A 124,203-nucleotide genomic window follows, 5' to 3' on the forward strand; every position below is an offset into this window, starting at 1 on the left:
TGGACAAGATGGCCACTGATGAGTGCTCTTAATTTGGCATTTTCTTTACAAGATATCAGCATCCCTGGAAATAGCATCTGTCAGGGAGGTGGTAAGCTGGGAATTGGGTGCCTGCCCAGCCATAGCATAACAAGACTGCAGGGCACAATTGACTAGGGTGAGCAGGAAAATTTGAGCCCTTGATCTACAAGCTCACATAATGTGTGAAGTTGAAAATGTGGCCTGTCAGAGGAATCTAGCTGTACATTTTTAGATTATCTTGAAAAAAAAATCCTACCCTTAACCAGAAAATGTTCTTCAAATTTTTGCTGGGGACTGTTTTGTTGGTTTTTTTGGTGGGGTGCTTTAAAAATTATTTCCTGGTGATAAAAATTGTAGTTTTTCTTCTTAAAGTAACTTTAGTAGGCCATTTTCTCTTTCACGTCATGTAGCTTTATGTGTAAGCACATACATATGTGTAGTTGTTTACATAAATGCTTTTCAGAGGTCAGCACTAAGGAATATTTTGCATTATAATTCTGGGTGGTAGAAATAAGCACTTGGCAGGACAAGTAAGAGCACTGAGCTGTTGTGCAATTTCACCAAGATAAATGAACATGTAACTACATCCTCAGAAGTCTAGTGCTCTTCCCATTTACTTTCATGCTATGCTTATATATATCAGTTGACCTCAGTGGAATTATTTTTTATTACCACATATGTGAAATAGTCCCATAGACTGTCATATATTGCTCTTCTGCATTTTCCCCTTTTTTGAAATGGATGTTACTGCGCCAGTACTGTATTTCCTACTAGAGGTTTCCTAATGGCTCTTAGAAGTTTGTCTGCTTGAACAAGTTTCTCAGCCTCTGAAAGGATTTTTCTGTCTTTGCCAAGAGAGCATATGAGCAGAAATAAGGTGGCTGGGCTGCAACAGCACAACCTTGCAGTGTGTCCATCCACTTCTTCTGAGCGGTAGCAATTACCTCTTGCATGAAGCTTTCTGTCTTATTAGGTGAGAAGTGAATGTTAGCTATTCAGAAACTGTAATACTGTAGTCTCTTTTCTACCTATGGAGGGAGGAAGTGATGGCTGGCTGGACACTTACTACGTTTTTAAGTTTGCAATCTTCTTCAAGTTTGAGAGATTATCTTTTGTACTGCATGCTGGTCTTCTACCAATACCTTGAAGCATGCAAATTTCTGCATTTTTGTTCTTTTTTTCCACATATAATTGAAGTAATTAATCTTAACTATAAGTTCTCTTTTTTAAGCTGCATGTCATTTGAGAAATGGGTGTTTATATATATATGTATGTACATACATGTCAAAACCTACTGTTTAGTTGAATCTGTCTCTCAATGAAAATAAAACAGCTGTACTGCATGTTTAATGTCAATAATGGAAATCACACAGCATATTTAAAATGAAAGATTTTCTGAGAACATCACTAAAGAGATAGCAGATCATTCCTGTAGGGCCTGTTAATTTTTACACAGATTTGAGAATAAAATATGGTTAAAAACCTTCCACTTGCCTCTGAGAGAATGAGAAAATTTAATCCTAACGTATCTAATGATTTAAAGAACCAGCTGGTATAAAAGGAAACTAATGAACTGTGATGTTATTTTGATAAGAAATAGCTTGACTTCACAGAATTTGGGTGAATCAGGTCATCAACACATATGGCTTTTGCTACCATCTCTTATGAGTTTCCCTACTCCTGTCTGCTGAGGGCAAGTGTTTTCAAACTGTTAGTCCTGTAAATATTCTATATTCTTAGCATCAAAGTAGTTAATTAGAAAAATCTAGAGAATTAAGACCTAATGTTCCCTTTTCTCTTTAGTGCTTATCCAGGGCACATTAAAAGCAGTTTCTCAAGAACTAGGCCAATCCAGTTTGTGACAGAAGCCTGTTGGGTGTTTGCTGATGGTTTAATATACGTATTTATTGTATCATCTCTATATACCATGGGTTTCCTTTTGAAGGGCAGACAGAGTAAAATTCCAACAGTTTTACATGAAGGCATCTAATACATGTGAGAAGTCAGAGGAGAGACAGTCATGTGGATGCTCACCAAGACACTTGATTTTTGTTGTTGCAGTGATTCATGGATCTGACTGATCTCGCCCTTTTAGAGTGCATGTCATAAATGAACGTTGTCATGACACAAAATCAAAACTAATTTCATTTTTTAAGGGGCACCCACAGCTGTGACTCCTGGTGTAAATATGATCATGTTGTTTTTCTGTCATAATGATGAGTAGACGTATGTAATGTTAATAAGATAGTTAGCATTTCTAGCAATCAGAGGTGAGAAAGAGTTCAAGCTGTATTGTGTAAAGCTTAGAGTTTACATAACTAGGCTGGTAGAGATATTTCCAGCTATTCAATGTATTAAGGAGGTTCACAAGTCCAGTGCACTCTTCTTGCCTTAATTTGAATCTGTTGGATTAGGTATTTAAAAAACCTAAAATCAATATTATGGATAAAGTTTTTCTACACCAGAGGAGGACAGGTCTAGAACAGAAGTCATGAACAGGATTTATCAGTTCACTTCAGTTATTTGTTCAATAATGTAAAATAAAGACAGAGTGCGCTGTGATTGCCATCCATCACAATGGCAGGGTAAGCAACTGAAAGGTTTAGAGAGAAACATCTAGTATTACCAACTACTCTTGGATAAAATCACCATTGAAACATGATAAAGGGAATTTATCCCCTCAATTCTCAAGGTGGTTTATCCATTTCTGAAATCTACTGTCATCAATTAATGCATTATTATGTCATAGTGTATGCTAGAGGACAGAAAGTTAAAACTGAGCATCTGCTCCTGGTATCCTCACAATAACAACTGGCCTTTTTTTTTTTTTCTTTTTTTTTTCTGTGAGAAATCTACATTATTAAATCTTGTTTTTCTTGGGCAAAACTTGCCTTCATATGCTGCATGGCAGTTCCTAATGGTAATTTCTAGATGCAATATAACACAGACTGTCAAATCTGAGTTTCTCTTGTTCTTTCACTGGTACTTTTTGAGTACTAGTCTTGAACTCATAACTAAATTAAGCTACTTGGACCCTAATGGAAGTAGATCCATTTTTGCTGCTTCTTTTTCTTTAACAGGATGACTTTATTAATTGTATGTAGTATTATTTTTGTTGTTATTATTGTTTTTATCATTATGACCTCTATTTCTGATGCCACAAATCATTGTGAAGTGGCTTGGCACATATATAGGTCAGCTGTTAACTTTGCATTGTTTTGAATGTGTGTGTACTGTTGACACATCCACACAGTACTCACCCAGATCAGGTAGTTTTTGTTTCACTCAGGCACCTTAAGTGCCATGATATTGCAGGTTTTCTAATAAAGGCATTTTCAAAAAGGTTGTGGTTTTCTTTCCCCTGGCATCTAAAATACCTTACTTTAACTGACATTTACACACAGAGAATAATAGGGGGGGAAAAATAGTTGCAAACTGAAACAAAGTAAACCCCATCACACAAAAAAACCCAGCCCCAAGCCAACCCAACAGCAATAAACCCCCTTATTTTACGTTTTCACCTTTTTAGTCCATTCTTGTGGACTCATTTGCAGGTAAGAGGCTGAAACAGAGAACTGTTGGAAACAGCTGTTTCTACTGATTCTCTAACTACAGAACATCTGTCCTCTTCCCTCTCAGTTGTAGCATACCTCAGAGGTTTAATTTTAAAACCGTTGTAACCATTCTCAGAACCTGAAAGCATATAATTTCAGCAGTTATCAGTTATTTCAATTACAACCCCTTCTTCAGGCTGTTGATGCAAATAAAACTAGCATTAGTCTCCACCTCCTATAAAAAAATGGAAATGAAAATTTTTATTGTATTTTTCTGAAACTGATAAAGTTTAGAATTCTCTTATACAAGCAATTTTTCAAGTCTTTTATCTAGACCGCATAACAGATGGTTTTGTTAAGCAGTTTCATTGAATCTTTAATATATTACAATCTTGACAAATAGGCTATTGACAACCACAATTAAAGAGAAACAAAACAACTATTCAACTTCTAATATAAATAGGCTGCAATTATCCAGTAAGTTTATGAGATCTGAAAACTAATATTAAAGCAAATGTTCTGGATCTGTGGTTTGTAGTTCTGAGGTCATTTTAGTGTTGATTAAAATTCACTTTTGATCTCTAAGTTCTTAAGGATTTGTTTTATAAGTCTAAGCTTTCAAATATGCCTAACAAATAACAGCGTAGGAAGAAAGAATGATAAGCTAGTGACAAGTGTAATGGTATACAGAATCCTTAAACTTTCAAAATCAAGTTTAAAACTAATGTAGATTATTAAACGTGAAGGTAGAGTAACATCATGTAACTTTTTCAGCTCTGTACTGACTCTGTTCTATTAGAATGGCTTCTGGAAACTTAATTTTTAGGACTGAGACTGATCATTACTAGTGTTCACCTCAGACTAGATGGCATTACCTCTCTTCACCTGTTTATGTCTATAAATAGTGAAGATGCAGACTGGGAAATTGGAGGCACAGTATAGTTACCCTGTCCAGACACCTCAGTGGAAAAATCTCCCCTAGCAGTTTGAAGTCTGTTCGTGCATACCACCACCATCAAGCAGTGTTCCCAGTAAAATAAGGGTGGTTTTCTGTCTTTTATAGTCTTTAGTAGTTAGTGTTTGGCAGGATACTAGTGAGAATGTTTAATGTATTACTGCTGCTACTTCTCATTTCCAAGGCTAGCTTTAAGTGAAATGGGGAATGAGTTCTAATCTCCTGGCAGCCTCAGCCTGTACTGTACAGGAATCATTCCCATTTGTCAGAGCATACCATAGGCATTCCTTTCCCATCTGAGTTGTGTGTTGGAGATTCTTTGCTACTCATTAAAGCCTGATGACAGTTTTCAGGGAGAACTGAAAAAAACTCACATAAAACAAACAAAGTGTATGGTAAGTTTTGTGTTGTCTTTGGTACGTTTTTGGATGAGACTAAGAGTTGCTGCTAATGAACCTTATTTGACACTGCAGCATTCAGGACAGGGAGCAGCATGCATGCTGGTCCTCTCTGATGAGGACAACACATGTTGCTCTGCACTGTGCTGTTTTCTTTCCTGGGAATCTGCAAATAAAGAGACCAGGAGCTGCCTGTCACCCTTCCATTCTCCCACATCACTGTCATGACTCAACAAAAGAAGCAGGGAGTGAAGCAGCCCTGGCATTTTCCAGCAAGCTGCCAGAGCTGCTGCAAGCTGCCTGCAGCTCCACGTGCAGTAAACCTGCTTGCACAGGCTCCTGGCTGAGGGGTCAGCCTGCTTCTGGGAGTCTGCCTGGCAGCTCCACCTTACTCATGGCTATAAATTGCTCCAGAAACAATTTCCAAGTAACCTCCATTTTCATTTGGGACATACTGGCTATTCAGAATTGCTTCATGTTCTCTCTCCTTTCCTGTTCACTTTGCATGATGTGAAAGTGAATTAAGAAGGAGCAGCTCTAGCTAGCCTAAGGATGTAGTTTTCTGCTTTAGGCGCTGCCTGTGATGAACTGTATCCAGATTGGTTGTTGGTACTGAAGCTTGAACTTGAGAGGAAACAATTATCCTTGTTAAAAGAACTCTGTTTAATGTACAGTGCATAATGAGAGGACAACAGGGAGTATCATTTCACTTCTTAATAGGCTACAATTAAACTTAAAGCCAACTTTTGTCCTCACTTCCACCAGTGTGACACAGGCAGGATTTTCCTCCTATGAGTGAACAAAATGTGAAAGGTACAGTTCTGCAGCTGCTTTGTTTTCGTGGAAAGTTTCCTGACAGTGAAGTACTGTGCAAGAAGCAGCTGCAGAATCAGGCCCTTTGTACACATGCCCTTGTAGTAATCCTAAAAGAAATAGAATAGCACTTGCAAAATGGCACTTGAGCTCAAAGAGAAATCCGGTGTCTTCCATCTGCTCCCTGCTCTTGCAGCTGCAGTGAATTATGATCTGGTGTCACATTTATAGGGTGATTTCATCAACTGATTTTTTTAATTAATTTATATTTAAAATTGTACAAAGGGTATGTGATAAAGCGGTGTAACTCTTTCCTCAGCCACTACACCAGCCAAGATTTAAGTATCCTCTGCCTCACTGTGTCCCCCTCTTGTTCTTTTTGAGCAGCAGCTAATAGAGTCTTAAATAGCTTATTGGACCTAAAGCTGCTTAACTGCCAGTGCTGCTACGGAGCAGAACTGGCAATTTCAATCGTACCTTATGGCGCAAGAGTTAAAACAGCTATATATTCTCTTCTCCAAAAAAATGTCTGTCACACTGACGCATCATAGTGACGCTTGAATCCACACAGTGTTTCATGTAGAAGCATGGATGCATCTGTCGTTCCATTGTTACCGGGGATGTTGGCAATTTTTTAAGCACATGCTTCTTGAATATCCTTCTTGGATATGGTCTTGAAACAGCATCAACCACACTTCTATTTTGTTTTTGTGGAACGATGAAGTCTATGGGTGCTAACAGGTAAAATCAGTAGCAATACACATCCATGCTTGTCTTGTGATTTGGTGTTATGCTTGTTGCAAAAATAAGGGACTCTTTCCCTGTGAAGATTTCAGTAGTAATAATACCTCTTTATTATGTTGATATATAATTTAGAAACGGGAAAATTAGGGCACAGTTTTTGGTAGCAGTTGTATGCAGACATAGGAAGTCATGATTCCTGTCCTGAAAAACTTCATGTCAAATAAATAAGAAAAGGTAATTGAGTAGAAGTATTCAAAATCGAATATATTCTGATATGCATATGTGTGTGTGAGAAATAGAGCAAGAGAAAGATGTTTAATTATGCTTCTATGCAGGATGGATGTAACTCTGAGAATCCAGAGGAAGTGGCATTTTCCAAGTTTTTTCTCAAAACTTCTCCATTGGTTGCTTAAAATGGGGGCGAGGGTGATGCTGAGTAAAGTAGTGCCCACTAAAATAACAAGCATGATTCAACTAAGTCAGTATAAAATATCTATGTTAATAACATGTGTTTTGTTGTATTGATCATGCTGCAGTTACAAGCCATAAAAATTTGGTGATTCTCATTTATCAGGAAATAAAACCAATTCTTTGTATTGAAAGAGAGAATGCAAGCAGTCAAAAAGGACCAAATACTTATTACAATGTGTACATACAAGTGGTATGAGCATATTTTGTGTGCCCCTGGATAATGGACTAGCCTTTAAGAAGCCAGAGGTGGTAGAACTATTTTCTGTGTTTCATTTTCATTTGTCTTGCTGTGTTTTTCATAGTCCTGAAAAACATTCAATCTTGTGAGCTCTATTTTGTTGTCTTATTTTCCCATAAAGGAATATTTACTAAAAACGTAACTTATTTCTGTGGAGTGAGTCTACAGAAGAAAAAGGGTTTTCTCTAATAGCAGAATTGTAAAATAAAAGCTCTGTTAAAAATGAATGTGCTGAATCTGGAAAGCTTCATTATTCTGTATTGTTGGCTGTTCTGATTTCACAATTTTGGATAACATCAGTACAAAGGGAAAAATGTTGCTATGAAAACTAGGCTTGTTTCCACAGTGCTAGAATTATGCTTGTAACCCTAGAATTCCAGGCAGCATTCAAAATATAAAATGGAAGCAAAACTCAATAATTTAATGTATTAGATAATTGTAAAAGAAGTAATCACATGGTGGTTTGGAAAAAAACCATAAGAACCATATCTTAATTTCAATAACTGCCTGGGGATACAGACTTACATGGACTTTTTGGAGGTTTATTAGCTTCCTAATCAAAAGGTAGATATGAGAGGGGTAAACAGCATAGACTGTTCAGCAGCACAGAATAATGAGCTAAAATTAAAATACACAGGAGTTTTTTCTTTTAATAATATGTTTCTAAATAATTTTTAGCTAATATCTACAGCTAAATGTACATATTTGTGCCCCAATCAAATTAGATGTCCTTTCCATGTCAGTGTAGTTTATCTGAGTTAATAAGTTTTCACCCCAAAAAGAAGTTTTTCAATTCTCATCTTGCAGCAGAACCATGTCTAAAATCAGAGTTGGTTCCCTGTCACTACTGTGTAGAGTAACTGCTGTTCTTATTGAGCAATTTTGATAATTGAATTAGTAAGAACACTTAAAGCTTGTTATGGATGGTTATGCCTTCCTTCTTATCTCACTTATCCCACCATTTTCTGTGATTTCTTCACTAGATATGGCTTGTTATGGACCCATGTCCTGGTTCTTCTTCTTAAGGGAATTATTTTGGCTGCCCTAGCTGACTGCATGCAAAGTCAGGGATTCATCTCTGGTAAGTGCTTTCAAATCCAAAGTATGTGAATTTCTAGTTGTGGGGCAATATAGCAGAAAATACTGTGTTTAGCCAGAAATTATATCTATTACTGTTGAATGAAGATTTGGTGTTTATGATCATACCACGTTTGGCAGATCCCTTGAGGGCTGTGTTTAGTCTTTTTTCAGTTTTACTTTTTTCTTCTTCCTGCTGACATTAAAGTTGAAAACTAGCACCACCCACATCACTTCCAGACCAAGCTGTGGTTTGCCTAGGAAGTGAAAATGAAATGCTTCAGAATCAGAAGTCTGATCTCCATATGGATTCTCTCAACATTAGTAAGAAGCTAACAAAAAATTATCCACTCCTGTCAAACTCAGAATGATTGGGTTTCATATTCACTTTTGAACTAGAGAAATATGTATGAACCTATGAGATCAAGTAAGTCATAGAAATCAAGCTAATCCATCAAAAGTCTAAAAAATCAACCTTTAAAAATAGCCTCAATGCTATCCTTTAGTCCTCAACAAAAATGATATTACTTTTTTTTTGTTTTACTAGCAGCGATCTGAGATGTCTTAATCAAACTGCACATGATTTGGTTAAGGAAGTACTGGTGGGAAACATTATTGCCCCTAGCCAGCAGAAAACAGGAGTGACTAAGAAAAAATTGATTTATTTATCTTATACTATACAAAATGGTCATGAGACTTTTTAGGGACAAATTAAAATGTTAGACACACTTACAGATATATATATATATTTTAAATATCAAATCACTGTGGAGAAAAAGAGATTTCTCTATAAGGTTCAATACTTGCTGTTTGATGGGAAAGGAATAGCAAATTGCTTCCACTTCAAAACAGGATATTAGTGTAGCTATTCCAGCAGAAGACTAGACATACATATAGCTAAGACAAATATCTAGAATCACTACAGTGAGTATTACTGAGAATCAGAAAATAACTTGAAGCCAATGCTCATTCATGAGAGCATCTAATTAGGTGGCAGATTAAGACATGGCTCATAGTAAAATCTAAGATGGAGTAAACGACTCCGCGTGTCAATACCATGCAACTTCTTGCCAGCCTCCTATGAAGTGTATGTTTAAGACAAGGTTCTTGTGAATTACTATATAAGCCCTTTAGTTTGCCTTTTCTAGCAGTGCTTATGGTCTTTACAATCATTTGTGATCATCCTCACCACCTAGGTTAGACTCCTTTTTCTGCTCCTAGGATTTTCCTTCCTCATGTACTGTTTACAACTGTCTTCCTACTGCATTTTATGCACTCTAGCCTTTCTCTTCAGTGTTAGCCTCTGCAGTGTGTGATCACTCCATTTTCTTTCTGCTCTAAGAAATCTCACCTCCTGTCTCATGCGTTTTAATTCCATGTTTGGTTGTATGTCAGCAGTGAAAGGGCCATCTTCTTCCCTGGGAAAAGTACAGCTTTAATGGTCTGTAGCCATCTGAAATAGTAATATCCTTCTGTGCACTTGCCTAGGCTGTAAGTATGCTGCAATTAAGCAAAAACATCACATCAATAACAGAAGCAGGCAGAAACCCTTTTGGTCATTTGAAGCAGATGAACAGGAAACTATGAGCTCTACATCTAACCAGGAGTAAATACTGTGAAAATTGCAAGCTACATATTGGACACTCTTAAGTATTTCAGCTGTGTAAATCTTTCTACTTGTTTGTCAAGAAAGGCAAAGATAACTGCTTTGTTTCCAGAAATTCAAGCAGTCTTTTGTCTCTTTACTTTCCCTGGCCTTCCTTTGACTTTCATGTTTGAATCTTTGGAAGAGTACATAATTAAAGTCATCCAAAATTGCAAAAATTTGCCTGGCTTCACATTAAATGATTGAAAAACTTCAAGTTCAGCATCATTTCCACCAGAAATAATAAATCTGCTCACAGCCTGAGATCATGGAGAAAGTTTTTAAAGGGCCCAAATGCAGGCTTCATAATAAAACTTACCAGCAGGCTTGGGTTTCATTACAAGCAGTTAGTACAGTTCTTTTTCAAAAGCACACATGAAACTGACAAGCCAAAAGACAAATCACAACTGAATCATGCAGTCACCAGAATAAGGGCTTAAGTTTTGCCTACTGATCGTGGACAAAAATGCTAGTAATGCTAAACACTTGTTAGTCTTTGGACAGAACAAGTCATCTTAGGGTGCTCAAGATGAGAATTTTGGCAGTCTATCTAGTCTAGCAACATGAAAAACCAGCCAGATTAGAAGCTTTCAGAAAGTTACCAACGCAGCACATATCTTATAATGTAGAAAAGCGCCTAGTCTACCAGAAGGTAATAAATGTCCAGTAAGATATCAAGGAGCAGCTGTCTGATAACTAAAAGAAGACAGTAGGTTCATGTTATGTGTTGGAGAAATGCTCACCTATGGTATTATCAGAAACCATAAAGGCTGGAGTTCAGCCCCCGAATGTTCATATCTTTTTCATCAGTATTGAGATGAGCATTAAAGAAAAGATAATTCTGAAGGTTTCTGTCTGCTAAGAGCCATGCTGCCATTTTTAATAATTAACATTTTAATAAAATTACAGGGCTCTAAAGGCCAAAAAAGCTGATCTCTTTTAAAACTGGAGAAATTATTAAACCCATGAATAGAATTTAAGAAATTGTCATGAAACTACAGAATTCTTGCAGATGTATCATCCGTGCTCAAGACATGATACTGCTCTGGACCCCTATGTGTAATACATCTTAATTAGCTTGCTAGAAAGGTCTTGCTAAAAATGCTGCTGTCTTCATAATTGAGTGGTTCTAATATGTGCCTTTTAAAATGCTTATGTTCCAAAATTGTAGTAAGGCTACTGTACTTCTGGAAGTTCCTGAAATATGAAAAGAAATCAACTGTTTTAGTGTGATATTGATTAGAACATGATACATTAATTCCTAGTGTCTTTCCCAGTTTTCTTTTTTTTAATGAACAAAGAGGGTTTCATTTAAGATAATGAACTTATTTTAATTTTTTTCTCTTAATGGAGTGTTAACTAGTCTTAAAACTGAGTGTCTATGTACTATCTTCCATTCCTTTACATATGATATTTATGAAAAATATTGCAAGAAGTCATGATGGTTTTAAAAGAGAAGCAAAAATCAATAGGCAGCTACTTAGTGTATTGCCATATGCAGATAAGCAGCTTTGCAAAGACTGAACTTTGCACACCAACATCAATACAACTTGTAGAAGAACAAATTTCAATACAAATAGTGTGGAGGGAGAGAGGAAAAATGCCTCTTATAAAGGAAGCAGTAAAAGGTGTTAACGCATGTTGACAAGATCCTGCTTTGAGCCATTACTGTGTTCAAATACTTTTCAAACAAATTCCTAGCAATAACTGCTTCAGAGAAAAAGGCATGGAACTGGTGTGGCCTGTTTGTGTGAAATGCAACCATCTACCAAATACAAAAATAACACATTGAGAAAAGCTTCATTTCCACAAGGTAGATCAATTTTTTTCTTTATTTATGTAGAATTTAAATGTCAGTGTACAAACAAGTCTTTTACATGTAATAAAATAATATTTCAGTGTAAGATATTTGAAACGTTTTGTGCATCATAGCTTAAGTGTATGCTATAAAGATTGTATTGCCATGTGTCCTGGATTACACTTAGGAGTGGTGAAGGCAGGAATAATTATTGGTCATACTAAAGAAAGGATGTGGTGAAGTGTAAGAGTTTTAAGTACCCCGTCTTTATGCCTCAAGGAAATAATTCATTGCATACCTGGTGACTTATTCTGCTTTCCAAAATGAAGTAGTGACAATGACTTAACCTTCAGACTTTTCAAGCACTGAGTGGGGCCAAAATAGTAATTCCAGATGTAAAGAACAAATGTTTCTGTGAAAGTTCTAGATGTGCTGGGAATGTTGGCTTCTAGCAAGTTCTTGGGCAGTTCTTTGAAGAACTTGAAGTGACCATGCCTGTGTCTGAAAGGTCTAATAGTCTGCCAAAATTCTGAGGGTTTTTTTTTTAGGTGGCATCTGATGAATGTCTTTACCAGGTTTGCTTTGTCTCTTAACCTGTGTACTGAGGATGAATACAACATGGGAGAGTTTCTGGTTTGGGTCAGTCAGAACAGTTGTTAAAATAACTTCTGGGCCCTGAACTTCTTGTTAGAAAATTGCCATCAGAAAGATCTTAGGGTCCTTGTAGCTGCTACCTCTCTTCAACATGGACTGCATGGATGTTGTGAGGTGGGTGATTGCTCTTCCCCTGTTCCTCACACTCATGCCTTTGAAATGTGGCTCCATGGATTCCACCCCATGCTGGAGCCAGACATGGCAGCAGTGCAGAAGTTATTGGTTTGACCTTCCTGATTTTGTACATTGAGGAATTTTTAAAAACCTTTTGTAAAAAATTGTTTTTCATAAAAGCTGCCCACAAATGTTTCAGTCCAGAAACAGAATAGTCTCTGAATAACAAAATTTCTCCTTGTCCTCCTGCTGCTTTGTAATACATGGGTAAACACTAGCACTTTCTTACTCTTCAAGACCACTGTTGAAATCAGATGAGAAATCAGCTACTGCTTATAACATCAAAAATTAATTTACATCATAGAAAGTCTCATTTTGATAATGACAGCATTTAAGTGGGTATCTAGAGAATCTAAGGAAAAAGGTTAGAATAAGAGTCATGAAACAAACCATATAAGCATGGGAAGCAATGGCCTTGAGAGTACACATTTTGATTTGCCTCCTGAAGTATTACAAATCTTCACAGAGGAAAAAGTATCTTCTCAACTGTTATCTAGATCAATTATAAGCAGAAAAAGTAAATCAGTTCATCTTTATAAAAATTTACCGGCTAAATGTTTGTACTGTTTATCAATTTCTACATTTTAGAACAGATAATATTGCAGTAGCAAGGAAAAATGTGGAGCTGAATGTTGTTTTAATTAAAAACATAATGAAAAGCAAACTTTCATTATGGTATAAGCAATTTCAGCTACTCTCATTCAAATGTTTCAGAACATTTTAAGCTAATATCTCATTGTTAGATAATTGTAACTTTGTGAAGACTGTAGGATTTAATGCATTGTCCAGAATAGAAAAAAGAAAATAATAAATAATCTCCTAGCAACTTGTCTTCAGCATTCAAGGGAAAACAGAAGGGAATGTTGCTGTAAGAAGCCTGAGATCAAATCCAGGGATACATCTTGACACCTTTGTTGATACTTGCAGGACATTTAACGCCCCATGGCCCCAGAGGGAACTACAGATGTAGATCTTTCTGCCCTCGTGCCTCCTGAATTTAATCTGAAACTTGTGCTTTCTCCAGCGTACTTTTATTATGTTATTGTGTTATTATTTTGTTATTGGCTTTTTTTTTCTTTAAATTCTTCATAACAATGCAGCATCCAAGACCTTTAAGACAAGATGACAGTATTACAAAATGGCCAGCTACAATTTCAGATATGTCTCTTGGGAAATTATTCTAAGACTGTGATACCTCTGAATCAAGCACATGAATCCTGTATGAAAGTCATTAAGAATCAAACTGGCCTTGTTGCTCTTTTGTCTTGGGTAATATTTAAAAGTCTTTCCAAACTTTAATTCATTGAAGCTTTAGTTGTTTTCTGAGTGTTTATGAAACTATGGAATTAGCAAGATCTGAAAGAGCTGGCATAGTTCAAATAGGCGTTTAAATTGATAAGATGTTGTTTTTCAACTGTCTTGGAACACTTAATATCTCTATTTTTTTGGAGATTTGAAATAAGTGCTTTCTGACAATTTAAAAATACTTTTAGTATTTCTGCTTCTGGTAAAGTTTTGTGAATATTTTTGGTCATGGGTGTCCCTCTTTAGAATGGAATGCATCTAACTTCTGTTGTCTTGGATGACAATTGGCTGCAAATTTTCAGTGAGCTGCCTGCATTTGGTACTTACACTTGCCTCACACACAGAAAAGCTTGACTGGTCTGTGTTGATGGCACAGGTTAAAGCTAGATGTATCTCTCACCCTAAAGTTGAAGCATTCAGCTTCAAGGACAGCTCCTTAGTAAGAATAGTCAACATGAACTTCTTAGCAAGAGTAAAGTCAACATGACTTCATTTGCTTAACCAGAGCCGTGCTGCCCTGGGCCTGCTTGAGGATCCAGGTCTGTGGATTTTGCTGAACTTTTTCATGCCAATGCAACAAGGTATCACTACTGTGTGCTTTGATTGTTTTCTAGACTTTTCTCCCCTGCAGCAGGAAAAGTAAATCTAAATGTTCACTCTAAGTGGTGGTGGCTTATCAGCACTCTCTGAGTTCAATCTGATGGGTTTTTTTTGTTTGACACCTCTCTGCCCTATGTGACTACAGTGATTTGTTTCTTTTCTGTCCTTCTGAGACTAATGTTATGTGATGTTGATTCGAAAAACTGGTAGAGTGGCCAGTCTTTCATTTATCTTAGGGAGGGAGGGAGGATGCTGGAACTAAATCATTACTCTGTTGCTGAAGTAAAGCAATTATGCATCAGTGAGGACCCTAAGCTTGTTCCCAGAACAGTTTGGCTTACTGAGAAATAACTGCTGTGTGAATAAACCCCTGTTGCTCATCTAATATGCCACAATATCCATCCAAATAAGTGAAAAGGATGTTTTTTAGTTTAAGTGCTTATTCTCATGAACCACTTAGAAAATAGGGTGTATGTTTCCAAGAGAATTCAGAGATAAATCACTCATTGTTTTTCCTTAATCCAAAATCTCCTCTGGAAACATTTGGAAAATCTCTATATTTGTTCAGGGAAATCAATTTGTGATTTATGAAGTTGTGACGCCAAATGTACTGTTTATGCAGTAGGTCATAATTCAACACTCCAAGTAACAGCAGTGTACAGTGGATGCTCAGCCCCTAGAGAGTGGTAGGCAAAACATTTCAGAGTCTGATTTCTAGGACTGATTTCAGCCAAGAGCATCTATCAGTTTTCATGTGTTTCACAACAATGATTTTTTTCCTTTTAATTGCTGTTTTCCTATGTGGTAAATGGGGCTTCATCTGCAAATTGCTGCATCCCATCCTTTCGTTTTTCAATTACTAAAGATGTTTTTCCTTTAAATTTTTATCTATGATGTTCATATGTTCAGTATTGTTTAAACCTAAAGAAGACCCAAGTGGTTGATTTTCTTAAATTTGATATAGGTACACTGTAATTTTGGGGTATCTGCTTCCTTTTTGACTAGGAAATGAAATTTCCAAACATTACATGCTCAGATACAGTTACATTTTGAAGAACTACTTCCTATAGAGGAGAACAAACAGCAAATACCCAATGATTTATTTTGCCTGTTAGGCTTTAGTGTTTGAAGCTGATTGTTTTATGGAAACCATGGCTCAGGTAATGTAAGAGGAATTATTAGTGGGTTATGGATGATGTTAAGATCTCTTTTTTCCATGTTAATAATAGCTGAAATTACTAGTGAGGCCTTTAACAAATGTATAAGCACAAGTTAAGTGCTCTGAACTTCATAAGGAGTGGTCATTCACATAAAACGTGTGAAGAAAACTTTGAATTGGGGTTTTCAGTGTCAGAAGATTAAGAATACTGCTTTTAATACTGGTATAAGTCCCCAGCTATTTGGGAAATTGAAATGTAAATACATTAAATGTATTTTAAAAATGTGGTGCAAAAATTTCTGTAATGAAGTGCAAACCTAACACATAGACTTGGTTCAGCAATATTAGTTTTTGCATGTATCAGCAAGCTGAGTCAGACATTAGAGACATTTAACTAATTTATGCCTACACAGTTGAAGTTTTGAGGGTAGGTTTGGGGGAAAGAGTCATAATATACTTTGTTTATTCTTTTGAAATGTGATCTGGATACTTGACATTTTTTAGGACATAGGGAAGTCCTTTTAATTTTACTGTCCAAATTGTATTAAATAGCCTTTTTCCATACTGTATTTGCTGAGCAAGTTCTATCTGTGATAAATTTAAGTAATGTGGAATGGGAAAATGCTCAGAATTAGAAATTTATTTTGCAATGTTTTCTTATCTAATCACTTATGTTTTTTTTTTAAATGTCTCTGAAAAGGAACCCCCTATATAGATGGTCACCCATATGCATTAGTAACTTGATTTCTGTCATTTTCTGAAGATGAACAATTGAGGCAAGGACATCGTTGCTTTCATTTTATTCAAAATAATCAGGACAGAAAATGAAGGCATGATTAACATTCAAACTGCATTTTCACTTTCCACAGAAATGTTTTTTATTATTATGGCTAACCATGTCAGCAGTCAGACTAGACATAGACTCATTGCCAATTAATATAAAAATTCCTTTCTTTGATTCACTAGGAGAAACTGAGGGGACAAAATGGTTTTATTTTATTTCATGCATTTCTTTTCCCCTGGCTTCACCTGATTGAGGTATTGGCTCTCTGTGGGACAGTGTATTTAGAAGTTATTACTTCACTACAATCTATGATGTTTAATTAAAGCTTAAAACAAAAATAAATTGGTTATCTTTGGTGAAAATGCTGTCAGCCAGATGGGATTTTAGCAACATAATAGAGCCTATAGGTTTGTTTTGTTTAGAGTAATATAGGATGACCTTGAAGTGTTCATCTGGCCAATGTGGACTCTTGAAGATAAGAACCCAATTTCTTTTCTTCTCTTTACCTGTGTTAAGATTAACAGTTTGCATTATCAAAAGGATATTAGCACATGACAAGCCTACAGATACTTCTTACATTATTTTGCTTGCTGTCACTTGAAGCCAGCATGAAGGCACTGTCAGCAGAATCATACCATGTTTGACTGCAGCTCTGACTGTACAGAGAAGGTGGCTTTAATATTCACTCTCCAAGATGTGTCATTGCATTTCTTAAAGTCTCATTTTGTGATTGAGCAGAGCAATGCTGTTGTTTTCTTGCTCTTAGAGGCAGAATTTAGAAATGGAAAAGTTATTAGATTGAAACAGCCATTGCCCTGCATCCTTAGAACAAAGAGTAACTAGATTAAGAGTTAGGTACTAAACTTCCAACCTTTCTGTCCTTTGCTGGAACACTTAAAGTTCAAAGGACTTTGTGTTTGGTATAATTGAAAACCAGCTTGGCAAGAAAAGCCTTTTTAAAATGCCACAAAATATTCAGCCCTATATGAGACATCAGTGATAGCTGCTCTGCTAATTCTATACTTCGCAGTTGCCAACAAAAAACTTTTCAGTCATCAACTCCATACAACTCTTACATCTTTATCTCAAATTTCTCACATATGCAACATACCATTATGCACTAGCTTACATCCAGCTTTTTCTTTAAGGTTAATTCTCTGTAAAAATAACTTGCTTTTGATATCTTAGAGATATTTTTATACATTTTAAATAATACAGACACTGCTTTCTTCTGAAAAACAGCTATGGCCTCATGAGGTGCTTCCCCCTGTATTCCTCTCTTCTGTAGAGCAAATGTTCTCCTTTAAAGACAGCACCTGGGCTGATGTCTTCTCCCACTTATATAAAACCAAATGTTCAAAATTAATTTTTAAAAGGTTATTGTATGGGCCATGGGTGCCAATCTGATACAGATGTTACTCAAAACTGAAGTCAGGCAAGTGCCCTTTTGGCTAAGATGAAGTTCAGCTCTGCTTTAATATCTGATGTATCTTACACCTAGCATTTTCAAGGGTCATTTCCACTTTTTTTTTTTTTTGTTCTGTATACTGTTAAAGATCTATGATCCAACTTTTGAAAAGGTCTTTAGACCTTTTTAAATATCTTTAAATATTTGGCCCCAAACTACTCCAGAACTTATTAGTCCTAAACAATTACAAGTCCTAATAAATTCTTTTGATCCCGAAAGACAGACCTTCTTCTTCTACCCTGCCATTCTCTGTGTGTATAATCTTCACATCTGTGAAGATTTGGATTGTCAATGTGTATCTTGCTGGTAGGAAAATGCTCTCTTCTGCCTCTTGGGACTGCTAACACTCCAGAATCAGGTTGAGCTAAGGTGCTAACAGACAGACAAGAAATAAAAAGGGAATAACAGGAGTTTAAAGAGGAAGTGGAGAGAGACAGAGAAAATGCACAAAAACCTCTTCTCACCCTCCAAGTCTAATGTTTCTGTCATGTGGAGCCGTTGCTCTGCAGATTTGGCAGGTCATTTAGTGGAACTTGTAGCTACATGGCAAGAATAGAGGCGTAACATCAATTCATCTGAGTCAAAAAAAGAACTGGAGTTTACTGAAGCATGAATTTGCAATGTACCTAAAAGGGTAGACATAGATATACAAGCAGAGTTTTGTGTTTTATATTCCCATCTCATAAGGCAGATTTTTGTGGAGATTTTCAGATATTTTCTCCACAAGCAATATCTCATTCACAGAGATTTGTAAGACAGAATAAAAAAAACATGCACAAGGTATGCAAGTCCATGCCTTCCTTGAATACCTGGTCAAGTACTGAATATTAAACCTTGTGTGATTACAAGGATGCACGGAGGAACACAAACTTAGGTACATGTTTACATCTGCAAAATTTTCTTTGGGATTGAGTATGTAGTCAGCTTCATTTGTCTAGAAAATGAAAAGTTGTAAAATAATGTAAATATGCTTCACAAGTGAAAGGCAAACAGTGTAGAGCCAGCCCAGAAAACTGAAACTCCTGACTTGGTTTTGTTGTGTTTTTTTTTGTTTGGTTGGGTTTTTTTGTTTTTTTTTTTGTTTGTTTTGGTTCTTTTGTTTGTTTGTTTGTTGGGTTTTTTTTAATTATGAGATATTTGTGGTGGTTTAGCCTGTGCAAAATAGATCAATAAATTGAAAAGATATTTTCCAGAGAAAGCTTAATCAGGTCAGATTTGAAATTGTCTTTGACTCAGTAATTACATAACTTTGGATCTTTTCTTCCTGTTGCATCCCCTCACAATTACTTCATTTGCCTTTAGTGCCACCGTGTCATATCTTGATTTAGTTGATAATGACTTTGGTAGGGTCATCTTGCATTTTATAGCCTGCTACCAATTTTGCATTCCAAGTGTGGACCTCATGGTACTATGTAGCGTTAACACTTGTCTCAGACAAAAGAGGAATCACTGATCTGTTGGTTAGATGATGCTGCTGTTGATGAGTATTATAACCCAAGTCATTAGGTAACACAAAAACCAATATTAAGGCTGTTAAAAGTGTTGTTTCATTGAACATCTTAGACACCACTACATGTTTTTTATTTGATGCAGGATCTTCCTGGCAGCTTACTTTAATACAAATAAGAAAATTTACCTATGTGCATTTTAATTTTCCCTGTGTCGATGCAGACAGTGCTTTAACTTTCAAAGACTCCTAAACCAGGGCAAGTGTGATTGGCTCAGGAAGAATAATATCATGAGGACATGTGAGAGAGTCACATGCAGAAGGCTTGAGTGTTTTTAATCCAATACTTTTTTCTAGGATAGCAAACCTCCAGTGAGAAAGTTGATTATTACAGCAGCTGCTTGCTGGCACAGTGGATAAAGACGTTAGCAGAGCTGCATGGTCAGTTATTTCCTGTGTGCCCAGAGCCCAGCAGCAGCACTGCAGCTGACCACAGCTCAGGCTAACACTCTGATGCTACTCATATTCTGGTTCCTGGAAGTATAAATCATGTGGTATTGACAGAGGGGTCATCCTCTGAAGGTGTTGTCATAGACAGAGGATGCTGACATTACCAGTGCTCCCCTAGCAGAAGGCAATATGTGGGTGTGAAGTTGGCTTAGAGAACATAAGCTCTGTACAAACATCGTGCTCTTTCTGCAGGTTAATCAGGTCTTTAATAAAAGACCATGGAAATGTCAGCAGTCTGAACAAATAAACCAGAATTGCAACTGAATGTTCTTTCATACAAAGAAATATAAACCGTTTTTTATTAATGTTCTTCACGTAGAGAAGAAATGGATTAAAAATATGATTAGTAAGTATATATATTCTAAATCTTATCTGTAAACCTCAGTACATACGTGAATATGCATTTCACAGTAATCTTAAAGACTTGATCACACTTTAAGGGCCTGCAGTACAATTTTTTTTAAATAAAAATGTTACTTGGTAAGTAGATTAAATGAAGAATTAACTGATAAAGCAACCCTTTGTATTGGATTAATTAAGAGATGATAATAATAGGAGGGAAGAAAGATATTTTTTGTATCATGGCAAAAAGCCACTCATTTCTCTTTTCTGTCAGAGATACAAAATGTTCTTTACCCAAGGTTTTCTTGCACGCAGTGGTGAAATAAATTTTTTCCAAATACCAGATGATGAGACTGAGGACTGACCACTAATACCTGCCTTGAAAAGATCCCATTATTGTGTCTTGAATCCTAAATTAGATAGAACCTATGATCTCTCCGAGTAGTATTATTTCTATGATAATACTAGGAGGGCTTAGGGGGCTTTTATGTGTGTTGGTGTTTTGTGTTTTGTTTTGGGTTTTTTTTATATGAAAACTGGCTGACAAATTGGTTTACTTGATTGCTCTTCCTGTTAATGCTTCTTTCACTACTCTTAAAATGCTGTAGTAAATTTTTCTCTGATTAGTTTATCTGCAAAACAAGGTCAAAATAATTACAGATCTCTTAGTAAGTGGAATGTAAATACAAAGACAGGAAAACTGTACTTTTTGTCTAATACAAATAGGTGGGAATAGAGTTGGTAAAGCAAGATAGATTAAATAGCAGCAAATTTGTATTTGGTATAATGAAAAAAAATTACTATCATCTAATATTGAGCATATGAAACATTAGAACAAGAAAGCCCAGCCAGGCTCTGCAGTTTTCATTTTTAAAAGGAGTAGACAAATATTACTTAGGAATGACAGTCATGTCTGACCTCTCTCTGGAACAGGGGATGGACTGTGTAACTTTGGTAGAAGAATGTGTGTGGAAGGAATCATGCATTACCTATCTAAAAAGGCTTTAAAAAGGCTTCACTCTCCTCCCCTTCTTCCCTGCTTCCCTTTTTTTATCTCCGTTCCCCTCCACACCCCCACACCTCCCCTGCTTTCTTTTCATTGTTTCATGATGAAATGGAACAGAATATGATAGGTCTTGACAAAGACTGATCACAACTGCAGAACTATGACCCCAGCCTCTGGACCCTCCCTGTACTCTCTGATTTGCCTCTATTTGCACTGCCCAGCTGGAGAGAAGGCTAAAATGAAGATTCATACTTAGCCATGCCAGGCGAATTCCAACTGACATTCCCTTTTGGTGAAGTTTCTCCTCATTCTTCTGCTGAGCTCCAAGCTCTGGTGTTCGGGCAGTTTTTGACACAGGTGCTGTGTAGTGCCATTGTGTGGATTCAGGATGGGTGGAGGCAGGATACAGGCTTGAAGGGTAAAAGAAGGTGTGGGGCATGTGTGCAGGTAGTTGGAATTACCACAGCCAAATAAATCAGGGTATTATTCTAGATTACCAGGTTTTGAACAGCCAGTCCTCCATGATTTCTTGGTACTTAGCATCATTTAATCTGGTAAATTGCAGAAGCAATACAAGTATTACTTGTAATCCAGAATTCATTTGTCACAATCAAAACAATAGCTAAAGAACAAATATTAGCATTTTTCTTCTTTCCTAGATGCCTTTTTTTCCTTGCATTTCTAACATGCTTATTACAGATGCCAATGCAGGTTGGTCCACTTGCAAGAAATTTTTGGTATAACCACGATAGTCATCTAACTAAGCTCTGTAACATGAATAGCATTGATGCCAGCAGAATGGAATCCAGAATGGGACAGAAAAAGGGATAAACAGCCTGTAGTATGAATATGGTTGTGGCAGTAGGACTATAAACTGTTATACATATGGAAGCAACTGAACACTGGAACACAACACGGAACAGGCTGCCCAGGGAGGTTCTGGAGTCTCCTTCTCTGGAGACATTCAAAAGCCACCTGGATGCATTCCTGTGTGATGTGCTCTAGGTGATCCTGCTCTGGCAGGGGGGTTGGACTAGATCATCTTTTGAGGTCCCTTTTAACTCCTAAGATTCTGTGATTCTGTACAACTGGAATGGGGCTTTTCAAAGGCTCCTCCAAACCACATGAAATGTTGAAGTTGCTGGTGAAGAGAAATGCATAGTGGAGATCACCAAGTGGGATGTAAATTAAAAGATAATGTAATTTGCAATTGCCCATGCAAGACAAATACTTTGTTTTTTGCTATGTTAAAAATAGTAGTGCATATTTTGAAAATTTGTAATGAGTAAAAATAATAATCTGGAATTCATGCAATAACAGATTTTAAAACCCGTGGTTACTGTTTTGTTGGATGGGTATTCTACTATTGGGTAGCTGATCTAGCTTCCTGATTTTAGATCAAAGGTTGTTGAGCAGCATAAGAAAATTTTCTTCATCATTAGTCTTTGCAGAAAGGTGTTTGAGTGTCTAATGGAGTTCCTGTTGGGTACTGTCCCTGTCACTGAACATATTATCCAGACATTAATGTTGAAAGCTTTGCCAGTGTGTTTATGAGAAAGGCCAAAATCGGAAGAGGCACAGACTAAACTAAATCCTTCCTTCCTTGTCAAGGTGTTGATACTGTACGTGGATAGGAAATCTAATATTACCTCTGCAGTGCCTGTCTCATGGATTAATAGCAGAATTTAGTCCTCCTGCATGTTAACATGCACTACTCTCTCAGCAGCAATAAATTCACATGAAAGTACCAGCAGTTCACCAAAAACATTGAGTCCTGTGCTCTCCTGTTTCACCTCAGGTGCACTGTGCCTGAGATTTCATATGAGTAAATCGGCTTGATGACTAGTGCATGAGAAGAGGCATATTACTGCTTTAATTACTTAAAATGAAGGATCATGGGATGGTGATGTCATCATTTTAAGACTTGCTATGTCTAAGTGCACTGCCAGGAAGAGGAAAGATGAATGATGATCTATGTACCTTGGACAAAATTCAGATAAAAACCACTTCAAAAATGTTAATTATTTGAGGTCATTTTCAATTACATAGGATCTGTTCTTCAGAATTTTTTACAGGTTAATAGAGATGATTCAGGAGTGTTCAGCCTGGGTTGGTTTGACAAGAAAAGACAGCAACTGTGTGGGGGAGGGAAAAGAAAGAGACAAGGGGTGTGATTTATTGACGTGCACTTTGCTATTTGTGACTAACAAAGAGATGGTTCACAATGTCTCAGACTCAAAGCTGTGATCTGTCAGAACTGCTGAGCTGGGGAAATACTACCACTAAGTAAAAATAGATTGGTCAGCACTTGCAGACTTATCTGTAAGCAGGTCATCCCATACTATCTATATGTACAGCAGGCAGATCATTTTGTTGGGTTAGGAGTAAGGTAACTTGGTTGCCATCTTGTCAGTTATCAGTCAATGGTTTTAATTAGTTACATGATTGCCTAATAAAAATCTTCACGTATTAATTGATTTTTTTGATCTGGCTAACATTTGCTTTATTATGAGGTGATTTTTCATTTAAACTAAATACTTTATTATCAAAATGCAGAGGGTTTTTATTATTTTTGAGGTAGTATGAGTAGGGGAAGGAATAATTAAATCTGTCAGGAAAAATATAGTAAATGTACTACTGATCAGTCTGATAAAAAAATAAATAAATCTGGAGGCTCTGTGAAATAGTTGTGAGGGTCCACACATTATTTTGAAATCTACTGCCATTTGGCACAAATCAACATGTTTTTAATGGTGAAAGAGATGAGGTTTCATCTTTTAACACTCCTCCTATGCTCTGTAGATAGTCTCATGTTTACAAAATAATAAACCTAATGCTTATTTACAGTTTTCTTAGCACCTCAACTCAAACACAGTTATATATTTACACACAAATGTTCTCTCTGCTTTCAATAGGCAAACTCTGTCATGGTGGGTAGTTACGTGCATGTGAATTTGCTCATCACAAATCTGAGGCAGGCTCTGCTGCAGCTAGCAGGACCCATCACAGTAAACAAGTGATGACATAGACTTGGCTCATAAGATCCTGATTTTCCACACATGTATGTCATTATGTCTTCTAGTAGTTATCTATGGAGTGGCAAGTATATGATATGTATCCCAGAAGCGAGTTTGCAGACTGCCTGGAAGTACTGAAAGAGCAACACCTCATCTTGCATGGAGCAGGTAAGCTGCCATTACTATTAGCAATCAAAATGCGTGCTTAGAAAGTAAGCTGTTAAACTAACTCTTCCAAGGGGAATTAACTGAGCTGTACTACATGTAGAGTTACAGCACTTTAGGATGCTAGGCTTTAAGGTGTGAGCCTGAATGAAACAGAGTCTAGGTAAATCAGATAAGAGAAGCAATTTCTCCTGGCATACATACCAGAATTCAATCTTACTTGTCTTCATCTCAGTGGTTTATACTGTTTTAACATTTAATACCTTTTCATTTTATGTTCCAGTGTTTGTCACTGACCACACTGGATGTTTCTCTTGACTTAGAAAATTTTCATGCTTGTTTCTTTCTTGATACATGCTTTTTATTAGACTAGTGACCCAGAACATTAACACAATAATGTGATTGAAGTCTTCCAAAGACTATTATCAGTTTATCCACAGGCCTAGCAGTCTGACTAACCCCTGCAGGATCAGAATTAATTACACCTTTATGATTTTCAAGGGATGGAGGCTTAAGCAGAAAACACCAAACTGACTCAAGATGAAGCAGCGTGATAACTGATTTTCAGCCATGTCAAGTATTGGGTACTTTGTGAGGACTGCGTGTCACAGGCAATGAGGAATGTACAGAAAAAATGTTTGTGGGGCTCTGTGCCATCTTCCACCAGTCAGGTGAAACTTTCCTTTGTCTTTTCCTGCACACCATATACTGTGGTCTGCTGAACGGATCTGCAGATACTGACTCTGAGCTCTGTTCACAGATGTGTGCTAACTCTGGGTAACTCACTTTGTCACAGTCCACCTCAGTGATCTCTAATAGTAAATGTCTTTTTCACTTAATCACTTTTGAGATGGGAAGTACAATTCAGAGAACAGAGAGCATGTGATTAATGTTCATGCAACATTAACAGCAATGGATGTGGGATTTATTTCCATGAGCAATATTGCATTTGTATTACAGAAGGGTAAATTATCAGCTTTTTCGCATAGTAGTAACAAAAGCAAAACACATTGTTCTAATACTTGTAGTGAGCTCTTTTCCTGGCATTTAGATAGTAAGAAATATTTCTGCCACAAGAATTATGTAAATGAGAAATAGTCCACCCCTGCTGAGGCACTGTATCTTTGCTTTTTCCTACCTGATGGTTTAAATGCCTGTTGTGGGCTGTAAGTCGCTGAAGCCATTCAGCTCTTTTGGGTAGCTAATGAATGATCTGCTTTTTGCAAATGAAGAGTATTGCTGTAATTACTTCGCGTGTGTAATGTTTGCGGGTACAAGTATTTGCTAAGCTTTACATCCCCCATATGCAAGAGCAGTGAAGCAGATGATGTGCAAAAGGAAAAACTATCACTGCCAGAGCCAGTATTTCGGAGCACATCGACTCACAAGGTGGAGTTACAGCACAGCTGCCTTTGACAGGCCCTGAGTCTCTTAAGTCTCAACTGGCTGGTGACAAACTCAGTGGGTTTATTCACTGGAGCCCAGTGCAGTGGATGAACCCTTCTAGCTACAGAGTCAAGGTCTCTGCACTGTGCTGGGGGAATGAACGTTTGAACAGGTGAAACGTGCTGTTTGGGAAATAAATTTTCTGGCTCTCATCCCTTTGCCTTTAAACTCAATCATCACTCCTGTCCCAGACACTGCAAGCTCTAATACATGGGGCTAGCTTTAGATGCTGACTATGTTCATGGCTGATGTGTACCATATGTTAGCTGCTTGCTGATTTGTACTCAGGGGCAGCCACAAAACCACTTTCCTGGGCTTGCTGAGCAGCTTGGAGCCACAGGGCCACTCTTGTGGGCTCTGTCAGCAGTCTCTTGGCCACTGCTCTGTGACTTGCTGCCATTCTAAGTGGCCCAGTACTAAAGTCTAGGAGACAACTTGGACCTGGGATGCTACCTTGATCAGGAAGCTGATCCTGGTGGACCCTGTAGAGGTAAGAAGGTGTAAATCAATAGTGATGTTTTACTCAAAATTTGTGCTATGAAGCTGGTGTTGGATAGGACTGAGCTTGTCCTGCCTGAGGGTGACCTGCTGGATGGCATTCACCACTTTATTATGCTCAGGCCCCTTTGCTGTGCCCCATATTAGCCTTAGTGCCCTTGTGTCTTTAGTATGGAGTCTTCAGGGAAGCATGTGAAAAGTTGTTAGCAGAAGACTCATATAGCAGAGAGAGGAATTATATAGAGAAATAAAACAGGATATAGACAAGGAGAAAGAGTGCCTCAAAGTTCATGGAGGAAGCTGGAAGTAAAAAAAAAGAAAAATTCAAAGGACAACTTTTCAGTGTAGCAAAGATATTTTGAATTCCTATCCATGTAGGATTTTGTAGTGACATTAAGTCACTCTGTCTAAGCCAAGCTTTGGATCACCTTTATGAAGTCACTGTAGGTTTCTTATGGCAATAATCAACAGAAACTTCTTTGCAGTCTTACTTCCAGCATCTCCTGGACAAAAAACTATTCTTGGGGATTCTATCTCATGGCAGATGCAAGTTAGTTTATAGGGGTAGAGGTGTCTGACCCAGGTACAATGGCTTTTCAGCCATGTGTTTAGAAAGACTGGATTGGCTTTACAATGAACGCACAAAGTAACTTTGTCTGAAAACATCCGGCAAGTAGTTTGATCCATATTCTAGAGCAAGATTCCTAAGCTAACAAATTCAGGCTCTGTGGGACACTGTTAGGTGATGTTAAAGATGGAAGGTGTTGAAGGCAGTAACTCCTTTAGGATGATTTCTGGGTTGTGATTTGGGGGTTTTGTTTTGGAAGATGCTATTAAACAGCAACTCATCAATGCTGAATATTATTAACTCCATACTCTGGTAGCGTGGCTCCGTTTATGTTAGAGCCTCTTGTCATTTTCTGTCTATCTAAACTTCTTCAAGTCCCCAGTGACTTGGAAATTAATTCTGACAGAGCAGGCATTCTTGTTTTCAGTTTTCTATTTAACAAAATGTCAGCAGGTGACTATCAGTGTTTCCTTAGTGTAGCTAACAAGGTTAAAGAGTCTTAATCTACAGTCGTTTCTTGTGCATGTCTTGTTATTCTGACACTGTTTCCAACTAGCCTCTTAGATGGTGGGTATTCAGGATTGTCAGCTCAATGTCTAACATGGTATTTCAATGCAAAGTGCTTAATTTCATATTCTTTTATCTCTGGAATTTTGTGAAGAACTATGATGTTGGGCATGCAATACAACAAAAGTAGATTCACCAAAAGTGGTCTCCAGTTTAGCTTCTTAAAAGACTCTATCAAGCCAGTTACAGTTGCACTTAGTGTTTTTCTGTGTTTTCTGTCCAGTGGCATAGAAAGATATATATGCTTTGTTTCAGACAGGTAATTTTTTTTTGTTTAATTTGGTTTGACATTGAGCATCTTTTCAATTTAGCCATTCAGCACTCCTTGAAAAAAGCAAGTATAACACCTATAATGTTTTCTCAATAGAGCTGGGATTGTGGTGAGCAGAGTGAATTAAAATAACCTCCAAAATAATATAGAATTCATTACTACTATATAAGGAGTCAAACTGTATTGTACAGGGAGTCCTTACCAGTTCTGGCTGCTTCTGTGGCCCCACTGCAAAATGGGGCATCTTCAGGAGAACCAGCCTGCCAGTGTGACAGGGGGCTGGATTCCCTGCCTGCAGAAGTCAACATCCTGTATGTCAACATCCCTGCAACTCTCCACTCTGGGATTTTATTTATTCCAGTCTCCTTCACCAGTAGTTAACGTGATTGCAGGAATTTTTTTTCTCCATTTTTTTTGCTGGTGTTTTTTGGGTGGTTTTGTTTTTTTTTCATGTTTGTTTGGTTTTTTTTGTTTGTTTGTTGGTTTTTTTTTAATAAAACAGATATCACTTTCATTCAGAGATGCTCATGCAAAGCATTCACTGAGGAATCAACATAAAAAAATTAAGATGAAACCACCTTTCCCATAGGAGTACACTTCCTTGGTACATGTCGATGAAACATGTCAAGATTCTCTAAACTGACTTAGGTTCACTGCATGGTTTCTCTTTCAATCACAATCTTTTGTCCTGACTGTGCAGTCGTTATATATATTTCGTTACTCCTTCAATGGTTGATTTCTTGGTGGAGAGACCATGTGCCTAGTTTATACAAGATTTATTATAGAATGGCTGAGAAGGTCTGGTTTAACTTAGAAATATTGGACTTGTAAAGATGTTGATTGAAAGTTGATCGAGCATTGATTTACCTACTTCTGTTTATTTCAATCAAACCAGTTTCTACCAGGTGTTAACCAAGCAACGTCTCAGTGTTGTAAGCATAATGGAAAAAAAGATAATTTCAGATTGTATCTCATGAATTCTGTTTGTCAGAGTCTAAGGGACAATAGCCAATATTCCAAGATTTTATCTCCAAAGTGGTGTGCCTGCTCCTTAACTCTTGCCCTGCATCAAACACTACCTGTGTGACCTTGTTTGTATTCACTGATCTTTTATGTTCAGTTAAATGTTGCTGTACCTGCTGACAAAACTGAAGCAGCTGTGATGAGTTGCTCCGAATCACCATGTAGTTGAGAGGTAGAAACAAGAAACTGTTCCCTTCATATATGCTGCTTCGGAGAAATCCAAGCATGACAATTTCTCTGAACTAAAATATAGAATGTTCCACAGCCTAAACAAATAGAAATAGACTTTAAGTAGCTGAACTGACTGTGCTAACTTTAAAGAGAAACTACCTAGCCATTTGTAATAGGAGACACACATGACTGTCATCTCATCTTGTATTCTGCATAAATTAAAAATATGGTGGTAACCTACTTTTAGTTATCTGCTTTAGGCATTTAAAGTTGCTCTTGTCTTTCTCTCCTGGGCTCTGATTCCTACTCTTTAAGTTCATGGAAGTCAAGACACAAAGGAACAGTAGAATGAAATTCTCAAGGGCTTATATTATTTCTCTGCATGTGTGTAAAGGTAGGCATAATTTCACTAAAGCTAAAATATTTTCTTCTATCTGAATATGAGAATAAATATTAAACTGTCTTCAGTGACTTGATTTGAAGCATCAAGGCAAAAAATACCTATAATTTTGTAATATCTGTATAGTATATGTATTATAGGCAGTGTCTCATTATCATGTGCTGTTGTTGCTCTTTGTACTAGAAAAACTGCCTGTAGAGCCTTGTTGTGCTAGATAATGGGTAACTGTAACAGAGAGACCCTGTCTCCTCTCCCCAAAAGTACAACTTATACAGTATTCTGCACTTTTTACAAAGTGTGTCTTTTCTAAAAGAAATGGTAGGAAATGCTCTTTCAGCAAATACTTTGAAAACCTGGCATGACCTGGCATGTTGAACAGGCAACCTGAGGAAAGAGAAGACCAGATTTTTCCCATATTCTCGAATATTATCCCACATTTGCCTGTGTGTTAAGCCTCTAACTAAAGGAACTTACTCAGCACTTTCTTAAAATCCCAGAATGGTCCATTTGTCTGTAATGTGTTCTCTGCTCTACAGAGCCTTAAGGCCATGCAGGATGTTAGAGGGTCAGGGACCTCTTGTCTCGGGGTGAATCTCTACTGGGCTGGCCATGACTTAGCATCCGTCTCTCCTTTCATTGATCACAATGATTTTGAGAACTTTCTCGTTCTTTTTAAGCTCAAATTATGATAAAATTCTAAAGTTAAGCATCAGACATGAATTATGGCACCTTTTTGTTCATTTTGTGGTGGTGGTGGTTTTGGGGTTGTATTTTTTAAGGAAAACCAGGTTATGCTAATAGGCTTGGCCTCTTGTATATTTAGAATACATCATGTCTACCCACATAACTGGTCCAACAGACTGCTATTTTTCTTTGAAATTATTGTTTTCAGCCATTTAAACTCTTGTGGTAACATGTGCAGCACTCGGTGTCTGTCCATATGATACAATCCTGAAATTTTTATTTTAGAAAGGATTTTAGGAAATGACATACTGGAAAAGCTTACATTCGAGGATGGTGTTACAGTATTAAGCACTCAAAATAGGAACAAAGTCTAACTCTTCAATCTGAGTTCATCCCCTTCATGCAGAGTATTTGTGTGGGTATATGTAATAGTATATTCTTGCGTTTACAGGATCCGAGCCTTTACCGAATGCTGAGGAATAAGAAAGCAGAGTCCTCTGTTTGTCACAGGTATGATATTTTGAAGTTACATCTTTGGGTTGAACTCCAGGAATTTGCAAGTTCTGGCACTACTTCTGACACTGACTTCTAGCTGTTAATAAGTGAGACTTAGAAGGTATATTAGTGAGCAAATAAAAAATGTATAGGGCAATCTCCCTTCTCACATTTCCTCACAAGCAAGCCCTTGACTTCATTCTTAACGTAATGTTCTTTAAATGTAGAGACTGCGTGCATGTGCAATAGAAAAACATCCTGTTAGATCATTAGAATGCAGGGGCAAACGTGCCTTTATAAACCATGGCTCGAATGAAGATGTGTGACCTAACTATCTGAGTGCTTTCTTTTATGACCATGATACCATATATTTAAAGATACATTTTAGTATTAATTCAGATCTTGTGAATTAGCCTAGGATCATATTTCCTGGTTTCTAATGATGACAATTTAGTAACACATGGTGCTGAAAGTAAATCAGATTATGTAGATCATTTAACCCAATATAGGTTAACTTAGAGGTGAAGTCCCTTTAAAGTCCTGAATCTGATATTTTTATACTAATTCCTATAGTGGCAAAATTAATTGTTATTCCATTGAATGTGATCTTCTCTTCATTAACTTTAGTGTGCCTTCATGCTTATATTCTTAATCATGGTCATTATTTTGTCAGCTCTTCCCTGGCAGAATTTGACCTGATGATTTAGGAGGCTGAAAACCATCATGACACTGGTTCCCCTATGGTATAGGGGCAAATCCTCCAGTAACCTAACTTATCATAGCTCTGTTCTGAACCCATGAACATTTACAACTGAGGAGCTTACCTGCTACTACCATAAAGCTGCTGTGTTACAAAGAAGATAGAGAAGCTGTACCGTTTGCTGTTGTTGTTTGGTTTGCTGTTTTCTTCTGGCACTAAGTCATATCTAGGAGTAGCAGGGTCTAGCATTTCTGCTGCCACTGGCTTTTTTTTGTGGGAGACAGAACGATTTGGGAGTTTATGCTTTGTACGCTGGGCTCTGTAGAAGCAGTCATGGATTTTGTCCAGTTTGAATAGGAACTCCGTAAGGTGGTGAGTCAGCAGCTGCCACACTTTTCCAACCACCTAGTTCCCACCATGATACCCTGTTAGAACTGAAGACTATGGCAGAACCTGTGACTGTGGGTGACGTTGTTGATGGCACTGTGGCAGGTGCCAAAACTTACTGTGGGTTGCAGGAACTGGCAGGAAGAGGAGCATGGCTAAAGAGTCTCTCGTAGCTCCTCCATGCAGAGATGTCTGTGAAAGGAGAGTGAGGCCTCTTCTCAGGAGCAGTATGGCAAAGGTAAAGCTGAAAATATTTCAGTGCTCAGTTGTTGAACTTAAAGCAAGGAAGATATTGTTTTGTCAGTCCAATTTAACTACATTTCATATTGAACCCCAAGCATCTGTATATTTTGAGTTAGGTTCTTTACCTTATTAGATATTTTTAGATTATCATATTTGAAACTTTTTAGATTTGCTTTTAAGGTTTGAAACCTCTAGGGTATGCTCTGGTCAGGTTTTCAAGTTCTCTGCAGCCAAGTGTACTACTTAATGAAGAAATAAAACAAAAGCTGAAGTTCACAAATATTTACTGGGCATTTAGAATGTATCGCAGTTTTATCTGGCTCTTAATATTTTTATTTGAGTTGGTAATGGACTATTTTTTAGGGTCATCTACCAACTTCAGAAACAGTTTTGGTGAGCTGTAAAACACGGTGGGTAGATCTGACTGCACATGGAACAGAATCACTCTCTTAACACGTTCACCTCCCCCATGTCCACCATAGGGGTACTTTAGCCAGGCAGTGACCCGCAAGCTTGCCTTGGCCATAACCCAGGCTGTAAATTCTTTATGAATAAGCAGGGAATTGAGCTTTCACATCTCTCAGGTGGGCTATTATAGTTGACACCAAATTCTAAGAAAAAAAAATGAAAATAACCTTTTTATCATTATGATCATAGTAGTACATTATCTCTTGGAAACAGACCTGGAGAAGAGTCAACAAAGGATGTTTTGTATTTTGTTAGCTGGTTTTAATTTATCAGCTGTCAGTTTCAATGTATTTCTCTAACTAGTGGTACTGTAACTTCTGGAAGAATATCTTACCCCCTACCATTCTAATTCTGATGGGGGATGTGTGAATGTGCTTGTTATGTTTATGGTGTTTCCAGGCAGATTCAAAATGTTTGTTTAAAAGCTAGAAAAATCCGGTCTTCAAAGTGCATAAGAACTTTACTGCTCATACTGATGTGGAGAGATTTATCATACTAATGTTTGTTAATACCTCAGGGAAATTAATGCCTCTTGAGTAATGCAATAAATGTTGAGTCTCAGTGCCAAGGTGCCTGTGGGCTACAACTGTTGGGAGTAAGTTATAGTATGGTTCCAGGCAAAAAGGATTGTCTGTGCAAATGAGATAATCCTGAGTCATCAGCCCTGTTGCTCTCCCTGTTATTAGCCGGGGGACACTCCTGCAGCAATGGAATGGCTGTTGCTGGCACAGCTCTGTGGATTCCCTGTGACATGCACATCAGCCTTATGACACTGGGGGCTCTCTCACATGGGGCAGTGTGCACTTGCACACTAAGAGGTTTGTGTTGTGTTTTAATCACGTTCCTGTAATCCTGCTAGTCCACACAAAATGCAGATTTGGGTTTGACTCTGAGTTTTGAAACTCATGCTTCTGAATGTATAAGAGTTGGCTGTCAGTGTGCATCAGTCTCAATGTCTTTTAATTTATATAATAGGTATGGCACTCTCAGGATTATCCTTAGAACAATGATATAAAAACTGAGCTATAGTTTTCTGTCAGTTTTGAGGGCTAGAGTATCCAGACATGTGCAAGTCAACACGAGCTTCTTAGTGGAAATGAAATGAGAAAACACCTCTTGTTCCCAAATATTGGGAGAGGTTTTTTCTTTGCATGGAAATGTTCTAGCATCAGCAACCTGTGCTTCACATAAACCTGTAGCAATAAAGTCAAGCAGGAGAAAATTTCACATAAATCAATGGTTTGAGAAGTATTTTATTATGGACTTTTGATGGCATCAGACATGGAGGTCTGTTTTTCCCAAGAAAACAGATGGCTGTGATTCATGATTTTATTATAGTTTTGATACTTAATTTTATGCTTTCCGTGAAACAATCCAATGACCAGAAATCAGGCATTCTTGCAGATTAATGTATTTTCAAAAGCTATAGATTCTATTTACAGTGACACAAACTACCCTTTGTTGGAGGAACTTAGAATCTTACTGCCAATAAGCAGCAGTGGGGTCTGATAAGGGCAGTCCCTGTAGCAGCCAGCTTACAGGAGGGGCAGTGTTGTCAGGTTGCCAAAGGATTTGTTTCTTCCTGTTCTAGCCCAGGCTCCTGATCTGCTGTTCTCCTTTCCCTGCACAGGATCTTTGCTTATGCCAGTCCCTCATCAATATTTTTGCCATGAACTCTATGTATAGGACCGCAGTGAGCCCTTGCTTAAACTTCTTGTGATTGTGACGGTGACATTCTTTCTCAACAATAATGTTTTAATTCTTCCTGACATGAAAAAATTATCTTCTTTGTTCCCTTTTCTAGGTGCTGCAATGGAGACATGCCTTAGAACGGCTGTTTCTGACCATTTTTTTTGTGCTTTTGGATGAGTACTCCAGGAAAATACACTGCTCTGCTTTCTGTCAGAGATCTCAGATGAACAAATTTAAACAGATGGTATGGATATTGCACAGTTTAAATATTAGCTGTATGTTACAAATGACGAAGAAAGGACTATACAAAAGGATAAGAAGATAAAGCCTATAGATTGTTCAAAAACATGAATTATGTATGCCATGCAGATAAATTCCTTGTCATTGTCAGGTTCAAAATTTTATCTGTTGTTTTACAATTAGATCTACCCAGGAAAAAATGTGTTCAGTGCTATCCTAGTTGTAACTATGAAAGACTTGATGGTTTGATCACAAAGTAATGTTAAATGTTAATAAGCAATTTTTGTAATTGTAAATTATTTTTTTCCCTAACATGATCGACATTTGACTTCAGACACTGATACTCGGTAACAACCAACCTCATAGCATGGAAAAAAAAAAAAAAAAAGGAAAAAGAAAAAAAGGGTTTTGTCTTGGACTGATCCAGAATTGGATTTCAAACACAATGTTCTAGAAGTTTTCTCAATGAAAATATTTCATTGTCTGTGCTTGAATGTTTGAAAAACATGGCAAGGTGGAACAGTCCTCAAGTGTCCTGCGCTGATGCTAAATGAGCATAATCTGAGACTTGTGATGAAATCAAGAAACAGTTATCAATTAGCATCAGTTTCAGGAAGCATTATCAAATCAAGTCATCTCAGGGTGCCTTTATAAAAGGAAAAAATACAATAATTTAATAGCTGAGTCTGCTGTGCCAAATGAATGACTCAAGGCAGAAAAGAAAAAAAAGTATGAGCCATAGTTTCACAAGTGCACCAGCCTGCAGGAAAGTGTCAAGGTATTTCCAAAGTATTTTTGCTAGGAGAGTGGTGGAAGATGACTATAAAGCTTGAGCTAGTCTGGAGAGTTAAGGACACCTTGCTTTTTACTCTCCGTTTTACTAGGACTGATTTTAATTCAGTTTTCAAAAGGCCTTCAGAGAAACCAAATGAATGACATGAATGTCTATTTTATGCATATCAGAGCAGAAATTGGCTGTTGGAAGGAGGAGTTGGTTGTGGACTTGTATTCCTCTAGTAGCTCAAGGGCAGATGCTTTACAGTCTGTGTTGAGCCTCTTCATGGGTGTGGAAACACGGCTGAGCATAAAGTGGCTTAGTTTTTCCACTTCAATTTTGAATTCTGAGTGAAAATTCAAAATGCCTCCATTTTGATAGGCTTTTGCAGGGTTTGCAGATGCTGCAGTGAGTTATGTCTTTTTTATGGTAGGCTTTGTTTCCTGAATGAGGTACATATCCTCAATATACCATCACTGTTTCTTTGTTGCAGGCTTGTAGTGTACTGGAGACTGTAAAGGACAACAGCTCCAGGAAGGATGGTGACTACATAAATATTAGAGTGATGACCACAGTAGCTGGAACACCAGAGACATGAGTATTTAGTCCCTTTCTCATCCAAGTTGGCAACTTTTTCCCATGTGCACTGTCCGTAAGCTATGATCTGCTGAAAACATATAAATCTGCTTAACTTAAAAGCCTGGAAATCAAATGAAAAAATTATTCTAGTGACCTTGTATGACGAACGCTATGGCATCTAAAACCAGTTTTAATGTGCTGGAGCAGAGCCTGAAGTTGGCAGAAGAGTACAGCTTTGGCTTCATTTGCTGAGATGCCAGAAGAGATTGGAAGTCCTTGAAATTCTTCCAAGAAGTCACTTTGTCCTGGATAGAAATTGGCATTTATCAGTGCAGATGATAGTAGTGTATTTTAGATGGCATCAGTATTGATTTGTATACTGTGCAAGCTTTTAAATATGATTTAAGATAAAGTTCAGCTTAACATAAGACATTTCTGCAGAAAGCATTGAATTAACATTTTCTGTTTCTTTCCTTGCTGTAGCCTTTCCCTTGGTAAATGGAGACATCCCAAATATGCTTCCCAGTTCCTTTCTATTACCAGGCATCTATGAAAGCCCCACTAGCACTTGTGCATGTGACTAAGTATTCAAAAGCTTAATTTATACTATGTCGGGCAGATTCACATGCCAATTAATTTATGGTGATCACTAGTGTTCATGTCAAATTCATTATTACCCCTTCAGGTGCTTGAATTTGGATTATTGTTTTCCCAAGCCTGAGGAAGAACATGGGAATGCTTGATGGAGATCTAAAAGAGAACTTAAAATAGGCTAGGTTTTTTTTTTTTTTAATCAGTTTTGTTAGGATAGTATCTTTATTTCGCCTCTTGCAGCATAGGGTATTTAAGTGCAACATGTTTGCTACGCTAGAATTTCCTATTTTATTTCGATTTCAGTAACGTCTAGCAGTTCTTGCTAGGTGAAATTGTTCTTCTGCTGCCTGTGCCTCCTTGCCCTTGCTTGTGCGTTTCAAAGTGTGAAGGCTGAGAGAGAGAGCAGAGCTGTAACTGCTGATCTGTGTCTGCATCCTGACGTCCAGATCCCTAGAGCAGCGTGACTTGTGTCGAGGCAGCATCAGCTTTGGGGAGGGCGGGGGGGAAAACCTTTCCCCAGGAGGTTGGAGTGACCTGCGAGGAGAGGGGACGGGAAAGGGGCAGGGTTTTCCCTTCGCCCAGAGCTCCAAGTGGCCCCTCCGGGCGGACGGGGGCCGCTGCTTGGCGCTGGGGAGCGCGGAGCCTGCGCGGCCGCGGTGGCAGCGGGTGTCCCGGGGCTGCCGCAGCGGGGACCGCGGCGGGGCTTTGCCGGGCGGGGACGGGTCCGACAGCCGCGCTCCGCAGGCTCGGGGCGTTGTTTGGTAGCAGCGGCTTTTTGGGAGCGCTTTTCTAGGCGAGTCCGAGCTGTTGTTAAAACGTATTTTTTGTTTGGCCTGGCAATTTATATATATTTTTAAATTATTATAATTCTTTTCCCGCTTGAGGTTTGAAAGTGACGTTTCTCTGCGAAGCGGGATGCTCCCGTTCCGGGTTACTTTGGTTGCCTGCCAGGTGGAGCTCCTGTCTTACAGCATCCTTCTGCCATCAAGCAAAAATTGTCTCCTCTCCCATGGATTAATTATTCAACACGTTTAATGTGTTTGGGGCGGGGGGGAGGCGGCCGCTTGGATGCATCCTGGTGCCGCAGCGCCTGTCCCTGCTTTGTCTCGCACCTGGTGTGTTTGCGCGGCTCGCCTGTCGTTCCCATCCCAAGCGGCCGCCCCCCCGGCGCGCCCCGCTGCCGCCCCGCGGAGCCTGCTGCGCCGGGACTCCGCGGGTGCGGCCCCCGCCGCTGCTCCCAGCCGCCCCGACCCCGCACCTTGTCCGCAGGGATGCGCGGGGCGGGGCGGAGGCTGCCCGCCGGGCGGGGCGGCAAGTGCGGGGCGGCCCGGGCGCGGAGGAGGGGCCGGGGGCTGGTCCGAGCCGGGCGGTGCCGCCCGCGCAGCGCGGGGGTTCGGCGGCGGGCGCGGCGGAGCGGGGCTCGCCCGTGACTTCAGCTTCTCCCCGCAGAGCCCGAAAGGCGCCGGCACCGCCGAGGGGACGCGGGCGCTCTTTCCTGGCCGGTGCAGCGGGGCGGGACGCGACGCGGGAGGACCGGCGGAGGGGCATCCCGAAAGCGCATCCCGGCGCCTTCCATCCCGTCTCTGCCCGTGTTGGTGCTTCCCATCGCGGCCCGCTGCCGCCGCCCGGGGCCATGGGCCGGCCCGACTGAGAGCCCGCCTGGACCGGCCCGTAACCTGCCCAGTGCTGCCGAGGCGGGACCGCGGGAGTCCCGGCGCTGGGGAAGATGCCCTCGGCGGGGTGGACGGCGGGCTTTCTGCTCCTCTGTGGGGGTAAGTACGGCCCGGCCGTGGGGGAACTTGGGGGCTGGGGTGAGCTCTGCCACCGGCGGCCGAGCCCGGCTCCGAAAATCTTTGCCAAAATACAAACAAGATATAAATAACCCTAATACTTTTTATTTGCAGTTTAAGCTCTAAAGCTAAGTTAGAACAGATGTGAGTTTACTTGTTCTTTAAATTTATGATGTGAAAGGGAAGAATATTGAAGTGTATTCGTATTTTACGTTTTTGAAATATTATTCTTTCTCTGTTGTCCCTATCTCGGAGCCTTTTGCATTAATATATTTAACAAGGTTTTGGTTGATAAGTTAAAATGACCAAAATTTATAAAGTGATTGGTTCGTAATCTAGATGATGCTATCCACAGATGTCAAGTTTCTAAAGCAAACAGAAAATCCATTCTATCTTCTCCTTCCATATGGCATTGTTTGCCTGTGCGTTTCTGATGTTTACATGAATAAATCGAAGTTGTTGTTTGCTAGAGAATGCAGTACAACCTTGCCCACCGAAAATGCATTTATGAAAAAAAGCACCAGACCAGCCCAGTCGTTCAGTAGTTGATATAATAGTAAAGTGCAGTATTAATTCTCGTCTTGAGGTTGCTTGTACAACGTGCATCTTGTTCCTTCTTTGTATTGTTTCAAATTAATTGTATTAGTTCACACAATTTTAAACACTCTCAGCAACTTGCAGGTATTGTAAAGCCTCTCTTATTTCACTTTAAGTATTTCAAGTTGCCCTTATTATTTCTCTTCCAAGTACATTATTGTTAAGGCCTGATTCTCCTAAAAACTCAAACACTGGATGTCTGGAAAAAAATAAATTGAATATACTATGTCTAAACATTTATTAAAAGTACAGAATGGATGGTATCCCAAGTCGTTTCACTGTCAGGAAGAATTAAACATGCTTGTATTGCTAATGGAGGATCTATTATGCTTACTTTGTTTTTATCTTTGACAAATCCATTTTCTTTAATGTTTTTGGCAGAATTAGGAGAAATGTAATTTACCTAAGTTCTTTAGTTTGAGGGGTATGTTTTCATTAGCCAGAATGAGTCACATGCGTTTGCTTGAAAATGATTTTCAGCAATTTCCGTTTCAGCTGGACATAAAAACTTACTCCTGTTAATGCTGTGATGCCCCAAAATATTGTACATACTGAACTAACTGATCCTTGGAACTCCCAAGGTGCTCTTTCAAATGTTGTGTTTTGTTGTTTTTTTTTTTAAAATTGTTTCCTTTTCAGTTGGGCTGTCATTTGATTCTGCTTTTGGTAGTAAAACTGTACATGAATTTCACTCTGAAAGTCACGGGTGGAAAAGGGAATTGTCTCTGTTTTCCCCCCACTCAAGTTAGATGTCTAAGCTCTTCTTTCAGTTTCAGACCAAAGTAATTGGAAATCAGTTTGAAAGATTTTTTTATTATTAAATATAACAAAAAATTCTTAGCTGTTGGATCTGTCTAGAGCTTGGAGGACTATTTTAGGAGTTAATTTATTGGAGTAGGTTTGACTGCCAAGTAGAGTTTTTTTATACCACTTGCTTATACTTAATAATTGCACATATTAATTTTGCTTATGCTCTCAGCTTTGACAGGTGAGCTTTAATACTTGATTCCCCTTAATATTTACTAAAACTGTGGGGAAGAAAAGTTGTACACATTTAGGATCACGCTTTAGGGTAATTGTATTCATAGTTATTTCAGGAAGCCTAGCATATTAGCAGTGTTGTATGGGGTCTGTTGCTCGAAAAGCACTGTTTCATATTGTTTACATGTGTGACACTAATTCCTGTTTATGTAATAAAAGCTGAGTTAACAACAAGGGTGAGATGAGTTGTTACGTCTTGGAAGTATTAGCAAAACCCCTGCGTGCATAGAGTTCCTGTCTTGTGTATGATGCTGCGGTCCCTGGCAGGGGCAGGAACACAATAAAACTTCAGTGGGCTCCATCCTAGGGGCATGCCAGAGATTTTTCAATGGTAACTAGGCTGTGCTCTCACTGGGAGTTGTGAAGGAATCTCTCTCACCTAGGCAAGACGTCATCATATAGGATTCCCACCCAAAGTTAACATGCAGTGATACCCTTGCACTCAGCTCCTGTGGGTGCCTCTTTGGTTTCTCTAATTGTGGCGATTTGGAAAGCTTAAAACTGTAGTAGCTCTTAAAACATGTACCCACAACTTGTCCAATGGTTTTGTCTAACTTGGAATGTGATTGCATTTTACCAATTAATCAATCTGGCGAGGGTGCTGTTGAATGGATTAGATATGGTTCTTTTCTATTGGTGGGCTTCAGAAGGCACACTGGAACATTTGTTCGGAAGCAGAAAGGCTGCAGCCTTGCTGCTTTTGCACCGTTAGCAATGTGTGAGTCTCCTGCAGGCACTGATACCAACCTAGGTAGAAATGTTCCTTCTCAAAGACTTTTGTCTCTTGCATCAGTATAAAAAACAACAGAAGTGCAGACTTTTATTCTGGACTTTGTGCTTGTATTTTTCAAAAGTGTACATGAAGTTGGCTGTTGATGTCAGGGTGTTTCCTTGTGCACTGCGCGTCTTCGCTGCTTGGCACTGGAGTTTTGATTTAATTTCGGAAAGCTCACTGGTGTAAGAGAAGGAAATTGTTCATTTAAGTGTAGAAGAAGAGAGTGCCTGTGGAAAAGACTTGGTAGGACTGTCTTGTCTGGAAATTAACTTTTGTTATTAAAGGGAATAATTTTGAGTGAATAAAATTAAATGAATAAAATAAAGCTTGTAAGCATTATCATATGCATATTTTATAAAATTGGAAGGGAATCTTGTTTCTACATGCAAATCAGAGCTACTACTTTTAAGAAGTGTGCTCTTGAATACAAACTGTTCAAACTTTTTACCATTTTATTGACTTTGATATGAAACTACTGATGAATGTATCAGTTCTGATATTCATTTAAGCACTGTATGGGATTGATTCTTACAGTGCCTTTTCATGCTGCCAGGGTTACTGTTAATGTTTTATTTTGACGGGTTACAATTTACAACAAGTTCTTGCTCAACTCGTGCATCCAGATCAAGGACAGACTATAGAAACCAACTGTGCAAATATTGACGTTCTTCTCCCCAAAGTTTATATATTTTGTGTAATATTTGTATTTCATTATAGAAAACGGATGTTTTCCCCAGGAAAAGAATACCTAGGTGATTCTTACAAAAAAACAATTGCCTGTAGACTAACATCTTTAGATCAAAATGGTGCTGATAAGATTGAATGCTGGAGCACAGACCACTGACTAGAGTCAGGGACCAGGCTGAAGACAGACATAAATTTGTCTGTGTGCCTGTCATCTTGGCAGTGATCTGGCCAGACAATATGTGATTTTCATTTTACTTTGTTAGATTATAACCTTGGCTGTAGGGCAAGGACAAAGGGAATCTGTGGAGAAAAGTCAGAGGCACTTACGTCATTAGATCTTCTGTGTCTTATTTGACGAGGACGTTTTTGGTAGGAAAAAGGGTATTAATTATGTCAATTTGGTTCTTTCTTCCTTTGTTATTTTTCTCTGCCCAGAGATTGAGCATCTTGTGTGCTGGCCCAGGCAGCTCACAGCCTTCTGATGGTGCAAGTGCTACCCCTTGCTCCAGTCACCTACTTTCACTTGCTGCTTTCCTTGCACAGGATGGATTGTGGGGTTCGTTCCAGTACTACTGCTGATTTTCAGGAATGTTGCCTTGGCTCTCTCTGGCCTTACAGGCTTTGTATGTCTCCTTGCTTTTTTCCTATTCTCAGGTCCTTAACCTTCCAGTTTCTCCACAACTTAACTTTTGCACTCAAGTTTACAGCCTTCCATTTCACAGAAAATAATACACCATGCTAATAGGATCCATACCTCTTTTATGTTTAATTCCCTTTCCTTCTCATTGTTATTTTTGCTCAATCTTCTGTCCCTCAGATGCCTATATCTTCCTGTCTTCTCAGGGTGTGTGTCAGGGCAATACGCAGTTGGCTTCATCAGTTCTGCCAGTTTGTTGGAGTCTTTGTCTTTATTCATGGGTTTTGTTCCTATCATAAAAAGAATATAAAAGAAAGTAATATGAAGATTACAAGAAGAGAGCATTTTAATGCTAAAAACTTCGTTCATTAGGCTTTGATTAACAGACAACATTTCTTGTAGTAATAACATAAGCAGTCAGTTTGTTTGACAGTGTTGGTCCAGCACCTGCATACAAGATGCACGTTCAGTGGCCCACATTCTGTTTTCCATCTGTACGTCCTATTATAGTCTTTTTTTTTTTTTTTTCACTGAAATGAGAGATGTGACTGGTGCAAAGAGATGTGTTTTGTTAATCTCCAGTTCTTCTCCGCTTCTCCACTTTAGCCTCTGGCAGGAGGGGACGGATTTGTTCTCTTGTTCTTGGATTCTTGGCACCACTGCTCAGGCTGGTAATGAGGCGAGTACTAATTCTGGTCTTTTTAGGATCTGAACTGAGCTAACTGGCTTGAGGGAAATCAAAGAGTGGCTTTCTCCTCAGTACCTTATTTGGCGATTGTACTGTTTTATTCATACTGTGTATTTTGAAGTAAGTATGATAACAGTAAACATGGATTCATAGTTTCCCACTCCTCCTGGGCTGCTGTCTCCCTCATAATGCAAACTAGTAAACAAACATGCCATGGGTTGGAAAAAATCCATGCTATAGGAGCTTGGTGTTTTCTAGAGAACCTTTTTGTGTAAAGGTCACTTAGAATCTGTCTGTGGTGAGGAAAGGGTTTGCTTTACTTGAATGTTGGCATCCTTCAGCTTTCCAGCAGAACTAAGAGTGGTGCCAGCTGGTGATTGACTGGAATTGTCTCTTGGTTTTGAAACATAACAAATTGCTTGACACTGCTTATTGGGTGCATGCATTTGTGTTAGTAACATTGCAAAACTTACTTCAACACAGATGCTGATTTCAGCATCTTTTTCGGGATTGAGGCACCTTCATGGTGCAGAGTCTGTTCTCAGCTCTCACTTTCTACTTTCATTTGGTTTGGCAGAAGCAGAGCTTAAAAATTGACCAAATGATTCAAAAGAAACTTCGGAGTTTTTTATTCTCCAGATGATTAAGAAAAAACCAAAACAACCCAATGACAATAACAGAACTTTCCGCAACACAAGAAAAACAAATAAAAAAAACATGTTTTTATATTTTGGAAAGAAAACAACTGAAGCATTGCAAGGATAAATAAAGCAATTGCTGCAGGAGAACAGATTTAAGGTTTGCATATTAGTTTGGTTAGATCAGGATTCAAGTTCAGTTAACAGCTGTGCTACAGATTTGTTCATTGTCTCACTCTCTTTAGTTTTCTCTAAAATAACGCCATCAATAACATTCTCCTTTGCATGTCATATACATTGTTGATTGCATGTCACATAACCCCATATAGGACTTGACACAAAATGGTGAAAATACATGGGAAAACGTCACAGAATCTCTAGAGGAATAATGCATCAAGAAAAAACAGCATTTGAGAAGCTGCAGGTAGCTGTAGAATAAAATATGTTCATAGGCTTTATTTTTACGATGGCCTCTTCATTAGTGAAATATTTTTCACAATGTTTTGGTGAAGTCATAATGAGCCTTTTGACAACTTCCATGTAGATATGTTGCTAGTTAACAACATTATTAAGAAAGCTTTTATTAATAAAATAGGTCATCTGAAGTGTGAATAGCCAGATAGATTTTATTCCATCTGGAGCTCAGTTGTTGTTAAAAGGATGTCCAGCCTCTCTAAAGCCATCCTGTTTTTCAGACAGATATTTTGTCATTTTCCCCAATAAGGAGAACACAACTGTTTTCTTTAAGATTACTTGATAAAAAGATCTGAGTTGTTTCAAATTTCTGGATCTTGCAGTGGGACCACAAACACACCATGTGCGTTTTTACCTAAAAGAAGTGATCTGTAAGCTGTAAAAATTAAGATGATCATCAGCACTTGAGAGCTTCGGGGCAAACTGCAGTGATAGCAAGGGAACTGGAAGCTTACTGGGGTTAGAGTGCCAAAAATGTTTGACTGAATTACTTTAGAAATTTGCCCAACTAAATCAGGTGATTGTAAAAAGAAAATGGATATATTGCTCCTAATGCTTGTCTAATGGCTTTTCAGTGTATATATACATTTAGTAAACTAATTAAACATTATATTTAGCTGTTATAATGAGGTTGCTTGTGTTGCTGTAATGGTTGGTGCATTTTTTTTAGCGTCCATTATGGCATTCTTCTAAGTGAAACAAATTTCACTCTCAGATAATAAAATTAAATCTAGGTTTTTCTTCTAACTCAGAGACACCAAGTTCTCTGATATGGACAGTTACCTGTTCTTTTTGTGTGCGAAATGGCAAAACTCATATTGACATGAGTAGGACAGAGTTTCACGTACCTCTGAAGCCCCTTAAAGACTGGTTTTGCCACTGAATTACAGCAGGCATCAGGTAGTCCTGTCCGTGCCATTCCCAAGCTGACTTGGAGAGGAGACTTAAATCTCCTAGTGGCTTAAAGAACCAGAGTTTTCTTGCTTCTGTGAGAAGTAAGTGCATAATTTTGGTTAGTTCTCACATAAGAGCTGAGACTTATAGATTGATCCCTGCAGAGTGGCTCCTTCAGACTGTCTTTAAGAGGATACATCTTACATTGATTGGCTTTTAGAGTTTTTGCCTTTATTTGTAGAGATGGCCTTCCGTATCCTTGTATTCTGAAGTAGAGGTTGAAAAGTATTTCTGTGCAAAGAGAAACGAGGACATAAGAAATATGAATGGTTAACAAAATGGATGGATTTGATTCTCCAGGTTATCTTCCCTCTCTCCCCAACCCGCAACTGTGTTCCTTAGAAATTACCTATCAGATTGAAAGAAGCAGTTTGTGTTTCTGCTGTGTGCTTGGGGGGAAGACACTTAACCACCAGTGTTCTGCTGTTTTATGCAGCAGGGGTGAGGGGAGAAAGAGTTGGATTAATACTAATAAAATGGAACAAAAAGTCAAAGAAAAGCTATGGTGTACTGAAATTTAGCCCATAATAGTAACCTGCTTTAAAAAGATTATTTGTTTTCTTATATGAAATGAATTATGTCTGTTTGGGTGCGAAGACACAGTATAGATTTATTAATACACACATTTTTGGTAGTCAGTCATTTCAAAGTAGAAGAGGGTTTGAAATATGCACGTACTCTAGGGCTGCAGTCAGGCTTTCGTTTACAAAGAATAAAACCAGACACTGGCAAATTGCATGAAAATATTTCTCAATTATATTGACATTGCTTTATGGTCTGCAAGACTGTTAGACAAAAGGTGCTGTCTGTGAAATCCAAGGAATAGGGAGGGGAAGGAGAGGATACAAAAACTCTCAGCAGGAAAAGGCTTACAGTTTTGACTTTACCAGGAAAAGAAGTTTATTTTCCAGGAGGAAAATAATAATTAAAAAAAAATGAAATTGGGAGTAGGTGAATTAAAGTGAATTAGTTTAGAGCTAATTTGGCTATTTGACATACCTTGTCATCTGAGGGTTAGCTACAACACTCCTGACCGCTCAGTGTGACTGAGATACACGTCTGGGATACTGTTCACTGACAGCAGGAACCAAGTTCTCTGTGTGTGTGTATGTGTTTGGTCGTTTATTTGTTTATTTGTCAGTTTTAGTGAGTAGCCTTTTTACTAGTCCCAACTATCCCAAGTTAGACCAGGTAAGATCTGCCCTTAAATCTTTCTTTAAGTCCATTGTTTCCTTAAACTGAAGACATTTGGCAGTGGCTTCTGGTGCTCCGCTGCTCTTGGTCTGTGAGTTATGTACTAGGTACCGCATTTTGTCTTTCGATACTCTCGGTGTCTTTGGAAAGAAATACAGAAGCAAATATAAAGAAATTATGATTGCCAGTTAGTGCTTTTTGAGGAATTCAGGGTAGAGGTTTCTCTAGTTGAGCCTGTGGACGTAATTGAAATAATAAGGGCTGAGGATGATAACTTCTGTGCAGTGGCTCATCCCAATCCCCATTAGGAAACAAAAGCAATGTGAGTATTTAGATTTTGAGTTTGAGCATATGAGATTTAAAGTAATGAGGGGGAACAATATGGCTGTAATATAAATTTTATTGCATATTTCAATTCAGCATTGCTGACATGCTCTGAATGAGAAAGCATTTTAAACAGTTTTATTGCTTTGCTGAAGTTTTGCCTTTGTGAAAATCAGCAGAGTTGTCCTAAATTGCTTTGCTAAGGATTTTTTTTTTATAGGGAGAGAGATTATAACATGTTTTCCAGATTATTTTGTATTTAAAGGGAGAGAGGATAATCCAAACACTTAAAACTTAGTTTCTATGAATTCAACAGCAAGCAGGATCCCCTGAAGAGACTGTGACAGGACAGGCATAAAACCTCTGTAGAAAAGGGAAACATTTGTAAAATTACTTTTTCTTAGAATATTGAGGCATTGAAGTGAGCCTGTTACTGCTAGGGAATGGGCCTTTATCTAACTCTATTTTTCTTAGATTTTAGTTTAATAAAATTTGAAATGGAAATTAGACAAAAGCTTCAGGGCAGTAAATACCTAAAGAAAATAAGTAAGAATAGAAAGGTACTGGTTTTTTTTGTTGTTGTTGTTTTGGTTTGTTGTTGTTGTGTTGTTTTTTTTTTATCTGGCTGCCACACATTCTGTTTTTGCTTTTTTTTTATTTTTCCCCCAATAACTTCTTAAAGCCTTGTCTCTTGGCATTATACAGTTCGGTGGGAATTTTGCCCTTTGTCTCTTCACAGGAGATCTCAGCATAAACATCCTAAGTACCTGACAATTACAACGCAAATTAGAAGACTCTATACAGGTCTCTACTTCATCTTTCACAAATTGTTTGTCCACAGCACAACGTCTAAGAGACAGTAAGGGAAAGAAAGGCGTGTTATTTAAATGTTTGGGTTGGTATCACAAACTCAGTTTATCTTGAATATATAGTAATTATATGTGTAACTACTAATGTAGTTACATGTGTCAGAGTGATAAGGAGGCTGATAACAAGAACTTTTACTTTTTAAATAAAATGTTATTTTAAAAATCCCTCTGACAAAATATTTTTTTCCTTTCCCTGTCCATCCTTGGTGCGATCACAACCTAAGAAATGCCACGTGGTGTTGTGCTAGAAGTTAATCTGACCCAGTAGCCTATTCCTGATAATTACTGGCAGTATCCAGTTTTGAATGGTGCATGTTGGTCTTCATACTTCTTGGAATGCAAAGGATGACAACAAGAAGTTTAGGAAATGTTATTTTTGAAGAAAAATGGGAACAATTGGAAATATTTATTAACAAAGATAACTGAGAAAGCACAGAGTTCAAATTTTTCAGTTCATGCACAAGTATTCTAAAGCTGGATATAATGGTGAAAATGGAGTAATGGTGGAAACAAGACACACAGAGCTTACAGCAGTGAGATTCAGGGAGCATTTTGGTCACATGGAGCTACAGGAATCTGTTGTCTGCAATCACCAGTGGATTCTGTCACTGGAGGTATCTTAAGAACAGGTGGAACAGCAGTGTATTGATGCTGGTTATGTATAATTGGTCCTGTCTTGGGGGAGTTAGATGACCTCTGTTGGAAACTTGTGAATTGATCTTCTTAGGGTTTTATGCCTAGGGTGTAAGAAATAGGTGGAATGCAGCCTTTGTAGGTCTGCTGAAGTTAATGCCTGGTGTTTGATTGATCAGGGCTCTTTAAGAGATCATGATAACTTGAGTCTGTGGTCAATGCGATTTGAGAGTTGATATCAAAATACTTACAGTGTTAATCATCAACAGCTGAATAGACAGGAACTAGATGTCTTTGATGTCAGCGTAAGCTTCTGGAGCTTCTGGTTTTCAGAATATCCCCAGGGATATATTTGATATACGGTGGTCTTTTTCTCTTTAAAAATCAAGTTCTGATACCATTCTCAGTGTTCTCAAATCCCAGGCAATAAGTTGGGGACCTCATGCTGGCATTGAGCCAATTAAGGCCTTGAAAAAAATTTGTGTATGTATGGCCTGACCTTGTCACTCAAAAGAGTAGAGAGAGTTCTGTTTTTGTCATACAGAAAGAGAAATGCATTGGAGTGATATTATTTCTTGAAGTAAACACAGGTTTTGAGGATCCATTTTCTTAAGAGTTAAACTGGATTTGTGGTTTGGTTGGCAGTTCTTATTAAATGAGAATTTAATGATAGAAGAAAGACCATGAAAAAATCAGCACTGGGATTATAGCTCTACTATCAATATTTTCCACCCTGAATCTTAAATTGCAATTGCCAGGACCATTTATCTGCCTTTGATTTCTGCTGCTGAGAACTCTTCTCTAGTTTTCCCTTTCATTAGTGCAATGCTTTGCTAGATTTAATCTTTGAAGAACTGCAGGTTGTTTTTTTTTTTATTCATGGTGGTTCTGTTTCACAGTATCTTTCAGTGCAATGATGCATTCATTGTAATTCCAAAACATGTCAAATTAAGTGTTTAAGTTTAAATGTGCTTAATTTAAAATGGGGTTTGGAGCCTGAGATATTTAACTGCTCTTTGTTCGCAGCACTGATGAAATGAAAGGAGCTGATAAGGTGTTTCACAAAATTGTGGGGCAAAATGGTGCAATCCTATAATGTTACCCTGTTTACCACTCTGAGAAGATTTTCGTTTACCCTCCATGCACCAGCATGGCATAACAAAAGGTTGTATCCCATTCTGAATGGCAGGAAACCACTATGAAGAGGAAACAGACTATTATTCCTCCTTTCTGAGGACTGAATTCAGTCCTAGTTAGTCTTGAATTAAAGCAGAGTTCTTACCTTGTCACCTTTCATGGAATTTGGACAGAAACCTACAAATATGTAGAACTACTATTGAAAATGAAATTGCACTGGCTACATGATTACACGTCCAAATCTCCTGATACAGAGTGATGACATTGTCACAGCATCTGTGATTTTTTTAAATGTGTTTTTTTTTGTCTCGGAGGAATGTTTTATTTGTTTGGGTTTGTTTGTTGTGTTGGTTTTTTTTTTCTCTCTCACATCTAGCTTTTAAATAGCTTGTGGTATCATCAGTCTCACAATAGAATTAAAACCTTGAGCCTTAAGTCTTTTTTTATAAATTGAAAAGATAGGAAAGAGCATTATAGTCCAAGAATTGACTTGGAGAAACTGCAGAACACTTTCCCTCTCACAACAGACACCTCCTTTTGGCAGCTTTAATTACAACTGCCCTTAGATATCAGTAGGTAATGGACAGAGATGCACCCGTGTATCATGAAGTGTATTGCCTAAATTGTTAACAACACTGTGCAAAGACCTGCCTGTACCTTATTTTTTTTGTTAGAATGAGCTTAAAAAAAGAAGTCAGTGAGATAAGATATTAAGAATTTTAAAAACCATAACCAATTAATGTATCAGTACTACACTCTGGTTTCTGTGCCTATCTTACTTGCTTGAGGAAATTCCAGCAAAGTTGGTGTTAAAATCCATGTTCCTCTCTGTTACTAATGTCAGATTTACATAATGAGGGAAAACAGATGAAGTGTAGGGGAAATCAGGAAACTGGAAATGCAGAAAGTACTGTCAAAAGCAGAATGGACAAAGTTTTCATCCAGTGGTTCACCAGTGCATTTAATGGGGTCATAGTCTTTTCTAGCATCACTTAATGAAGGCTGTTTTTTCTCCCAGATTTTGGGTAACCTGTAGACTGTAAAATAATAAGACAAGAAGGAAATTGCCACTAGTATTAATACTGGGTTGTTTTCTTTTAAAGATGCCATACTTGCTTCTGGAGATAACATTAGAGACTAGTTTCCCATTCCTTCTGCCACGGTAATTTTTCACATCACCAAGTGATGAAAGCTGGATTTGGTGACAACTTCCAGAGTTTGCAAATTGCTTTAGAGTGAAAGCTGTAAAATGGAAAGATTGCTTCATTTATCTCAATGAAACAGTAACATTGAAGTCTTAAAAATAATTTAAATGCAGCCACTGGCCACTCTCTCATTGCTAGTTGTTTTAGTAGAGCTGTTGGAATAAACAAGTTACCCATTTGGATTGTTGTGGGGAAACAAATGCCTGGTGATGGGCATCACAATCACTGCCAATGTAGGTGAATATTTAATAGGATCTTCAAGTCTTTGGCAACCACCCAGCATTTCTACCAATGAAGTAAGACAAATTTTGCAATGGCTCTCTATTTTAAATGTGGTTGTTTTTCCATAACAAGGCCACGTATGGAGATACATGAAGTGGAAGGTTGCAGAATGACATGAGTATACTAGAAATTAAATACACCACATGGACCGTTTTGCTGATTTTATCTCACTAAATAATGTTGCTATTATTTTGAAAATGCATTTCAAGTACACAGATAAATATATGCAAGTTTATTTGGTTTTACTCTCTCTGAAGTGCTACTTCTTAAATTATGGTTTCGTTCAATACATAATCCAGAGGTGGTGGTCTCGTCAGTTTTTTCTGGAAGCTGAATATCCACGGGAAAATGTATTACATTTTCATCATAGGTTCTTGAGCTGTGGTCTTCATGCTACTAAAGGTTTGTCAACCCTAGTTAAGATCCAAGAAGTCATATTAAACAACTGTTTAGTGGTGTTTTCAATTAAAACCTTGATGATAAATATGCATATTTTCTTAAAAGAGAGAACGAGGATTGAGGGACATACAGAAATGTACAACACTGTGAACTTCCATTGTAGGTGACAATATTTCACATATTGTCATAGTAAACAAAAACTATTGGCTATCTAATGACTTGTGGGCATTTATTTGCTGCTGTTCTTAAGAGACCTAAAACAGACTGTAAAATAACTTTGTGAAACAGTGGGCATTTTTGTTGTAGAAGGCTTAAAAAATGTTTGAAAATAAATGAAGACTCAAGCTATCTTCTGAGTGCCAACAGTTTGTCTGGTCTGTCTGCAGCTGTCAGGTTACTTGGTTTGTTTAAATGAGAACTCTGTCAAGTGAGGATTAATCTGATTGATCTGTAAGGTAAGGATTTCCTACATGTAGGCCTTTCAGAAATGGTCCAGGACAGTTCTGGGCACTAATGTTCTATTTTTATATAAAGTGTTTTAGCAACAGTTGACTAACACTTATTCCTGTCAGCAAAGCTGAATATATTTGTGGAGTGAGAAGGTGAGAAACTACCATTTCTCGTCATACTGTCACAACTGCAACAGTTGTGGTACTAAGCCCTGCTTCCCTCATACTCAGTACGCAGAATGAATGAGGCTGCTTTAGTATGATTTCTGTTTTTATAGTTAGCTGAGCTTTGAAATTGTCTCCTAAATCATCCTTGCCAATAGCATTAACTACCCCTTTGCTGGTAGTCAGAGATTATTCTACAGTAAGTTAAAGGGTAACTCATCTTCTTTTGTGATGACAGGAAACATGGAGGGATGTAAAAAGATAATGGCTAATTCAAAGCAGAGCACTACACTCTGCTTCTGGAAATCCATCAACTCTGTTCAAAAAGAGATCTGAAATTTTGCAACAAACTTTGAATGATCTTTCCTTTTTGCTGGTTCAGTAAATTGTTATCTGGGGGGGAATGATGCAGATGTCCTTGAATTTTAATGCCTTTCATTATGAAGGGGTGAATTGGACAATACTCTGGCTTTCAGAAGCCTGAAGGATTCAATCGCTGGGCTTTTTCTACTTCAAAAAAGGTAAAGGAGAGATACAAACTAAGTGATATGGTATTAAGGAAAGGTCTTTATCCTTCCCACTGCTTTTGCAGAAACAAACTCCTGAAAATGCATCATTTAAAAATGTATTTGTGCAGAAATGAGTCATCCCAGCTGTCCAGCTGGAGCAGGTAGTGAGGCAACAGGGGCAGGTGGAGCAGCGGAACAGCAGGTTAATTGATCCTTGAGTAAACACCTGTGTTTGCTTTTTAAAATTTTCTTTCTAAAGACAGCTGCAGCAAAGAAACAAGAAAATCTAATGTAATAACAAGCCATAGAAAAGTATTTCAGAGTGGTAATTTTTTTAGAAACAAACTGTATCTAGCACTTTTCATATGACAGTTCCATCCCCACTTCCTTGTTCATCACCTGCAGTTGCTTGTGATATACAAAAGCTAGTAGTTGTGTTTGGTGGTGAGATTGTTGCTGTTGCCATTAGCTGCTTCAGAGAAATGATGTTATTTAATGCAGATGTTGGGGCAGGATCAAGAAGACTTTCCTGTTAAAGCTGGACTCAGTCTAGATTAAGAGTATTACCCCTCGATTTACTGTGTTCTTCTGGAGCAGGGCATCTTGCTAGGGTGAAGCACATGAGAATTCGGAATCAGACTGTTGGCCCATGGGGAAACTTAGTGGTGAAAAGACTGCTTTTAGACTGGAGCAACACACTCTAAATGCTCCTAAAAACCTTAGAAGACACTGTGTCCAAGACAAATTTAAAGAAAGCCACCTGTTCTGAGGTGCTGTGTTTGAAGACAGGGCAAAGACCAGATTCTTCTATTACAGACACTTAATATTTGAGAATAGGAGTAGTTTTCTTAGGGAGCTTTTAGGTATGGCAGTCACAGATACTGTAAGAATTATGAAGGAGATTGTTTTTCTAGGTTATTATTATAATTACTCACAACTCTTCTGTGTGTCATGTACTGTGAACCATTTTTAATTTCCTGAGAACAATGCAAGTTAGGACACCTTTCCTCATCAGGGTGTTTGATTTATTAGAAAGCTACTCGATCCATGCATTGAAAACTCAGTTAGTGATTGCTATGTATAATTTGTACTGTGAAAAGTGAAAAATGTGGTAGCTTGAGTGTGTTAAAATGCAAATGTACATTTTAACATGCTATACATCTCTCTCAGCTCTGTCAAAGATAAATAAAGCAAATATTTAACGTCATTATAAAGGAGAGTAGGAGTTACCTTATTAAAGTGGTCTTCCTATGCTACCACATGCAAAAATGATTTATTGAAAATAGAGTAAAAACCACTAATGGAATAAACACATTTACAGTGAGAACCAGTATCACAATATAGCTACACTGTTTACCAAACACCTTATGGAAAACAATACAACATGCTAGCAAGGCTCCTTTTACTTTTCCGTATTTCTTTACAAGCTAATTGACTGTGTGCTTGTTGTGATAGATGTTTTTCCATTTCAAGTAAATTTTACTTAATGAATTAATGTGTTTCACTTAATCTTTATAAAGTCAGTATGTTACTTGATAATCAAATAGTTCTTTGATACCAATATGTTAAATGATAAATAAATAAACTAGTAGGAAGTAAGATTGTAATCCACCAAAAAGAGCTTAGTTTTGTACAAACATTATGACAAGCTGTGCTGCCTTCAGAGGGCTTGGATTGATCCTCAGGACCTGTCCTCTTACCAAAAAAAAAAAAAAAAAAAAAAAAAAAAAAAAATCTCAGAATGTGCAGGCGCCAATGTATAATCCATTTTAGGCTAAGTCGGGGAAGGATATTTTGTACAAATTTGGCTATTGTCTGAAAAGTTTATATCTGTTTAATAAAGCAAGTAATTGGTATATTTTTGTTGCAAGATTTTACTTTTTTTTTTTCCAGATAGTATGTCTGCATGCTTCTGTAAGAAGAGTTAATACTGTTTTGCAGAAGCTACAGCTATCTTGCATTAGGTGTCATGGTAGAGGAAATGATTTCTTAGAAATGAAATGTAACCGAAGGCTTATGTAGCATTGGTTAGGCACTTGAGCAAGAGAAAACTGGTTTATACCAGAGTAGTGGTTAGAAAGTTGGTCAAGTACTCAGTTCAAGGAAAGAAAGCTGTGAAATCCCACCATAAAAGAGGAAAAACAAAGGTAAGTCAGCACTATAGGTGGACTATGGTACCAGGTAAACAGGGGTGGGACATCAGGTGGCAACTTTAGGAGTACTGGGTAGGCTGTAAACCTTGGAGTACCAGCTGATGGGGAAACAAGGGAGAGATAACTCGGTTGGCATTAGGGAATAAAAAGGTGTGCTAAGTGCACCCCAGGTGTGCCCACTTTCTGGGTCACCCACTCTTGCAAGAGCATAAATCAAATGTGATTCTTTGAGAAGTCTGTCTGAGCCTGTGTGATTAGCAGTATCAGCGTTTCTCACACTTGTGACTTGCAGTATGGTTCAGGCTTTTTTCTTGGCAGCTTTCACGATTTGTGGCTTGCTGAGTGACATTTTATTTCCTATTCAAGGTAGTAACAGCTTAGATTCTTCAATTAATCACTTTTATAAGTAAAACTGATGCACTGGATATTTATAGAGCATTTTTCAGGCCAGGGTCTTTGAGATATTCTAATTACTAAGAAAACCACGTGGACAAATGCAACCTGGAGCATACAGATATATATGAGTCAGAGAAGATTAAAGGAAGAGGCTGTAACTGTAATGTCTAGACTAGCATTTGTGACTTCTAATATATTGCTAATATGGGTCTGTTTTTTCAAACAGAGGTGTTCAAGGGGAGCTTAAAGTCTATTACGAATTTTCCCCTTGTGATGGAAGTGAAATTACTTTGGGTAGGATCAAGCTTTATGGATTTCAGCTGCAAAACTCCCATTAAGTTCAATTTCACCTTTTGTGTTGGTTTTGAGACCCTTTCAGAATTCATTTAGCACAGAGGGAGCAGTAAGTTCATTGGGGAAATTCAGAGTTGTACAAACCATGATTGTTTTTATGGTATCCTGGCAGGACAAGTGTCTGTGCCCAAAGATGCTGTATTTCATATCACTGTGGTCATGATTGGATTTAATTTCTTAATGAAAACATTAAGTGTGGTTTAGGGAAAACACGGCCATGTCACCTGATTAGTGGTGGAATGCAGAGACCTTCTCTTACTGGAAATCAAGTGCTTTCCTTGGATTCAAGGCATACAGTGATTTAAATGATCCTGCTAATGTGCATTTTTCTCTTAACCTTAGAAGAAAAGGAGCACATAAGAGCCATGTGAATATAAATGCCTTAGAAAGAAGAGTAGTGTAGGTATCTCAAGGGAGGTTTGTTCATACTTTGGAAATAATAACAGCTTGACTGAACAGGTTATTGTTAGAGCTTTTATGTATCAGGACTCTGTGTAGAAAAGAATAACCTACATGATTTCATGGGATTCTGGCTTCTGAGAGGGCATCACACTGGCTCATCAAAAAGTATTTGATAGGCTGGTTTCCTTGTAATTTCTGTTCTTAGCCAAATCCCTTCCATTTAATCCTTTATTTCTTCCTCCAATTTATGGCAATAGAGATTCAATATTTTAAAAGCTCTTTGTGGTCTGTGTGTGGAAGAGTACTCTTTGTTCTAGTAACAGAGTAATACAGTTTTCTTGTTTGCTATTTTCAAGCCTTGCTTTAAATTTTCAACCATTTTAGTATACAGCTTAGTGGAAAACTTTGTCTTTTTCATTTCTCTTATAGAAATATTTCTTATGAATTCCATCTTGTGATGGAAAAATGATGGGAATGGTGGAAAAAGATAAATGCTCGTAATTTACTCTTGTGTTATAGGATTCTCTCATGGGTATTTCTTCCATTTGGAAGAGGCAAGCAATAATTGTGCCTGTTGTAATGTAGTGTTTGTTTAAAGGCAGAATTCCAAGTGCTTTGTTGGCTTTTCTCCTGAAACATGATGGTAACAGGGACATAGATACCTTAGAGAGCTAAATATCCTGCAGTCTGGTTTGCTACTGATGTGCATATGTAATTTCCACTGACAGTAATGGGAGTTACATGTGTACAGAAAGCAAAACAGACCCTTAAAAAATGTTGGTCAAGTAATAAAAGCTAGCCTAAAGAGATCGTGGAAGTAGGGAGTGGGAGAGTGATGATTTTTTTTTTTTTTTAACTTGCTTTCTCTTTAACTTATCCTCGCTCCACTAATGTTAGCTTAATAATGTTTTTATGGATTCACTCCTGATTTATTGTGGCATGAGAGATAAGATTAGATCCATGTGGAATAGGTAAGCAGAAGATTACTTTAAAGTATACTTTCTCTAAGAAGAATGAGAGAGAAGACTAGAGAGGGTGGAAAAGGTTTCCCCTTTCTTCCTCCCAAAATAAGTAGAAGTTTTCCCATGTAGTAGTTGTATGGTAGAAGAGTGTGCCATCCTGGTGTGCTGCTAAATAGCTTTTGCACAGGAGCAAATAGTTGTGCCGAGTCTGTGCTACCAGGGGTCAGTGCACAGTCTGGGCAGGGGTACAGAGTCCCCACACACCCGAGCTGCTGTCAGGGATGTGCAGCGCTCCGGCTGTTGGGAAGGAGCAACCTTGGCTCCTGCAGTGCCTGGGGACTGGGCTTTCGGCCTTCTCTAGACCAGGGCACTGCTCTGCCTCTGTAAGTCACAAAGGAAAACTTAGAAGTTTCTCTTTAGCAAAATGAACCAGCAGTCCCACATCCCAGTAGCACACAGCTTCCAAAAGGTAAAGCTATCTATCCCAGTGTATTTATTTGGAATATTAGTGTCCTTTGCACAGTAGATGTTATTTTAAACTCTGAAAGCAAGAAATAGAACTGCAATGGATGCTGTCAGGATTTTGAGTGTTTTCTTTGAGATTCAAATGGGAAGGAAGAGGCAAATTCCTGGATAGTTAGAACTGGCAGTGTATAGTCTATCCTCTAATTAAAGTCTCCACAACCAGTGTGTTTTCATTGTTAATCAATGGATGTTTGTCCTCAGAGGAAACTAAACATGGGCAGTGTAAAACCTGATAAAACTGTTGAGAAACCTGAATGTTACACAAAAGGCATAAAAATCAAACTGTCCTTTTACAAAATAGCTGAACATCAAGGCATCTTAATAAAGGGAGTGCTACAATATGTTCTCCTAATAAACCTCAGTAAAACCTCTAAAAATAACTACACAGATATATTCTAAGTTGATTAGCAGTAATTGAACTGACTTAATGTAGTTGGATGATGTCATGTGTAATATTCCTCTAAAGTAATTTCTGTAGACAAGCCATTTGAAGTCCTCTTGCAGCCAGCATAAACATCTTCGTGTTGCTAAACTGAGCGCTCAGACTAAAGCGCTCTGCAGGAGAGCTCCGACATCTGACTGCTTGTTTCATTGAGCTACTGTGACTTGTCTGTTAGAAGCAGCTTTGCAGTGACAAATATCCTTGTTTCAGGGAAAATGTGGAAACTATATATCTGTAACAACTTAGACCTCTTAGTTGTAGAATCATAAGTGTTAAAGATGGAAAGGACCTTTGGAAGTGTCTGGTTTCTAAGTTTCCCTGCTGTATGCGTTTCCAGTGTTCCGTCCAACTTGGCTCAGCTGGTCCCAAGCAATGGGACTGTTCCACAGTCTCATTCATCTCACTAGAAGAGAGCTTGGAAAATGGTTTTCCTAGGTTTTTGGACTTGTTTTTGCATCAGCTTAAACATGCCCTCTTCTTCTTTATTTTTACATTTAAAGGCTTGTAATTGGTTAATGTACATGGGTGTCTTCTTCCAAAATGTTTGTGCTTTTGACTGTTGCTTTTGTGAAAAAGGTTTTGCAGGGTTGTGTGGGGTTTTTTAATTAGTTTTCTGAGAGCCAAGACATTCATAGCTGATTTAAGTATTCAGAGTGTTAGAGGGTGTGCATGTGTAGTTTCAAAAGAAATAAATGTCTGTGTCCTTGCTCTGAGATTTCTCTATTTACTGACCTAGATTGCTTTAATTTAAAAGTGCCTCTTAAGTTTTTGTTCATAATTTCTCTGGGTTATTGACAGTTTCCTTCTTTCCTTTGCTTGTACAATGGAGAAATTCAACTTTCTGAGACTTGCATACCTAAAGGTCACGAGCAAAACCTTGCGAGAAAATATGATAGTTTTGCTGATTCATATTTAAAATCACAGGGTTTTTTTCTTTCTTCATTTTTAATTGTTGGGGGTTTTTTTGTTGTTTGTTTGAGGGTTTTTTTTGTTTGTTTTGTTTTTGTAGTTGGTCAGTGATTCAGTAAAGCACCAATGGGCAAATCCTGTCAGAAATTTTCACTAACCTTCTGAAATTGCCCAAGTGCCAAACACACTGTTAGTTACAACGCTGCCCTTAATCAAGAGGCCTGGCAAGGCCAGGACTGTAGCTTCTGTTCCTGTGTTATTAAATATCAACAGCTAATAGCATGCTTAGTTAGTATTAGTTGATTCTTTAAATGATAGCTTATGGGGGGAGAACACATCCTGTGGATGAGGGGAAGAGTCATTAACTCTTCTCAAATAATGACATTTTAGGAGCAGGCTTCAGCATGCCCATAATCTGCCCCTTTCCCTGTTGGCCTTTAAGGAGAAGACTTCCTCTGTCTCTCACACATAGTTTTGCCAGTTGTCTTGGATTGCCTGTCCAGTGCACTTAGCTGTTCAGTTTTCCCTGAGGGCTTGTGACATGTTTTTTCTGGCTCCTGCTGGAGCAAGTACCTAGCTGGCTGAACAGGTATCCTTTCTTAAAACTGCTGTGCACTTACGTGGTTTGTCGGTTGTGACCTTCTGCAGACTGGGATGCATGTCTTACAGGTTTGAGAGTTGCTCATTAAACCTCTTGTCTTCCTGGGAGTGGAATGCCAGCAAAACAAGGACTGACAGATTTTGGAGTATTTCTGTCTCTTAAAGGCAAGTCTTGGTCATTCAAATCAGGATTGAACCTAGAGCATTTTTGGAGAGGCTGACAATGCCAGTTTTATGTGCAACAGTGCGCTCTATTCATCAAGGAAATGACCACAGAAATGTGTACCCAGCTGTCTCCATATCAGTAGCATCTATGCAGAGCAGCTGTTGATGTTTGCCATGATCATTTCCTATCAGACCCTTCTTATTTTGGTGGATGAGCATCAAAAACAGCAGTTAAAATCTTGGAATTCAAGGACACCCAAGAGCCAAATTCAAAACTATTTCAATAACACTATTGTTGCATTGTCTTAATCCATGAAATTTAAGCCAGCATTGGATGATGTTCCCTGAATGGAAGGGAGCTGTGCAGCATGCCCTGCATCCTTGTCCTTGAGTATCCCCTGCTGCAGCCCTGGTCTCAGGTCACTTAGACCAGAGGAGTCTTTAGGGCCTGCAGCACCCTGCGGATCCCAGGTTACTTCCACACACTGTGTGGGTGGGAGCAGGGTGCTCACATCTCCTCCAGCTGCTTAGGAGGTGCCTGCAGTGCTTGCTGTGGAGGGTGCCTTGGCCATTACAGATACCATCTTAGCAAAGTCTTGCTCTAATGCTTTGGGTTTTTGTCATGACTTTAAAGTTTTTATATCTGCCTTCGTAATGAGACTTAAAAAACCCCCAACTTTTTAATAATCTTTTTTGTACAATTTTAAAAGAATCACAGCAAGAGAAAAGATGGTATTGTGGCCAGGGCTTTAATCTATAATTTATTAGACCTCAGTTAAATGAAGTGCCTGTGACAAAGCAGGGTGTGTGGCTTTGGTTAAGTCACCTGGGTCCACTGGTATGCAGTGTATTAGGACTGTAGATGCAAAGCACTCTTGAGGAGGAACTGTGTATTGGGATCATAACCTCTGTTACTACTTCCAGCTCCTCCTTGCAAAGGAAATTACATCCTTAAGGGCACAGATTGTAGATGGATTAGGTCTGTACTGAAGACGTATGTTAGAGATTTTACCTGACGGACGTAGCTGTGCAAGCAAAACCCGTTTAGATATGGTCCTTAACCTTTCTGTGCCTCAGTTCTCCAGGTGTAAAATGGAGATAAGATCCTTCACAACTCAAGGAGGAAGTGGGAATACATTAAAACATGATGAGGCCACTTAGTACTACAGTGATGGGAAGGGATTCTCTAATGAGGAGATAGTATTTCATATTTGCTTGGGAACACTAATCCACAGAGAAACCACACTCTGTAATTTGTGTTGATTATTCTATGAAAACCTTCAAGGAAGAAACCTTTTGCGCCCTAAAATGGCTTATAGCTCTTGTAGGGCTGCACATTCAAATTGTCCTGTGCTTTCTGATTGGGCAAGTAAGTATTTGTCAATCTAGTGTTGGAAATCTTTTTTCTTGTCCCAAGTCAGATACTGTGAAAAGAGCATAAAATCTGTGAAAAGACATGAAAGAAATATTCTGGGGACTTCAAAACTTTGTTTACACTACCAAACAAACATGGCACATAAGCATGGCTCAGCTTTTTCTGACTGTTCATATGTTATTAAGCTATAGGAATACTCAGCCAGATGCTATGAAAAGGATTTGACCATGTTATGCTGTTGGGGTTCAGGCAGGAGGAAATGTGGACTTGAAGACCTTGGGCAGTGAGATTTTTTTGTGGCTGTTTGGGTCCTCAAAGTGGCAGTACCCCATCAGACACTTGTCAGAAACATGATTTCTTCAGAAACCTGAAGTCATCTTTCAATGAATGTTATTTCTTTGAGAGCAGAAGTAACATGCTGAATACTTAGCAGGGATTCTTAGGGCAGGAACAACATTTAAGCACAGTTTTGCCTTTTTTCCAGCCACCTGACAGTGTATGCTACCAAAGGAAACCACAATGATCGAGCTCAACAGTGTGGGATGATTCAGGAGGCCACTTTAAGCGGGTGTTTTATCAACAAGTCTTGAGAGCTCCTAGCTTTGCTTCCCAAGCTATTGAAGTTTTCTCTGTTAGATCAGCGACTTGGAACAGTGATCAGTGCAGTGGGCTTCTCGTTTGCTTGGCTTCCTGACAGGAGGTAGACTTGCTTCATTTCTAAATGTCGATAAAATCAAGACTCAATTGCTGGGCTCCCAGCCTACATCCGTGTGAGCCGTGTATTAGTAGGATAACTTCATTTTCTAAGGTGTTTATGTTGATGCTAGTATGTCTCCAGTTCACCTTGCATATCTTCTTGTCAAAAATCCTAAGAAACTGTTTACTTTGACCTTTTTTTTCCTTGAATAATATCTATCCAATAGCATCGAATTATCTTTATACTTGAGTTTCACTGTTTTATTCTTTTGTTTTGCTTTCCCCCGCCTGGTTCTGTGAACAGTAGTAGTAGTTGTCCTTACATGGAGAACTGGCAAGTCTGCAGTCACTACAAATTTAGTTCACAGATGAAAAGCTAAAAAGGGAAGATGTAGGTGGTATGCATCCCATGGTTTTAAGAATGCACAGGAAAATACAAACAGAAAAGTAGTGGAACAGTTATGTTGAACTAATATATACTGATTGGACACAGAGTTTTCAGATGAGGCATGGTAATTAACTGTTTGTATTTGTAGCCACCTAACTGTACAGTACTGTCTTTTGTATTATACCCTACTAAAACTGTAAGCTTTGCAATCACCTGAAAGTTTTAAGAAAAGTAAAAAACAAATTAATTGAGTAGAATAGCACACAGAATATGGCACTTGCCTGCTTAATCTGGTGTTGTAGTATCTATGAGGATTGATTTAATGGTATTTTCCTCATCAAGTAATGTTAAGGAAAGCAGTTTCCCATTTTTTCCTGGTATTTTGTCCAGGAAAAGCGAATTGGAATGAATTCTGTTAAAGTTACTGGAAAAATCATGGCTGTTCTCCTCCTGGAAAGAATAATGGCAAATTTCATTGGGACATCTGTTTGGTTATTTGGGGGGGGAGGGGGAAAGTTGGCATTATCGTAACTTGATTTTTTATTTTCAGAGAGGTTATTTTAAATAATATTTTATTGAAAAGAAATATTTTGGATTTTAATTAAAAGTATATCCAGTGCTTTTTTGGGTACACATGTTTATGCACATGAAGGGTACTAAAAGGCCAGTGTTGTCTGTCTTAGCTGCTCCTTTGTGACAGTGTTTTATTCCATTCATAGGAGAATAACTAGAGAAAATGTAATAATAAATCAAACTTTATTGTGGTTAATGCCTTAAACATTGGAAATAGTCTGGAATCTGTGATCAAATTACCAACCCACTACTATCGTTATTTTAAGTACCCATTTGCTGTTTCCATGTAAATAATGATGAGCAATAGGGAACCGGTTTGTTACTTAGCACATTTGTTAGCAATATTTCTTTTCACTGGGACTAAAAAAAAAAAAGAGGGGGAGAAGCTAAGTGTGTGGATATGGTGCTGACTTGGATTAAGTTCATAATGGTATTTCCATTTGGAATGTTCCAAGGAGTGAAGTACAGACCCAAATTAAACTGCATGTAAATACAGGCTGAAGCAAAACAGGGGTTATGATTTTTCATGTCTCTCTCTTGAATTGTGGTAATTTCATGAAATTGCTCTGCAGCTGATCTGGGCAGGAAACTAAACCTCTCAGTCTTAAGTCTGATCCAGGTCTGTAACTCAGAGAGCAAATTTCTATACGTGGAATTCAGTATCACCTCTTGAATCATTCAAAAAAAATTTAATTAAGGCATCTTTTTTAGCTCACTTGATTTTCCAAAAGCTTATTTTCACCAGTTTGCTAACCTGCTTCCGTCCCCTACCTTTACCAGATTTGTGTAGCAAACGATGCTCAATATAAAAAGACAACAAATCATTTTAAGTATTATGAATTTCACATGAACCACAATAATTTGCAGATGCTTAGATTATGTTTGCAGAACTGCTTCACAAAAATAACCTAACAACCTCCACACTCAGGATATCGGGTAGTAGGACTATATTTGCTGGAGTCGATGTTATCAATGTAGTGCAGATAAATAGTTTGAAATTATAAAAATGCAGTCAATCTACTAAAGTATTCTCTGATTTCCTCCTTAGATGTTTGCTGAACACTTGTACTAGAAGGTGAGAAAGGTGTGTGGTGGCTGGGTAGCCTGACCTTTGAACAGCCCGTGGCTGCATTTTCCCTTAATGAATTGCTGCTTTTCAAGCTCTGTTGTCATGGTGGAGTTTGTTATAGAAGAACAACTAGCTTATATTTTTTAAAAGCAATGACAGAGAGTTTGCATTCTGTCCAGATAAGGTTGTCCATGGTTATCTTTGTGCTAAAAATGTTAAACCTATTTCCCTAGCTGTGCACATCCATATGTTGGATGTGCTTAATCTTGGTTTACTAGTTTCCAATATTTGGTCTTGTTGTTTTGGATAGTTTCTGTTGAGTTACCCGTTAATATATCTTTGGGATACAAGCATATTCATAGTTTTCCAGTGCAACTCCCTGATTAAATCTCATGTTTCTTTATGTTCTGTTTTGTAGGTATCCAAACAGACTGTAGAGGCTTTGGGTGTTTTGTCTGTTGTTTGTAGTACAAGAGCTGTAGTTGGTTCATTAGGAGCATGAGGCTCAGGGTTACAGATTAACCAGCTGCACTGCCTGCATTCATGTGGTCGCAACCTTCCAAATTTACCCCATCATGAGAGGAAGAATTAATTACAGACCTAATTGACTGTTTCCTTGGATATAGGCAGGAAGGAACTGCTAGGAGGCAAAGTGATTAATCAGTTAAGCCTGTTACATCAATCAAACTTGTGAGAAAGTTCATCATCCCAAAGGCAGGGCAAAGTAATGGCAAAATACAAAAGCCATCAATGCTTTTATTGGGTTTTTGCTGAGTTTCTTTTGTCATTTTTTTGAGCAATTGCAAAAAGTAAAAAAAATAAAATACATGCAGTTGACCAAATTTGTTCTCAAAGGTCTGTCTGTATTATCATGGAAGAGGTAATATGGCGATCTGTTCTCCTATCAGACATTACATGCAGTCCTCATTAAAAGACCTTAGCGTACATTTTTCATGCAGATGGATGAGTCACATGTGCCTCCCAAACAAATAACTCAGCGCCGTTATCTCATCAACCCTGTCAGTTGTGCCAATGAACTTGAGTCTCTTGGTTGCAGCCTGGACGCAGTACTACCCAGACAGCTGATCTAGTATTGAAAATGTAAAGCTTTAACTTGCAATTGGCAGTGTCTTCTAGAGACACCCTGCTTCCTCAGGGTGCTGGCTTCTTCCTCTCCCAGGGAACATGGAGCACTTTGAGGGCAAGTGAAAAACTTCTGGAAAATGCCTGTGAACCATGATCATCTTTAATTCAGGATATTTTGGCTTCTTATAATAGTCTGTAGGTTGTACACAGCAGCTTGTAAATAACAGTTAAGTTTTCCTAGCTTTAGCTGGTCACCTCTGTCAGAAAGAGAGAAGAGAAAGGATAGGTAGCTGCCGCTCTCACTGGCACTGGTGTGCCTTTGCACTGGGTTAGGCACCACAGATCTGCTTGTCCTTATGACCTTTCTCCTGGGCAGAATAGGTTTAAACCCACCTTGCTCCTTTATTCATTTGTGGTTCTGCAGTGTGTGGGTACAGCTGAGGTGGCAATGTGGGAGGGGAGAAGACAGAATGTGGGTGAGAACTGCGTTTGCTGGTTTTGGCCGTAACAGCAAAGGTCTGTGGCACAAAGGTCCCAGAGCCCCTGGGCACAAACTCAAGATAACAGAGCATATGAGTAACTTCCTTCGCTTCAGGGGAACCACTCATGTGCTTATATTTAGCCACATGAACCGTGTTTCCAGGACCGGAAACTTGGTTGTGAAGCATTATTTTAGGGAACAGTCCAGTTTCACTGACTTATATCTGTTGATAACTAGAAGCGCAGTTCAGATGGAAATGGAAGGCTTTCAGTTTGCTTAAGTGCTGGAGTTCTACAGGTGCCAGTGTTGTGAAAATTCAAAGAGAATTTGGGAAATGAAGCTGTGCAGGAGGCTAGGAGGGGTGTGAAACTATAAGAAAAACAGAGCTTCTATAAAAAACATTGGAAAAACTAATTGGGACTTTATATGGCCTACTGGATGTAGCTGTGTATTCAGATGTTACATCTGTACCCACTAAATGAATATCTAGAAAATAGCATATGAGCAATTACACTAAGCAGCTGAAAGATGAGGGTTCAAAGTTTGTTTATGTGTATCAGTATTACTACTGTTGTTTGATTTTCCCAGATGTGCATTCATGCTTATGAATGAGCATGTACTAATACATAGTCTAGTGTGTGTTTAACCATTATGAAATTTAAATGTTGATTAAAAAGTTGTTAAAATCAATAGAAATATGAGCAGTATTAATCTTGTCCTTGCTTTGCTTCTGTATTTTAAACATTGGACTCTGTAATTATTGGTAACACTGAATGCTAGCTAGCAGCTTCACCTATGAGCTTTCTAGGGTAAATGAATTGTTTTAGAAAACAGGGTGTTCTGTATGCTTGAGAGACAGATGTAATCCAAGTTACTCCAGAAGAAACACGATTACATTTTAAAGAAGCAATTTAATTTTTTTTTCTGATTACAGCTAAGATCTATTTAGTGCTGTTTGTATTAGCATATATATTTAAGCATGGATTTAATTTATATATGTTTGTATTTATAAATACCACGTCTATAGCTGTATTAAAACGTACCTTTAATCATTTAGCATCATGCTACATCTTTGGCAGATGTAAACCAGAACATTTCTAGGAAACTCATCTTTCACTTATGTGTAACTTCTTAGATTTTCTTAAAGCAAGGTAAAATCTTGGAAATAATACTGGGACTGTAAATGTCTGTGATCAAAATGTCTTTGGAGTAGTGTTCTTTCGGGCTCAGCGTAAAAGAGCAAGTGGCTTTAGGTGGCCTTGCTTGGATAGGGGCATTGAACCTGATCACCTCCAGAGGCTCCTGCCAACCTCAAACATTCTGTGATGCTGTGATGTGCTGTTTTTTAAAAACCTCTAGCACAAGACAGTGGTTTCTGAACAAGTGCCATCTGTTCGTACCTTCTCAATATTCCTTTTAAAGTGGAAAAGTTATTGGTAGTTGGATATGCCTGAGAGATTGACAAGGTGTCTCAAAAATGAACCAACTTGTCATGACTAGGTTAATGCTGAGGAAACAGAAACGTAGTCTGTGGGTGAGCAAGCCACTTTACTCTGGATCCGAGCCATATGGTCACAGAGGTTGCAGGTTCTGGACCACAGCCTTATGACCATGGAGGTCTGCTGTATAAGTCTACTCTGTCTCTTGCTCCAGAAGAGAGTTATATTTTGCTCATACAGCTGTATAAGTTGATTTACTCTGCCTTTATTCAGAGAAAAGTGAATTAAACCTATAATGAATAAATCTAATTTTAAAATTACATTGTTGATCATCACTGCAGCAACATGCAAGATCTTTTATGAGGTTTGCCAATCAAATGTATAAAGTACAATACAAAATAAAATACATGCAGCTAGGCATTCCTATTTTGAGAGTCAGAGCAATGTGCTCTTTGTAAAAAGTGGTGTTTTAGCAAATTTCAACGAAAAAGCTTTGAGTTGAGTAGGTCCACAAAGTGCTTATGGCATCCAATTAAAAATACTGCTTTTAATGATAAGCAGACTGAATGACTCCAGTGGGTTTTTCAGTAGTGTTCATTCAAATAGATGGGGATCATTGAAGAATTACAATCACTGTGCTACATTAATTTTGGTATAAAAGGGAATATTGTCCAAGCTTAAAACCAAAACATTACTGAATTACAGCTACAGAGAAACACATTCAACACATAAAACTCTTAAAATAGTTGTAGTAGTCCAAATATAATTTTGAACCTAAATTCTTGACAAAGAAGTTTAAGACAACATATGTCATTACGCAGCAAGCCAGAGGTGAGACTTTTAAATGTTTTCCTTACATAAGTTTGTAAAACATAGCACTTTCTCATTCTTTTTGACTAAACATTTTTATGCAGCAGTCCCCAAGCACACGTCTTTTTCTCCTTAGGTGTAACCCATGTTCTCACACAGTTATGTCATTGTGGATACACTAAATTTGTCTTATCCTGTCTGCAAGTATTCACAAAATGTTGCCTGTAGTTGCAAACCTGGTGAAGTCTATAAGGTTCTTGACCTCAGCAAGTTTGGATGAGACCAGTGGTTGTATTAAAAATACATATTTTCGTAAGGTGATGTCAGTTGATCTGAGTCTTTAGTCTGGTACAGGCTCAGCATTATTTAGTCAGAAGCATGAACTCACACGTGAATTTAACCTGTGGTCTCAGAGGAGGAGAGCTGCAGTGCTCCATGTCCAGGCTCTCCTTTGTGAAATTTGGACAGACTTGGCACAGCAGTGTCACCTGTGGTATCTCCCAGCCACCTACCTTGCACCCAGCTCTTCTCAAACTGTTTCCAATCTGAGAGCCAAGATGGCTGATGAAAAACACCAGATCTTTATAGCTTGAAGCATTTGAGGAAACTTTTGAGCCTACTGTGTACCATTTAATGAGACATAGTCATCAGTCTGTGGTTTTCAAGGTTGTCCTCTTCCAGCAAGACTGGTGAGAAGGTGGGCTTGAAAATTAGTGAAAAGTGTTGGCCAATAGCAGGTCTACGCTTGGGGCTATTACCTTTATATATTGTTAACCAAATTTCCATCCCTAATTCAATGTGAACTATAATCCATGTAACTAAGCATCTGATGCCTATTAGTTGTTTTTGGTCTTTCTGGAAGTTTTATATGCAAGTATGTAAGAGTATGTGGAAGGCCATGTGGTCGGAAAGGGACGTTGGGGTTACAGGCCGAGTGCTTCCAGTTCTCTAAGTTTGTCTGTTTAGTGTTTTTTATATAGTATAAGAATGTTGTATGTGTGATGCTATCCCTAAAAAAGTTAGTAGGGAAGTCAGCTTCGGAGCAGATCAGTTAGCCTTCATCTAAATTGCTTCCCACAATTTCCTCATCTCTCAGTGAACTACTGTATTTGCAGCATTAAATGGAACTGATGCATTTTGGAGATAGATCTACGTAGAGTACCTCCAGAGGAGGTGGTGTGAGGGTGCCAGGCTCCACTGGCAGTTCTTTTGTATCAGAAACCAAGGACATTTTGTTCCAAATGCACAAGTTTGACTGTAATAGCTAGCTGATGAGTAAAGTCGTCTCCAGCTCATGGAAACATATGGGAGGTCAGACCTTTTCTAATAACACACAAAAAACTAGGGAATAGTCACTGGAAACAGCAGTACTTTCAGACTGATTCATGCAAGGCTAAAGCCAGAATATTATCTCTTTCCTTGAAATCAATGTTTATTAGATTGGTAATTGCTTTAAAAGTGGAGAAATATGCAAGGGACTGGCATTTCTTTTCCTTCTGACTGCTTTCATCTTCGCCAGCCAGTGTGTGGGTACTCTCAGCAAGTGCCAGCAAGACTTGGTGGTGTTCATTGCAGAGCAATAGGAAAGCCACAAAATACTTTTAAGCAACTTTGCTGTCACTTTTATCACACTGAAGTCTCATTAAAAAGTGAGCTGCTGTCTGCTATATTTTGCTGTCCTTCACTCAGAAAAATACTAGTGCATCAGCAACAGAAATGTGCTCCAAATATACGTAAAAAAGGCACCTGTGGCTGGTTATTTCTCTGGGAAATCGCATTAGTTCTCATCAGAGAACCTTTGAGACATGAAGATGGATTTATAAGCTGGACCTTTTATATTGCAGCCCCAAACTATGAGAATGTTATTCAAGAAAGTTTCTAGGTACCTGGCTTAGTCAATTGTTGAGTGGATTCTGCATCATACCTGTAGTGGCAGCGTTTGCAGTCAATGCAGATCCATGTTAAAATTGAAACTGAGTTTCTTATTTTCAATAAGGCCTGGGGTACCAAGCACTGACTTCAAAAATTCTAGGAAACTTTAGCTTCAATCTTGAGTCCTGAAGCTGTCAGGAGAGAGGATTTATGCAAGGAAGAGTACACCCTACTGCAAATACTGTATTGGTTACTGTAGCACAGAAAGAAATGTAAAAGTTATAAAGATCTGTATGTTGTGGTCTCTTTTTGGCATGAAATGTAGAAGTTATAATTAACAGTAAAATAAGAATAAATAAGTCTATACTGTAAGTTTAAGCTCTGTTAAGTTTTTACAACAAAAAGAATCAAATCAAGCAGCTGTTTATTCCTGCTCCCAGGAAACTATTTAATGAAGAGCATTCATGGAAATGTCAATGCACTTGAGTCTTAGCCACGACATAAAACCCTGCTTGGTTTGTTGATGTTTATGGCAGTGGGGTCTTTTTTACAGGTGAGCCCAGGTAAGAGTTTCTGAGTAGAGACACTAAACTTGCAATTTTGAGTTTTCTGTGGTATTCAGTTGAAATCTGAACTTCTATTTTCCGTTTGCATTGTAGTCAGTCAGCCTGTGAATATTACTGCCTCGATAAGGAAAGAGGGGAAGCAGATGAAATGAGGTTTTTTTGCTGACACTTAAATTTAAAATGTGTGCTCTTGATGAGATGGTGCAGCAAGTGCCTTTGCAGAGGAGTTGAAAAATCAAAGTGCCTTGATAAAATGTCATGGAGATACTGTGCTGGAGCAAGACTTGGTTATTTCTTTGTGACTGGAGATGCAACTGGAGGTGTTTTCAGCTCAGAAACAGAGCAGAAAACATTTGAGAGAAAGCATCAATTTCACCATCTGACAAAAATATAAGTGTAAGAACTTTGTGCTTCAATGTTGGTTTTGGGTCAGGTTGCCCAGGGGTTAGTTGCTGAACAGTACCTCCTGTGACCTCTGGGACTGTCACTTACACTGTGTTGATACATCAAAAAGGTGTGATGAGAATGACTACTCTGGTGGTCTTAACACTTCAGAAGAAATGTTAACACCAAGGACTATGGGTGTGCATCAGTGCAAGTCAGGATTCAGTACAGGCCTCAATATAGTAGAAGTTGCTAATCATTGTAGGCAGTAAAGTGATCAAAAGTTACCCAACACAAATACTCCTTTCTGATTAGTGAAGTGTGATTGTATGAGAGATACAAAGGAATTGCATTTTCTTCTATGGCCAGTGAAGGATATAAGCATAGGGCAAAGATTTACCTTTATAGTAAAAACATTTTAAAAGTAAAAAAGGCATTGAAATAGCTATGAAATATGTTAAGCAAGTTCAGTCTTAAAAAATCTAAAGGGGATTGTTTTGCATTTGTGTTTGGCAGTGTGTGATTGTTTGGCATGCCCTGTAGCAAGGGACTAGGCTAGAGCCCAGAAGTTAACTTGAAGGAAAATGAAGCTTTTGTAAACTCCTGTAAAGGCCCCTGCTGTTTGGGTTTTACTGCTTCTTTTAGTACTGTTTCTTTTAGACTTCTCTAGTTCATATCTATAACTTGTCATCAATACAATGTAGTTTATGTTTGTCTTAAAGCTAGTTAAGAAGAGCTGTCTAGAAAAGCCATCATTGTCAAATGTCTGTCATTAATGTTCTGTCAGCCCATTTCCAAGCCTTGTCAATACAATTTCTGCCCTTTTGCTGACAACACTTATGCTTTAAGACAACAGAATAATGACTAGCTACTGTGAGATAATGACTAAAAGTCCCCAAAGGAAATGTTGTTCAGTTTTATTAAGCAGTGATGTTCCCAGCTGGGGTGAGGGATTTTTTGTCCTTTTTTTTTTTTTTTTAATGTTAGCAGGTGTAATACAGATGTTTATGAAACTATTTTAAATGCATGTCTGTATTGTAAGAGTGCTTAAGAAAATGCATTATCTGCCAGCGTGTCTTAAGGTTTTAGAGGTTCAAATGCAGATGTGTCATAACTGTATTTTAGGTCATCTTATATATTTTTGTTTGAAGCATATATTTATATATTTCTTAGAAGTAGAAAATATGAACTAAAAGTTAAAAAATTAACAGCATAAGACCATGTCTTCAGTTCATTTCATAGCTCCCCTAAAATTGAATAGTTTCAACCAAAATGCTCTGTTAATTCATGAACAAAACTTTAAATAAATAAATAAATGCGCTCACAATTATGCTGAGATTTCACTTCCTGGTTTGAAAAATTGAATTGCAGGCTCATAGCTCCCTTGAGTGTTTGGAAAGAGAACAGCAGCTCTTAATAGCAGAGCACTTTGCTGTGAGAGGTGGGCATTCATGTCATTACTGTTTTTCTGGCAAATTTTCAACAACCAGCAGCAAAAGTTTTCATCGATTGCTTCGTACTGTAAGGCAGCAATGATACTGCTCTCTCTGTCATAAACTGCAGGAATTGGGAAAAATGAGGGAAGCTAGAGACACTAGATCTGGATAAAACAATTCAGCCTGAGGTATTCCCTATGTTGTTACATAAGGTCCAGCAGGTTACATTTTACACATCTGCATTAAATATAGAAAATAGGTTTTCCAGTGCAACAGTAGAGAATCCAAAGTAAAAATCAATGAGGATGATGTAACGTCATCCAGCCCCAGAAAAAAGGTGCTGTTTGCACCTGAAAATCAAACCTCCTTTGCCATGAATCAGGTAGAGGAGCCACTGTTGGTGATCAAGATGAATTAACCATTGTGCAGTTATCACAAAGCAGTATCGTTACCATGTGGTCAAGGGCTACCATTTTGTTAATTGTTGCAATCCAGTGATGATGAGGGGCACAGAAGCTATTTTTGAGAAATAGTGGTACATATTTCACTTGAGTGTGTTTGCCCTATGAAGATGGTGTGGGCACAGGAAATAGATGGAGGTGTTGTCATTAGCCATCAGAATTGTTCTGAGCTGTCAGAAGGTGATCTCTGGTGTCTGTCTCTCTCTACTTATAATTGACAGGAAGGCTCGTGTTCATTTTGATGATGCAGTCAAATGCAGCTGGAGGAAAGGAAGTGGGGAAACTTGATCTAAAGTAGTAATGGAATGCAGGAGTATGTGCATATACAAATCTTTGTTACAAATCAACAGTTCGTTTTTTTCAGTAATTTTCATGACTTGGCATTGGAAAAGTCTAGTCCTTTGTTTTTATTAAGGAAGCAACAGAGTGATTTAAATCCTTTATATAGGAAATGTATTGTGATACTGATACCCTTTTGATTAAGACAACAAATTTAAGCTTATTTGTGTTTACCTTCAGATCCTTCCATCTCATGAAGTATGCTGAAAAATTTCTGCAGATGAGTGCCTTGTGATTTATTTTTAAATTAAATTTAAATATATTTAGTTGTCAATACCTTGTTACATCACTGCAGTAATGTTTACCCTGCATATGAACTCTGCATTTTTTTAAGCAAATATATGTGAAAGCTAATTGAAGTATAACAGGAGTTTCAGAGCACTTGTATGTCACTACATTGTTAATTGATTTTTATGGTTTTGAGATTTACAACTAGGGTGTCAGTTTTAGCACAGAACAGTGATATATACATCACTGGTCTTCTGAGGCTTCTCATGCATCACAATCTCTGTATATGTTATACATGAACAGATTCTAGAAGGCACATGGAGTGTGTGCACGGAGGGTGAATAGAGAAATAGGTCTTTATTTTAAATACTAGAAATAAACTAGCAGACTGAATCAACCTTCTTGTATTAGCATCTCTTCTTGTATAGTACAGAGTAGGTCGCTTGCTGGCAGCATGCACAACATGACTGAGCCTTGAATGTGTTGGGTTGTTGGGGCTCACTGAAACTAACAAAAGCATAATAACTAAAAATGAAGGCTGACCTAGTGATTGCATAGCCTGTCTGCAGCAGAGCCATTATATAGATAGTATTGCACCACTTACTCTCAGCTTTGCTTTTCTTCTTGAGAATCTCAGTCCCTTTTTACAAACCTATGTGTGGGAAACGGTTCTTCTTCCCCACATAAGCCACTGTGTCAGCATCGGCTCACAACACTATGTAATGCAGAGAAGAGAGGACCATTTAAAATGGACCTTTGATTACTTGAATGTCTTATTTGTTTGTCTTCAGCAGTGCTAGGTTAGTTCTTAGACCTATCCAGTTCATGCTGGGGCAGAATTATGTCAAGAGAATACATGTTATGAACCATTATTATTGCAAGTTATCTTTAAAGAAAGAATTAAAATGGTACATGGGATTGTACAAGATGTTTCCAGTGGTAGGGAAGAACTTACAGCAATCTCTTCAGAGAGGTTTCCTGGTTTCTGATGCTGAAACTGCTGAAATCATTGTCTATCTCCAAAGACTGAGCTACTGCTTTTTAAAATAAATGTATTTTATTAGTGTTACTTTCAGGCAGATTCACACTGAAGCAGGTGTTGTTTGGTTACAAAAGTGTGACTATTTTGCATGATCTCATGCAAAAATGAAAAATAATTGTTTAAAATATTTCTAACTAACCTTCAATATTAAAGTTGGACAAGTCTACATAGTTTATGAATGGGCAGAGACACAATTTGAACTCGTAGTTAATCCTGTTTCTGTTACTGTTTGTGTAATTGTTAGACCCTTCTATAAATGCTACTACAGGATCAGGTAATAAAAGAAATAACATCTTGACCTTATGGATTTGTGGACCGATATTTCTTTTATGTTGATGACTGTTGAGCCTCTTACCTACAGACATTGTAGTGTAACTGTTTCCTTTTGCTTCTGTCTACACAGTCAGTCAGCTCCAGGTAGTCCTGGTGCTTGTTCTAGCTGACCTGTGTGAAGAGAACTGGCTGAAAAGAGAGCTCTGTGTATGTATGCGTGTATATCTTGATGAATTCATAATCTGATTGATTGTTTTAAATTTTTTTTAATCTTGTTTTAATCTGGATACCTTTGCAAGTTTGAACACATGCACACACTCTCTCTACCTTCACAGGTTTTAAGTGAAGATTTTTCACTTGTCAACTACTGTAAGCAAGCCTAAACAAAGCCTCAAGCTTTGCAGTTTTTAGCATGGTCTGTCCTTGCATGATGGTTTCTCTGATGCTTGTAAACGCAGGGTTAGTTGTCAAAACAAAATAGAGAGGTCACTGGAAATACAGAAAAATGGAAGGTGATAAATCGTGTCTGTACAGAGCTGCATTTGAGTGGTGTAAAAAAGAAACACTGCCATCTTCACTTGGAGGCACTCTGTTTGACCCAGAGGTAAATAAATTCTGTTAAACATCTATTAATGTAATTTGTGCTGCAATACAATAATGTTTCCTTCTCTTAGATTTCAGCTCTGCACTCACACAGAACAAAATTATACCCAGTTATTCTCAAGCAATAAGGCTGTACTTTAAAAATGAAGGAGTAGTTAATCACGCAAACAAGGAGGAGTGACAGAATCAGGATCTGAAGAATTTGCTGTCTCGTACAGGAGCTTTCCATGCGTGTTAGTTTCTATGAGGAATGCTTTAATTTTAGTAACATTGCTATTTAGAACAATGAACCTTCAAAACCCTGCCTTCTTGCTAAACTAAAAAAAAACCCACACAAATGAACTGTAAGAAGGCAAGAGAAAGGAAGTTTCTCACCTTTTTTTCCACTTACAGGTGTTCGAAAGTGAGTTTCTAAAACTTAACTAGAAGTGCAGGCTCTGAGAGGAAAGTGTAGGCACACATTTGAACTCTGAACTGAGCATCTATTAAGTAGACCTTTAGTGAAAGCATTGTCCCATTCTCTGGTAGATACCATGCTGCACACATATTCCATTCCTGAATTGAGACAAAAATAAAAAACTTGACAGTTCTCACAAATCCAAGTGAAATATTTTCTTTCTGACAAATTTAGGATCTGTCTTTGATCCTGAGTTTTTAAAAACTTATGTTCAAAATGCCTGATACAGGAAGGAAACTTTCTTATTGTATGATTCATCTTTTGGCTTTGCCAGGTCAATTTTATTAATATTTTGTGGAATTCATTCTCATTTTCCTCACTAGCAGGTTAATCAAGGTAGTAAACTGAGCTCTTTTATTGAATATTTGTATCTACATAATTCGCGTGTTTTCAGTCTAAAATTCAAGGCTGTTTTCAATATGAGCTTGGGAATCTGGCAAGGAAAATGACAAGAAAGGCAATTAACTGAAAGCAGACCAGCTTAACAGGTCTGGAATATATTCTTGTTAAGTGTTGTTTCTGTTTACCATCACTTTGTAAGGACCTATTTCCTCTGGAAGTATCAGATTCTGTAAAACACATGTATTCCACTGATACTGCTGCTATTGAAATTCATTCTATCACTCTCTAACAATTGTGCTATATTTAAATATACACATCAGGTGAAACTTAGCAGTTACCCAGCTCCATAAAGTTTGATCATACTCGCAGGAAATTCTGGTATGAAGCTCTGCAGTGATCTTCCCCCAATCCACTCTAACTTGGGGTCCAGGCGAGCAGCTTAATAAGAAAAGAATTAATTTCATTTTCACTTTAATACAGAATCTTATGTTCTCTGTTTCCTATCACATCTGTTAGGATTTCTGTAATGATCAGCTTAAAAATAACACACCTAAAATTAAATAACGTCATGCTGCTGAGCCACATTAATGGCATGCTAGTTAATTAAGTGCATGTCAGTTCTTCTATTGATCATTGTTCTAGTGACTCTATGACACACTTTTACCTCAGGCACTAATGCAGCCTAACCTCAACGAGCTTATGGCCAAATTTGGCTGGATTTTTTTATACAATACCAGGAGAAATTGCTTCTAGCACAAGTAAAACTATTAGACTTCTGCCCCCAGTGGAGACAGTAGGCCTGGGGTGGTTTGGGGGGGGTGACCTGCCCTGCTGCCTGGCTAAGCAGGCCAGTGGAGAGGAGCACAGTGGACCTAGGGTTCCTCCACCACTGATGCTGTGTCTCTGTCTGGCACAGGCTGTGCCAATGACCACCTGCTCAGCCGAGGATCTCAGGGAGAGGCGGTGCTGGGTGGCACCAGCTCTTCCCCAGCGTGCGGGTTCTGACACTGAAACTCTCACCTTGGATTAAAAAAAGGAAACTTGTCTCACGCTCTGCTGTGAGCTGTAGGCAGGAGATGAGCTCCTGAACTGTTCCTTGTACATGAGGTCCTTCTGGAGATGTTCGAATAGCTTTTCAGGGTGCTTTGTTTAAACCATGTTTATGTTTTGCCCTGGTGAATATTAATTCTTTGAGTGGTTATCTCTGGTGAATGGAGATAATTCTTTGTCTGTGATTACCCTTTAAATGAGTCCCAGGGTGATGATGAATTTTGCTGAGTTCTTTGTCAGACAATCAAACATTGGACTAGTCTCCAAGGGAAATGGTAGATTCCCCCACATTGGATAGTTTGAAGTCTCAGCTTCACAGGGTACAGAGCCAGCTCATATAAACTATAGTATTACCTAAAACGGTTGGAGCAGATGATCCTGGAGATCCCTTCCAACCTGGCATTCTATGATGATTCTATGATTCATTTAAAATCCTGCTGCTGAACAGAAGGAAAGGTTGGAGTGATTCCCTGCACATCATGTGGAAATTGTTCTCTCTGTTAAACTGTTTGTGACTGAAGCAACATTTCTCTAAATGCCGGCAAAATATTTTTTGTTTTTATGGGATGCAACCTGTGTTAAACAGTGGATATTCACTTGAATGGCTTGCAGGGTATTCAGTCCACATAGCCTTGTTTCCAGCTGTGCTGTTTCATGCTACTTTTCTATTAAGTGACAGTGTTTTTTCTAAATTACTGACATTTTGCTTTATGAGGGTGAATTTATTTCTTAATTCTGTACAGGCTAGGAAAACATTAAGTGGACAAGTCCTTTAACTTAAAATATACAAGTGCTTTGCTGCCTCTGTTCTCTGATGAATCAAACATTGGGCACATTAATAATAGTAATGGAACATAATGGCTAATCAACAAAAAGTAAAGATAATTATTTCAGGAACACAAAACTAAACTTGTCAGATAATTGCTTGTTGAAATCTGATATTGTGCAACGAATGGGGGATTAGTAACAGCAGACTCCCATGTTCATCTGTTTTATCATTAAGTCCTGTATGTTACAACGACAGGGCTATCATACACCAATGCACGCAGTGTGGGGAATAAACAGGAGGAGTTAGAAGTCTGTGTGCAGTCTAAGGGTTATGGTCTGGTAGCAATAACAGAGACATGGTGGGACAGCTCACATGACTGGAATGTGGCCATGGATGGCTATGTCCTTTTTAGGAAAGACAGGTCAGCGAAGCGAGGCGGTGGAGTTGCTCTTTATGTGAGAGAGCAACTAGAATGTATTGAGCTCTGTCCAGGGGCTAATGAGGAGCATGTGGCAAGTCTGTGGGTACGAATTAAGGGGCAGGCTGGCATGGGTGATACAGTTGTGGGGATCTATTACAGGCCTCCTGATCAGGACGAGGGAGTTGATGAGGCTTTCTACAGGCAGCTGAAAGCAGCCTCGCAACTACAGGCCTTAGTCCTCCTTGGGTATTTTAACTACCCAGATATTTGCTGGAAGGCCTACACAGCCAGCCATTCACAGGCTAGGAGGTTCCTCCAATGCATCAATGATAACTTCTTGATACAAATGGTGGACAAACAAAGTAGGAGAGGAGAGCTGCTGGACCTTGTGCTCACCAACAAGGAGGGTCTGGTTGAAGCGGTGACGGTCAATGGCACTTGGCTGCAGTGATCACGAGGTGGTGGAGTGCAGGATCCTGTGTGTGGGAGGAACAGAATACCTAGCAGGACCAGAACCCTGGACTTCTGCATGCCCAACTTTGGCCTCTTCAATAAATTATTAAGAGAAGTCCCATGGGACAGGGTACTAGATGGTAAAGGGGCTCAAGATAGTTGGTCAACATTCAAGGACCACTTCTTGCAAGCTCAGGATTAGAGCATCCCAATGGGTAGGAAATCAAGTAAGGGAGCCAGGAGACAACAGAAAGGGCTTCTTCAAATACACTGCAGACAGAACTAACACTAGGGGCAATATAGGCCCACTGCTGAATGAGGTGGGTGCCCTGGTGACAGAGGATATAAAGAAGGCAGAGGTACTGAATGCCTTCTTTGCCTCTGTCTTCACTGCTGCAGACTCTCCCCAGGAGCACCAGATCCCTAAAGCCCCAGAAGAAGTCAGGATGAGGGAGGAGTTTGCTTTGGTAGATAAGGATTGGGTTAGGGATCAGTTAAGAAATCCAGACGTCCATAAATTAATGGGTCTGGATGGAATGAACCTGTGGGTGCTGAGGGAACTGGCAGAGGTCATTGCTAGGCCAGTCTCCATCATCTTTGGTAAGTCGTGGGCAACAGGAGAGGTGCCTAAGGACTGGAGGACAGCAAATGTCACTCCAGTCAACAAGAAGGGCAAGAAGGAGGACCCGGGTAACTATAGACCAGTCAGCCTCACCTCCATCCCTGGAAAGGTGATGGAACAACTTGTTCTTGGCACTATCTCTAGGCATAACAAGGATGGGGAGGTCATTAAGAGCAGTCAACATGGTTTTACCAAGGGGAGGTCATGTTTGACCAACTTTATAGCGTTCTATGAGGAAGTAACTAGGTGGATAGATGATGACAGGATGGTAGATGTGGTTTATCTTGATTTTAGTAAAGCATTTTACACTCTCCCACAGCATCCTCATCAAGTGGGGAAGTGTGGTCTCGATGATCAGGTAGTGAGGTGAATCACGAACTGTTTGAAAGGAAGAAGTCAGAGAGTTGTGGTCAGTGGGACAGAAACTATTTGGAGGTCTGTGACTAGTGGAGTCCCTCAGGGGTCAGTACTGGGACCAGTACTATTCAATATTTTCACGAACAACCTGGATGAGGGAACAGAGTGTGCCCTCAGCAAGTTTGCTGATGACACTAAACTGGGAGGAGTGGCTGAGACACCAGAAGGCTGTGCTGCCATTCAGTGAGACCTGGAGAGTTGGGCAGGGAGAAACTTGATGAAATTCAACAAGGGCAAGTGTAGAGTCTTGCATCTGGGGAAGAACAACTCCATGGACCAGTACAGGTTGGGGGCTGACCTGCTGGAGAGCAGTGTAGGAGAAACGGACCTGGGGGTCCAGGTGGACAGGAGGATTAGAGGAGGATGCAGGTTGGTCCACTTGCAAGAAATTCTTGGTATAACCATGGTAGTCATCTAACTAAGCTCTGTAATGTGAATAGCATTGTTGATGCCAGTGAAATGGAATCCAGAATGGGAAAGAAAAAGGGATAAACAGCCTGTAGTATGAATATGGTTGTGGCAGTAGACTATAAACTGTTATACTTATGGAAGCAACTGAACACTGGAACAGGCTGCCCAAAGAGGTTCTGGAGTCTCTTTTTCTGGAGACATTCAAAAGCCGCCTGGATGCGTTCCTGTGTGATGTGCTCTAGGTGATCCTGCTCTGGCAGGGGGGTTGTACTAGATCATCCTTTGAGGTCCCTTCCAACCCCTAAGATTCTGTGATTGCATTAAAACCATACCCCTTCTCTTGGAGATGCATGTGAATTTCTGATTAAGGATTTTGGTTGCAGGAGGGCTGTTCCATTCTCAGTTGTTGTCTTGTCTTCCAAAGTGCCAAGAAGCTCTGAGTAAATTTTGTCAGATGTGGGTTAAATAGGTGTGTATTACTTTCTGAATGAAGAACAGCCCTCATTCCATTTCCATTTTTTGCTCATGCTTTTTTCTTATCTTGTCTTATAAACACTAACCAGTTTTTGAGTTTTTAAATGCATGTTAACTCAGCAGGCACCGTGAGATCCATGAAGATTTTAATCTAATTGAAAAAAGTGTAACTTGTAAGCAGAACTGGTGAAAAGTAGGTGGAAGGTAGCAAACACTCAGGCTAGAGAGACAATTTTCAGATTACATGAGTAATGAAACCCAAAATTACTTTAGAGGAAAGAGAAAACTTCAGAGAAAGTTTGAGATTTCAGTCATTTCAAGTCTTTAAATCAAGAGCGAGCCTTTTATTCAAATACATCGTGTAACTTAAACAAAGCAGTGGTCATTTAAGCCTTCAATTTTTACTATGAGCTACATAAGCACCTGCTTACTTAGGTTGAGGCAAATGGTTTGGGTAAGTGGAGAGCCTTGAATTTGAACAGTGCAGTGCTTTCAGCAGTTATGTGGGTTTCACTCTGAAGTTCCCAGCGCCAGGTTCAAGAGCAAGCTAGCTGCTCTGTTCTACTAACTGGCAGTTCAGCAGCTGCTGCAACTGGCACCAGCTTCTCTTCAGAAGAGGATGTTGGGAATGGGTATCTTGTCTTGTGGACCAGGGCAACCAGATGCTCCTGACCAGTGACCCTGCCTTGTGCTGATTTTCCTCTCTTTCATCATCTCCAGCATGCTTTGAGACTCTGCAAGTCATCCACATAGAGATAATACGGTTTTCTGGTTATCTAAGTGTGTCCTTTTTCAGAGCAAATCTGGGGGATAGTTCACCTCAAAACAGGTTTTTCCAGAGTCTGCAATTGTACCTAGAAAGATGGTTACAAATGTTGTTCAGGAGAATGTCTTACAGTGCAGTTTTCCTCTACACTAACATAAAATTTCATGTCACTTCATTTTAAGTTAAAAGTTAAATTATGGTTTTTGTCATTGTGGTTGATTGTAAGAGTATAATGATGTTGCAGTCAAGTTAACAGTTCTCATCAAGAGTAAATCCACCAATACTACTCAAGACTACAGTGGCAAGCATAAAAAGCTCTAGAAACATGAGGTTTTCTACATAAAATTTTGTACAAAAAAAAAAAATTTGTATCAAAAAAGACATTATTTACCTAATCATTCATGGCTGAGAAAAGCCACATAAGAAATTGCCTTACTTCAAAAGGCAATCACGACGGCTTCAAAGTATATATAATCTCATTTCTCTGTGCTCATTTTATCTGATTTCCTTTCCTGAGCTGGAAAACTGCTGTCATAACTGTATCTATTTCCTGTAGGAGCTATTAGTCAGTAGCATTAGGTCTGCTTAAACGTGATCACTTTTCTTTTCTGTATGTTACTGATATGCTATTATCAAGTAATATTGTTCATTCATCAGAGGTTGCTGTGTTTTATGCACTGATTGTAGAATATGGGAGAACTGAAGAGTCTTCTAAAAAAAATAATCAGAGACTGCAAAATATTTCAACAACACTCTCCCTGTCTGCCATGTTTCTCACGTATGTTAGGGAACACAACCTTCTCATGCTGTATTTCAAGGTTGCAATGCAAAATGTTTCTCTACTTTTAATTCCTAAGCAAAAGTACTTTAGCCATCAGTTTTGAGGGTAACCATCCCAATTCCTCTTTATTTAAACTGCAGATTCAATAAAAAGTCCATCTGGCTTCCACAGGAAGCTTGCACAAGTCCTTAGAAATTGATTATTTTTTTTCCAAGGATACAAGGAACTGTGGCCAGGATTAGAACCTCTTCCTCCAGCAGCATACTTGCCAGATGGCAAGTTTATTGAATCTGGTTTTAACTTACTAGGGCTTAAAGGAATGAACACAGCTCAGAGAAGTGAGTGCTGTGTTTCCACTTCAAAGGTCTCCTTCAAAATCAGCATCCAAAGATTTATATGCGGAGTGTGGTTGTGACCTGGGCAGTCTGTTACGTACCTCTCATCTCTTTCAGTGCTTGAAAGGGATTTTAATAGCAACACAAACCACTTTATGAAAACACAGTAATTTCAAAATCAGCAGCGTTTACTTACATGGCTAAGTTTATTTATTTTTTTAAATTGTTTTGCCATCTAAGTTTCTACAGTGTTGTAAACTCTTTTCACTTGAAACGCTTGTTTTCTAAGTAAAACACAGAATTATGTCGGTATCACTTAAAGCTATCCTTAGGTGCTGTTCTTAATATAGAGCATTTTTGATGGGCAGAATTGAGTTTAATCAGCTTTTAGGTTTGAAACAGGGAGAAAGAGGTTATACTTCTACTTAAATTTATTACAACAGCTTTTCATAATTTCTTACAGTATCTTTTATAATTAGGAAGACATTTCTGGTTAATTAGTGATGCAAATTCTAAATTGTTTTATGGAGGAATCCTCCTCTCTTTTCAAAATACAAAGCATTATTTTGCATTTCTGTTTTCTACCAACAAATTTTTGTATTACAGGATTTTTTTCCCCTTTTTTCTGAGGATGGAGAAGAGTGCTTCTGTGAACCACTGCCAAAGAATTTCAGAGTCTGCAGCATAAATACCAACATTTTCTTTCAAATGCAGAGCAGTCAGGATGCTGACCTCTGCTGAGGTGTAGTTGCACTTAAAGTTTCAGACATTTGAGTGGCAATATCTGTCATAATTATTCATATGCTTTATTAAACATGACTACATACATATTAGCAGTGTGGGCATAGCAAGATTAAAACACCTGTTTAGGACAAGGATAGAAGTAATTGCAATTCAAAATACCAAATTTCCCTCTTCCTATTTCCCACTTTACACATCCATACTGTTTGCATATACTCTACTTTCTATATGCTCCTTTTACTGGAGAAGACTTCATGTTCTTGCTCCAAGTGCTGTGTTTCTGATGGTGAATACACAGCATCACTTGCATCAGAAGTGTTCACCCCCTCTTAGAGATAAGGAAGTAAATGTTGCTCTGTCCTGTGGCTAATGTTGCATAAGCCTCATTTGTATGCATGAGTGGGTTTAAAGTAATTTTGTGGTCTTAGGCAATGAATTTTCAGTGTTCATATTTTCATGCAGAAGTTTTCATAATTCTAGAATCACTATTTTGTATAAAATACAGGAAATCTGTTTGCTTGCACTGAGATTGGGCTTGTTATTTGGATGTCACTTAATCCCTCTTGTTAATGAACCGTCTTGTTTGGGCTTCTAGCACTGCCTATTCAGCAGGTTTTCCTGCACTTCAAAAAAAGGTAGAGGGATGGCAAAAATTTATTACGAATGTTCAGGAGTCTAACTTAAAAAAGGTGGTGATAGCACCAGAATCAGAATAGTTTTCTCGTGAAACAGTGGACATCAGGAGTTAATGCTTTTCTAAAACTCAGAAATACTATTGTTGGCTTCCCTTTGAATTAATTACTTTGGAGCAAATTGACCTGCTGTATTACTTTACCACTTTATTCGTGCATTGCAAAGTATATGTAGAAAAAATAATGGTCCTCTGAAAATCTCATGACTGATAATGTCATGAAACATTGTAAGGTACAGTGGTTTCTGTGGCATTTCCAAATGAAATTAGAGGTCTCTTGTTTACAGTTTGTTAGTGATCCTCTCAATTCAGTAGAACAGTGTATGGATCCAATAATAACAGAAAAATAAATACTTGCTGTAGCTTGATGCTATGTTGAAGACATTTTGGCTTTACATGCCTTATTTTACTGCTGTGTTGCCAATTTTTCCAGTTTATCTGGCTTGATTTAAGCTAAAATACTCTTCAATTAGTAACATATGGAAATTATTATTTTCATTTGTTCAGCAGATGTGAGAGCCTTTTATATGTCTTACTCCTTATCAAATCAAATAATATAATGCAGAATTCTGCAGTCTGCAAGTATTCTCTTGTGCAGGGGCAAGTACTGACTGTCAGTGCAGGTGAAGTACAAGAGTGACACTTGGGGTATTTCAGTGTGCCTGAGTGCAGGGAGCTCAACTTGTACCTTCCTTGCTTAGTAGGCTTTCCACTGTGGTCATGTTTGCAAACAGTAGAACTGGAACAGAAGCTAGAAAGGGGTAGACAGGCCATTGCAAAGTGACCTGGTAAGATGGGATCAGCTGAAGGCATCAAGGGGCAGTTGAGCCCTAGTAAAGGTAGATGTCTGCAATATCAGAGATGGAAAAACAATTGGGGAACAATGCATCAGTCACAGCCATGGTATTAAAAAGTGTGTTTCCCTCCCCACTGCAGGCAAGTCAGTTCTCAGCTTTCCCATCTGTCGTATTTAAAATAGTTATAATACATTTGTATCAGTTTTATTTCAATAACTCCCATTTTCTATATCAAACATAACATGCTGGCCTGGTGACAAAGGAAGGGAGCCACAGAAGTGCTCCCATGTAAGAGAGGTTTTGTGTAATCTGAGGAGAAGCATGAGGCATTGATATATTTTGGTGTTTCCTCACAACAGGTTGTTTAAGCTTTTAACGTGTGTGCTGTCATCAAAGGTTTTTTCCTTTTTTGAATATAATCTGTGAGATAATGGAATTACAGCTGAAAGCTCTAGATATGAACTTAGGTAAAACCTGGCAAGCAGAGCTTCGTTAAGTGTTCTGCTTAAACTAGGCCATGTTTACAGCAAAGTAGTTTTGCTTTCAAAAAACAGATGGTTTTTTAACTTGAACATAAAACACAGGCCAAACTCTTGGTGGCTATGTCCCTGACTCACGTGCAGTAAAATTTTATTTATTTATACCAGATGAGGATCTGCCTTTTTCCACATATTTTTTCATGTTTCTTGAATCCTTAGAGAATGAAGCCTTTGGTTCTTTGGAAATGTATCTCTTAAGAAAATGCCAGTGCAAAAATCATCTAACTGGGAGCACCTCTCCTCTTGTGTGCCTTGCTTTGCAGCTGCCTTTGGTCTCTACTTCCCCAGGAAAGAGTACTTGGAGAATGTCTACATTGATCAGCCAGCAGGCACACCGCTCCTGCGCATCCATGCCTTGAAGGATTCACATGGGGAAGAGACCCACTTCCATCTCTGCCAGAATCTTGTAATTTCTCGAGCAAGATCCAATGAAAATCACTGGTTTCAAATCAGAGAAAAAACAGGACTTCTCTACCTCAGCAAAAGCCTGGATAGAGAAGACTTTAACATGCTGTGTAAGTATGAGAACACTAGCTTTTCTTGTTGAAGTGGCTGTTGTTAAAGCAAGTACATTAAACTGAATTTTATCCATCAGTATATGAGCATCAAATTTGGGAAAACACATCTGCCTTTTTTAAAATGAGGAACCAGACCCAACAAAACCCACAGCAAATGCAGGTAACCAAATGCCAAAGCAGTCTGACCTGGGACAGATCCAGTTGCTCACGCTGTGGGCTCAAATACAGCGGGAAAGTCGAATGGTTTGAGATGTTTTTTTCTCCATTTCACAGCTGCATAGCTCAAAGCTTTACAGTGAGATTTGCAGTTTGTTCATCTCTTGATGCAAACAAAGCCAGTTCTGCTGTGTTCATACTGGGCGCTTAGTGCCCAGACCAATGCATTTACATGAGTTCAGGCTCTCATATAAACTGTCCTTGAACCCCAGTAACATGGATTCGCAAGGTACATTTGCATGTAACACCAAACAGCTCTTGGAATAAATAATTAAGTGTGCTTCTCTCCCTCTCTTGGGGTTTGGCTCTGTTGGAGAAGCTTACTATTGAACTACAGAAATGAATTATCTCAGTTTTTCCCCTTCTTTTATGCTCTAGCAGTAAATTGGTTTTGGTGATTTTGATCTATGAGGAAATTAGGTATCATTAGGTGATGGAGGAGGAAATGGGTGAGGAGTTAATGGCATACTGCTGAGATCAGTTGCAGAAATTCTGCTGTTGGAGAGTCTGCAGTAACTGTCTTGAGTTTGCAAGAGCCATGTATCAACACTACCCTTTGACTTGGGTGCCTTGATGTTTAAATGTTCAACTTCAGACACTTACTGCTTTATTTTTTAAGTGTAAGTCCTTGTTATCTCACCCTTTTTTTTTTTGCATTTTTGGTACTCCGTGTTCATGAATATCAGATAGCTGTTCTTGTTCTTCCTTCGTTAGTTACAAATAGCTGTCCAGAACTTGGGAGTCTTGTTTTGTTCATGTGGATCAAAGTGACCTAGAGCATCTTTTTAAAGTCAATTAGATCTATTACAGAAATGCTATCATTCTGTCTGTAGCCAAGCTAAGTTGATAAAAATAATTAAGGCTTGAGGCTGTATTAGATGCCACAGGTTGATTTTAACTTCTCTATTATCTTTTGAGCAACTCTTTATATTTTGAAATGATAAAGCAATTTATACTCTACATGTAAATAATTCAGCCTATATAATTCCACTGGTATAAACTATCAGAATGCTGTGACTTATATTACAGTTTGTACTTTTTGTGGGTCTGTCCTGAATATTTGTTGCCATTTTGCACACTTTTTCCCCGCTGTCACCTCATTCTAGTTCTTCCAAAACCCAGCCCTATCACAAAGCTGATTACTAATAGTGGCCTGTTTTATGTTAGTGCCTTACAGACAGAACAAATTTGATATTGTTCTGTGTGGTTCTACAGTGTAAAGGTGGTGGTAATACCTATATTTTTTGGCTTACTCGAGTTATTAAGATCACGTGTTTGTTTCGTGGAATAATGGACTAGAGCACAAAACGGGTAAAAGAAACATTGGCTTGTCTTCTGTAAAAGATATCTTCTGGTGTGTTTTTTTTCTGAAGCTGTAGGAAACTGGATGCCATTATCAAAGGTGATGCTGTATGTCTTCCTTTCATCCCACCCTTTCCAAGAGAAGGAATGCGACTCTGCTACACGCACCACGGTTTTGCTCTCCTTGATCAATGCTACTGCACCAGCTTGCAGCTCCCTGACAGCAAGGCAGCTTTGCTTCACAGAAATGGATCTCTCCTTTCACATCAAAGAGAATAAGCCACCTGGCACATTTCATCAGCTCCAGTTGCCCTCAGTTCATCATCTGTGTCAGAATCTCAGCATTTCCTACCAACTGCTGGCAGGTAAAACTGGAACTGAACCATTCGTGTACCAGCAATAAACAGCTGCACTGTTAAGATCTCTCATGTAGTAGATCATCTGAACTGTCCCTGTAAAGGAAATTCGCTTGCAAACATGAACTGAGCCTGAAGGTTTTGCCTTTGAGATATACAGAGATGATGGGAAAGAGGACTATCTCCTTCCCTAAGGAAAAGATTGGGTTTAGAGGTTTGTACCTGCTAAGAGCAGAGAACAGATTTGGAATATCCTGAGCTTTAAATTGTGCTGCTTCTAGGCTGTAGGATCTTCCCATCAATTCTTTATTTTATGCCTGCCCTAATATAGCCCCCCAGCTTTCATCTGTTGCACTTTTGAGGCTGCCTTTTATCATGCAGTGATGATGTCCAAATGGATTTACTTGGTTGCAAAACAGTATTAAAGAAAAAAAACTATCAGAGTCCTGCATTGGGAGGGGATTGTCCCTATTGATTCTGTGGCTGTGTTTTTCAGCGGAAGGTTTGCCCTTTTGGTACAACGAGAACACCACCAGCGTGAGTGTGACACGGCGCTTGGATCGGGAAGAGAGGGAGAGATACGAGCTGATTGCCAAATGTACTGTCAGAGAGGGCTTCAGGGAGATGCAGGTTGAGGTGCCCTTCCTGGTTAATGTGTTAGATGAAGATGATTCTCCTCCCTTCCTACCCAATGGCACGGATACTGCAGATGCTGTTGTGGAGTTCAACAGGAAAGAGGTAAGGTTCTCCTTTATCTAGTCCCTGAAGGAGAAGCACACTGGTGGGAGGCATGATGACTTGGAAAGGCCATGCTCTGGGTGGTGGGATCTCATCGTAAGGCACGTGACCACACCATGCTCTTCAGAGCTGTGATTGTAAGATGCTAATTTTGTAGGATTCCTCCCTGCAATCAGTTATATCGTGTTCAGACCCCAAATTAACAGTAGTCAGGATATAAATGCGTGTAAGGAAACCTGAGCAGTTCCTGAGATCAGGATGGACCATTGCTGAGACTGGTCAGGATTGCTGTACTCCCCACACTGAGCTCTGCTTTGTAGTTGTTAAAGTTGCTTCCCTCAGGTGACTAAAACTGAGCGTTGTTAAGAGGCAGTGTATCTGTGTGTCCTTCCCATTTAGGCAAATGTAGATAAGATATCAGAACTATGTTCAGAACATTTATTAGGATGTTGTACCAGTAAGAGAAAGGAGAAGCTGTGGTCTTCTGCTGACACATATTTCATCTGCAAAGGTGCTGAAGTTTCCAGTGTCAGGCTGTTAAGAGAGAGTTCCAGGATCTTGCTTTAACGGTGCCCTCCCACTACTCCCTAACGCCCCGACGTGATCTTGCGAGAGGCCTGAACCTCTCTGGGTGTCTGAGTGTGCTGCCTGCACACGTGCACCCCTTGCTTCAGTGGAGTGTACAGGTGGGCTCTTTGGCTCTTCCCACTGGAGCAACAACCCTTCATAAGTTAATGGTATAGAGAAGACACTTATTTTAGGGCCTAAATGATGTGGGGTTTTGTAATAGGATTTCTGTTTCATAACAACGTCGTTTTTTGTAGTCAAATTTCCCCTCAAAGTATATTTTGTTCGTATTTCACTCTGGAAGGGAATAGAATGATTTTGGGAGTTTGCTGCCACCTCCTGACTACAACAAGTGTTGACACCTATGAATGCATCATATTTGCCTGGGCATAAAATAATCCTTTGTTCTTTTGAAAATATTGAGATTTGGGAGTTTCATTTAGCTCTGTATGGTAGAAAGTGAAAGTCTTGTAAAAATGATTCATAAAGTGAAACATTCTCTTTGAAATTACATGCCTGCAAATCACAGCATGGCTATGGTTGGAAGGGACCTTAAAGATCATCTAGTTCCAACCCCCCTGCATGGAAAGGCGCACCTCCCACTAGACCAACTTGCTCAGAACATAGTGAATTTTGCTGGCATTTTGCAGTGGAATAAAAAGCTTTATGTTTGGAAACTTTCTGTTCTTCCTATGAACTAAACAAACTTCAAAAAAAATTGCTAATAAAAATCTTTAAGACCTTGTGGCTTCAGTGTCCAGAAAGAGAACAGCAATCTAGCAGAGAAAGCGAAAGTCAGACAACCCAGACCATTTCTGTCATTTAAGTTATGATTTTCATGTGCCTGAATGTATTTCATGTCTTTTAAGTGCACATTGCTTACCTGATTTCTTTAATAGTATTGTAGAATAACATTGATTTTAAAAAATTAAAACCTCATGCTCTGCATGTGCACCCATTTCCTGCCCCAAAAGTTTAGCACTGTATTTAGACACAGGCCCAAATTGTGATAAGACAATTCCCTTTTCACTGCCATCTTTGAAGCTCCGAACTCAGATCCAAATATGTGTGAGGTGGTGGTAACCTGAAGCTTAAAGTGAATTTGAGTGGAAGTGGGATTGAGTGAAAGTTGTTTTATTTGACCAATGTTTCAATCTTCCAAACACATATCAGAGGAAGAAGGCTTCAGGTCATTCAGCAATGTAATTTATGATTTCCTTCTAGGGAACTGTCCTCGCATCACTAACGGTTTATGATGCAGACACGACGCCTATTTATCCCCTTGAAAGCAGCAGAAGGAAGTACACAGGCACCATCATTACTGATGATCCCTGGATAAGTGAAACATTTCGGGTAGAGCACATCTTCAATGAAATCCACTTCAGCCCAAATGGCAGCCAAGTGAGGGGAACACAACATGAGTACAGTAAGGTCTCTTTCTTCAAATAAAAGAGAAGTTGCTTGTTAGTAATTGACCAATAAGCTTTCAAATTTTTCCAAGCATTTTGTAAATATTGAGCCAAAGAAAGATGAGAAATTTCACAGTAAGCAAATGCTGAGTTTTCAGTGTGTACTGAAAATATGGAGTTGGTGCATCCCTAAGATAGGGAGCATATGGGATATTACTGTGTATACTGATGAGCAAGAAGTTCTGATTGAAGGCTTTTCAGCATGGTAGGTAGAAAGGAAAGGGACCTCTCCAGACATCTTTAATGACTCAGAGCATAACTCCATAGGAGCGTATTTTCATGTTTAACTTGCCTCCTGTTCCTGTAAGCAATATCTTTCATATGTATAATTTTGTTGAGATTGCAGTATCAAAATACACATTTGCAGATAATGTGGGTTAGTAATAGACTAATATTTTCCTTTGCAGAACTGGTACTGAATAAAAGTATTTCAGTCACAGAGCATCGGTTCTTCCCATTGGATGTTTTGGTGAATGACACAGAATTTCATGGCCCAAAAAGATCAGTGATGCTTCGTTTCAATGTCTCCATCCTCCCTGTCAGCATTCAGTTTCCCAACACAACTTACCAGTTCACAGTGAACAGAAACGCTGAACGCTTTGCACAAGTAAGAACTGTTGTTGTTATATTTTCCCTCTCTGTTAGAGACGGGTTAGGAGGTAGATCACTGGGGCGAGATGCATTAAAGTGTTGGTTATACCTGGTTTAAGTAGAATCAATGAAAAATATGATATCAACAGGACTGTTGCTGGATGCTGTGGAGATCAGGTAAACTGGACACTTTCTCTCCCATCACACAATAGAGAAGAGAGGCTACACATGGAAGTATTAATAGAGAGAAATGGAGACAGATGGACTTGCAGCCATGAGTGGCTTAAGCACAAAAAACTAGAAAAATATCAAGAGCAGAAAAAGAAGCTTGTCCCATCTCTGTATATTCCAGTATGTGAATGACTATTCTCTAGGTAATGGCTAGTTGGTAATTAATGTTTCCTGATTTAAACCTCATTTTAGCTTAATCACTACCTTACCATTTTGTCTTCCAGAAACACTTTCTAGCAGGTTGACATTAATCAGGTGAAAATTACAATGTAATTCCTATGGAGCACATACATTAATAAGGAACAAGTTAAATTCAATTAATGTTATGAAAATGAGTATTAAAAACAAGAGTGATGAGCCATTTTGGAAGAGCTGCTGGAAAGTATACCTGATAACTAAATAAAGCTCTAAAACAGCAGCTGTATTTGTAGCAGAGAGGAGGATTGATACTAAAATATGATCATCCCAATTGCAGAGGAAAGCAATTCATTAGAAGACTTCCAAGGAAGAATTCAGTTTAACTAATCTTTTAAGACTCTGGCTAATTGTAAAAAGAAAGAAAAAGGCAAGTTAGATATATTGTGTTTTCTTATATTTAATCTGAAAATGGAACACTCTGTGGCCTGATAGCTCTTCAGGGTATTGAACAGCCTTACATGGCCAATAACAATGCTACTGCTTAGTCAGGGAACATTTTACGCAGAGTCTGCACTTAATATCCTAAATAAGAAGATACCAAGCATTCTCACAGAGCGGGCTCCCTGCAAATAGCTTCTTCTTCACAGCATTTTATGATAACCTTGTGGCTGCAACTTGTAAATTTGCAGTCCATTACAAACTTAAGAGCACATTCCATGCGTTTTGGGCAGATCACAGTGTTTTATATGTTAGGTTTGGGTTTATTGTAGCACCAGATTGTGAAAGCTTTGTTCTCAGTGGGGTAAAAAACTCTTCCTTGGAGTTAGGGTGAAACCAGTGGTTTTTTTCTGAAACAAATAACAGAGTAGGTGTGTAAGATACTCATGTTCTAGTACTTAGCATCCAGAAATGGGCCCCAACTGTATGTATGCACAACATGACTGTAATTTAAAAAAGTGTAGGAACTCAAGTGCTCAGTGTGTATGAGTATCTATTGATTGATTTCTCTCTGTGCACATGTCTGTATATATATATATGTATCCATATACACACAGATTTTACATATAAGTATATGCATACAATAACACTATGAACAAATGAATTCCCAATTAAATTTGATTAAACCCTATATATCTGTGCATACCCTACCCTACATTGTCTGAAAGCATTTGTTTGAATTTTGGGAGTATATAGTTTTCTAGTTGCAGAATTAAAAAAAATAAACAAACCAGTTAACTTTTAAAACTGCTGGTTTTGTGTGTTGTCAGGACAGCCAAACATCTGAATGGGAATTTTAGGGTTTCTGGAAACAATAGTGCTTCCCCACTAACTGCAGTTTCACTGGGTGGCAGTAGTAGCAGGGAAGACTGTATCTTGCAAGGGAGACTCCAAGTCTGTGGAAAGACATCTCTCTTCGTGCTGTCTAAACACAAATTCATAAAGAGATTTTGTTCTGTTTCATAACCAGCAAAATGCAGAACTCATCCTGGCTCTGGAGACGGTCTCAAAGCAGTTTCATCCACTTACTTCTGAGGCTCTGTTTGAATATACATTGTGCTCAGATTGGAGCACAAGTCAATGGAAGCAGCTTAGTCCACAGCACTTCACATTATTGAAGTTGTCTGCATAATTAGCTGTGATGTGCCAGAGCAGTGAGGAAAAGTACTGGGCCAAATCAATATGAAGGCTGAACTGTCTTTTGCCCTAAGGAAAACACAAGAGCGTGAAGAAATTATTAACTGCTGGGCTGATGCCATTTGTCTGTTTGAGCAGCTAAATGAATTGAATAACAGAAGCATGGCCTAACGGTACAGGCTTGCCCAGTGGCATTTAACTTACCAAAGGACTTAAAGCTCTATTGACATTTACCAAGACAAATGATGAATAACACTGGCTGAGATTTCTAGAGAGGTTATATGTCCAAACGTCCCTGGAAGTCAGTGAGGAGGAAAGTTATCATTATCTAGACTTTATTAAAGTCTGGAGCTCAAAAGATGGATTTTTCTGTTCCTATATCTGATAATGATATTTCTGTGTTAACTATTTTGTGTCTTTCCAAATGCACCTTGTGTGTTGGTGTTAAACGCGATTACCAGGCCCTTTTTGATCATCCTCATGAGAAAGAGGAACTGGCTGTTTCTACCTCCTTCTCATGATGTTGTTGCTCTGCGGCATCTAAGAGCTGTGATGACTCCAGAACCTGCAGTGCAGGGCAAAATTACAAGCTTGGGCTTTACCTAGTGGAATAAGGCAAAACGAGAAAGCCCATCTTTCTTGTAGAAACTTCTTGAGGGGCGCATTTTTAGCTTCCCTTCAGATTATATAGAGAAAGCAAAATTGGCCCATGTGTTACTCTAAGGATAAGTTGCTCTTCAGGGACCCCAAATGTGTGAGGTCTTCTCCATCCCCTTTGCAGGAAATTTCTGTTAATCAAAAAAGCAGTTATGATAGAGTAAGCAGAAAGGACAGTTTAATCTTCTTTATGTAAAGGTTAATGCCGTGGCACATCATTATGTTCTCCTGCTGCCTCAAAGAAACACCACCTAAGCAGTTGCAAAACACTGCCGGTTGCAGCGCAGCTCTGAAGCTGGAGATGACGTGGTTCTGGAAGGGACCTGTCTAGACCTTGTGTCTAGACAGAGTTATGAATAGTTGAAGTCTTTTGTTTACTTCTTTTTCTTCCTGCCAGTCCCAGCATGCAGTAGAGAGGAGACAGTGTGAAAGAAATGGCCTAGCTTCTGATTGCTCTAATAGTCTTTGTGTGTTATCCTGCTATCAAAAAAAAAAACAACAACAAAAAAACCCCAGCAGCTGGTGCCAAGTGACCAGTCAGTGATGTGAATGGGAATAAGTTAGACGAAGGGGGGCTATTCTATGACAAAGTATGCTTCCAGGACTGCACAAGCTTTGGACTTTAAATAGCCCAGGTTCATAGGAAGAAATCTTAGTGAAAAAAAAAAGTGTGGTGGTTGTTTAGTTTTTTTACATTCTTTAATGGGAACACTAAAACTGAAATGTACAGATTTGCTTTTACCAGCAGTGGTTTTACTTGAAAACACATCATCACTGCAGCATTTGAAAAGAATTCATCACCAAGTACCCTTAAGTAACACTCCACCCTTCACGTTGTGGTTTCCCCTGCAAGGAAAGCCAATGTCTCTGGATATGATCCGAATCCCACTCCCGTAAATGGAAAAAGCAAAGTGAGCTTTGGATCAGTTCCTGTAGGAGCTGAACAGGAGATGGGGCTTTACATTCCTGTACTTCTTAGATAAATTGTTGTAGACTGAAGAGTACTGTAGCATAAATATTCTGGCAGGCAGAAGTTTAAATAGGGCAAAACAACATACTTTCATTTTTAGATAAAAATGTTTTTTAAATTGCCATTGGGAAACGATGAGGTTCTTACTCCTTTTAAGGCTTTCAGAGAACTCTGCTGTCCAGAAACTTTTTGTCTGTAATTTAACAAAAATTGTGTATTAGCAATTTCTATTTCTGTCTTACTTGAAGAGTCTCTGCTTTGTTCACACTAAGCTGTTTGCTTTCTCAAGCAAAACCAAAGTTTTTTTCTCACTGATCAGCCTGGAACAGAGCAGGGATTGAATTCAGAGTTTCCCAAATCACAGGGTCTTGTTCTCACTGAACACTGCTGACCATCAGCAGCAGTAGGCTGAGTCTGAGTCAAGGTTTTTTGCATTGTCACTGTTAGCCTGAAGACAATGGTAATGCTTTACTTCTAATTTTTACTGACAAAAAAATGACATGTGAAGCATGCCAGGACTGCATTGGTAGTAAAACAGCAGGTCTGTAAAACCCTAGATAAACACTGAACTGCAAGATGTAATATGCTTAGTTTTCTTTCACATGTTTTTGGGAAGCATATAATATTTTAGATGTGTAGTTTCGTTTCTGTTGCTGTGATTTATTTCTTGGTGTTTGAGCCTAGATAGGAAAGATCTGCATCGAAAACTGCATGAAATTCCGTGGTGTGAACATCAGCTACAAGTTACTATCCCCCAACGTGAGCTGCTATGCAGTCAACATACTTCAAGGCCGAGAAGACAAATATGGAAGCCTTTATGTCAATGATTCCTCTGTGCTACACAGACCTGACTGCAGGGAAATACAATACACTGTTCAAGCTACAGACAAGCAAAGCAGGAAACATACCAAAACCTTCCTTACTGTTGTATTGGAAGGAAATTGTAAGTATCTGAGTTAATTAAAACTATTTTTGATTTACAAGTGTTACTGCTATTAGATGATGCCTTATTAGAGTGAGCTATAAACTCATGGTATTAACAATGAACATGAGCCTGAGCTACAAAATCACAAAGGTTGCAGATGGAGTTCTGATTCAGACCTGCCTGTAGCAGATATTTGTTTGAAGAACTAATGCACGGAAAAATGGTGTGTCATATGCAGTTCCTAATAGTCATGATGACATTTGATTTAGAAGAATGTTTTGTGTGTCTGTGCGACCTTTATTTTGTATTTCACATATCCCTGTGGAAGAAAAATTATATATATACACACATATATATAAACCACAAATATCTGGCCAAAGCACAGTTCTTCCATCATCTTTCTCCTCACTCCTCTCTCCAATTTTTACTACTTTAAAAAACAATTTTGCTTAACATTCATGTAGCCATTGCATTGACTTCATTTTACTGAAAAGTTCGTAAGGGCAGAACATAAGAAATACTCTACAACAGCCACAGCAGAAGAGGATTACACTGGAAATGTAATAAATTTCTCTCCAAACCATATTGCAGTTTGTGGAGAGCCTTGCAATCCTACCTGTTAGTTGCCTCCATTCTCTTGTGTCATATCACAGATCCTGTGGCAACAGTGAATGGTTTGAGGGAGAATCACAGAATCATAGAATTAGTTAGGTTGGAAAGGACCTTTAAGATCATGGAGTGCAACCATTAACCCTACTCTGCCAAGCCCAGCACTAAGCCATGTTCCCAGCACCACATCTAGATGACTTTTAAACACATCCAAAGATGAGAAGAAAAAAAAGCCTGCAGTGGAATTTTTTTTTTTTTTTTTTTGCAAGAGCCTTGTGCTGTCTGCAAGCACACATTTCTAGCTGTTGTTCCTTGAGCTACTACTGCGTTTGTCCAAGTACTGTTTTCCCTTAATTAAAAGTTTCGTATGAAGCTATAAGTAATTATGCCCCCCATTTTTCTGTTGCCAGTATGTCAGTGTATTTCTATAGTTCCAGGCGTTGACAATGTGCTATCAAGCAGAGATAGCTATGCCATCACCTTTATCTTGTATTTCACAGAAGAAAAACACCTGGACTCCTCTTTAATTGTTATTTAAGTTTACAGATAAGTGGGTCAGTCAGTGTGCAGTCTTGCTCTCTTTTCTTCATATTTCTTTCCCTACTATCTACCCATAAGAATAGTTTTCTCTCTGATTTGAGCTGACTTGCTTGTGTATTTATCTCCCGTCCTGAACTGATAGCGAACACTCTTCCAACAGTTTTGAAAACACAGGAGGACTGCCCTGACTCTTGTGCTGTGAGTAAGCACCGCGCTGAATGCGAAGAGTGTGGTGGCCTGGGAGTGCTAACAGGAAGATGCCAGTGGAGACAGGGGAGTGGAAAAGGTACCTTTCTGTTGTATGAAATTAAGCTTCAGTTTAGGCATAATTGAGCATTTTACTCCCATAGATAAAAACTGATTTATTCTGGCTGGACAGTGGGTATTGTTAACTACAATGAAGCTGTGGCTAAAAAAATTAATCATAATACCCAAATGAAACATGCACTAGGAAGGAAAATGCTGTTAAGTTGGATTGGTCATTCTTGATGTTGAACATGATACGTAAAATGCAAGGTACTGAATTGGTTTTGCACCAATGTAACTGGAACAAGTTACTTAGGGCTTGCAAGATGATAATCTCTGTGATCGTGAATTAGGTTTGGAACATGCCAATGAGCTTCTGAGCAGGCATGCCCCAGCTGACAGTGAGCACAGATGCAGTTACTTTGCTGTCTCTCTTTTCTGTGGTCTGTAGCACAGATCTGATGGGTGACAGTACTCTTGACTCTTACAGAACAACGCCTCTGTGTTGATGCTTTATCCCTTCAAACTGTACGAGTATCACAAATTCTTTCTGGCTACTTGTACGTTAATATTCAAGTATCTGTGAAATTGTGTAGATACACCCTTAATTGTGAAAGCCACTCTTCAGACTCAAAATGGGCAACTAGCTCTTTTTCAACTAATACTCACTGTAACCACAAGTGCCGTGGTCGAAGGGCTGTAAATGCACAATGCAGGAAACAGTGAAAACCAGATTCCTGCCGGTTGCTTTTAGCTGTTGTCTTGCCCGTTAATTCAGCAGATGGTATTTATAGATATTCACAAGTGTTTATTTTAAAAATAAAAGTGACCTGGTCATTGTTGGATCAATGTGTGCACTAAGATGCAATCAGCTGTCCTTCAAAGCCTTGTGGTATTTTCAGCTCTCTGTTCCTGTGTTCACAGGCATCACCACCAACTATTCCACATGCACCCCAAGTATCAAGACTTGTCCAGATGGCATCTGTGATGTGATTGAGAGCAAAGATATGGCTGTGTGTCCCCAAGACTGCACAAGTATGAAAGTGTTTCAGAATTGCCTTTTTCATATCACTGTTGATGGCTGTTCAGGTTCCACTTTCTTGATCCCACATATCTGTACAAGCTCAGCGTATTTACCATCTCTGCATTTGAATCACATAAGGGAGTTAATACTGTGGGGACTAATCTTGTTCTTCTTGAAGCTAGTCAGCTGACATCTATTGGCTGACAGGGATGGAAAGATAAGATTTTCTCACTATTTCTCATTCTGTTCCCCCTGTTAATTCACAGGTAGTGTTTTTCAGTGGAGGTATTTGCTGAAACAGTTGTAGGTTTTAGGCAAGTTAATGCCATATTTCCAAACTTCAGCACACTATGATAGAAACCATGCCTACTTGAACTCAATTTTAAATAAATAAAAAGAAACAAATTTCAATTTAAAATAAATGTGCTTGAGAAGGATCATTTGGAGAAATGCACCTAGCCTTATTTGACAGGTGACTGTCAAGATGATCCAGTGCCTTATCTATTTGAAGATACAGGCAGAGGTTCATATGAGCAGCATTTATGAGAGAAGAACTGAAATGCATTTGTTTTTTCATGAACACATCTGCATTCCACTCACTCACACTTGCTTATACCTGGAAGTTCACAAATCACCCTGAAGTTATAAAGGATAGAGTAAGTCTATTACACTTGAGTAATTTCAGTCTTCTATGAGATGGCACTTTCAAGTGGATCTGTTTATACAGTATTCAATATCTAATTAATGAATAAAGATACAGGTGTTCCTTGAATAATTCTTCTGGATCTGGCATTTTAGACTCCAAGTTTTAAAGAAACTAGTATTTTCTTACAAGCCGGGACTTAAGTTCTGCCATAAAATCAATGAAGAGACATCTTTGTATTTCTTACGTGCAAGATTGGGTTTGTGTATTTTAAATGGCTTTTATCAGAAAGATAATTATTTCACTAGAGTGCATAAAAAACCAGTCCTTAAAGTGGCAGAGATGCTTGAAGTGAATGAAAGTAACTTTCTGAATAATCTGAAAAGAATTCTTTATTGGTAATAACTTGAATCAGTTGTTCTAAAAGTGGAAATATTTGTGGCAGAGGCTGCAATGCTAAAACGTATTATGTGCAACATTCGCAGCATCAGATGTTTTGCTTGACAGAAGCCTGAAAGAAACACTGTTTTATGATACAATAGAAGCAGGCAAGTAAGACAAGTCTTCAAGATGTTATATATGCCTTTTTAATGCTTGAGTTGGATAATTTTATACACGATTTGATGCAATTCAGAACCTGGGCTGGTGCCTAAAACCAATATTTTTACAGACAAAGAAATGAGTGTGTTTTGGGAGCTGAGAGGTGAAGGGAGTACAATTACATCAACTTTTACTGGCAGAGGACATTTCTTTGGGAATGGCAAGTGATAAATAGAAAAGCCCCAGATGTTTTAAGATAAGCATATTCTTTAGGTACAGACAGTTGCTAAAATACTTGTTTTTATATTCATCTGTCATTATGATGGCTATGTACTTGACTCCCAAAATTGCTTTCTCACACTAACATTATGGATATTACATTCAGGGGCACTCAGCTGAAACAACTGGTGCTGTGGCTGTGCCTATCAAATAGAGACAACCTAATTGCATTCTAAGCAAGAGACTTTCTTGTAGTAAATAACTGTTTCAGGGCTGGTCTTAGTGTGCCAATCTACTTAAACATTTGTAAATGACTGATACTTGTAGGTTCCTCTAAGCTTTGGCTTTCTGGTAATAGAAAAATATTCACTGCTTACACTTCTACTTCACATTGCATGTCTTAGTTTTCAGTGGTAGTTGGACATCGTATGCAGTTTTCTCCAGCAGCCAGTTTTTACCTTGTGTGGTGTGGGATATAAGGACACTGTTTTTCCTTTTTCCAAATGCTCTTGAAGCATGGAAATCTCCATACTTCTTCAAACAACAAGTGTCAGTTCAGAGAGTAGTAACTCATGTAATTTAGTAGGTATGGACTTTCTAAAAAGATGGTCAAAATCAGTCTGTTTTGCTTAAATAGTCAAGTGCCTGTTTACTACTTCTAAAAAAGGATGTTTGCCTTCACATTGCCAAAAATATCCCCTTCCTCAATTTGTGTAGCACATCCAAAGAAACGTAAGAGAAATAGTCATTCACTCTGCTATTGAATTAGATATAATGGAGGAAAATAAGTTGAAATAAACCAAAGACCTTGTTGAAAATAGCTTGTTCATCTTTTGAGTCCCTTTATCATAGGGTTAAAAATAAGTAGACTAGAGAAGATATTTTAGGGAGAATTTTAAGATGTAAGAAGACCCCACTGATACAGAACCATAATGCTTTATGAAATAACTGAGTCAGGGAGGCCATGAGGCCATCATTTTAGGCAGATGTTTGGCATTAAATAATGGGAATCTATATGAAGTTTTAAGGGGTACAGGAAATTAAGGATCCAGGTATCCCAGCTAAGCAATGCAAAGTGAACCATTATATTTTTATTTTATATATGTTTTAATTCAGGTTTCCATAATGTGAATAACTGCTAATCATGGCAGTCCAAGTTCTCCTCATTTCAGGATGTCAGAAATTTTAGAATTTAGACTCTTCCTATTTCTCATTGCTGCACTGTGCTGCCTTGTCCAATTTCAGATGCATACTAGGGTAAACCCATGGAAAACACAGAGATATTTTTTTTTCCTTTAACTACATGTGAGAATCTTGCCTGTGTCTGTATTTGATTAGGCGGAAACATTATTGGTGGTCATGGGAAAGGCACTGGAAATCTTGGAATTAAGTCAGGACATGGGATTTGTTACTGCTTCCCAAGAGAAAACTGTTACTGTGAGAAAGATGATATCAATGGTAAGTATAAATATCTATCCACTGTTCTCATATTAATCTTTGCCTCTGTATCTACCATCTGTATGTATAAAACAGTCTAAACTTACAGACATGTTAATAAGCAATATTTTTGGTCAGAGACTGCTAATATAAAATTAATTAAGAACTGACACCTTGACTTATATTATGGAGCCTTAAAATTTCCTGAGGGGAATTAGATCTATCCTTGGCTAAAGATTCTTTTTTATCCGTTACTACATGACAGACAGATTGGTTGTCCTTTGATTTCCAGCAGCATTTGCATTTCATTGAGACTTACCTTATATTTGCAAAGACAGCGGGAGAATTAGAATAATGACTTCTATTACTTTCAAGTAATTCTAGTCTCCTAATAATTTATGAAAGTCTCAGCTTCAAAATGTCAGAGATAGCTGGCACCCATCGTGTTAGGAGTGGGTTACTTTTCTCGTTGACCTTTGTTTAAACAGAAAAGCTCTACAAAGTTTTTTGAAAAAGATTGATGGGGATTAAATACTGTTTGGGCTGTTTGTTTTTACATACCTATAATATTATATATGTATCTTATATATATAAGATATAAATACATCTTACATATTATAAGATATATAATATTTTGTATTATATATCTCAATTTACTCTTTTGAGTAAATTTTCTATAGGCTTAAGATGAAAAAGAAGGAAGCATAAAGCTTCTTGGTTTAGTTTTTTTTTTTCTAGAAGATACTGAGCTGTTTCTACTTATTTCTGAAGAACAGCTTGCAGATGTAGCTAAGTTAACTATGGGTCTAGAGTCAAGATTATCTGATGAACAACAGTGTAAGGACTGAAGTTGGATCTCTTAGTTTCTTCAGGAAGCAACTCCCTACGAATGCTGTCTAGGGGCACATAAATCTAAAGAAACGTACTTTCCAAAGTGCTTCTGCAAAAGGGGAAGTAGGAAATGAGGACAAAAATGCATATTACTTTAGAAGCAGTTGCAGCATTAGGCAATGTTTTGAGAAATCATTGTTTTGTTAAATGCAAAGCCGAAATAGTCTAACTCTCTTCATAATCTAAAAAGTTGGAGGAAAATATTCTTTAATGTCTAACAAGAGACATAATTAATCAAATTCACATTCAAAGAAGATTTTATTTGATGGGTTGAACGGCTCTAGCATGAACTGTTGTCCACAGGCAAAATGCAATCACATGTCTACAGAGAGATAAGTGGTATCAGAAGGAGAATATATGGTAGGCTGGGTCTTAAAGAAGAGTGTCAGAACTAGCCTACATCTATAAAGATAAGGAATATGGGGTCAAGCTGCCTGTCCTTGCATTTACACAGGCAAACAGTTATCTGCTGGGGTCCAAAATAAAAAAGAATTGGTAGGTGCCGTGGGTATATTTTCAAAATGTCAAATTTAATTGAGAATTAACTGTTAGGTTTTCCTGGGTTTTTTAAATTATTTTGAGTTCTGTTTCTGTCACACCTGCATGTGTTGCACTGCCAAATCAGAAGTAGGAGACAACAAGCAAAGTTGTAAGAAACTCTTATTGGTCCACAGAGCAACTATGTGATGATGTGTGCAAGACTGTGATAGCAGGGGCAGTGCTGCTGTCCTTCATCATCTCCGTGCTGCTTTCTTCCTATTTCATCCATCGATACCACAAGAATTCTCCAAAGCCACCTATTGCCTCTGCAGAAATGACGTTCCGGCGCCCAGCCCAGTCCTACCCCATTAGTTATTCTTCCACTAACGTCCGCCGGCCTTCTTTAGATTCCATGGAGAACCAGGTGTCTGTAGACACCTTTAAAATACCAGTAAGTCTGATGTCATTTTGCACACTCTTTTCTGTGTCTGGCTTGTTCCTAAAGAATGTTGCTTATCCATGCAGAAAACATCACAGAAATGCAATCTATTCATAGATCTATCCAATTCAAATAACTAAAACAGAAACTGTACAGGCAAGGAACTGAAGATACTTAATGTGTAACTGGATAAGCCATATCTTTTTCTGTTTTTGCTGTGTTTAAATCTAATGTAACATTTTAGGCCTGATTTGAGCCAATGTTTTTTTCTAAATGTAACTCTACACTTAACAGTAATAGGGTTTTACTTTGTGTAATTCAATAATAATAATGAGTAGGTTTGTAGTCTCTGTAATGAGCCACAGTATCACAACAAGGATAAGTTTAAAACAAAACAGGCAGTAGGAACACATGCTTTGGGTGCAGTTAGCCACTCCTTTCTTTCTTCATCTTACAAAGTTCCTTTTCTCTCCTGCAGGAAGATCCAAAGTGGGAATTCCCTCGGAAGAACCTGGTTCTGGGCAAGACTCTTGGAGAAGGAGAATTTGGAAAGGTGGTCAAGGCGACAGCATTTCGACTCAAGGGAAGAGCTGGCTATACCACTGTGGCAGTGAAAATGCTAAAAGGTACATTCACAGCTGGGTCTGAAATGATGCAAAAACTGTTAGTTGTATCCCTGAATGGATTTTAAGACAGGCTAGCATGAAAGTAAAAACTCAGCTAAAATCAACCATTGTCACAGCTTCCATTTTTTTCCAGCATACTGTTAAATTCTGACAAGATTTCCTACTTTAGAAACTAGTATCACATTGATCCAAGTAAGTAATTTTCCACAAGTTCTAATTCATGATGTGCAAGAAGCCTCTGACTTAACATAGCCAATGTATTTCATCCATTTGGCTTTGAGGGAAATATTGCAAGAGCTTGTTAAAGGATTTCTGATTTTTTTTTCCCTCCACGCCATTTTCTTTGGAAAAACTTTTCAAATAAAACATGTTATAATCATGTCAAGAGACATAATAGACCTATTAAGTTACTTTTCTGTTGAATTCCATCACTTTTATACTTTCTGACCTGCTTTTCAATTAGTAGGAGCTCTGCCAAACTGGTTTGAATAGCCCGGTGCTGTCTCCTGGTCTTCAGATTTCCCTAAAACTTTAAAGCTAGAGGGGGAAACAAGTATGCCTAGATAATGCTGAGATGATAACGTGAGACCTTCAACTCTTGTCCACACCTGTTCATGGTTTTCAGCTCCAAATATACCTGCTTCTTTTTCATATAGAAAAAGAATTGTACTGAAAGAAAAACATGAAGAAATTATTTTTTTTTGCTTGGTCTCTAAAGCAGGAAGTTTCTTGTATTAGTGTACATTTCAGGTGTAAGATGCTGTAATGTAGCTTTTGCCACCTTTGCTGCTATATATTAGTGTAGTTTTCACATATCTAATGTCTGAGCCTGGTTTCTAATGACTTCACTAGACATGCAATGGTAGTGAAGGAGATTAGTGGAAATATTTAAACCAGCTCCTTCAGAAGGACACTTATTCACCATAGCCTGAAAAATGAAATAGATATGAAAACTCTTGTCCTTCTCTGCCATCTTTTGTACTAATTCTGATGTGAATGTAGTCCCTACATATCAGGCACCTAGGAATCTGTGAGACAAAGAAAGGAAACAAGCTTCAGAAAGACTAACGGGTGGAAGAAGATTGCTTTAGCCAGGCTGCCAGCTATAGCAGAATGACCTCAACCATTCGCTGCTGCTTCTAAGTAAAACAAAATGTTATACTACTTACTACGATGTCTATTACACGCAAGGTTGTGTTTCTTAAAAAAAACAAACAACATATCTGCTGCTGCTTGAGAGCAAAGATGCTGCATATCCCATAATTTTACCAAAGAAATAAATGCATTATAAAGTGCATGCCTGCATTGCAAGAGGTTCAGTGGACAATAGGTCATATAGAGGAAATCTAGGACCTAAGTAATTTAAGAAGTGAAGACTATTTAATCATTACCTGTAATACTCAAGTACTGACCTGTATATCATTACAAATAGAGCAGTATTAGTAATACTTGTGCACTTAGTGTCACTGATTTTCTAGCACATTGTCATCAACAACATGTGACTGAATTAAGATTCCAAGACATGGTGGTAAAATGTTGCTTTTCATTACAGATAATTTAATGTTCAGCTTTTCCTAGCTAATCTGAAGGAAAGAACTGAGAGAACTGATAATGCAAAAGAGTAACCCTTTATTTTAGCACCTTATTTTAATAAATTGATCCGACATTTATAGTAATACTTCAGGCTGTAATGAATCTCTTTGTAATGTAAATTACATTGCAAATAATCACCTAAAATTTCATTTTCCAACTTGACTGTGGAGAATGCGTGTCATTCTGCAAACACTGATCTGTTGTTACCAATGTAACTTTACTATTAAGATATGACGACTCAAGTTTCAGAAACACTGTGTTAGTCCACTGTGGTCTTTGATTCTGTAAGGAAGCATGAAGGACAGTTGTTTTGGATCAGGCAACATCACCCATTCTCCCACTGTAACGGATGCAAAGGGGCTAATTTGTCAAATTATTAGGGACTCTACACTGCCTGATCTTCAAGAGAGAATGGTATGTATACCACTATGTTAGTGGAGAAAGCCTCCTGCTTATTGCATACCAGCTATCTCCTGCCTGAGCTGTGCAGATGGCACAATCTGTGGTTAAGAGCAGACCAGGGTAGGACTAGCCCTGCTCTGTCAGCTTGGTGTTATGTACTGGGTAGGAAACAAGGAACAGCAAGTAATTAGCTGAGCCAAAATAGTATTGGAGCTATGGGTGGATGATTAAAGGAACAGACAGATACTTTTTTCAGCCCACTTTGCTCATATGAATTAAATCTGACCTTCTGCATGATATAAATGCCCCTCTTACAGTAAATTGAAAGGGGAAAACACCAGCTGATCAGTAAAGAGACATTATTCACAGTTTGTAAAAAACAAGGGGCATAAATCTTCAGAGCTAATTGTCTCCATTTGTGCACTATCAGATTATTTTTTCCAGAAGATAAACAGGCATGGTACGTGGAGAACTTTGTTCTGATCTTGCACATAGTACATACTTCCAGAGCTAGACTTTCTCATTATGTTGGTTATGTTAGTTTTTGTTTTACATAAATATACATATTTTTGTAGTCCCTGTCAGTAGTGAGAAACTAGCTGATCCTGCACTCCGTGGGATAGAAGACTCTTAAGTCTGAGTGACGGGTCAGATGATGAGATACCATAGAACAGAATAAAAAATTATCATGAACAGGGAAAAGAATTAGCACACACTTTTTAAACAGATGTGTAGTAAGACTTGCTCATAATAGCTGAGTAGGAATTATCCAGGCAGTTCTGTGTGTCAGAGAGATTATGGATAAGGTAGAAAAAGGGTTATCTCTGACCTGTGGTATTTTTATGATGAAAGGTCCTCTTCAAGCTCCAGTGCATTCAAAGAGGCAGCTTGTTAGTCAGAAGAATTCTGCAAAAAACAAAATGTTTGAAAGGCTGAGAAAGCCTCCAGGGGCTATATATTGTTTTACAATTCCTACTGACATCAGTGAACTCTGCATACCTGTGTCCCCATAAAATCAATCTGAACTGTGTGTTTAGCTTCTGAACTCTAAATCTAGGTGTGTGCTATAACTGTGAGCCAGTAGATTAGTAGATTTTTATTCCATCAGAAAATACATTTAGGAGGAGGACTGTATCCTGGGAGTTAACTGAGTCTTTTGTGTTTGATCAGCATAAAATCTTGGCTTTCATTTTGCTTCTGAAGCTTTGGTTGCACTGATTCACCCTAAAAAGTTGCTTTAGAAAACTAGAAAAGGCCTGTAATAATTTCATGGCATCTTCAAGACATTATGGGCTTAGCTGCTGATTCTTGGCTGATCTCTTTCTGTAGTCATTTGTATCAATGCAGAGTGATGATTAGAGCAGGTTCCCAAGCCAGAACAGCAGCAATCCCATTCACTTGGTTCTAGCATGAGTAACTGCAAGACTGTGGAGATGTGGACATTTCTGTGGGGAGGTACAAAGTTTTCCAACCTCTTGCTAATTCCAGGGGAAATGTTTGATCTCCTACTTCAAGCAATACATAGAGAACTCTTGAGTCATGCTTTCCTAACCACAACTGTCTGTTTGGACGCTTTCTGCAGAAAATGCTTCCCAGAGTGAGCTGCGAGATCTACTTTCAGAGTTCAACCTTTTGAAACAGGTGAACCATCCTCATGTCATCAAACTTTATGGCGCCTGCAGTCAAGATGGTAAATATTCGAAGCTTGTTACTGAGATGAAAACATTAAACAAGGAAATAAAGTGCAGTCCATTGATAGGTTTCAACCATTGCTTAATAATTGCTGAGCACCATTTAGATTTGCTTCTGGCTGAAAAAATGAGGGACGTATAAGAAAATGTTTGAAGGGAAGGGGTAATGCTAATACAGTGTAACTAAGAATATGTCCTGTGGTTTTCTTCCATACACATTCTGAATCTGAAGCCATTTTGAATTTAACCAATCTATTACCAGTGCTCTTTCAATCAACACATATTTTTATATTCTTTTGATGTTCAGAAAGCATTTTAAAATATGGGTTATATTTAAAATTTAATGAGATTTTCATAATTGTTATTATTTATACAAAAACAATGCTTTGAGGCCAGAGCCAGGGAATGAGATCTCCCTTTGAGGAAAAAAAAAACAACAAACAAACAAACCCAACAGAAAACCCAAACAAAACAAACAATAACAAAAAAACAAACAAAACAACAAACCACCAACAAAAAATACAGCTGCAGATCCTTTTGTTAAAATAGAGCTGTAGAGTTAGATTTATAGTCAGTTCTACTCCTTTGTCTCAAAACTATTGTCTCCATCTTGCTGTGAAATATTTGCTACAAGCCAGAGTCATTGAAAGGTACATTTGAAGAGAGAAAATTTTCAGACACGTGTATTAACTAACTGCTAATGTAGCAAATTTTCATTGTTGTGCATAGGAATTGTTCTGAATAATTTCTGTTCATGTTAAATGAACATCTGTAATTATGCAACCTGAAATCACAGTATTCATGTTGCAACCTTGGGCAAAGTCCTGCCTTCTTTGCCCACCCAGTTCTGTTGCAAGTGGCACTTCTAGTTGTAGAGAGAGAATAGAATTCAGGGCTGAGTCATCTCCAAGTCTTAGTAAGGTAATGAACCAGTGGGCTGGGATTTTTTTTTTTTTCTTTTCAGTACAATGTATTTTTTCATTCTGGAGGAAGTGAATTGTTCCTGAGTCACAGGTGTTTAAAAATTATTAAGATAATTCATTAGTGTATGGGGTGGGAGGACTTTGCAGCAGACAAATGTATTTAGCATTAAAGCACTGAGTGGATATAATTGATGTGGGTAATGGGGAGGAGAAACTAGCAGATTGAAATGTCAGTGTTTCTAAGTGCTCTGGAAAGGCATGTTAAATACAGCACTGGAATTAGCAGATGATTTGTGAGCTCAGTATCACACACTCCAGAGAAGTATTTTAATTTATTTATTTTTAAAGTTTCTCTAAGTTAGACTGTTTCACAGATCTCATTTATAAGAAGGGTGTCTCTTTTTTAGTCTCAAATTATCTAGAAAAGGGAATATAAGCAAGAGCCTGAATTCTGCTTTGATTTAGGCTGAAACTCACTCACTTTGCGTAGAGGATGTAGGCTAAAAATATTCTATGATTCCATGGCTGACTCAGTGCCTCTTAAGTAAAGGGCAGAGGTGTCTGGAGCCCCTGACTGTTCAAAAAAGTATGTTGACTAGAAGAGACCTTTTTTTTTTTTTTTGGGGGGGGGAAGGTTATCTGTTAATAGTTGACTTATCAGCGTGTTTGTTTATTTCAGGCCCACTATATTTAATCGTGGAATATGCTAAATACGGCTCCTTGCGCAGTTTTCTCAGGGAAAGTCGAAAAGTTGGACCAAGCTACCTGGGTAGTGATGGGAACAGAAATTCAAGTTACTTGGACAACCCTGATGAGAGAGCCTTAACAATGGGAGATCTGATATCGTTTGCATGGCAGATATCCCGAGGAATGCAGTACCTTGCAGAAATGAAGGTAGGGCAGCATAACATTGATCTGAACATGTCCTTGGGATAGATGGACATGTCAGCAGTCGGTTCCTCCGCAAGAAGGATAAATGCTGTTGTTGGTTTCTTCCAAAAGCTTGTCCATCGGGATTTAGCAGCCAGAAACGTCCTGGTGGCAGAAGGACGCAAAATGAAGATTTCTGATTTTGGCCTCTCCCGTGATGTATATGAAGAAGATTCGTATGTCAAGAGGAGCAAGGTACCCTGCATATTAAAAATAGTAGTGGGAATTATCACCTAATCAAGAGAATGAATTTATACTGCAGGGCTTGAGCACAGAAGAAAAGATAATACCTATTTTGTATTAACTTAGAATAATTATCTATTTTTAAAGAAATAAAAATGAAGCAAAATTATGGTCTTAAATCAGTGGGACAGTAATATGTAAATGCTTTAATAATATTTGAGTCACCTTGACCTCTTCCACATCTTTTTGTTCACCCATCAACAAAACCAATTTATTTCTAATATGTTAAAGTTAGTAAAAAGAAAAGAAAGATCTCTATGATGGTTAAGGCCTTGGAGCACCTGACATGCAAGGAGAAGCTGATAGAGCTGGGTTTGTTGAGCCTGGAGGAAAGAGGGTTCATGGGGATCTTACTGATGTGTAGAAATACCTGATGGGAGGGAATGAAGCCAACAGAGCCAGTATGTGCAGCTCTTTTCAATATGAGAAATTTCTTTTAAAGAGAAGAAAAACCTTTTTAACCGTAATAGTGATTGAACAGTGTAACAGGCTGCAGAGATTCCCTGTTTCTGGAGATATTCAAAAGATGGCTAGAAATGGTCTCAAGAAACCCACCGTGGTTGACCCTGCTCTGAGCAGAGGGGTGAGGACCCTGCCCACCTGAGCAATTCCGTGATCCTGTGAAAAGTTTCAAGACAACATGAAAACAGCAGGATGAAATCTGCTGGTTTTAAAAAGCAATATGCCAGGTAGTCTAATAAATGACTTATTAAGGCTAGAGAGCTCAAGAAAGATGCTTAAGATTAGCATGTGTTTTGTTAACATAAATACAGAAAAATGACACTTTTTTCATTGCAGGAGCTTTTAGCTATTATACCGTTTACAGGCAGAGTGCAGCCCCTTTTTAAAAGAGATGGGCCTTATCATTTATCCAGTTCCACATCACACTGCTTGAAAACACAAGCAACAAAAAAGCCTCCATTTTTTTTCTCTGACTCTTCCTGTTTATAATAAAAAGTATAAACAAATCTCAAAGAGTTGAAAAAATGCAGTTGCTATAAAGACCCTAATTTCAGGAATTATTATATCTATGCAGAAGCCTTGAGGCAAAGGCCTCGTGCAAATACTTCTGAATGTATGAAATGTACCAAATCTTAATCAAAATGGAGTATCACAGGTTGAGGCAGGCAGGGAGCTGATGGTACCTGCCAGCCTGAGGTTATTTAGAGCAGTTCTCTTTTGCCTGCCACAGTAAATTACTGTCAGGTGCCTGGATACAGTTCTGCCTGGTCGCAGTCTCACAGCAGGATTCAGCACATGGTAACGTTTCACCTGCAGCCTTGTGCCAAGGAAAACCGATGGAAAGATGACTTGTTGAGTCACATCACTGCTCCCTTGAAAAGGAATGCTCAGGCATTACAACTTTGAGACTGAGAAGATACGTTAAGGCTTGTGATTTATTTATTCTTGTAAAAAACATAGTGCCAAATATAGCAAGCCAAGTCCTGCTTTCTCCCTGTTTGCATCCACCTGTCACTGACACTAGCAGAAGTTGAAAAAGTCAATCCCAGGCCAGACTGTGACATTCACTAGCACTGCTTTCTGTTGACTGTCTAAGATAAGCAGTGTTGGTTCAGTTCCCTCTATAACTTAATCTGAAAGAGCTGCCAACAGAATTCTTTGCACATAAAAATTATAAAATTTTATGAAGATTTCTATAAATACTGTGAATTTTCAGTTTAGCTTTCCCTGTTTGCTCAGGCCAGTTGGTGGGAATGTTTCTTAAGTCAAAACAAGTTTGGAAGAAAAAAACATCTTGTAGAATACATGATCAAATGTAAAAGGGGTCTGCCATGTCCTTCAGCTGTCTTCTGATGTGTGTTTCGCATTGATCTATACCAGTGGCTCTGTATTTTAAGAATGATGGATTCACAGAAATGCATTTTCATTTTATTTGGTGTGGTGTTGATGTACTCAATGGATATTTTCTCTTCTGAGACATTCACCACCATGGTGTTGTTCAGAGCCTAACATGCATCTGTCTGATCGCACAGGGAAAAGAAAAACAGAAAGGATAAGTTTCAAACCATGCTAAAACATTTGCTGCATGCATATTTGAATGTCATGAGAACAAGTAGTTATGAAACATCTTAGGGGTTTTGTCAAGGTAGATTTTCATTAGTATCTCAGCAGATCTCTTGCATTTTATCAGTTAATTTCTTCCAGTGGAAAGTATCAAACTGTAGATTCAATTTAGTAACCAGGTACAGTTCTGAAACCAAAAGTATCTTACTTAACACCTAGATGTTTCCATTTGTATGTCATTCCTGATATAAATGAGATAGCGCTTCCTCTTTAGTCATAATCCCCAATAATTTTTGCATTTTTACACTTTCCAAAAGCAATGGGGAGGCAGACATTCATGTTTGAATTTAACTCCTTGGATGAAGCTCTTTGGTAAGGGTAGAGTTGAGTTTATCTGACTTAAACCAGTGACTATCTGGAAGAAAAAACCACAATACTTTATCGTAGGTAATTAGATTACTGAAGTGTGTGGAATGAAATGAATGAGTTTTATAAAAAATTCCCATTGTTTTTCTTATACAGTGCCAAATCATTAAATCCATTGAGTATGGATAGAGTATCTGTTTCAGTTTTCAGGATAAATAACTTAGGTTTCCACTTAGAAACTTAATTTTCTGACCAGTAATTGCATTGTTGCTCTTTTTCCTTCTAGGGTCGGATACCTGTTAAATGGATGGCTATAGAATCTCTGTTTGATCATATCTATACAACACAAAGTGATGTGTAAGTGTAAATTCTTTATGGTTTATGTGTTTGTTTACGGGGATGAGGGAGGAAGCACAACAAGGTACATAGTAGTCTAAGCTATTGCTCTTACAAATAGACATGAACAACACAGCCTGGATGGCAACATGAGCTGGCAATAATATACAAGATTTTTGCTGCTGAATTAAATGTGAGTAAAAGATTATCAGAGGTATTTAAGTATATAATTTCTGTTGAAATCAACAGGGGTTGGATCTGTTCATGTGACATGGTTGCCTTTGAATATATAGACACAAATTGTTAGTCTTTGCTAAAGATAATGGTCATATCCAAACTTCCCAGTTGGTGTTCATCACTTGTCTGTAACACTTGGCTGGGCAGGTAAGGGACAGGGTGGGAAAAAGTGAACAAGATTTTAATGCCTGGCCTCACTCCTAGTGAAATCAATGACAAAACTCCATTTAATTTTAATGGCAGCCAGCTCAGACCTTAGGGGAACAGCCTTGTTCCAGTGACAAGAGGCAAGTTCATTTGCATGATTAGGGAAACAGAGATCCTAAAAATGGATATGCTCCTTCCCCGCTGGTTATGATTAGGTGGCAGAGCAACCACAGATAAGCTGTTATCACATGTGATAAGCAGAGAGTCAGGCAGAGGAGTGTTCATATACATTTGACTCAGGATCAGATAATTTCGTTTCTTTCTCTCTGGGATGAATGATGTTTGTGACTAGTCACCATGCAGACACTGTAAAACTAGGTATTATTTATTTAGGAGGAAAACCTCAAAGGGACTGCAAAAGCAGCAGTACTTATGCTTGCTTTTCTGCTAGGTACCGTTTTGTTACCCTCCAAGTTTCCCTTGAAAGAGAATCTGATGAAAATAGTGTTTTCATTAAACTGAAATGGAATAAAACATGCCAATCTCAATGACATTTCACTTTGGTGGAAAACGCTTTGATAATAGCAGTACGTGTGAATAGGAACCTTTTGATTTGTACTTCTAAAATTATTTGCGTTCACTTTTTACTCTTCTGTCTGCAGGTCACAGCAGTTTTAGTGAAGTAAAATATTTTCCTTGCCTTGAAAATTCCTTTCAAAATAAATTTCCCAAATATTTTAATTTACTTTGTTTCACTTGGAGTAAGAACAGGAAAAAGATTGTGGTAATTCTTGGGAGAATGTCACTTTTACTTAGGTCTGGTTACAGGTTCCCCTGGCTCTCTTTTTCTCCTCCTCAGAGTATCCATTGCATTGACCTGCTTCTCTACAGTGACTTTTTTCCCCAGAGAATTGTTATATTAATTTTAGAAACTTCTTAATGTATTTTTAATTCCTCCGTTTTCTATAAGAGATTTTTCACTGTGGTTTGGAGACAGAGAGATTGTGTTGTCCTGTAACTGCCTCTCCTTTCATTGTTGATTATCTTCTGGATCCAATATCATTCCTCCATGCTTGTTTTCCTGATGGGCTGCTATTAAGCCCAGGAACCCCATCTGTTGTAGACATGACATTGCCCTGGGCAGCATGCTGCTGCTGTGTAGCTTTAGTGCTTCCCTGATGGGGATCAGCATCTCCACATAAAGCCATGCTGATTTACCAGCTTTCTTGAAGATGCACCCATTACTCAGAACAGAGCGCTGCTCTGTGCTTTGTAGGCCCACTTCAGTACAATGGCATAAAAGGTCTAAATACCTGGCACATATACTCTCAGTGCCTTTGACTCACTGGCGAGGTCACTTCACTGTTCATGTCACTATACATGGAGTAATCAAAGAGTGTTCATAGCAGCTCCCAATTTGGCCAAGTCCCTAGGGAGCAGTACTGAGAGACACAGCTGCGAAGCAAACCCTCTGCAGTGCTACGTTCCACACATGCCATTCCAACAGCAGCAAACTTATAAATTATACGTACTGTTTTGCATCACTGATAATTATTTTAGATAATTACAGTCACTGAAAACATTATTTTATGGATATTATTCATTGTTTGTAGTGATGCAGTTATATTTTAGGTAAACATATTTATTACTATACTCAACAACCATTTCAATATGCTCTTTCTTTTTCTGATGCTCTATTTTCCAACCTCTTCCTTCTAAAGCCTCTCTGTATAATTAGTGGTTAGCATATATAGTTAGTGGTTAGCAGTGCTTAATAGCAATACCACTTGCCAGCATATACAAAATCCCTTTTTGCTTCAAAGGTCAATGACATCAGTGGAAAGCTGGCCTACTGTCACCCTCTTCACATCTTCCCTGGCTTTTTCCAATCACATTTTTGTTCAGCAATAAACAGCACAATGCGAAATTTTTTACCTCCCATTTCTCTTCCCATAGTACTTAACCTGTATAATGATTTTAAAGCTCTGCAGCATCCTATTCCAATATGCCCATTTACTAAACAACTTTTAAGAAGTTATTAATCTCATCCCTTCTTCCATGTTCTGTAAAATTCCTCTTAAGCAGAAGAGGTGGATTTTAAAAATAAAAGTTGCCATGCTACAAAGTTTATTTGAATTAATCCTGCACAGAATTATAACCTGATGGCAGAGCATAATTGGCTTCAAAGAGGGTATGAGAAGGTATATTAATAAAGTATATGAAAATGCTATAAATATTCATTAGCTTTCAAGAATGTGCCAGAGTGATTAAAAATTAATTCAGTGAGTGGCATCGGGGAGAAAAATAGCAGCCTACCACTTAGGACAGCATGAGATTCACTTCAGCTGCTCTGCCCATTTTAGGAGTTTTATTGCTGGACTTTTGGGGTTACCACTGTTCTTCAAAATGTGATAAGCACAGGTGGAATGTAGTCAGACAGGAGGTAAGGTTTGCAGTAATACTTTAGAGATGGAATTTTCAAATTAATTAAACTCTGCTGTTTGTTCTGGCATTAGGTGTGTAACACTTCCTAAAATCTTATTAAAAATGGATTTTTCACAGAAATTACCCAATGATGAGAGTACAAAAGCTAACATTTTTCATAAATTATATGTAATTTTGCTTCCAGATGCATCCCATGGGGCATCCCCGTTGAGTGAAACAGTGTTGGCTGGTTTCCTTCATTTTGAACATCCAAATTTTGGCAGTTCTGTCAGTTGGGCAGATTCAGAGTAATTTGCAGCTTCTTTGTTTCTCAAAAAAGCTTTCCACTAAGGAACAAAAAAACATTTTTGCTTCTCTTCTCCTGGCCTGCCCTCCAAAAATGGACTAATTTAATCTATCTAAATATTTCCATCCCATTAAGCAATCTCTTTTTGTTTGAGCTCGTCAATAAAGTAGGTCAAAAACATCACAATTTCTTCTGTTCCTTTCAGAATACGGTTTCTTCTGTCTTTTGTTCTATGTTAAATGACATTTTAGGCAGTTGGCATTTCTGGAATAATTTTTTTCCTCTTCTTTCATCACATCTGAGAAGAAAAGAATTAAGTCCTGATCACTGAAACAGCCCAACAGACCAGGTTAAATCAAAGGTGCTGCTTATGACTGAAATAAATGGATTGTGCCTATAAAGAAACACCACCTCTCACTCAAGACAGCAAACCAGTCCCTTGTTAACTGGCTGAGGCAGCCGGTGTAACTTCAGACAATTATTTCTGAATAGTAGGTGCTAATTAGGAGGTTAGACTCCCTCTGTAGCCAACAGAAAAAAAGAGGCACCTCCAGAATCACTGTATAGAAGAGTAACAAGACTTGGGGCTGAGTCACCATGGCAAGGATTTTCTCTCTCTCATGTCAGGAGAAGGGGGGACTACCCAGGACGCAGTTAACTTTTGTCAATGGACAAAGGAAGGGCTCCCCCTTATCACTGCGGTCGGTTGCAAATCTTTTTAATGAACACTATTTGGGAAGAAGGGTGGCCCTGTTTGCATCTGCATGGCCCTTCTAGCTCAGCAATGTCTTGAATTTGGTTTGGTTCTCAAAACACTAGCAAGAGATTTGTTGAGTGAAAGCCACACTAGGCTCTTGAAACCTACCACTCTAAATAGAAATTAATTTTGTCTTTTCCAGATGGTCATTTGGAGTTCTGCTATGGGAGATTGTAACTTTGGGAGGCAATCCCTACCCAGGTATTGCTCCTGAAAGACTCTTTAACCTCCTGAAAACAGGCTATAGAATGGAGAGACCAGAAAACTGCAGTGAAGAAATGTGAGTAGTTCTCGATCTGATTAAACTCATAAAACATCTCTTAAATAAATATTATTTTTTTTTTAAAGAGGTTTAAATAAATACCACCTAAATACTCTTCTGTAAATCACAGAGGTATAATCAAAATATATAGGGCTTAAAAAAACATAGTGAAATTAGTGAACAGTAAAGTACAGGAAAAGAATTGTCAACACAGTGCTTACTGCTGCATCCAAAATATTTGTAGGATATCAAATAACACACTTGACAAACAATTAGATGAGTTTGAATATTCGAAACTTTTGAGGGTGGGGGGAGGAGGAGAATTTCATAAAATGCAGTGGCAGCTAAAATATTCAAAAAATGTTACATTGCTTTTCTGCAAATGGAATACATGTTCCATCCACAGTCACTGTCTATTTGTTGTCCTGGCATTACCTTGGAGAAAGGATACCTTGACCTAGAAATCTATAACCTAGAAGAGACAAACTTTCTTTGATTTGATGAGCCTGTGGCAGTTTCTTTTCTATTTGGAGACAGTTCATATTTTATTAGCTGATTTATTAAAACACTCTCAATATGAAATACCTTCTCTCTATGGTTCTTCCATAGTATTTGAAGATAAAGCATGAATTTATGTTCAGCTTGCAGATCTGGTCATCGTTAGGTGTGATTTTTTTTTTTTTTTTTAAGTTACCAGGCTGTAAGCACTATGACATCCATATGAAGGATGCTTTGGCCATATCCAGGCTGAGAAAATACAGTACAAATAACATGCTGTATAAATACATGGAGTATAACTATAAATTTACAGTATAAATAATATTTTTTAATACTGTATACAGAGAAAAAACATTAACAGTTTCTGAATTTAGGGCAGGGTAAAAGTTTACAAGTGTCACTGGCAAATATCCCCTAGCAAATACTTAATACTTAAATTATTTTTGTTTCATCTCAACAGGGAGTAAGGCTTCATTCCTCAAACATATGTTATATCACTGATCATCTCTTGATTTGTTTGATTTTTTATTTTTTTTTAATTCAGGTCACATCATTGTTTTCTGACTGGTTTAGGTTTCTTCTGTTTTACTCAATCTTTTCTGACAGCCTTTGAGTCCACTTTAAGGACCATTCTTCTTAAATTGCATTCTCTGCTTTATCCACTCGAGTAAGAGAGGGGTCATGGAGAAGGGCAAAAAATGCAAGGCTTTTCAATAGCTTGCTGTTTGTCTTGTAGCCACCTATTTCCACAACTAGAGCACTTTTTTTGACTAGGTCACTTAGTCCTGAAAAGACTTGAGCTAGAAAAATAACATGAACAATACAGATGGGAGAGTTACACATCCAGAACTTGGCCAATTTTTGACTGATACTCACTCAGCTATAATTCTGCTCCCTTTTGTTCCCAAGGTGTATGCTATAAAAGGTGGTTAAAGACAATAATCAGAATAATAATAGTAGTAATCAAAAGAATGTTAGTTCGTGCAAACATTCTTAGGTTAGGCTTCACTTTGAAGAAAAGTTTTTACAGAACCTTTTCAGAATGTAAACAATTGAAAAATAAAATTCGACTTTAAGATACAATAGCAGTTTTCCAGGTTGCGATGCACATAACTGATGACATACACCTTTCTTCAAAGTCATATGCAAACAAAATCAATTAGAAATTTGGCATGTTGCCTGCATATGATGGAAGAAACCTAAGACTACAGTCCTTCAAGGACAGCCAAGTGCACCATCCTTTAAACTCATCGAGACTCATGAAAATAAGAGGTCATTCTTGCAAATGTCACTTGTTGATTTAAGGGAACGTTTAACAGAACACGAACAAAAAGATTGAAGTCGTGGTGGATAGCCTTCATGCCACAGTTCAACTTCAGTTCTACATGTCATTTGAGCAGAAGCATAAGCCACTTCTAACAACTTTTTTTTTTTTTTTTTCCGCCTTGTGGTGGGTCACAGGTACAACCTGATGTTGCGCTGTTGGAAGCAAGAACCTGATAAAAGACCAACGTTTGCTGAGATCAGCAAGGAACTAGAGAAAATGATGGTGAAGAGTAGGGTAAGTATGGGAAAACAGGACTTGTAAAAAGTTTTTGTGATCATCTGATTTTGCAGATGTTTGCAGACATAAAAAAAAAAGTAATTTACTTTTCATAAAATTTTGAAGCATTTAGTTATCTAGTTTCCTCCAAATGAATCCAGCTTTCTGAAGGCACTACTACTTCATATAGTGGCTTTGGTGATGTCAATCCTAAATGTAGATGAGTTATACTTAATCTGTCTAGCTTCCTTAAATAAAATAAAATTACTGTGAAAAGTTACTCCTAAATTGCACCCCTGAATAAATAACCAAAGGAAGCCTAGAAGTAGAAAAATGCAGCATTTCCTTGAATTTGATTTAGTTACGTGATGATAGCAACAGAGATACAAAAGTTCAGTCTGAGTTAGTTTAAAACTGTTATAATCCTGTATAGACTTCCTTGGAAAGAATTGATGCTCAGGCAGGTCTAAAAATAAGTCCAAGTTGCCTATATTTAGAAGATGTTTACTTGTGCATAAACACATATTTATTTTTTTTTTAAATCTACTAGTTATACTAGTTAACTTCTTGGTTATTTTACTGATGTGCAGAATTAAGCAAGGGAAGTATTATGTCTCTCCCATGTCTAGTGCTCTGGCAAATCAGATCCTTCCAGCAATGCCATGGTTGCAGAAAGGGGGAGTCTACTCACGTGGTACTATCAAAAGACAAATGCAGTGGTCTCTGTGGTTACTTTTGAACAGATGCCTCTTTAGCCTTTATACCCAACCACCAGCACTGCCACGTATTTTAACCCAGCTTCTTCTGTGTTCACTTCTTAGGACTACTTAGATCTTGCAGCTTCCACACCTTCTGATTCCTTACTTTATGATGATGGGCTTTCAGAAGAGGAGACACCACTCGTGGACTGTAATAATGCTCCCCTCCCTCGAGCCCTCCCTTCCACATGGATTGAAAACAAACTCTATGGTAGAATTTCACATGCATTTACTAGATTCTAGCAACACAAAAAAAAAAAAAAAAGATTTTTCTTCTGCACTGTTCTCAGACTCTGTAACCCAATTACAGTGTTTCTTGTCTGAATGAAGCCAGTCAAAATTTGCTTGGAAGCTTCTTTTGGGTTTTTATGTTTGTTTGTTTTTTCTTTTGGTAAATGTCAAAGTTTGCATCAGGATCATCCCTTAGTCATTTTGCAGCTGTGTTTAAAATAAACGTTTTTAAAAGGATGTGAAAATAAGTAAAATTACTAGATATCATAGAGTCAAAAAAAAAAAAACAACCCACACCAAAAACTGTCAGGGAAGTATTCTCAGGGGAAATATAAAATGTTAATGAGTATCTAATTCAACTATCCTGTTGGGGGGGACTAGGAACATGTAAAGTATGTTAGATTCTGCACCTCTAATTTAAGCAATAGACTTTTTTTTTCTTAGTGTCTTTTGCCATAGCTCAATGATAGGACCCATCTGCAAGATCTTTCATTCGTCAAGATGCATTTCTAAATTTCAGCTGGTGTTAATGCATTCTGAATCCATAAGCTGAAATGTCTATTTAATGTATCATAGAATGAAACCAGAGTATTATATACAGAAGGTAGAAATACTGTATATAAGTATTATATACAGAGTAAATCAACATGTAAAGTCATTTGAAAATTGAATTAACAATGAGCATTTTGAAATACACTCAAATGTTTTCACGTCCTTTGATTTATTATGAAAATGTTGGTACTAAACCTTGATTGAATGATGTAGCAAGTGTTTTTAAAAAGAACATATGCTTTCATATTGTGATGGTGAGATGGACAGTAAAAATGGTTCTTGCCAAAACTCCTACATTTTGTCTCCTGATTAAATATTCTACATGTTTTTAGATATTTACTAACACCACAGATAATTTTTTCATTCTTAAGCAGTATGGCTTTTGAAAAGTTGGATCTTTTAAAAGTTGCCATTGATACATGGCTTTCATTCTATTTTTGATCTGTGCCCTAGCTATTATTTTCTCCAATAGGTTCCCCTAACTCATGTTCACTGTGGGGTATTTAGTGCCTAGATTGTTAAAAGAATGCAGTAACAGAAAAAGTTGCCACCAAGGTTGATGGCAGATGCTGAATGCTTAATAAGCAACAAAATCAGATTTCTGTTTTTGAAAATCTTTACCCTGGTATGGTTCTCTGCTTGTACAGCTGGGTCAACATGGTGCTAAGCACTCTGCTTCCATTTTGGTGATCACTTGTGCCTAAACACAGAAGCAATTTCCAGGGACTCAATGCAAATAATTGCATGCCTAAAATAGACATTTAAATGCTAAATCACAAGAGTGCTCAGGACTTTGTTGGACTTCACTCAGTTGTACTGCTGGGTTTTCCTAAAACTAAGCAGGGGATCCCTGGTGAGGGTGTGAGAATGTCCCCAAAACCTCACTGAAGCCAAAGGAAAGGCACCCATTTAAGTAAATGGAAATACTCTCAGTCGTTGGAATGGACTTTGGATCCTGTCCCAAATAGGTTTATTAATTCTTGGAGCACTTCCCGTACAGCAAGAACTTCCTCTTGCAAAGCAATATATTACTACATGGTTGTTAAAAAAGAAAATTACGGAAAGTTGGAGCCTCATCAGAAGAAAAATTATTAGCTTTTTATTATGCACAGGTGCATGCCTGCATGCCCACAGTTTTTTATCAGGAAAGCACTTCATTTTTTCAGGGTTGTTGCCTACATCTGAATTTGTGCTTCAGGGATTTTGAAACATCATTTATATGAATTGATTTGGGACAAAATCCAGTGGACTGGCTTAAAATATTGAAGGGAGTTTTGCCAAGGGCCTTACTGTCTGCACATGAAGTTATGGTTCTTCAGTGCAGAAAAAATTATCTGTTTTCATTTTTAGGCATGTCATACCCGAACTGGCCTGAGGAGAGCCCCGTTCCACTCACAAGATTCGATGGCACTAACTCTGTGTTTTCAAGATATGCAAATGATAGTGTATATGCTAACTGGATGGTTTCACACTCAGCGGCAAAATTTATGGACAAGTTTGATAGCTAAAATTTTCTTTGTGAAAGGTAATGCATTCCTGAGGGGAACAAAGACGCAAAGAATGGGAAGTCCATTGGCTCGTTCTTTGTACAGTCAACAACCTATCTTTTAAATTGGCAAACCCTTTTATTGGTAGTTTCTGAAGTGTGTTATTCATGCTGAAGACACGGTGGTTTCCCCTTTCAAAAACATATCAGGCTGGATAAGAGTTGTAGTTCCTGTACTTGTTTCTAGATTGCCATTTTGCATATGGTTCCACTTGGCAGCCTCTTAACTGCAAATGGCCTCGCGCTTCATTCTCACTGTTTTATAGAGTAACCATCCTGTGTTACAGCTTTCTTGGATGGGAAAATGTACTTGAACTGCTACTTTTATAGTGGCTGTTAGCATACAATCACTTGATCTAAGCAGGAAGCACAAACAATATATGGAAGGGAGGGGGGAAATAGGCTCCCAGCTTACTGGACTTGCTATCAAATGAGAAGTGTTGCAATGATGTTGGCACTAATGAAGCCTCTATCTTGGTGTGGAAGCAAACGCTAAGTAACTCAATAGAGGACTTGAGATTCAACATTTGAAGTCTTGTAAAATGTATTATCTTAATGAGAGTTTAATTAGTCTCAACTTCTCTTACTTTTAGCACAATGGAGATAAATTTGATACAAGATAAGCTGTACAGACTGATGGCAATCAAGAGTATTCATCTAACACTATTTACTTTGCACCACCTCCATCTTACTAGTATTAAAGCATACAGTCTTGTACAATCATAATTCCTCTGATGAGTTCAGAATAGACTGTACAGCATTGGAGATTGAATTCAAGTAGAGAGATTTTGTTTGCAGTCATGTTCAATCGGTTGGAGTCCTCCTCTCTGCTCCCTATTGGATACACTGCCATGCACGGGACACTGCCACAACATAACTCCAAATAAACTTAGTAGCTTGGAAATAATGAGAAAACAACACTTGCACAGCAACATTGGTCTAAAACTTTACTGTTAATGAGCTATACAAGGAAAATGCCATTGGAATTTGTTCAGGTGAAGTATAAGTTGTGCTTACACCACTCGATATTTGGGAGAATGATCTGACTGTGGGTCATGTGTTCTATGTGGAAGAGTAAATGATCAGGACTGAGTTTGTCTTTATTTGTAATCTAATAGGGTTAAAGATAACTTTTCCTTTGCTACAGATGTTGGGGTGTAAATCCCGAGTGATTCATTGTTAGCGTTGTGATGGTTATTCTAAATAATCCAGTTCTACCAAAGCTTGCTCTTGTCACTTACAATCCAATTGAGCTGTTTTCACATATTGTTTTGTGTATCAACTTTATGTTCCCATTAAAGTCTGTGATTTCAGAAACCGCTGAGTCATACTGCCAAAACCAAATACTTCACTTTCACTTTTCGAAAAGTGGGATATAGAGTGCTGTGTTGGAATTTAAACACCTTTACTGTAGAATATCATACTTGATCCTGTCCTGGTTCCAAACGCATGAAGCAGAGTGACTTTTTCTTTGTACAGACATTTGCAGAGTTGTGTAATGCTTACGTACAGTAAACAGAGCTGTATATACAGAAGGGGTTCAGTTGTGATATAATGGTCATCTTCACTGGCATGACACAACTGTGAGAAAGCAAACTTTTAAAATAAATGGCACTGAAAATTAAGCCCATTATATGGGCTTTTTTTTTTTTTGTATTGAGACATCTATGGGGAAACAATAGAAAAATGGCAGTTGTGGTAGCATCTTGCTTTGTACAGTCCTGTTCCTGTACTGCATCTCTGTAAATGGGAATTCTTTATTTGCCATAAGGCATCAAGATTTTTGGGGTTTTTTGTTTGTTTGTTTTTGTTTTGTTGTGTTTTTTTTTTCTTCTTAAATTCAGAATTTCTTTTTATCAGCTATCTTCAGCAACAGCACTGAGCTGGGACATGTGAAGCACCCAGTTTCTAACCTGAAAGACCCTGCAACAACATTGCTGTACAGTAGGTGAGTGGGCTAGTAAGTGATGCTGAAATAAGTGGATGCAGACATTACTGTGTATTTTAGACTTCCAGGTGAGTTAATACTGTTTCAATCATTAATTCTTGTGAAAATTTTCACTAATAGTTTTTATCAGCTATGTTAACAGACAGATTCTGCATATAAAATACATACACGATTCATAATTGTAGTTACCATTACCTGCAGTAAGTGGAGCTTAATGAATTATTCTTAACAAGTGTTTTCTTAATCCAACTAATTTTGACTCCCTTCTGGCTCATGAATGTTGGTAAGAAATAGATTACGTTCAAGCACTTGTTACATGAAAGCTACTGATGTCTTCTGTGTACACTATTTTTGTAAATATTTCCCTTGAAGTGTTTCCTATTTGTTCTGTGTTGCTGTCAGTCAGAATGGTGACAATCTTGTTTCAGTTCCCCATTAGAGAGTAAATGTACTTCCCATGTGGCAAAAAAAGTGATACTGCAGATGATTATTTCCATCGGAGCCAGAAATGCTTATGCACTTGGCTGCTCCAAGGAAAGTGGATTCAAAGGGAATAACTGCATTATCAAAACCTACAGGTTGGAGAGAATATTCCCAAAAATTTTTGCCAGCCTTTTCTAAGTATCAGCAGAGATGACGTGATGCAGCTGGTCTATGTTTTGAGTTGTGACAGATGAGGCAGAGTGAATCTCTTGTGTCCCTTTAGTTATTACAGCAGCACAAGGAAGTTATAATAATAATAACTTCTACAAACTTTTCCAGAGGTATGGTACTCAGAAAATCTGCTGTGAGGTTGCAGATTTTAATCTGCAGACATTAGCCTATTTTATACATCACAGTTTTAAAAATCCTGTTCTATGAATATGAGGTACATAGCATTTAAATCGTGGTTTTATCTACAGTACGTGATGCAAAATGTGCATAATTTTCTATGGTACACTCAACTGGACCTGTTTTACATTCTTAAAAGCATACAGTAAAAGGCAAGTTTTTATTCCTTGATGTGTTATAATCAATCTTTTATGAATAATACAAGCCTCAAAATGTATCCAAAAAGGATATTTCTACTGAGACTTTTGTTTTTTAAAATTACTTAAAATTTTGAAATGTTTCAAAGCCCTTCTACAAGTCTTACCTCTCTCATTGCAGCTGCAATGGTAAATTTGTAACAGAATACTAGAGATTACATTCAACAGCTCCTAGGAAGCACCAAGTAACATTCCCCATAAACAAGGTGCAGATTGTCCACAGTGAGATGAGTGGTTTCACATTTTCAGCCTAAGCTATCTTTCTGAAAAGAACCCTGATTCCGTAAAGGTGAAAAAAAGTATGTTAAATCCTAGTAAGAAAATCTAAGTGGTTCAGGTCCAGTGCATCTAACTTCGTATAATTTAAGTAGCCTCTCTGAAGTTAGTGGGATCATTCATTAATAAATTATTCCTAATAATTTGCTGGACTAAAATAAAATATCCCAATTGTCTGCCAGCAAAAGTACAGAAGATATTCTAAAAATATGGACTAAGTAGTAATAGCCCAGATTTACCCACGCCTAGCACAATATTGTAACTTGTCTGCCTAGAAGCAGCATTTAGAAGCAGGTACTAGACACTAGAAGACAGGTAAGCACAAATATATCTCTAATGTATACGCAGAAGAGACAGTGAATTAAATATTTGTGAGTATTTATTAAGTTCTTCAGCAAAGATAAGTTATTCACATAAGTTGCAATTAATACTTGTTTCTAATTCCTTGTGACAGCAAACTCTGTCTTCCAGTTCCGACAGAGATGTATGTACTCTTAATGCATTTTCAAGATTAATAGTTCCTCTCTTTTCATAGTTGTCATTTTCAGTTGTACCTAGTTTTATAAAGGGTTGCATGGTACCTCAACAAAACAGAATGTATTTTTGAGCTGTTAAGGAAGTTTATTTTGCTTGTAACTTTCTGAAATGAAGTATGAATATTTTGCCTGCCTTCATACAGACAAGTACGCCTCCCCGTGAGCTCATCTGAAATAACTGTTCCTCACTTTGGGCTAGCAAGGTACATTTCATATAAATACAACTTCATCTCATCTGGAAGCTGTGTCATACAGATTATAGGCCAATCTGAAGTGGTACAAACAATTTTAGAGCACTGCAGTTGTACTTGACCTGTTGAGAAATAACTTTCCAAGTTCTCTTTTAGAAAAGAGAATGAAAGAAGCCTGTTCGTCTCCAAGGTAGTTAAGAAAATAACTAAATCAATGACAATGTAATGCTTGTTGTCATTAGGTAGGAGACTGAGAGTTTGATTCTGTCTGTGCTGATAGAAGCAAATTTGTTACCTTGCCATGAGAAAAGCTTTCCATTTAATCAGTTAAGCAGAAAAGTTTGTAGAGGTTCAACCCATTACAGTGATAGCAAGTATTGTGCATATTTTGAGTAAATAGTGCTGTTTGCAGAAGGTGTTTGCTTTGGGGATTTTTTATTGGCTCCCAAATATAAAAATGCATTGGATTTTTACAAAGCAATCAGCTTTGACCTAGGTCAGCTCCTTGATAAACCTTTGCTGATGTTAATGGAGAGAAACTGTAGACAATGGGCAAATCTTGACTTAAAATATCAATATAAGAAGATGCTTATTTTTAGCATATTAATGTAGTGGAAAGAACAACTAGTTGATGGTTAGAATTACTGAGTATGTCTGTGCATAGATAAAAGGTTTTAAAATGTGAGCAGGGTGTGTAGCTACAACCAGTCACTGTTGCCACTGAGGCTGTAGTTCAGGGGCAGGTCCAATCAGCTTGG

At 38.2% G+C, this 124,203-nt stretch overlaps 1 protein-coding gene and 1 long non-coding RNA gene across 2 annotated transcripts; both read left to right on the plus strand.

Moving 5' to 3' along the window:
- Positions 1–8,183: 8,183 nt before the first annotated feature.
- LOC127384394 (uncharacterized) lies at positions 8,184–34,457 on the plus strand. Its single transcript, XR_007889414.1, has 4 exons — positions 8,184–8,275; positions 24,246–24,348; positions 30,425–30,483; positions 34,071–34,457. It is a non-coding gene; the product is annotated as an uncharacterized LOC127384394 (long non-coding RNA).
- Positions 34,458–37,515: 3,058 nt separating this feature from the next.
- On the plus strand, positions 37,516–120,783 carry RET (ret proto-oncogene). Its single transcript, XM_051618717.1, has 20 exons — positions 37,516–37,918; positions 83,952–84,203; positions 85,796–86,089; positions 86,577–86,818; positions 88,610–88,811; positions 89,262–89,461; positions 93,761–94,019; positions 95,311–95,436; positions 96,321–96,431; positions 99,161–99,280; positions 100,825–101,081; positions 101,548–101,695; positions 105,273–105,380; positions 106,984–107,198; positions 107,307–107,429; positions 110,155–110,225; positions 114,219–114,356; positions 116,298–116,397; positions 117,201–117,348; positions 119,271–120,783. The coding sequence occupies exons 1-20, from the start codon at positions 37,873–37,875 to the stop codon at positions 119,426–119,428; spliced, it is 3,318 nt and encodes a 1,105-aa protein (XP_051474677.1). The 5' UTR covers positions 37,516–37,872; the 3' UTR covers positions 119,429–120,783.
- Positions 120,784–124,203: the final 3,420 nt, after the last annotated feature.

This window comes from Apus apus, chromosome 4 (assembly GCF_020740795.1).
Source record: "Apus apus isolate bApuApu2 chromosome 4, bApuApu2.pri.cur, whole genome shotgun sequence".
Classification (NCBI taxonomy): domain Eukaryota; kingdom Metazoa; phylum Chordata; class Aves; order Apodiformes; family Apodidae; genus Apus; species Apus apus.

Bases quoted from the DNA above. Each gene is read 5' to 3' on its own strand.
- RET (XM_051618717.1), top strand. From the start codon at position 37,873: ATGCCCTCGGCGGGGTGGACGGCGGGCTTTCTGCTCCTCTGTGGGG. The intron at 95,437-96,320 runs GTACCTTTCTGT...CTGTGTTCACAG, and splicing joins GAGACAGGGGAGTGGAAAAG to GCATCACCACCAACTATTCC. The intron at 110,226-114,218 runs GTAAGTGTAAAT...TGTCTTTTCCAG, and splicing joins TATACAACACAAAGTGATGT to ATGGTCATTTGGAGTTCTGC.